Source organism: Coregonus lavaretus (assembly GCF_964263955.1).
Source record: "Coregonus lavaretus genome assembly, chromosome: 3".
NCBI lineage: Eukaryota > Metazoa > Chordata > Actinopteri > Salmoniformes > Salmonidae > Coregonus > Coregonus lavaretus.
This window is the reverse complement of record NC_139990.1, coordinates 72,321,702-72,443,597: the sequence shown is the minus strand read 5'-3', so window position 1 is coordinate 72,443,597 and position 121,896 is coordinate 72,321,702. Positions and strand designations below refer to the sequence as shown.

The 121,896-nt window shown below is 44.3% G+C and overlaps 3 protein-coding genes across 3 annotated transcripts; 1 reads left to right on the top strand and 2 right to left on the bottom strand.

The window, feature by feature from the left end:
• Positions 1–245: 245 nt before the first annotated feature.
• LOC311119178 (protein DOP1A-like) lies at positions 246–35,068 on the bottom strand. Its single transcript, XM_084157718.1, has 38 exons — positions 34,709–35,068; positions 33,336–33,531; positions 32,938–33,119; positions 32,371–32,541; positions 31,976–32,165; positions 31,273–31,371; positions 30,871–30,970; positions 29,248–29,357; positions 28,153–28,267; positions 27,703–27,823; positions 27,482–27,601; positions 27,186–27,291; positions 22,230–22,451; positions 20,153–20,651; positions 19,598–19,881; positions 19,141–19,293; positions 18,896–18,996; positions 16,471–16,745; positions 14,900–16,180; positions 13,739–14,642; positions 11,131–11,242; positions 9,405–9,587; positions 8,737–8,862; positions 8,482–8,616; positions 8,036–8,091; positions 7,499–7,603; positions 7,046–7,112; positions 6,758–6,902; positions 6,275–6,354; positions 5,684–5,793; positions 5,327–5,476; positions 5,151–5,212; positions 3,330–3,482; positions 3,046–3,182; positions 2,588–2,643; positions 2,034–2,198; positions 1,522–1,651; positions 246–869 (listed from the first exon to the last, which is right to left on the bottom strand). The coding sequence occupies exons 2-38, from the start codon at positions 33,471–33,473 to the stop codon at positions 561–563; spliced, it is 7,452 nt and encodes a 2,483-aa protein (XP_084013844.1). The 5' UTR covers positions 33,474–33,531; positions 34,709–35,068; the 3' UTR covers positions 246–560.
• A 53-nt stretch (positions 35,069–35,121) lies between these two features.
• On the top strand, positions 35,122–62,411 carry LOC311109075 (E3 ubiquitin-protein ligase E3D-like). Its single transcript, XM_084151876.1, has 10 exons — positions 35,122–35,471; positions 45,126–45,331; positions 46,547–46,637; positions 47,063–47,303; positions 48,120–48,192; positions 49,198–49,276; positions 49,525–49,633; positions 49,776–49,972; positions 51,912–52,050; positions 61,375–62,411. The coding sequence occupies exons 1-10, from the start codon at positions 35,395–35,397 to the stop codon at positions 61,393–61,395; spliced, it is 1,233 nt and encodes a 410-aa protein (XP_084008002.1). The 5' UTR covers positions 35,122–35,394; the 3' UTR covers positions 61,396–62,411.
• A 53,146-nt stretch (positions 62,412–115,557) lies between these two features.
• On the bottom strand, positions 115,558–118,421 carry LOC311114557 (trophoblast glycoprotein-like). The gene has a single exon (XM_084157207.1). The coding sequence runs from the start codon at positions 118,407–118,409 to the stop codon at positions 117,273–117,275; it is 1,137 nt and encodes a 378-aa protein (XP_084013333.1). The 5' UTR covers positions 118,410–118,421; the 3' UTR covers positions 115,558–117,272.
• Between the last annotated feature and the right edge of the window lie 3,475 nt (positions 118,422–121,896).

The following is a 121,896-nucleotide window of genomic DNA, read 5'->3' as shown; positions in this document are numbered from 1 at the left end:
GATGCTCAAACCATTTCAGCACCAAGGCGCTATCCATCATCCATGTAATCGCAGAACAGATAATGGGATTACATATTCTTGCCAAACATTTCAAAAGGCTGAGGCTGTGAGCATTTCACCACAGGTGTTGACCATTCATAGTTGTAAAAAACAAGGTTAATTTAATAAATCAACTGGTGCTGTGTATACTCTAATAATAACATGTCTGTCCATGGTGAGAGTAAGACCGAGACACACAGGGCATGTAGAGCTCATGATAAGTCTTTAATTTAGTAAGTCACAACGATATAGAATGGCACAGCATCTTCACATTGTCCCAGAGAGGGCTCACACAAACTGTCTTAGTCAGGCTTCACAGCTGCCCTGTATATACAAATAATTAAAAGCCTTTGAAAAGTAAAATAGTCATTATAAATACAAAACGAGAAAAAAATTTACAAACTTGATTTATTTTTAGTTTCCATGGTTTATGCCCCTTTATACAAGATGAGTTTTATTCACTAGTGTTTTCTATTAATTTATTTTGCTTTGGAAAATACATTTCCCTCTGTCCCTCGTGTTCACGTCTTGATAAGGCCCTCTAGAAAGTCTTTCTCTACCATCTCCTCGATGTTCTGCCGTGCTCGGCTCCAGAACACTTTTTGGCTCTCCAGCTTGCCCTCTTTGTTGGGGAAGGATTGGCCAGAGTGGCTGGGGGCGGCGTTGTGGGTGGGGCCATTGCGGCTGCTGGCCTTACTGTTGAACACCTGGCTGAGCAGGTTGAAGAAGGGGAGGAGCTGCTCCATGCTGCGGATCACGTAGAGCGTCAGGGTGAGGTGGCCCGGTTCCCAGGACAGAGTACGCAGGGAACAGTCCTCCTCTGGGTTCTTCTACAGGACGGAATGGATGGAAACAGACGACAGCAGAATGAGAAAAGAGTTGTGTAAAGTAGCTATGACTTTACACATATTATATGTATGTGTTTTGTTGGTGTGCCATTATGTTTTTTGGCGGGATTTCTTTGCCAAGACTCACCTCAAGTCTCTGATAGGATTGTCTGCCGGATTATTTTATTTTTTACAAATTCTGTACAAAACATGCTGGAACACACTGTCCAGGCTACAGTTGATATTTAGATTTTTCAAGTTTCACTTTTGTTGTCACGTGGGGAAAGCGCCCTAGCGCCCTGAATGGCTCAAGGGTGTGAAGCTCTCTCTGACGCCCGTCCAAGATTCTACATGTTGAATCGTGAAAGACTGCCGGCAGGTGGCCCCTGGATCACACCACGGGGACTGCAGCTGATGTTCGCCCACTGATGGCTTTCGGGAAAAGATGTTCAGCGTGTTGTGTCCAGGCTTTTACACTTCTACTGAACCTCACAAGTACCATTAGGCAACTACTGACCTTAGGGGTACAGTAAGTTGTCCCACATTTCGTTAATAGCTAAAGTTACCATGGTCATTGGGATTGGCCACTTTTGCTAATGTGGGTCTACGACCAGCCTTGTATTATGTTGCTCTGAAGGTAGACCAGAGCAGTTACCTTGGCTCGTTTCCTCAGCAGCTTGGCTAGTCGGACAACGTAGGGTTTGAACTCTCTCTGGTGGGTCCCCTGTCGTCTCACCTCCAGGCCCGAGTCATCAGATGCCTCGGGGATAAAGGCCCAGCGGTACCTGGGAAAGAACACAGCCAATACCCAAACATTACACACACACACACACACACACAGTAGGCCCACATTGGAAATAACATCAACCTTTTCACACTTCTGAGCAAAACAGAGCCAAATTGTGATGGAAAAGACAAAGTGACAGGAAAATATATGAGCCATCACTGCATGGTTTCATTTAGCACAATAGTGTGAAAAGGCTTGAGGACCTCATTGGGTAAAAGTGTTGCAACATACTTTCATGTGTTATGAAACACAATCTATGTGCTTAATGCTTTTATACCTTCCAAAAATATCTAAATGAAAAAGTGCAGTGTGCACTACAGTCTTCAGATTAATGTACTGTATGTGAGTGTTTGAATCCAGAGTAGTGGGTTAGTACACACATCTGGAACTGAGGCAGGCTCTCTGAGGGCAGGGCCAGGGCCAGGTCCAGCAGTTTGCAGGCAGACAGGTAGAGGTTGAGCCAGCGCTGGCTGTTGTAGGAGGTGGAGAAACCGTTCCCTCCAGAGTAGGTGGTCTCCAGGCCAGCCACCGATGGACCTGACGTCCTACAGGTCAAACCCAGATGGAAACATGACCAATGCATACACACAGCATAGACACACAGCAACGGACCAGTTTCCTGGACACAGATTAAACCTAGTCCTGGACTCAAATGCACTTTCAAAGGAGAATCTCCATTGAACATGCTTTCAAATTCAGGTCTACTCTTAATCTGTGTCCAGGAAACAAGCCCTACAAAGTCACCCAGGTTGAAGATACACATTGGTAGTGGATGTTTCCCCCCCCATACAATCTAAAGCGCTTTGAGCACCTGAAAACGCGATGAATCCAATCCATCATCAAGTCACATAATTTCTATGGTAGGAAGAACACACATTCTCTCATTGTCATGTAATAATCAATGTTTACTCCCATCTGGTGGATTGACAGTTACCTTGACATGTCCTCGTCTGCTGTAAGCTCCTGCTCCATGAGTAAAAAGACCTGAACCTGAGAAGGAGGAAATACATAGGTAACTAAATAGGAGAAACGCCACACACTGTTTGGATGATACATAATGATCTATTATCTTGGTCGACGATCTATAGTACAGTAGTTTGAGACAACAAAGGGGATGATAGCCACAACTCAGTAATCGAAAAGGATTGCAAGAATAACAGTGGGGCTTACTTATCCAATCAAGACACTCATTACTTTATTTAAAAAGCCTACGTTATCTTAGAAATTCTATCAAAAAATGTTATAAACAGCAGGACAAACAAACGCAGAGGTGTTTCGGCTTGGTGTAGGCCTTCATCAGGCTGTTCATCTGCAGTTGTCGCTTGTGTGCGTGTGACTACGTGTGTATGTTTTTTGGTGTTTGTGTTTGTAGCATGCTCTAGTGTCTCTCACCAGTTCAGTGATCATGGTGGGCCACAGAGAGGTGAGGTGTTGAGGAGACATGCGCAGCAGTAGAACCCTGAAGAACAGGAACACCTGGGCATGGAGGATGGGCACCTGGGGCAGACGCAGACTCTCCACCAGCCGCTCTGATGGGGGAAACACACAGGTATATAGGTCAATGCTCCATCGCTGTGTGTGTGTAAATATTTGAAAACAGAAGGACGTTGTGTGTTCGTTTCTTAGTGGTGTGTGTGTGTGTTTGTTTGTGTGCGGGCCTGCCTGTGTGTGTTTACCCTGTATGTCAGGTAGGTATTTCTGGTACTGGTCCACCTCGCTGCTGTAGATGGTGAAAGCCAGGCGTTTAAGCAGCATGGCTCTCTGCTCCAGCTCTGCGTCTCGGTTAGAGAACAGATTCAGAGAGCTGCTCTGAGCCACCGCCACACGAGCTGCAGACACACACACAGGTTAACTACTATACTATAACAGGTCTAATATAATATCTACCAACATATTTACAGTGCCTTCGGAAAGTATTCAGACCGCATGACTTTTTTCACATTTTGTTACCTTACAGCTTTATTCTAAAATTGATGAAATTGTTTTTTCCCCCTCATCAATCTACACACAATACCCCATAAAGACAAAGCAAAAACAGGTTTTTAGAAATGTTTGCTAATTTATTAAAAATACAAAACGGAAATATTACATTTACATAAGTATTCAGACCCTTTACGCAGTACTTTGTTGAAGCACCTTTGGCAGCAATTACAGCATCAAGTCTTCTTGGACGCTACAAGCTTGGCACATCTGTATTTGTGGAGTTTCTCCCATTCTTCTCTGCAGATCCTCTCAAGCTCTGTCAGGTTGGATGGGGAGCGTTGCTGCACAGCTATTTTCAGGTCTCTCCAGTTAGATCGGGTTCAAGTCCGGGCTCTGGCTGGGCCACTCAAGGACATTCAGAGACTTGTCCCGAAGCCACTCCTGCGTTGTCTTGGCTGTGTGCTTAGGGTCGTTGTCCTGTTGGAAGGTGAACCTTCGCCCCAGTCTGATGTCTCTGTACTTTGCTCCGTTTGTCTTTGCCTCGATCTTGACTAGTCTCCCAGTCCCTGCCGCTGAAAAATATCCCCACAGAATGATGCTGCCACCACCATGTTTCACCGTAGGGATGGTGCCAAGTTTCCTCCAGACGTGACGCTTGGCATTCAGGCCAAAGAATTCAATCTTGGTTTCATCAGACCAGAGAATCTTGTTTCTCATGGTCTGAGAGTCTTTAGGTGCCTTTTGGCAAACTCCAAGCGAGCTGTCATGTGCCTTTTACTGAGGTGTGGCTTCCGTCTGGCCACTCTACCATAAAGGCCTGATTGGTGGAGTGCTGAAGAGATGGTTATCCTCCTGGAAGCTTCTCCCATTTCCACAGAGGAACTCTGGAGCTCTGTCAGAGTGACCATCGAGTTCTTGGTCACCTCCCTGACCAAGGCCCTTCTCCCCCAATTTCTCAGTTTGGCCGGGCGGCCAGCTCTAGGAAGAGTCTTGGTGGTTCCAAACTTCTTCCATTTAAGAATGCTCTTGGGGACCTTCAATGCTGCAGAAATGTGTTGGTACCCTTCCCCAGATCTGTGAATCGACACAATCCTGTCTCGGAGCTCTATGGACAATTCCTTCGATCACATGGCGTGGCTTTTGCTCTGACATGCACTGTCAACTGTGGGACCTTATATAGACAGGTGTGTGCCTTTCCAAATCATGTCCAATCAATTGAATTTACCACAAGTGGACTCCAATCAAGTTGTAGAAACATCTCAAGGATGATCATTGGAAACAGGATGCACCTGAGCTCAATTTCGAGTCTCATAGCAAAGGGTCTGAATACTCATGTAAATAAAGTATTTCTGTTTTTTAGTTGTAATACATTTGCTTTGTCATTATGGGGTATTGTGTGTAGATTGCTGAGGATTTTTATTTAATCCATTTTAGAATAAGGCTGTAACGTAAGAAAATGTGGAATAAATCAAGGGGTCTGAATACTTTCCGAAGGCACTGTACCTGTAAAGCTCACATACAACTATACATAGAAATTCTAATTTAGAAGAATCAGGCTACTCAATTATACTTACTCATAAGATCTCTAAACGTGGTCTTGTCGTGGGTCATAAGATGATCAATGATGGCTCTCCAACTGGAAAATACAGGAGAGGATGTCAAGATAGAATCCCATTATATGAAGCACATATAAGAAGAATACACCGACCCCCCCCCCCCCCACACACACACACAACAATTCCCAACTCACTGGCTGACACAGGAGGAGTCCATCTGGAAAAAGGTGTGGTCCATGAAGAGGTCGAAGGCTTCTTTCTTCCAGGCCCGCCGGGTGTACTGGTACCCACTCAGACTGCTCAGCAGCTGGATACATGCCCGGTAGCTGGGGGCGTTGTGGGCACTGCCAGGGCAGAGGGCACACATACACACTGCACATTAGGGATAGGACCCAGATATGACCTGACCGGGAAATACTGGGCCCTAGTTCCACAGCTTGGGAGAGTTTCCTAGCCACATCCAACGGGCATGTTATTTAGTGTAGCTGAGGACCAGGGAGTGCTCTTGGCTCTAGTGAAGGAGTGCAGTGTATTGGCTGGTCCATCCATACCTGTGGTTGCGGAGGTAGGGCACCACATAGTGCATAATGTTCACCAGTAGGGGGATCACCCTCTCCTTCTCATCACTGTAGAACACCATGTCTAGGAGATGGGCCAGCACCTGACAACACAGCACACATTCACTACTGTCAACACTCTGCACTGTTCGGATAGGACACACAGAAACAGCATACTGCACTAAAAAAGTCCTAAAAAGTCATAAAACCTAGCACATTGCAATATTGCTTTAAAAGATACATACTGGCACTACAGCAGACATAAACCTACCAATAACCACTAACAGACTGCAATGAGTAAACGTGTCACATGACATAAGCCTAAACAATGGGAAGGGAGGGAGGTCCTGTTTATAACACCGAAGCAAGAGCTCGTCTCTATCTGGCTTCAACAGCGACAGTGTCCAGGGAAGGATTTATTCCTTTCCTAATAATGATTGAGGTTGGGCCTGGGGGGAGGGAGAGCTGATCGTAAATCAGCTGAGTGTGAGTCGACTGTGTGTGGGTCCTGGTAGCAGAGAGTGGAGAGGATGGACAGATGGACGGACACAGACAGACGGCCAGACGGTGCGCTTGGTGTTTTACCTCCGCTAGCAGTGTGAGGGCATGAACGCTGTACACAGATGGAGTGAAGCTGGATGCCTCCATCACTGTGAGCATTAGATCTGAAACACACACACACCGTTAGTGACACATCATACGCAGCACACACACACACACACACACACACACATGCAGACACACGCTGCACGTGAGCACAATCAAATATCCACTCTACCATAATAGCCTAAACCTTTGAATACATTCCCAATACATTGCGTCATTCTAAGTGGTATGATAGTGTGGATATTGACACAGAGCCATACATTCAGTCACACAAGAAACACCTGTAATCGGCACATTCCCAATTAAGGTTGTGTTCATTAGGGACCAAACGGAAGAAAACGGACTGAAACGGGGAGGGACACCCTGGACTTGTCCAATAAGAAGCTGGTGCCCCAATGAACACAACACTGACGTATTGTACACAACTAGCACAGACAGCCAGGGTCCTCTCATTGCTCCTACCCTCTACGTCTTGCTCCATGCTGGTCCCGTCCACCATGATCTGTGGCGAGGCCTTGACCTCCAGGTTCCTCCTCAGCCAGGTGGTCTGCTCCAGAGAGGAGCCTGCGATGGTCCCGATGGCCTCCACCACCTTGTGGGTCACATCCTGCACACACACACACACAGACATCAGGGACACAGACGGTGAATAATCATATTGGCTTTGTTACAATATCCATACTACCATACCACTTAAATCAAATGCATGCCCAATAAATTGCTTCAATCTAATTTGGGACTGAGGCTTACCTGCAGCTCCCGCTGGTCCTTCTTGCTCTCTAGGTTTGGGTTCTTGAGGATGAACTCATTCAGAACTCTGGGGAAGAGACAGATGGATAGGTTAGTCTGCTGGCTGCGTATGTAGAGGATAGATAAGGGGAAGGGAGTGATGGTGTGAGAGTCAGAGAGAGTTTTAAAGGTGTGTAGTTGTACCAAAAACGACACAGTGGAAAGGAATCGCAGAGCTCTCCCTTTGTGGGTGTAGCTTCCATACAACACACCCACAACGTCACTTTGGACATTAGCGTATCCAGCACAGTGTCAAAGCTAGCTTGCAAGATCCTCCCTCCTCCGACTTGATTATTAGCTAAATGTATCCTTGTGTCTTCTTCCCCTTAATGAAAATGACTGGTCTTCGATAGCTTTATCGCTAGCGGTAGTGCCTGGTATAACTGGCCTGTGTGTGTGTGTGTGTAGTCTAACCCCAGTATGAGGAACTGTCCAGGAGCAGGCAGCCCCAACTGTACAGAGTCCTTCAGCAGGGCCAGCAGAGACGGCCAACTGTCCACCAGACTGGACACAGGGATCCTACATAGACAGAGAGGCAGGATACAGTCACAAACAATGTTCTAATGATGGGTCAAGTACTCATTTAGGTCAGATACCTTTATAAACAGCTTAGTAACAATAATAGCATAGCTACAGAACTCAATGAATTGGACTATCGAAGTAAGGAAAATCAGGGGAGTATCTGAATTTAACTCAATTTTATTCTACCTGATCCCAATGCTCAACACACTTGACACACAAAAATGTCAAACTAAACATGACATCACATGAACTAAACTACAAAAGAGGGAAAACTCAGTCGGTCCACTTCTTCCAGGCATTGGATTAACTCAGCGTGATGAAGCTGGTGTAATTGACTTCACCTGGATTGTCATTGCCAACATCTCATACATTTGCTCCCAATGCTCAACCCACTTGACAGACAGGTGGAGGAGGGGCCGTTGGACTCACCTCTGAACGTAGGCATAGAAGAACTGCAGCATGCACACCTCCAGAGACAGATGCTTCTATGGAGAGACGGTGAGAAAGACGGGAGACGAGTGCGAGAGGGAAAGACAGAGGGTGGAGGAAGAGGTAACATTGGACTGAATTACTTTTAATTAGAACATAATGAGGCAGTGGCAGGGAAGATGCCAGTTTACTTTGATATACTGTAACAATAAGATGGTATCTGTCCAATAATAGTAACACAGGACCTGCATTAGGGTGAATTAGGACTAATGATAGCAGGAGGCTAGGAGTCGTACAGCTTTGTATATAGTCATAAACTGTAACAAGGTTAGAGTAGCACAGTGTGTTCTAAGGGTATGTATTGGGAAACTAATATGCTTTGTTTCAATGGTAAAACAGAGCGTATCCGTTTAGATTCCAGGCTATTGGGAGACCGCAGCACCAACCTTCTCTTTGGCGATGGCCGGCGGCTGCTTCAGGACATCTTTGACCGTCTGCATCACGGTCTCTGTCCGCATGGCGCTGACCGACCGCACCAGCTCCACCAGCAACAGCTGCTCCTCACTGGCAGTGGGGATCACCTACACACACACGTGGGCGAACACGGACACGGACACGGTAAGAGACATCTGCGCACCGCCATTAACCACACTAATAACACAAACAATATGTGTTTAGCCGTGTTGATTTGTGGAGCTTACCTTGTAAGCGGCAGTGGTCTTGACCTGCTTCCTTTCGTTCCACACGTAGGCGATAGCTGCCATGAAGTGGGCTCCGTGGTTCATGGAGATGGGGCCTAGCAGCTCCAGGATCTGCTGACGTAAGTTCTGAGGAGAAAGAGGAAAGATTGAGCGCTCTATCCAGTGTCAGAAATAAGACCAGGCCAACGGGCAGTGGACGGTCCATCCTCCATGAACAATGTTATGGTCCTGGGGAAACCAACATGTTCTGCAGGCTTTTGTTCCAGTCCAGCGCTAATGGATGCTTAGTCGATTCCTCGAATCAGAAGTACTGGGTTGAAACAAAAGCCTGCACACCCTTTAGGGTCCCCAGGAGCAGGACAGTTAGGAGCTAGTAACATAAACATTTTGCTGCACCCACTATAACACCTGCTAAACTGGGTACACGACCAAACTAACTTATATTGAAGAACACTGATCTAGGTATCAACTACAGGTACTCTTTTCACAGTATAGTGTCGAACCCAGACCAAACTTTGATGGCTATTATCACACTGTCCATTTCGGCTCAGTTCCAGCAACTACGGACGGACGCGTAACCAGATCAGCTCAGTACAGCTTGGTCTGGCTGCCTTGGTTCGACTCAGCACTGTGAAAAAGGCCTAGGGTCCAGGGTGTAGCCGCGGCACCTTGGTGGATCCCAGGTTGATGTTGGAAGTGGATGCAGCGGCGGCGGCGGCTGGCCGGTCAGAGCTGTCGGCCTGGTACAGGACGCTCCACAGCAGGGTGACAGAGGACATAATGGTGTGGAGGATGGACAGGATCCCAGAGCGAGCTTCCGCCAGCTGCTTCTGGTCCACACTCACCTGCAGCTGAGAGGAGAGATAGGGAGACGTAGAGATACGGTCACTAGTGAAAGTCTACACACCCCCTTTACGTGTTCACGTTTAGCTGCCTTAAAATTTTATCTAAAAAAAGGGATTACATTAGATTTTTTCCCCCTACCAATATACACAACCTACTACACATTTTCAAAGTTAAAGAAAAATTATAGAAAAATGGCCAAATTAATACAAAATTAAAAAGGAAGATCTATTGATTGCGTATGTCCTCATACCCCAGAGTAAACACTTGGTGGAAGCACCTTTGGCAGCCAATACAGCTTTGAATAATTTTGAATACGATTCTACCAACTTTGCACAACTTTTAGGGCAACATATATCCATTGTTTTTATCAAAATTGCTTAAGCTCAGTAAATTTGTTGGGAGGCATTGATGGACAGCAATATTCAAACATTGTCTCTAAATTTCCAAGCAGATTTTCAAGTCAGGACTGAGACTGGACCATTCAGGAACACTCACCACCTCTTGGAAAGCCATTCTGGTGTGTCTTTGGCATTAAAGTGCAATAGTCACATTGACAAATAAAACTCTATCCCAGGGTTCGGTTTTCTGAAGACTACGGTGGGTTTTCCTCTAACTTTTTACCTGGGCTTTGCTCCTTTCATATTTATTTTGATCATGACAAACTCCCAAGTTCCTGCTAGGGACAAGTATACCCATAACATGATGCTGCCACCACAATAGCCATGATAATAGCCATCACGGTTTGAATATTGCTGTCCATCAATGATTTCCAACCAAATGTAATGAGTTTGAGCAATTTTGACAAAAGCAATGGATATATGTTGCCCTAAGAGTTGTGCAAAGTTGGTAAAATCTTATTCAAAATTATTCACAGCTGTAATGGCTGCCAAAGGTGCTTCCACCAAGTATTAACTCTGGGGTGTGAAGACATACGCAATCAAGACATCTTATTATTGTATTTATTGATTTGGGAAAATGTTCTATAATTTTCTTTCATTTAGAAAATTCTGTAGTAGGTTGTGTAGATCTTTAGGGAAAATGTAATCCTTTTTAGATACAATTTTAAGGCAGCAAAATGTGAAGACTGTGCAGACTTTCACTAGGCACTGTAAGCATACGGAAATCCTGCAAGTAAAACATGCACATAGAAAAGACAGACAAGAGAGTTAAAAACATACTCATTTACAAATACACAAAGGATAGCAGGAAATGATGTAAAATAACGTTTGACATTACATTTTAGTCATTTAGCAGACGCTCTTATCCAGAGCGACGTACAGTTAGTGAGTGCATACATCTTTCATACTGGCCCCCCGTGGGAATCGAACCCACAACCCTGGCGTTGCAAGCTCCATGCTCTACCAACTTAGCTACACGATAGCTCTCTGAGAAGATGTAGGGAGGAATGCGTCGTCGGTGTGCATACAAGCTTTTGTGCATCAAAAGGAGGTCTACTGATTTGTAAATAAGTGACATCAGCATGAAATCAATGCAGATATGACATAACTGTCTACTTGGCAGTGCAGCGTGGCTGACTAGCGCCCTCACCTGGTGGTACTGGGAGGATGGGTCCAGTAGACAGTAGTGGATGATTGCCGTCACTCCTTCCAGTACTGTTAGAATCAAATCTGGGGGGATGCACAGGGCCATCCACTGAGGTCTGGAAGAGAGATAGTGGGGAAGGTATAAATTAATAGACATCATTTGGCATAAAAAACTATTTTGCCATAAACAATTCATGTTGTCATAGAATATACAGTACCAATATAAGCGCAACATGTGAAGTGTTGGTCCCATGTTTCATGAGCTGAAATAAAATATCCCAGACATTTTCCATATGCATAAAAAGCTTATTTCTCTCAAATTTTGTGCACAAATTTGTTTACATCCCTGTTAGTGAGCATTTCTCCTTTGCCAAGATAATCCATCCACCTGACAGGTGTGGCATATCAAGAAGCTGATTAAACAGCATGATCATTACACAGGTGCACCTTGTGCTGGGGACAATAAAAGGCCACTCTAAAATGTGCAGTTGTCACACAACACAATGCCACAGATGACTCAAGTTTCGAGGGAGCGTGCAATTAGCATGCTAACTGCAGGAATGTCCACCAGAGCTGTTGCCAGATAATTGAATGTACCTTCTCTACCATAAGCCACCTCCAACTTTGTTTTAGGGAATTTGGTAGTAAGTCCAACCGGCTTTAAAACTGCAGGCCACGTATAACCACGCCAGCCCCGGACCTCCACATCCGGCTTCTTCACCTGCGGGATCGTCTGAGACCAGCCACCCGGACAGCTGATGAAACTGAGGAGTATTTCTGTCTGTAATAAAGCCCTTTTGTGGGGAAATACTTCTTCTGATTGGCTGGGCCTTGCTCCCCAGTGGGTGGACCTATGCCTTCCCAGGCCCACGCATGGCTGCGCCCCTGCCCAGTCAAGTGAAATCAATAGATTAGGGCCAAATTAATTTATCTCAATTGACTGAACTGTAACTCAGTCAAATCTTTGAAATTGTTGCATGATGCGTTTATATTTTTGTTCAGTATACAAAAGGCAATAGTCAAAGGTGGGTAGTTGAGGCAACTGCTGGTCAAGAGTGCCATCTTGTGGCAGCATCACTCATCTAATTTCTTACAAAGGTTCCCTCTGCTACAAAACAGCTGTAAATCTATTGCCATGGATATGTGCTTAAATTAACCAATTCATACAAATATTTCACTTCACTAGCTAGGTTTACATCCAATTGGCGACAGATTATCAGGTGAATACTAAAAAAATCTGCATAAAATAATATATGCGTTTTCCCACCAGTGTGTTGTGACTTGTGGATAAAAAACTATGCGTGATGACCCAGAGTACATACAATATACTTTTTTTCTTCTTAAAGGGATAGTTTGAGATTTTGGCAATGAAGCCCTTTATCTACTTTCCCAGAGCCAGATGATCTCGTGGATACCATTTGTATGTCTCTGTTTGCAGTTTGAACGAAGTTGCTAACTAGCGTTAGCGCAATGACTGGAAGTCTATTGCAATGATTGGAAGTCTACGGGAACAGCTAGCATGCTAGGTGTTCCTGTAGACTTGCAGTCATTGCGCTAACGCTAGTTAGCATTGGCTCGCGAAACTACCTCTTAACTTCCTTCATACTGGATGCAGAGACCAAGAGTTCATCTGCTTTAGGGGAAGTAGATACAGAGCTTCATTGCCAAAATCTTGAACTATCCCTTCAAGTTTTCATGTACCAAATAAAAATCTATAGTTCAATGTGTTTCTATCGGATTTTCAACTGTACCGAAGGTTTTTTCACAAAAACTGCTGCGTTAAATAGCAAATTTGCCGACTATGGTCTTGGCACATGCGCTCTAGCCAACAGTAAGAACTTTTATTTTGTCAAATGGCAGGCAAGCATCGATCATGTCACCAGAATAAGACCGTCAATATTTATTGGAAAGGCGCACCAATCCCATCACCATTCACTTTCACCACCCTGTGAAGTTCATCATAACTTATTTCATCTGCAGCCTAATAAACTGCATGCTTTCCCGAGTCGTAGCGGGAGGACAACACAAAATATCATCATGTGACTCCAAGTTTACTTCGATATGATGGTTATTATATCAATATTTGCGCATAAAAGCGTTTCCACTGCCATTTCTCGCATAATTAGCCACATTTTACTGACACAAAAAGGTCCCACCATGTCAAATCAACAAATTGTCTGTTGTCGAATCAACAAATTGTCTGTCAACATTTATGAAATTGTCCCAACATTTCCTGTTTCCATTAGCCCGGTCATGACTTTTTTTTATACATCAGGTAATTCATGAAATGGTTGGATGGAAACCTGGTTACTGACAATCTGCTTCCAGTTGCTTCCCACCTGATCCTGGCACACATTTTTTTTCCACTTTTACATTGAAGTTATTTCAGTGCATTCAACTTAAGTGGGTAGGTGTAAAACACACACATCAAGAACATTGCATGTAAAAACCTTCCAATATAGCCACTGTCCACTGTCCTGTCGATAACAGAGGTATCAGTGGTGTGGTTTAATAATGGCTAACCAGTACTGATGGGAGGATATGGATGTCTCAGCACCATTTCAAATGCCTAGCCCATATGGGCTTATAAGAAACGATACTATAGCAGTTACCTGGTGTCTGTGATGGCGGTCTCAAAGCGGTACTGCTGAATGAGGTTGTCCAGGTTCCTACAGAGCTGCAGTGTGACCGAGGCCACCACTCTGCGCAGCACCTTGCCCATGTAGGGCAGCGTGGCCGTGATCAGGCCGATCCACTGTGGGTGCATCTTACACGCGTGGTGCTGGTGTAGTGCCCGGATCACCGCACACAGGAACATGCCTTGCGCTGTGATAGGCTGCCCGTGGAGGTACTGCAGCGACGTCATTGGCTGCTGTGGGTTCATGTGCTCCACCTCGCCTCCCAGCAGTTCGAAGCCCGACCCTGCCCCGCTACCCGTCCCTAACGTTACACCCCCTAACGTTACACCCCCCGGGACAGCCACGGGCCCCCCGTCTCCCCCCTCCTCGGCGGGCACTAGGACCCTGTGCTCAAGCACCACCAGGCTCTGGAGAAGCCTCAGCAGCTGGGATTGAACGGCGCTGCAGCCGTCCATCTGATCTTCTGAGAGGTTGATGACGCTGTCCTCTGAGAGACCCTCCTCCTGGGAGGCCACGTTGACGCCAGCTGCCCGCTGCTCATGCCACTTCTGGGCCGAGAAGATGGAGGAGAGCAGGCAGTGGAGCACCACCTTCTGGACCTTACACTTGGACAGCACGTCGCTGATGAAGCTGGCGAAGCCTTTGGCCGAGCCGCCGGTCACCTTGGACAGCTCGCTGAAGAGGAGGGTGAGGACCTCCAAGCTGGTCAGCTGCATGGCCCGGTTGCCCGCCAGGTCGGTGGCGGCCGTGCCCACGTGGGCAGAGTAGTAGGAGCGCAGGAAGTAGAGGCAGAGGGAGATGATGATCTCTAGGAACATGGCGCTGCGGAACGAGTGGGAGTGGCTGTCCTGGGAGATGGGGCAGTAGAAGTCCTTACCTGGGAGGAGAAGGAGATTGAACATCACATTATTTTACATTCTAATAATAAGAAAACTTCAGATTGTATGGTTTTTAATGTCTTTGTGTACATTTTACATTCTCATTTTAATCATTTAGCAGATGCTCTTATCCAGCGCGACTTAGAATCAGCGTAATGTGTTACACCTCTGGCATGCGTTTTACCCCTGTTTAGTTCATATGTGTTTAGCTGTCTTTATATGTGTTTTGTGCATTTCCAAAAATCCCAAGACTTGCCCATGACGGAAACACGGTGTCGTGCCAGTAGGTTTTGCAGCAGCGACAGCTGGGGTGTGTAGGTGTTGTTGATGCTGGTGGTGGAGATGGCATCCACGAAGTCCGATGGCGTCGCCCGCAGCATGGCGGCGATGGCCGAAAGGGCGTGCAGTGTGCGGGATGAGTCGTACAGCTGCAGGTAGAGCAGCACGTGCTGGTAGAGGGGGTGAATGTTGAACCGAGGCGGCGATGCGGAAGCTCTACGCCCCGCTCTCCCGTTGGGACCATTGCCCCCGCTCACCCCTCCGCCCCCACTGGGCGAGCCGGTGTCACTCTCGATCTCGGACACCTCGCCTTCTCCGCAGCTGTACCAGTTCTCCAGATCCAGGCTGTCTCCGAAGAAGATGCTGGGCAGCCGGAGCTTATCGGCCTGCAGGGCCTTCCTCTGCCTCTCCTCCTCCTTCCTCTTGCTCTTCTTCACCTTGGGCTTGGCACCGGGGGACTTGTCTTGCAGACGCTCCATGATCTTACCCTTGAGGCTGAGCTGGGTGCTGCTGTGGGAGCGCTTACGGGCCCCCAGGTCCACGACGTCCAAGCGCAGGCTCCGGTCTGGAGGGGTGGCCAGGCCCGAGCTGTCCGGTAGGGTCACGATGGAGGGGGACGAGCTGTGGCGAGTGATGCCCTCGTGGTGCCTCTCCCCCTCCTCCCCTGTCTGGTCCGGTGGGGTGACATGGAAGAACCCCAGGGTGCCTCCCGCTAACATCTCGAGGTGGTGGGAGGGGGCGTGGAGGCCCGAATCGAGCCGAAGACCGGTCGGCGTGTCTGATGAGGAGCTATCGGAGTCCGTCTGCGCCCACGCTTCAGGGGGGGACGGCGTTTCAGGTGGCCCCTCCTCCTCTCCCATACCCACCACCCTGTCTATCAACTCATTTAACACCGACAACACAGCCTCTTCTAGTGAATCTTCCTCATCAGGAACCATACTGTCTGACGCTATAAGGACAGGGACTTGGTCGGATCCACATCCGTTCACAGTGCTGCAGGCGTCGTCTGGCTCCTCAAAGCTGCCATTGTCTATGGTGGAGGAGTGGGAGCCGCTGGACTCAGAGCCGTGGTGGTGGGGTTCCCCCTGCTGGTCAGGAGGATGGTAGTCACCGCTCAGCGCCAGGTTCTCACTGCTCAGGCTGAGCAGGGACAGGCTGTCACTCAGAGGGTTGACTGTCAGGCAGAAGGGCTCCATGTCACCCAATGGCAGCCCTCGGAGGCCTGACATCAGAGAGTCCCCTGGCATCTGGCTGAAGTCTGAGAGGAGAAGAGAGGATGTGACATACTGTTTATGCAAATAAATTAGCGAGTCGAAATGAGCCTTGAACTAGATTCACTCCAAACCAATGTTCACCAAACACTGATCCTTTACAGCTATAGACATTTCTTCCAGACCAACATTAAACTTCTGATCCAACTAATCCTGAGATGAGTGTTGAATCTATTAGTGCTGGGCTGGAACAAAAGCCTGTACTGCCCTGTATCTCTTCACGACCATGGCTGTCCTGTCCACCACCATTCTAACCCGTTTCTCCCCTCTAACTCACTGTCAGAGATTCCCGAGTCTCCCATGTAGATGGGTTCGGAGGGGTCCTGTTCGGCCTGGGGGTTGTGGTTGGGGAACGCCTGGGCCCAGTGGCGCTGGGCCTGGACGCGCTGGATGGACACACGGTGGGTCTTGGGGTGCAGCAGCAGCAGCAGGAGGGGCTCTAGGACCCGAGCGATGTCATGCCTCTGGAGCACCTGGTTGAGCCAGGCCCGGCCCACTGCGCTGGCCGATGCATCCCAGTAACTTAGACTGTCCAGCATGATGAACAGAGACCTGGGAGAGAGAGATAAGAAAACGGAAGATATTAATTTGTAATGGCAAAGGGGTAGTGTGTGTGTGTGTGTGTGTGTGTGTGTTTATATGTGTGTGTGTGTGTGTGTGTGTGTGTGTGTGTGTGTGTGTGTGTGTGTGTAGGGTTATTCCCGTGACCGTATTACTGCCACACCGGCAGTCATGAGTCATGACCGCAGTCAAAATCCACGTGACCATTGAGTCACAGTAATCTCCTCCTATTCTGCGCTCTGTAGTTGATGCATTGGTAGTACCCAATTCGCTAACGGCCTGGTACTCAGCACTCGATTGTCACTCTAATCAGTCTGACGACAACGCAAAAGCATTCAAAAATCACATCAAACATTTCAAGACTGAATGATAAGAATCTGAATGATGAGGATAACTGGTGATGGTGGGAGTTCAACATCTTTATCAATGGCGGTCTAATTATTTTGGGTGGGGGTGTGGGAGTATCATGCTTGTAAAACTCACCATTAGGCTACATTGTTTGACCTCATTGTGATCGATCAATTTGAAGAAATAAATTCAAATAACAGGTTGAAACTTAATGGTAAACATGGTAGTCATGTTTTCCATTAAGTTTCAACCTGTTATTTTAATTCAAAGCATTTAAGACGTCACATGCAGAACCCGCATACGCATATTAGATCTTATGCATATGCATCAGCCTAGCCTATATGAACCCAAGCCCCAACAAAAGCCTGAATTAAAATAAGTATTGTGCCGTTATACAATACATATAGCTCTGCCTAAGCCTATATAAGCCTATCTTAAAGCTTATACATACACTGAGTGTACAAAACATTAAGGACACCTGCTCTTTCCATGACAGACTGACCAGATGAAAACTATGGTGCAACGCAATATTAGGAAGGTGTCCTTAATCTACAGAATATCTCACCACTGTGCGTTTCCATCTCCTCCTCCTCTCGCTCTCCTTCATTCCTTTATCGAGCGTGCAGAGAGAGAGGCCGTCAACAGTTTAATGAAATACGTTTCTTTGCGAAAACATGTTACTAGCGATGTTCCCGAACAGATTTCACTTGGTTTTCAATGTTGTGGCTTAAGTTGGCTACTGTCCGTTCCCAAATTAAGCACTGGGTAGCTTGCAGGGACAGGGTTAGAGTTTGGCATACATAGTTTGAGCTGGTTGATGCGTGGAGTGAAATAAATTCATATAAGCCCATACATTTCTATATGCAATCCCGATGTAGCCTAAAACCGGAGAAGCCTACCCGGCATGATTGAAAAGGAACCACTGGAAAGCAGGAAAGCGCATCCTCCATTCCCTATTAGAGTGCATAAGGATGACTTGTCTTTTTTTCCCCCTGCCTAGCTGATAATGGCCCATTCTATATCGAAAACAATCATTCACAGTTAAAGTTGCCAAATAACTCTAAATCAAGCGTATAGGACCGGTTTTAAATTATCACTTTTTAGGCTCAACACAGAATAGGCACTCCATGTACGCACTCGCTCAATAATCGTTTGGGGAAATTATCCTTTCTATTTTATTCAGCTAAGATCCATTATATTCGTATAACTCTAAAATAATATATTATAAAATAATGGTACGGGAATTATAAGTATATCTTGTCTGCTAAATGAACTAGTCTACAGCCTAGGCTGCCATTGGCATGGCGCATAGCCAGATCTACAGAAGGCGGACTCAGAATATGCTATTCAGTTCTTCTGAAATACATTTAATTCATATCATAATGTTTCTTAATGGATTTATTGTGATGGTGTATATTAATAATCCACCCGAGCATCAATCTAAGGAACAGAATTTTAAAAATCCCTATCAAAATCTGTCCGTTTAAGCTAGAGACATGTTTTTTTGCATGGGCTGCATCTCAATCCTCCAATGTCGACCTTCCGTATCTGCGGTGGAAGGTGGCCGAGCTACAGCGGTGTTTGTCGGACCATGAGACATCCCGAAAATCGGTCTTCTCACAAAAATGTGAGTAGCGTCCGAACGGTATGTGTGTGTGTGAGAGAGAGAGACAGAAAAAGAGTACGAGATGTGTATTACATTAATATAATAGCAGCTATTTTGTCCACCCTTGATAAAACAAGGGACAAAAACTAACTCTTGAGTGGGGTGTCAGTAGAGAGGGAAGGCCTACCTGTCAAAGGTGCGGTTGAAAGGGGAAGACTTGGTGATGTTCAAGTCTCTGGTCAGATGCCAAAGCACAGAGAACTTCACATGGGCCTCAAGACGGATTTTCTGAAAAACACACAGAAATCTTGACGTGTGTGGATGCTTGTGTGTTGGAGCATATTCCTTCAGGCATACAGAATTCTTACAAGCATACTGTAAATCTGTGTGTGTTCCTACGTGTCTGTCTGCATATGTACTGAGCTGACCAACCTTGTCTCTGTGCATGAGCTGCTGGCTGATGACGTCCTCACAGATGCTGGAGGAGGGCACCAGGTTGTGGAGCTGGTAGAAGAGCTCCACACTGCGCTGGTGGTGCTGAGGGGTCCCCTCCCCCAACTGACCCCACAGGATAAGGGCCACACTCTGGAGAGGTGAGGGGGAAGAGAGAGATCGTGTTAGAGAGAGATATCTAAAGCTTCTAAGATGTATCATGGCGAGCAATAGAGAGATGTATTAGCATAGGTTTATTAACATTTATCATGCTGAAAAATGGTTTATCAACATAAGTTTCTACCATTTATCATGGTGAGCAATGGCAAAGAGATATCAAAAGTTTCTTCCATTTATTATGCTGAGATACAGTCTGTGTTCTCTGTACTGAACCACTTCTAAACATCTCAACCATATCAGATCCAAATAAGCCACAAATCTCTTCCCTGTCACTTACCTTGAAGAAGTCTGTCTTCTCTGCGATGTACTTCAGGATTCCCTGCGTGAGTGGTGGCCTGATCACCACAGCAACGCGGCCCTGGCTGGGGCTCATGGGCTGGGTGGAGTCGGGGTTGCCGCCGGCGATGCTGCCCTCGGCGGTGACCATGGCGACGGACTGGGTGAGGCCCACCAGGTCCATCACCAGGGAAATGGCCACGCCCTGGACGCTGAAGTCACTGGCCAGGCAGCAGGCGTCCATCAGGGTCTGCAGCCACACGCCCGGACGCATCTGCTCGCTGTCTGCGGGAGAGAATAGAAACGATACTGTATTGAGAGAAGGAGAGAAGACATACAACAGTAAATAGCTGTAGTCCAGATGTGCTCATCTAAGACAAAGGGGAGAGACCATATGTTTGACATATGAAGAAGGCTATAGGATTATCATATCAAACTGAAATGTAGTTAAAACGCTTCTCCAGCCATAGTGAAGATCTGTTCATCTGCACAGCGCCTATACTGTATCTCAAACGTGGTCAGTCAGTCAGTCAGTCAGTCAGTCTGTCTGTCTTACCAGTCTGCTCCTTAGACAGGGGCGTGGACTTGAGGTTGCCCTCGGCGATGTAGACCGGGAAGCTGGAGCACTCCAGGAAGAGCTGGCAGGCGGCGGTAAAGGCCGCCAGACACTCCCTTTGCCCTGGCACCTCAACCACATCACGCCCATTCTGCTGGGCGCCGCCCTCTGGTTCCGCTCGCACCACATCGCTCCTCTCGCCCCCAGCTCCCTCTACCATCCCCGGGGTGATGTACAGGGTGACCAGGCGGGAGAGGAAGTGCTGGAAGTGCTCCAGACAGCACTGCATGACGGGCTTGTCCTGCTGCTTGTTCTGGGAGGCTGGGAGGGAGCCGCTGCAGCCCGTCTTGAGGGAAGGCTGAGTGGGTAGTGCTGGTTCCTCGGAGGCCTGGTACTGGACAAAGTCTGTGAAGCCACTCTCGGAGGAGCGACTGTTGTTGGGGTTCTCCCCGTTCTCAAACACCTCGCCGCTGGGCAGCTCCAGAGTAGAGGGCAGGGGCTGGGGAGAGAGAGCAGGGAGAAGAGTGGAGAAAGGAGAAGAGGTCAAATACAGACAGTAACAATACACATCAGCAGTGGAAACAAAAGGCGTCTGTGTTAAACAAGCTGGAAACAGAAAACAGGACCCTCCAGTGAACAAATTGACTGTGTAACAAGGGCAGGGTTCCTAATAATTCTAACCTGGCCTGTTTTAGGATTGTCAGTGGGGACCAAAGTGCATCAGGTCAAGAGAAGAGCGCAGACTAGGATGGAGAGGATTTCTAAGCATAGACACTCCCCACATTCTGGCGCCAGGACTCAGATGGCAAACTACGTCCTGTAAATGCACCCAGGAGGGTAGCTGGAGAACAGGAGGAAGGGAGAGGGGGGAGGGGGGAGGGAAAGGGAGGCTGGATAGAGCGGAAGGGTGTGAAGGAAGCCTTCCACTCCAATGGAGCAGACAGACCCAAGGGGAAACCATAGGGTAGTCCGATCCTCCTCTGAGAGAAAGAGAGGGGCTCAGCTGTTTGTTAGTTACCACTTGTGTGTGTCTCTATGTGCCCCCCCCCAGGCCTCTACCGCCAGCCTAGGAGTCTGTCAACTTTTAGTCAAGCCTTACTGAGCACTGAAACACTCTACCAGACTGCCAGGTAACAGACAGGGGGGCAGAGAAAGTAGACTGATCCCAGCTTCTAACACCTCTGTCTGGGGAGAGAGGGAGGGACAGTAGGGCCAGTCCTGGAGCAAGGACCACCCAGCCAAATTGAGGGGGTAGAGGGGTGGGGGCCAGCTCTGGGACCAGGGGACACCATGAGTTGTTTATGTTTTTGAGGGCGAGGGAAGCAGGCCAAACTGCTGTCGTCTCTGCTGGGTCAACAACAGAGGAGCCCTGCTCTAATGATTTCATTTGGCAGGAAGTGAAAGAAGTGACATTCGTGTTCTATCAAAGGTAGTCAGTCATCGCTAGGAACTGAAAGATGGACAAAGTTTTAATTTTCAAAGTGAGAATCAATGAACGTGGGTGTGTAGGGGGTTGTATGTTTGCTTGTGAACGTAATTAGGTTCCATTTCATCTCCACTGGACAAAGACAAAAGGCAAACTATTTAACCTTTGCATGGATTTCACTGTTCAGAGGTAAAAGGAACCATGTTCTTTTATGATCAACCAAACGCTCAGAGACCATATGCTAAAGCAAACTGTGTAAAGGCAGGGAAGAACTAAGATAACAACAGGATGTTTTCTGACTTGACAGAGGTCATGATTGAAGCTCATTCATCATCACCAACGCTTTACGGGATCAAATGGAACTGAACTGGGTCAAAAGCGTAAGTCAGGATAGACAAAGTCCAGTTGGTTTTGTCATGAAAAGGTAGCCTATATATGATCCTTATTACCTGGGAAATGTTATCACAAAATATTGATTAATCATACATCTAAGCATCTATTTTACATACATTTTACATATGCATACAATTATTTTTAAAAACATCACACACAAACACCAAAAGTTATAGAATATGCTCTGGCTGTAACAACCAAGGTTAATTTAACTCGTATAGGTGTCCCGGGCTGGGGCACCATCTCAGTACTCCTTACCCGTTTCTCCTCCTTAGCAGAGACTGTGGAGGTGAGGGGGCCCGTGGGCAAGGACAGAGGGGACACCAGGGGGGGCTGCACCTTGCTGAGGATCTTGGAGCAGAGGCGCAGGCAGTGGGTGAGCTCCCCCAGGCCCAGTGCCGGGAGGTGAGAGGTCAGGGCAGACACCATACGCAGCAGCAGCTGGGGGAGGTGCTCCGTCTGGATCTCTATGTAGGTCTCCTGAAGGGAGGAGGAAGAGGAAGGTGAGAGGGGTCGAAGAGGAGAATAGGGGAGTCGCCACTCGCCAGGTGACTGGACATGGAAATTAGATGCCTAGTTTCATCTGGTACAACGGATCACATTACCTGATTTATGTTTTAATTGTAAATAGTCCCTGTCAAATAAACGTAATAAAATAAAAAGGCAGCATCAAGCATGTCTGAAAATGCTCTTGTTGGAGCTTGATGTAATCAAAATCCAATTCCGAATCTATATAGTTATTTATTATTATTAGTTATCAGTACAACTCTGTGTTTAACCTCTCTCTTCTTCAAAATAAGTCTACACATTAGACAAACTGTATGCCATTACCATGGCTTTGTAGGCATTTCCAGAACTATCAGTTAACCTGATCAACTCTGAGTGGTTGTTTTGGACCCAGTACCGCATCAGACGATTTGAAGGGGTACCCCGCCCCAAGGGGGGAAAGGGGGATACCTAGTCAGTTGTATAACTGAATTCATTAAACTGAAATGTGTCTGAATACTTACAGTTGAAGTCAGAAGTTTACATACACCTTAGCCAAATACATTTAAACTCTGTTTTTCACAATTCCTGACATTTAATCCTAGTAAAAATTCCCTGTCTTAGGTCAGTTAGGATCACTACTTTATTTTAAGAATGTGAAATGTCAGAATAATAGTAGAGAGAATGATTTATTTCAGCTTTTATTTCTTTCATCACATTCCCAGTGGGTCAGAAGTTTACATACACTCAATTAGTATTCGGTAGCATTGCCTTTAAATTGTTTAACTTGGGTCAAACATTTTGGGTAGCCTTCCACAAGCTTCCCACAATAAAGTTGGGTGAATTTTGGTCCATTCCTCCTGACAGGGCTGGTGTAACTGAGTCAGGTTTGTACGCACACACCTTTTCAGTTCTGGCCACAAATGTTCTATAGGATTGAGGTCAGGGGTTTGTGATGGCCACTCCAATACCTTGACTTTGTTGTCCTTAAGCCATTTTGCCACAACTTTGGAAGTATGCTTGGGGTCATTGTCCATTTGGAAGACCAATTTGCGACCAAGCTTTAACTTCCTGACTGATGTCTTGAGATGTTGCTTCAATATATCCACATAATTTTCCTTCCTCATGATGCCATCTATTTTGTGAAGTGCACCAGTCCCTCCTGCAGCAAAGCACCCCCACAACATGATGCTGCCACCCCCATGCTTCACGGTTGGGATGGTGTTCTTCGGCTTGCAATTCTCCCCCCTTTTCCTCCAAACATAACGATGGTCATTATGGCCAAACAGTTCTATTTTTGTTTCATCAGACCAGAGGACATTTCTCCAAAAAGTACGATCTTTGTCCCCATGTGCAGTTGCAAACCGTAGTCTGGCTTTTTTATGGCGGTTTTGGAGCAGTGGCTTCGTCCTTGCTGAGCGGCCTTTCAGGTTATGTCGATATAGGACTTGTTTTACTGTGGATATAGATACTTTTGTACCTGCTTCCTCCAGCATCTTCAGAAGGTCCTTTGCTGTTGTTCTGGGATTGATTTGCACTTTTCGCACCAAAGTACGTTCATCTCTAGGAGACAGAACGCGTCTCCTTCCTGAGCGGTATGACGGCTGCGTGGTCCCATGGTGTTTATACTTGCGTGCTAATGTTTGTACAGATGAAGGTGGTACCTTCAGGCATTTGGAAATTGCTCCCAAGGATGAACCAGACTTGTGGAGATGTACAATCTTTTTTCTGAGGCGTTGGCTGATTTATTTAGATTTTCCCATGATGTCAAGCAAAGAGGCACTGAGTTTGAAGGTAGGCCTTGAAATACATCCACAGGTATACCTCCAATTGACTGAAATGATGTCAATTAGCCTATCAGAAGCTTCTAAAGCCATGGCATAATTTTCTGGAATTTTCCAAGCTGTTTAAAGGCACAGTCAACTTAGTGTATGTAAACTTCTGACCCACTGGAATTGTGATACAGTGAATTAATGAAATGAAATAATCTGTCTGTAAACAATTGTTGGAAAAATGACTTGTGTCATGCACAAAGATGATGTCCTAACCGGCTTGCCAAAACTATAGTTCGTTAACAAGAAATTTGTGGAGTGGTTGAAAAACTAGTTTTACACGTAGGTGTATGTAAACTTCCGACTTCAACTGTATGTCAATTAGATATATTTCTGTATTTAATTTTCAATACATTTGCAAAACATTCTATAAACATGTTTCCACTTTGTCATTATGGGGTATTGTGTGTAGATGGGTGAGAGAAAAAAAATCGATTTAAATCAATTTTGAATTCAGGCTATAACAACAAAATGTGGAATAAGTCAAGGGGTTAAAATACTTTCTGAAGAAAAAAACTAACAATTGTTGCCTGATGCATCTCGGGCTCTGTAGTAGTCACACTGTTTTTCTTTATCAGAATCCAACAGTTCTTATCTTTCTAACAGTACTTAGCATGTGCTTGTAGTACTTAAAGTTTTGAAACCTAAATGTACAATGCCTTCAGAAAGTATTCACACACCTTTTTCCACATTTTGTTGTGTTACAGCCTGAATTTAAAATGTATTACATTTAGATTGTGTAACTGGCTAGGACTAGGGAGTAATCCAGCAAAAACTGTGGCAAAGAAATCAACTTTCTGTCCTGCATACAAAGCGTTGTGTTTGGGGCAAATCCAACACATCACTGAATACCACTCTTCATATTTTCAAGCATGGTGGTGGCTGCATGTTATGGACTAGTGAGTTTTTTGTGGGATAAAAATAAATGGAATAGAGCAAAGCACAGGCCTTATCCTAGAGGAAACTCTGGTTCAGTCTGAGGCCTTATCCTAGAGGAAAACCTGGTTCAGTCTGCTTTCCAACAGACACTGGGAGACTCAATTCACCTTTCAGCAGGACAATCAATTAAAACAAGGCCAAATCTACACTGGAGTTGCTGACCAAGACGACATTGAATGTTCCTGAGTGGCCTAGTTACAGTAGTGACTTAAATTGGCTTGAAAATCTATCGCAATACTTGAAAATGGCTGTCTAGCAATGATCAACAACCAAGTTGACAGAGCTTGAATAATTTTTTTTTTTTACTAAGCCAAGATAATTATTTGTACAGTTTGTAGGTGCAATATTGTACAATCCAGGTGTGCAAAGCTTACCCAGAAAGACTCACAGCTATAATCGCTGCCAAAGGTGATTCCATCACTAGCCGGGTACCACCTGGCTAGTCAACTCTGCACCAATGAGGCTGCTGCCCAATATACATAGACATGGAATCACTGGCCACTTTAAATAATGGAACACTAGTCACTTTAAAAATGTTTACATACGGCTTTACTCATCTCATTTGTATATATCTTATTCTATTCTACTGTATTTAGTACATGCCACTCCGACATTGCTCGTCCTAATATTTATATTTATATATTTCTAATTCCATTCCATATCTATATATTTCTAATTCCATTCTTTTACTTTTAGATTTGTGTATTGTTGTGAATTGTAGATTGTTGACAAAAAATTACAAATAAATCAATTTTAATCCCACTTTGTAACACAACAAAATTTGGAAAGCATTGTACTTTATGAGGGTAGTACACAATATTATGCGTAGTTTAGAAAAAGCCATCAGCGGACGTCAGAGTTTAAGAGGTTAAACCCTTTGAAAAATACAACCCCCACTAAAATATTTAATCATGAGCAGGCTTCCTCAAATCATTGTCATCTTATATTGTACATTTTCCTAGAATCTTTTTTATTTTTACAAATGACATTAAAAAAGTAATGTAAACGATGGGCAAATGAAGAATAAACAAATGTGACATTTTCAAAAAGCCATAGGCTACTTCTTTAAATATGTGAGCAATGGGAGCATATTATTCTGTGCATGCAGGACAATGACACACCGGGCTGAGATTTCATTTTCACAACATCCCCCACCAAACTATGAATATATATACAGTATATTCGTACAAAGAAATCCCAATTCTATTGGACTACATAGAAATTCCACCATATTCCCAATAATATAGGCCTATTTCACTCACTCTGAAGTACAATAACCATATCCAAAGCCAGAAAAAGAGCAGAAATGAAAAATTGCCTTTAGGAATGTTGCTCAAATGTTATCTAAGCCACAGTAAAGCAGGTAGGCGGGGTGAAGGGTGAAGAAGCAGGAGACAGCAGTACTTTACCTGGCAGATTACCCTCATGCTTCTAGTAGGCTTCAAGGAGAGAGAGCAGATAGATTGAACAGACAGGAGCAAGCAGAGCATAGGCCAGAGGACACTTTGTATGCAGAACATACCCACGCAGAGAAACATCTGCACGCACGCACACACACACACACACACACAAACACATGCGCACGGCCGCAAGCAATCACTCACTTACATACATGCCGTGCACACACACACAGACAGTAATTAAGGTGTGAGACTCTCCAACCTATTCAGACTGGAAATGAAGACCAGCATTCTCTCTACTAGAAGATGCAATGAGACTAAAAAAGACAGGCAGTTCTAGAACCTGTTAATGCACTGCACACACACACACACACACACACACACACAGAGATAGAAAGACAGCACACACCATAAGGGAATGCCATGAGCAGTCACAGTCAGAAACTGCGACTTATAATTAGTAAATATTACTGATATTTCAATGGCTGTTGTTCTGTATAGAGATACTATAGTATGAGTGAGAAAGGAAGGCGGGGAGAGAAGTGTGTGTGTCTCACCAAGGACACAATATCCAATAGGAAGTCCACCAGCTGACAGAACTCCACCAATGAGAGCCCTGAGGACTCTGTGCTCCCAGCACTCCCTGGTCCATTCTTTGCCTTCCTGCAAGATGGACAGTGACCCGTTTACTTTAAACTCAGCTCTCCCAAACTTGTCCAATAAGAAATGCTTAACTTTACTCTCTGTTGCGAAACATTTTGCTACGGTGTGGCCCTAATGAACACGACCCAGGCTCTATCTCGCCATCTTACCATGTCAGCATACACACATGGAGCAGCACATACACACAGACCTGCAGCAGTCCTCGAACCAGCGAGCGATGTAGTCCCACATGTAGTACGGCTCAAAAGAGTTGAACAGGAGATTGGCCGTTTTGATAAGCTCTGCAGTTTTCTTGTTCTCTCGCAGTTTGCTGAGGGAAACAATCAATACCACCCTTAGCTTCCAATGTTCATTAAAGCTTTGGCTTTTTTTCATGTGTTTAGTGTTACACACACACACAAGCTGGCCAACCTGCTGAGATGAGCATGGTCCTTGCTGGATGGGTTGTGGTTCTGCAGGTCCAGCTCTGCTCGGCACTGTGTGTATAATGTCCTGAACACCTCGATCAGAACGTCCTCCAGGATGGCTGGTCCTGGAACACACAGGATTACAAATCAATCACTGATCATGTCCATTTACAAACGTATCTAGAACAGTCAAATGGAAATAGGGTCATTAGGCACCAAATGGAAGGAAATGGACTGAAACGGGGAGGGACTACCTGGAGTTGTCCAATAAGAAGCGCTAATTTTAGTTGTCAGCTGTGAAACGTTTTGCTATGGTGTTCCCTACTGAACACGGCCCAGTAGTGATATGTGGGTCACTATGACCAAAATGCTGTGTGTGTTCTATTCAGTGTGTAACAGTGACATGAATGATATGTGTTGCATTGGTCTGATGGGTGTAGTAATATACCCGTACCGAGTTCTGGTTTGTCCAGCAGACTGATGAGAATGCGGAAAGGCTTGAGGTCATGCATCAGGACGCTCTCCTCCTCACTGCCTCGGGCCTTCCCCTGCAGGATCCCCACCATTGCCTGCACACACACACACGGTCAAAACTTCTGGATCAAACCGCATTCAGAAAATACAGAACGACCAAAGCAACTCCCGAGACAGACGGCAGCACATGGACTCAGCTGGTTAGCTATATATATTACATTTTTGGGGTTAGGGCCGGGGGATATTTTCCACGGCAAGTCTTCTTTTTGTCCTTTAGTGTGTGTGTGTGTGTGTGTGTGTGTTTCATGCCTCGTCTAACAGAAGCGGATGGGGCCGGGGAACGGACGGTCCCTGCAGTAGCCCCATTTCCCAGCAGGGGGGAGACGCAACAAGTGTCCATGAACAGATGGCAGATGAACAAATTAAAGCCCCTGTCTGTCTGTCCCGACCCCTGGAGTACCAGGACACATCACATGTAGGCCCCACCATCATAAGGGCCAATGCTGTTGGAGCGTGACACTGCATTACAAGGGGGAATAGTGTGTGATCGTGGCCCAGGCATGGAGCAGATTTTGGGAGAGCTTCAAAGGGAAGGCCCCTGGGATTAGGTGGGGTGTGGAGGTAGGGGGCTACAGGCATTACAGGCAGACCCCTAAGGGCGTATGTGTGTGTGTGGGGGGGTAGAGATTAAAAGGGGGCACAGAGGGGGAATATTTACCATGCTCCCTTTCACAAGATCCACTCAAACTTTGAGGTCTTTGAAAATAGTAATTTATGCAAATAGCTTTGGAACAGTTTGTCTTGTAAGTGTGTGTGTTAGCAATCTGTATTTGAAGGCTGTGCAAATGCACTTGGAACAGCTTGTCTTGTTTTTGTACGCATGTTTGTTTATAGAAGGCCATAAAACACCTGTATATGGCCTGTGTGTGTGTGTGTGTGTGTGTGTGTGTGTGTGTGTGTGTGTGTGTGTGTGTGTGTGTGTGTGTGTGTGTGTAGGTGGGTGGGTGTGTGGGTGTGTGTGTGGGTGTGTGTGTGTGTGTGTAGGTGGGTGGGTGTGTGTGCGTACAGGGCGTACCTGGACCAGCATGTCCTTGGAGTAGGTATTGAAATAGTGGGTAGCGTGGTCCTCAGGGTTGCTCTGTCGAGAGCTGCGAGGACCTGTCCTCACACCATTGTTGTCAAAGCCTAGGAGCACAGCACACACACAATATGACGGAAGACAAGGGAGAAGAGGGTGGGGTGAGATTGAGTTACCAGTAATTTAGCAAACAAACAAGCTTATCTGAGTGTAAAAACATGAGCCCTGATCAGCAAACACTTACCAGCATTTTTATCCACAGTGAGTAAGACACAAATAAGAGAAAACAAAGTAGGGAAATGAGCACTGGGAAATGTAGCTACAAGACATGTTACTGCACAAGACATATATGGCCAGATGATCATTCCAACAGGCAAAGTCCAACAGCTCAACTATACTAAGTTGTACAGAACGTATGCAGTGGTATTTATGCGTGCATGTGCCTGTTTGTGCCTGTGTACCAGGGTTTTCATTATGAAAATGTGGCGCCGGACATTTGACCGGCAGCACTTTAATTCACCGGAAATGTTCCGGACCCATATGCATTGGGTGCGTGACCTGATTAGGGCTTCCACCCACGGTGATCAGAATGACAGAAATCACATGTATATTATGGTAATTCATATTAAAAGAACATGCAAGACGAGGACGCAACGATGTGCGGTCCTTCTTACCAAATTCTGATGTGCACTTCGAAGATGTTTCAATAACTGTCCATATTTACTTTTCCTCAGCCAACAAGATGAGCGAGTAACGAACAGTAAAATCACTAGCCTATGTCAATCTACTATCCCCCATAGTAGAAAAGTTTACCTATTCTATTGGTCATATTGTCATTCTGTGCGAGAAAGAAATAGCCTATTCCAAACTGACTCTGGGACAGTTGTGGGACGATAGATCCTTAATTCATACAACCAATAGGCCTAGGCTACATTTTAAAAAACGTTAAAAAGCAATGACTCTGATGCAACAGATCAGAACGTTTAGCTTAAAATGTTGATACACTATTTATTCACATTAAAAGCGCATGGATTCAGAGGGTGAATGGGCAAGAAAATATTTAAGTGTCTTTGAACAGGGTATGGTGGTAGGTCCCGGGAGCACCGCTGCTGGGTTTTTCACGCTCAACAGTTTCCCGTGTGTATCAAGAATGGTCCACCACCCAAAGGACATCCAGCCAACTTGACACAACTCATTGCAAATTGGTGTGTGACGCGCTGATGAAGCCTGACTTCCGTTGCCTTTGCTGTTTGAGATGCTGTAGCAGCAACTATCCCGCTGTCTGACATATTTACAGCTAAAAGGCTCTGTATCTGTATGCTGTACGCACGTGAGAAATAGGATACATAACAAATATACTGTACACACGCGCCAATTTAATTCAACTGAATTATGCTAATTAACTTATAGACCGATAAGCATGACCAGTCAAATGTATTTACATAGACTGGTATTTCCATCATTTAATAGGCTAAAAAGCATTATTTCGCAATGGGATTATTTCTTCTTCTCCCGGACAATTGGCCGGCGCCAATTTTATTTATCGGATTTTCAAAAATATGTATGGCCAAAAGCCGGCTATTACCGGCTAACGGAAACCATTGTGTGTGTGTCTTTTACCCAGCAGCCAGGCGTACAGTCTGCGGTTGAGTGACATGTCCCTCCTCAGAACCACGTGCAGCGCTGCAGAGAGGATCCGAATCATGTCTGGACGGGTAGCCTGGAACAGCAACACACACCACAAAAATAAGGAAATAATAGCAGAGGTCAGATGAGTTCTGAATTGGAAGAAAGGATGTCGTAATTTGGGCTGTTTGGGCTCTGAGGCACATTGTGCTTCGATGATTGAATGGAGAGGTGAACGGCCAAACAGGCATCCACTGTGAGTCACTGCATGCTCTCTCTCCCTCTCACTGGATGTCGGATAGCCTCATGATCAAGAATGGCCAGTTCCCAACAGTGCTGTGACTGCTGTCTTGTGTGCTGAGCAGTGCTGACAGAGCAGTCCAGATCTGTCCTTACCTGACTCATGTGAAATGGGAAGCAGAAGAGGATCAGGTCCAGGGTGCTCCTCTGGACCAGAACACTGGAGTCCTGCACCGACGTGCTGACTGCCTCCACCTGCAGGGTGCGACACAACACACAGGGTTAAATCAAGCCCCATTTACATCTATCTAATGTACTGCAAATAAATGAGTGAATATGTAGAACTTCAGAAGAACCAGACTAGGTTGACTCCTATTGCATTTTCTGCTTGTTCTTCCCGACCAGGAAAAAAGTAGGGCCCAGAGTTTTTTTCTGAGCAGGTCATTTGATTAGGAAAGACTCCTGGCCCTACTCAATACAAGTTCACATCAAATCAAATGTTATTTGTCACATGCACCGAATACAACGGCCGTTGACCTTACAGTGAAATGCTTAATTACAAACCCTTAACCAACAATGCAGTTAAGAAAAATAAGTGGTAAGTAAAAAATAAAAAATAACTGAAGAGCAGCAGTAAAATAACAGTAGCGAGGCTATATACAGGGGGTACTGAGAAATGACTTCATTTCTCAGTGAGCATCATGAATACACTACTAATGATTTCTAAATATTCCACAAACACAGGCACTACAAGCTCTACTTGGTGTGTGTGTGTGTGTGTGTGTGTGTGTGTATCTTGGGGGGTCGGGATAAAGGAAAAAGACAAGTGTCTCTGAAAATGATTCTTCATTTCGTGTACCATGAGCTCGATGTCGCTGCCCATGACGTAGAGCTGGTCCTCCATGGAGAGTTTGCGGTTGAGGTGCAGCAGGACAAAGGTGACCCCGGGCAGGCGCACGGCGGGGCTGGTCAGGATGCTGCCCCACAGGGCGCTGTAGAAGGCCGACTGCTCCACCGCCGCAGCCACCTTCTCCAGCAACGTGTTGGTCCTGGAGAGGATTGCATTGAATTGAAATAACGGAATTTGGGTTGCAAATCAAACATACATTAACAAGACAATTGAATCCCAGATAATTGAATTATTAGTAAGGTTGATTCTGAATGAATATTTAATTTTTTTACATTCGTTCCGTAATTAGCAATTCACTTCATTCAATGACATCCATCTCTCTTTTCCAGCCCTCCATCTCTTACCTGTCATAGTATTCAGAGCCCTCCTCCAGGCCTGGTAGGACCCCAGTCAGCAGCCCCTGCAGGCCAGGTTTGAGGGTCTTTCCCAGGGGCAGGTAGTACGTCTCATACAAGCCCAACAGCACCGGCTTCACAGACATAGCAGCATTGGAGAGTAGAGGGAACAGCCCAGAGCTGAAACAGAAGGCAGGGGACAGGTGTTAGGCGGTGGGGTAATAGAGTAAAGGGGAAATTATAGGGTAGATCGGTCAACTGAAGAAAAATAACTACTGAATGAAATCCACATGCATTATTTTCATTCTCTTACTAGTTCAAAGGAGATGGATTGAGGGTAAGGCCCTGCGATAGACTAGTGTTCTGTCCAGGGGGTGTACTTGTACATCAAGCTACCTCACACTACAGAAACAGGCTCCTGCCCTATGGACCATTCTGGCTTGGACAGGGCTTATTTACTTACTTTCCTAGTTCAAATTCAGTTTATGATATGTTCTCCAGTTACTATAAAGATACTGTACTTCTCTACTACTACTGTCCGTAACAAGTGCTGACATCCAGTAGCCTAGTTGGTACCTGTAGAGGAAGAGATCTTTGGCCAGCCTCTTGGGCCCTATGATCTTGAAGATGATCTCGTAGGTCTCCAGGGCCTTACGGTGCACCCCGCTGGGCAGAGCCGGGTGGAGGCATTGGGCCAGACGCTTGCCTATCGTCAGCTTCTTGGGCACCACCTGGTACTTGGCATTGCTTTGCAATACCTGAGAGATGAGAAACAGATTCAAACATCAGACGTGGGATACCAGTGGCCAATCTTCATCTTTCCACAACAGTTGGCGTAAAAAAAATATGAAGCATTTAGCGCATTCGACTATGCAGATCCGGTTTTAATTGCTGATGTGGTCATTGTGTATCCATTCCCAACCAAAATGTACATATGTGAAGAATCCAAACAGGTAAATGTTTGTGGTCGTTACCTTGTTGAGTTTGCCCAGTGCAGAGATGAGGTCTGCCCATTCGCTTGAGTACTCAAAGTTCTTGAGGGCCTTGTCCACCGCCGCCACATAATTCCTGTACTTGGAGTCACTGAGCAGCTCCACTTCCTCTGCATTCATCCTCCTGGGTGGTTATTCTGCTACTGGCCAACACCAGGCTCACATACACACATCACACCTGGAGTGAATGCGTCGGCAGAGAGAGAAGATCATTACTCTGAGTCATAGCGAGTGATTAATCAGAATGTTATGTATGGAAGCTTCATTAGTCTCACACTTCATGTGTCCTTAATGTGCAGGCCAGTGGCAGTCAATCTGTCAGAATAAGAGTTACAGAGGAGAAGCACATGGGTTGATGATAGTGCACAGATGGAGCTGTTTATTGACCAGTCATATACAAATGACAAATGTTTATTAGGAGCAAAGTCTGACAGGGTACAAGAAATGTATACGGTTAACGTTGGTTCATGAAGATCGTGCTGAATCATGAGTGTCTTCTTCTAGACATGTCTTAATGTAACAGATGCCTTAGGGATGGGAGAGGTAGATAGATGGGCTTCAACAGACAATAGAGAAGTCAAGTGAACAGAGAGAGAGCTGAACAGAGAGATGTATGTGAGAGAGTTGGGTTCCAAATACAACCAAATCACATTTTATTTGTCACATGCTTCGTAGACAGAGAAATGCTTACTCATGGGTCTATTTCCAACAACACAGAGTTAAAGATAATATATAAATATATTTTATGACATCCCTGCCCAGTGCCTCACAATGAAATGTGTTCTTCATGGGGTGGGTGACACAGGAAACTAAATGACAGCCCTGGTATTTGTAGTTGCAGCTATATGGATCTGTAGCTAGTTGGCAAGAGTTGAAATAGTTGTCAAGAGACAGCCTAATTTCATAATGACACCAACTAGATATATTGACAAGAATGCAACTTATAAAACACACGATTAAACTAGCTAGCAAGTCACCTATTTAAAAAGATGTAGACAAGAAAACAAGTGTTATTTCTAAGGCTAACGACGTTATACACTTATCAAGGCGGCTGACATAACTCGCAACCAAACTTGAATGACATCACCTATCGTAATAAGTCTTGCGTGGTCAACAAAACCTGCCCCTCCATGTAAATATGCTACCTAGGTAGCTAACTCAGTCAAGGCAAGGATACAACACCCAGATAGTTACAATAGTACCAGGTAACTTAGTTAGCTGTAACGGTACAGCCTGCAACGACTAGCTTTGGGACACATCATCACACAGACTGACTACCTCCCGATGTTTTGTCCCAAAGCTAGCAACGACTGTCTGTTATTCCTCGGCCACGACACTCGACGATAAATGCTTACCGTTAGCAGGATATTTGTAAAACACTGTCACTAAATTATTTATCCATCTTGACGAGTTAAGAAAAATAACAGTCTGCGCTAATTGGCACAGTGGGAAATGTATCCTTGCTAGTTATGTGATAGCAATGTCCGTATTGATGTTGCTGCTGCCGGGCCCCCGGCGTCGACTCGGTTAAACCGTGGCACTTGTCAAGTAAGCATACAACGCTCACGGGTTAGATAATAAAGTGTATCCTACATATTCTAAGATTGCGAGGTCTTTGCCTTTATGATTGAATAACAAACCACCATCAAAACCACACCTGCCCTACGTTCAGGTTCACAAAGCCCAAACAATCCCGTCTACAGCTGTCCCAGACTGCATTGCAGTTTGCTGCACGTCTACTTCATTTGTCCGACTGCAATCCATCCTAGCCGTAGAAAAGTTCCGGCTCGTGTTGATAGCTAGTGAAATATATGCCACAGAAGTCTTCACTGTTTAAATTGATTTATACGCTGATGATTTTTACTGCTACATTTACTTTAATTCACCATACTGACAATCAGATGTACGAAGCCATTTCGCGTTGAACTCAGTTATCGCTGTTAGAGCAAAAAGTAAACTGCACGTGTCTTTGTTGTTAAATAAGGTTAGCCAGCTAGCCATTGCTAGCACCAGAAGTAAATAGAAGAAAAATACAGACACCATGGGAGAGAATGCCAAAGGAGCGGAGGTGTTTCTCGAACTAAGGAAGCGGTTGCAAAGTGGTCTTCTTGTTCTCAGGTAATTATTTGCGAAATAGTTAGCAACCGCTAGCTCGGTATGTAGTCTTGGCTAATGTCAGCTAGTTGTGCTAGCAGGACAGGACAGAGGGTGCGTTCCTGCCCTGTACAAATTCTGCGCATAACAGACGTATAGAAAGGTATTTAACATCTCAAGGACCACCCACTTATGTGACATTTAGCCTACATTTAGAACATCAACTCCGGGCCATACATCAGGGACTTCACCAAGGCCTGGCTTTCGGGTTTGATTTTGGGTCAACTCCGAATCTTTTGCGCTGCTGCAATGGTGTAAAACAATTGTACTGTTAGTCAACTGAATGCGCCGCTTAGTTCATAGAGCTGTGGTTACGTGTAACTCCCGAAGTCATCCAACCGTTATAATCAGGGGTTTAGTGCTGCTGGTGCGCAGCGTAGCAACGCTCCGCCACTTCTCAGAATGGTGATATGTCTCGCAAGATCACTTAATTATTCATTTGTATTCTACATAACAAACCGAATATAATAGCGTAGATAATGTCAAGCTACTGTTATACCAAAAACACCACGTATTTTTTAATGTAATTTAGGATGATTGTGCTTAAGTTGTTGCATTTTTGTTCTAATGCTGTGTTTAACGACATCTGCTAGAAAATTCGATTAACATTACATTTTCGTCATTTAGCAGACGCTCTTATCCAGAGCGACTTACAGTTAGTGAGTGCATACATTTTCATTAATTTTTTTCATACTGTGTTTTTACACAGTACTTAGGCCGGTTAGCCACCCTTACATCATTCATTTACATTTTACATTTACGTCATTTAGCAGACGCTCTTATCCAGAGCGACTTACAAATTGGTGCATTCACCTTATAGCCAGTGGGATAACCACTTTACAATGTGGGGGTAGAAGGATACTTTATCCTATCCCAGGTATGCCTTAAAGAGGTGGGGTTTCAAATGTCTCCGGAAGGTGGTGAGTGACTCCGCTGTCCTGGCGTCGTGAGGGAGCTTGTTCCACCATTGGGGTGCCAGAGCAGCGAACAGTTTTGACTGGGCTGAGCGGGAACTATGCTTCCGCAGAGGAAGGGGAGCCAGCAGGCCAGAGGTGGATGAACGCAATGCCCTCGTTTGGGTGTAGGGACTGATCAGAGCCTGAAGGTACGGAGGTGCCGTTCCCCTCACAGCTCCATAGGCAAGCACCATGGTCTTGTAACAGATGCGAGCTTCAACTGGAAGCCAGTGGAGTGTGCGGAGGAGCGGGGTGACGTGAGAGAACTTGGGAAGGTTGAACACCAGACGGGCTGCGGCATTCTGGATGAGTTGTAGGGGTTTAATGGCACAGGCAGGGAGCCCAGCCAACAGCGAGTTGCAGTAATCCAGACGGGAGATGACAAGTGCCTGGATTAGGACCTGTGCCGCTTCCTGTGTAAGGCAGGGTCGTACTCTCCTAATGTTGTAGAGCATGAACCTACAGGATCGGTCACCGCCTTGATGTTAGCGGAGAACGACAGGGTGTTGTCCAGGGTCACGCCAAGGCTCTTCGCACTCTGGGAGGAGGACACAACGGAGTTGTCAACCGTGATGGCGAGATCATGGAACGGGCAGTCCTTCCCCGGGAGGAAGAGCAGCTCCGTCTTGCCAAGGTTCAGCTTGAGGTGGTGATCCGTCATCCATACTGATATGTCTGCCAGACATGCAGAGATGCGATTCGCCACCTGGTTATCAGAAGGGGGAAAGGAGAAGATTAGTTGTGTATCGTCAGCGTAGCAATGATAGGAGAGGCCATGTGAGGATTTGACAGAGCCAAGTGACTTGGTGTATAGCGAGAATAGGAGAGGGCCTAGAACTGAGCCCTGGGGGACACCAGTGGTGAGAGCACGTGGTGCGGAGACAGCTTCTCGCCACGCCACTTGGTAGGAGCGACCGGTCAGGTAGGACGCAATCCAAGAGTGAGCCGCGCCGGAGATGCCCAGCTCGGAGAGGGTGGAGAGGAGGATCTGATGGTTCACAGTATCAAAGGCAGCAGACAGGTCTAGAAGGACAAGAGCAGAGGAGAGAGAGTTAGCTTTAGCAGTGCGGAGAGCCTCCGTGACACAGAGAAGAGCAGTCTCAGTTGAATGACCAGTCTTGGATCAAGAAGGTCATTCTGAGAGAGATAGCAAGAGAGTTGGCTAAAGACGGCACGCTCAATAGTTTTGGAAAGAAAAGAAAGAAGGGATACTGGTCTGTAGTTGTTGACATCAGAGGGATCGAGTGTTGGTTTTTTGAGAAGGGGTGCAACTCTCGCTCTCTTGAAGACGGAAGGGACATAGCCAGCGGTCAAGGATGAGTTGATCAGCGAGGTGAGGTAGGGGAGAAGGTCACCGGAGATGGTCTGGAGAAGAGAGGAGGGGATAGGGTCAAGCGGGCAGGTTGTTGGGCGGCCTGCAGTCACAAGTCGCAAGATTTTATCTGGAGAGAGAGGGGAGAAAGAAGTCAAAGCATAGGGTAGGGCAGTGTGAGCAGGACCAGCAGTGTCATTTGACTTGACAAACGAGGATCGGATGTCGTCAACCTTCTTTTCAAAGTGGTTGACGAAGTCATCCACAGAGAGGGAGGAGGGAGGAGGAGGGGGGGGGGGAGGATTCAGCAGGGAGGAGAATGTGGCAAAGAGCTTCCTAGGGTTAGAGGCAGATGCTTGGAATTTAGAGTGGTAGAAAGTGGCCTTAGCAGCAGAAACAGATGAAGAAAATGTAGAGAGGAGGGAGTGAAAAGATGCCAGGTCCGCAGGGAGTCTAGTTTTCTTCCATTTCCGCTCAGCTGCCCGGAGCTCTGTTCTGTGAGCTCGCAATGAGTCATCAAGCCACGGAGCTGGAGGGGAGGACCGAGCCGGCCGGGAGGATAGGGGACATAGAGAGTCAAAGGATGCAGAAAGGGAGGAGGGGAGGGTTGAGGAGGCAGAATCAGGAGATTGGAGGGAGAAGGATTGAGCAGAGGGAAGAGATGATAGGATGGAAGAGGAGAGAGTAGCGGGAGAGAGAGAGCGAAGGTTGCGGCGGCGCATTACCATCTGTGTAGGGGCAGAGTGAGTAGTGTTGGAGGAGAGCGAGAGAGAAAAGGATACAAAGTAGTGGTCGGAGACATGGAGGGGAGTTGCAGTGAGATTAGTAGAAGAACAGCATCTAGTAAAGATGAGGTCAAGCGTATTGCCTGCCTTGTGAGTAGGGGGGGACGGTGAGAGGGTGAGGTCAAAAGAGGAGAGGAGTGGAAAGAAGGAGGCAGAGAGAAATGAGTCAAATGTAGACGTAGGGAGGTTGAAATCCCCCAGAACTGTGAGGGGTGAGCCATCCTCAGGAAAGGAACTTGTCAAGCTCATTGATGAACTCTCCAAGGGAACCTGGAGGGCGATAGATGACAAGGATATTAAGCTTAAATGGGCTAGTGACTGTGACAGCATGGAATTCAAATGAGGAGATAGACAGATGGGTTAGTGGAAAAATTGAGAATGTCCACTTGGGAGAGATGAGGATTCCTGTGCCACCACCCCTCTGACCAGATGCTCTCGGGGTATGCGAGAACACATGGTCAGACGAGGAGAGAGCAGTAGGAGTAGCAGTGTTTTCAGTGGTAATCCATGTTTCCGTCAGCGCCAAGAAGTCGAGGGACTGGAGGGTAGCATAGGCTGGGATGAACTCTGCCTTGTTGGCAGCAGAACGGCAGTTCCAGAGGCTGCCTGAGACCTGGAACTCCAGGTGGGTGGTGCGTGCAGGGACCACCAGGTTAGAGAGGCAGCAGCCACGCGGTGCCTCTCATGAATCGAAATGCATATTCCCATCAAATGGTTGGCATGCATGAACGCCTCACATGTTTTTATTTTTTTTAACCTTTATTTACCTAGGCAAGTCAGTTAAGAACAAATCCTTATTTTCAATGACGGCCTAACCCAGACGACGCTGGGCCAGTTGTGCGCGGCGCTATGGGACTCCCAATCATGGCCGGTTGTGAAACAGCCTGGAAACGAACCTGGGTCTGTAGTGACGCTTCTAGCACTGAGATGCAGTTCCGTAGACCGCTGCGCCACACGGGAGCCATGTAAAACGTGAAGAATTATAATTCACAATTGACAGTGATGATGGCCTAATTTATAATAAGGTAGGCCTAATTTGGTGTTTTAGGATTTTAAAAAAATATAACATTTTCCTTGAGCCACTTACAGTATGTGTAGGCTAGGCAATCGTGCAATTTGGATGATGCATTGTATGTATATTCTAAAATGATTTTATACAATAGGCTTCATGTCGGTACCAACTTTCATTCAGAAATGATGACGTAATAATCATAATAATAAATTGTGCTCTGGTAGGCAACCTAAAAAAAAATCGCACTACACCACTGGTTAAATGTAAAGCAATTGCCATGTGTGGTCAACTGATAATACCAGCACCGTTTTGATTGAGACAGCGTCATTGCGCTGTTTTGAGACACGCATGGGAACTCATCTTGATAAATCAATCGATGTCAGATGTTTGTTTTCAGTGAATCTCTGTTTGGATGTTTGGTTACAATTAGGTTGGGAAATATTAGCTAAATTGAGGTGAGTGCTCATGATCTTTAGTCTAGCAATTGAAAACAATTCAGATCTTCTCTACACACACACACATTAGGCCTATAGCCTATCTGATGAGGTTTCCTGATGTTTTCCTGAACTTTCCAGTACTTTTCTGATGCATTTCAGTCACATAGCCTACTGATGCAAATACAAATTTGTGCACTTTTCCTATAGGCTAGTCAAGTCATTTGACATATTTTCTTATTGGTTAAAAAGGTCATAAGGCCTACATCGTTTCAATAACAATATAACTGGAACCACTATTGGCTTCATTGACTTTTAATTATAGGCTAGGCTACTTGCTGATATATTATTGTAACAGTAGGCCTACCTACACAATAACCTCATACAGGGTTATTGACCACAATCTATTTGGTTAATAATAAGAAGTGTTGATTATTTGGCCTTGGGGAGAGCACAGTGCATGGAAGAAAACATAGCGGTGCTGCAGATAAATTGAAATGTGCAAATTATATAATTACTCCTGTCTCTCCAGAAATAAATGAGATCATTCAAAATACATTTTTACATTTTAGTCATTTAGCAGACGCTCTTATCCAGAGCGACTTACAGTTAGTGAGTGCATACATTTTCCTACTGGCCCCCGTGGGAAACGAACCCACAAGCCTGGCGTTGCAAGCGCCATGCTCTACCAACTGAGCTACAGGGGACTAAACCCTACTTAACCCATAAAACTGACAGTTTGTTTCTTATGCCTACACTGCCCCGTTGTGGTTTCTAACAGGGTAGCAGCTCATTACAGTATCATTCACACAAACAGGGAAGGGGTTTGGGGTGGGGTGTGTGGGTTTGTGTTGTATAAAAAAAAACAGGAAATTAGTAAAGACGGGAAAGCCCCTCTTAGTACTCGTCTGCCTGGGTCTCCATCTTGTAGCCGTTCTCGTTGGATACATAGTCTTTCTCCCTGTCCCCCCTGTGCCTCTCCCGGTCCCTATCGCGGTCCTTGTCCCTGTGGCTACGCCTCCGGTCGCGGTCCCTCTCCCTGTCAGACCAGACCAGACCAGAGGAGCATAATATATCCACACATGATCAATATCGTCTTTTTTTTTTTATGTTGTAGATTGTGTTTTGTCACATTATGAGCGCCTAGGCTCCAGTCGGGAATCCCACAATTGGGCAGCCCGCGCGGCAAATATCAAACCGCTGATTGTTGAGTTGTGGCTGTCAATGAACAGCAGTTTATAGGTATTTCGCAATATTTCAAAATACAATTGCGGGAAAAATCTGTTTGTATAGGTGAGTGCCACCGGAAAGTTGGTGGACTATAATTTCCTCATATTGTAGGCCTAAAATCTGTGTATCCTCTCTTTTCATTGGCCTATGCTATTGGTTGCATTTAAGACATGGGTGGGTCGTTTTATTGATCTCAGTAGGCCTATTTCAATGTCAGAGTAGTTGTCATTTTGATCATTTGTGTGGTATAAAAAATATTATTGTAATGTCTCCAGTCATATAAAATGACGTAGAATTGCAGGAAATTATATTAGAAAAGGCCCCTTTTTTCACTGACCTACAACCCCCGCTCTTCAGAACTGAGCCCCGAATGTTATGAAACTGGTGAAGGCCCTGCCCTACAGCAGATCTATTTGGCCAACATGTTCTCATGGATGTAATGCTATATTTTGACACCAGGTGGGATTGTGGAGTAGGAAATGAACAGTTTCTCATTGGGCTTTTTTCGATATTATCAAATGAAATGGGCCATTCCAGCTGTGGCAGCTAGTCAGACTTAATATGGACTTAAGTCAAAATGTTTTGTTTTAATAGGGCTCTAATGCTGCTTTTCGACTGTAACAAAAGCAGCATTAGAACCCTATTCAGACTTGAGATAAGTTTACTTAAGATGGACTTAAAACAAAACATGTTGACTTAAAACCATGTTTTATGGACCTAAGTCCATGTTAAGGCTACTTATGTCAAATCTGAATCGGCCCCTAATGAATCTTTCCATCTCTGAGAATAAGTGTATACTCTTCTCACTTAATGCTGCTTTTCGACTGTAACACCAGTGTTACACTAGTGTATACACCCTTATGCTATACTAGGGAAATTGTGTTTCCATTGTTGCGGCTGACAGTGATGACTTGTTAAGAGCAGAATCAACAACCTCTGCATAGGTAATCAAAACAGTTGCTTTGTGAGAAGGTGTTAAAGTTCACAATTTGCCATTGTTATGTAAATGACATCTGAAAAGTACCAGTGGCCTGGCTTTTGTCCAAATGAGAGCAGGTCTGCCGGAGCCACGGCCCAGTGAGACACGGGTGCTGGCCCGTGTAGATGGAAACAGAAAAGTCTGAGCCTTTTGGGTAAAACACTGGGGTAAATCCTGATTGAAAATGCACCATAAATGGAATTGTGTCCAGGTGTTGGATCCTTTGGGAGCCCCTACATTTGTTACCTGTAAACATTATTGGTGGGGGATTCTGTAGGTTAGGCATATAGCCTAGTCTGTGCTTTGCTGCATAGCCTAATTGTTCTATAGTTGGATAATATCTTGTAAAAAATAGCAGGTTTACTGGTTAGAGACCCTTGTTTTACCAATCGCTTGTGTATTGTCTGGTGTGGCAGTAGTAGCCTATATTTATTTTATTTTATTTATTTTTATATGAAGTAGGCTTGTGTCAAAATATCTCATTGTAGACAGAATAATTTAGAGAGAATCTGAAGATGGTTCCTGGCAATAGTTCCTTCCAGTTTGTTGTTGCTTCCTCCACTCGGTTGGAAGTGAGAAAATTCAATGCAGCCGACCAAGTCGTGATTTTAAAGCTGTCTTCGCTTGGAAATATGTTTTTCTTTCTGGGGGACAGCACTTGTGTCAAGCATGGACGGAGACGCATTGCATGGCTAGTGAAAATAATTGCAACGAACCCAGAGATTGAGCAGAGGGCAACATATCATCCGTGCATGAGTGCATCAGGGGTGTCGCTGCAATATATATTTTTTTCTGTATTAGCCAAACATTGTACATGCACTTTCCTGTACCCACCACTATTTTTTTCTTCCTTCCTTTCTCTTTCTCACACACACACACACACACACACACACACACACACACACACACACACACACACACACTATACAGGGGCGGTGTGTTCAATAGGGCGATATGGGCGACGCACTGCCAAACGGGAAAAGGAAGGGATTTTTTTTCTAATCAATTATATCACGGCAACAGTAGTTATCAGTGTTGTAATCTAGACGTCTGATCTGCCACAGTGCCACTAAATGTCCAATCAGGCTAAAGTCGTGCTTCAAATGCCCCCCCCCCCCCCCCCCCTTTTGGGGCGATTTCAGTCAGGTTGAAAATCGCCCAGAAGTCTGTCATAGACTCCCATGTAAAATCTATTTTTTTCAAATATCAGAGCTTTCAATACAATCTCTATGGGTTTCTGAGGGCTTGCACTTACGCGCTTTCGTCATACGTAACATATAACCATGAACGTAACTAAGAAAAGAGCGGGTAGCAGCGTCAATCAATTCACTACTTCTATCAAAATGGCTAGGCTTCAGTGCAACTCGATTGTGTCTTTGAAAGAAGTTCCTTTTTGTCGGCGAACAAATGAAGATAAATTGGCAACGAAACAATTAGGACCTCCCAGACCAAATTTAATAATTCAACAGGTTTCTACTAAAGGGGGGAAGTCCTACACCCGAGGATTTTCCAAAAATTGGTACGAACGAAAAACCTGGCTAGCAGGCTGCGATGTAGCTAATGCAGTCTTCTGCTACCCCCTGCTTACTCTTTCACCCTGAAGGCGGCACGGCAGACAGCACCGCTTGGACAGCGACTGGTGTGTAACGGACATGCACCATCTTTCAGGAAAGATTAAGAAACATGAGCTGTCAAAGACCCACATGGATACCTGTTTGAGATTGTCTGCTTTGGGGAGAGTGAACATTCCCACTCAACTGGATGAGGGATACAGGCTAGCTGTCCGCCGCCACAACGATGAGGTTAGTGTTGATAATCACAAGTTTACTGGAGAACTGAAACTGACAAGGCTGACAAGATAGGACCCTTTTGTCCATTGTTATTGGATAGGAACAGAACTTATAACCAGCTCCTGACCTAAATAGATCTTAGCACAACATTTTACTCAACATATCATATTCCATATTCACTATAACAAATATATTTACTACGACATTAGCAAGAACCGCCACATCCTCAGCCGGCTAATCCAGTGTGTGAAGTTTTGCAGAGTGTTTGAGTTAGCTTTGCGAGGCAAAGATGAAACTGAGGGCTCCACCAACCCTGGTAAGCCAACACTTTTGAGATCAGTCAATAAATGCTTCTGGTATTGACTTATATGATGGGGCGGCAGGTAGCTTAGTGGGTAAGAGCGTTGTGCCAGTAACCGAAAGGTCGCTGGTTCTAATCCCCGAGCCAACTAGGTGAAAAATCTGTCGATGTGCCCTTAAGCAAGGCACTTAACCCTAATTGCTCCTGTAAGTCGCTCTGGATAAGAGCGTCTGCTAAATGACTAAAATGTAAATGTAAATGTATATGCTGCCCCTGTCTTCATGTTGTTGCTGGACATATCTTTTTTAAAATGTGTGTAGGTCACCTAAATCATCAGAAAAATTGCCCCCCCTGAGAATTTTTTCAGGAGCCGCCACTGACACTATATATATCTTTATTTCTCTCTCCCTCTCTCTCTTCAGTTGGCCTACAGCTGTTTTCCTTTGCCCTTCTTCCTTCAGAGCAGTGAGTGCATCCTCTCTCTCTGCACATATTCCTCTAACTCATTAGACTTCTGCTTTAAGCTGAGACAGCAACAGGCAGGAGGTAGAGGGGGATAAGGACAGGTTGGAAGGTTATGATAAATGACTTTAATACTGTCACACACACACACACTGGTCTACCATTCACTTGTTTATCATCCACTTGTCAAGGAACGCAGTCTCATTTGTCTGTCAGCCATTGTGCAGAGACCTGCCATTATGCTGAATCATTAATCCAATTGTATATGTTTTGTTACCAGGTTTACCTGTGCTTAGCAAAATATGACACATTGCTTAACAGCATGTCTGCCTGTCTGTCTGTCCCTCCCTCCCTCAGGAGAGATGTGGCTAAGAGCTATGCAGAGGTGAGTGTTACAGGAGGAGATTCATCCCTCCACATCCGCACTCCTCGGGGCCTGCTAATCGTGGAGTTGCCAGCAGGGGTCAGCCTCGTGGAGGGCTCCTGCAGGGACGCACCTGGAGCAGGAGACGAGATGCACTTCAGAATGCGCCTCAAAGTGGACCAGCACACAGACGACACAGGTAATGGTGAGAATAGCTGTATTGACGCACTCAAAATGAAATGCGTGCACGTACACACACACACACCACACACACAGAGACAGAGAATTACTCCCATGTAAATGTATGTTTCTCACATATCATAGCCTAATCACCATCTCCACTTCAGGTAAGACAGAACAGTATCAGCAGATAATTTGTTATTTATGGCTGATTTATATAATATATTCTCATCTGGCTTGAGTCAGTCTGTGGCTGTGAAGCCTTCCCTGAATCTGAGACAGTGGAGGAGTCCTCCTGTGGGCTCTCTGTAGCCTGATCAGCCCACACAGTACTGATCTATGAAGGACTGAGCTCATGACTCAGTCCTTCATAGATTGGCCCGTCATGTCTAAAATACACACACCAATAGATATACAGACAATGTGAATCTTTGACCTGAATCAGCTGTAACCTGATTTTCGTGGAGTAATACTCAACCATCTTCTATGAGAAAGAACTGAGTGCATGTTTTGCTGCTACTGTTCAGGGATGCAATACATGGGTCGCATTTATTAAGGCACACTGTAGCAAACACGTTTTGCAACGGAAAACAAAAACGAGCATTTCTTATTGGTTCAGGTAGTCAGTCTGTTTTCTTCCGTTAGGTGTCAAATGAATACACCCCAGGTTTACTTTGTCTCACTCATCAGATCTTGCTTATATTAACTGTAGAGTCATTGCAGCACTAACCAGGGAACCAGAGGAGATTGCTCCCATGTCTCTCTCCCAGAGGCTGCGGAAGTTGCTAAATACTGGGGTGGTGGCGGACTGCCAGTGGTGAAAGCAGCTTGGAAGAAAGCGGGCAATTCATCTTTTTTTGAGCACTCCTTCTCTGAAATGCTTTGTGGATATGGGCCCAGACCCCTAAGTCCCCAAGCCTTCATCTCTCTGTCTGCGTTCACTCTGTGTGTTTTCTGGTGTGAGGGAGTCATTTAGCGCCCCACCCAACGGCCTCTCTCCAGCTGAGAGGAAGACGGCCCAGCCGACACAACACAAGGACAGCTGGTGGAGTTTTAATTGACAAATCCAATCAAAAACAGATTGATTGGCAGCTTTCTTCCAAGCTGCTTTCACCCCCCCCAGTCCGCCACCACCCCAGTGTTTATCGACTTTTGCGCCGTGTCTAGGTGAAGCTCTTTTCCGCCGATAAGTTTCGAGTTGTTTATGTGTTCTGTGGCTGCTCTCTCCTAACAGGAGCACTGGGGAGTGTGATGGAGAGGCTGCAGGTCCACGAGAGTTATTGCTTCCACTGCCAGTCCTGTGGGACCAGGGTGTTAGAGGAGAGGTGAGACGACCACAGGGAGGAAGTTGGTTTGTTGGTTCATTTACGCCCTCCGTTCAGACACAGGAAGTGGTGCCGCTCAAAGTAGTGGAGAAGATGGGTTCAGTGAGGGAGATGGATGGCTGTTTTGAGCTAGAGGACAATGCTGTGCTCTGTCTCATCTCGTCTCCCAATGTCACGGAGACATTGGATAGGGGGATACATGCACACCCACACACACCTGCCATAACTTAGTGAATACATATGTTTGTGACGTTATGTCGTGGAAAATGGGTAGAACTGGAATATTGCATAGCTTTCCCTGTTAATGCAAATATGTTTTTGATTGATTCATGCAAATAGGGTTTTGATTGAACTAATCGATTCATTTCATCACAGTACAAATAGTCTCCATTGTATAACAATGTTATGTCATTTATTTTTCTCAGGGTGTTCAAGCGAGTGCTCCCTCTCCCCAACGGCAACTGGAGCTCCCTGGTGGATGACTGGTGCTGCCATCCGGACCCCTTTGCCAACCTGAAGCTGCTGCCCAGAGCGGAGGACTGTTTACTGGGCGACACTCACCTCCTTGTGCCCCGGGACAGAGGCTGTGAGGAGACTCTCACCCAGGAGCTCAGCCCCAGCCCCATCACCAACAAAATGGCTGACGGTCAAAATCAGGACACAGGGGTGAGAGGAGGCAAGAAATGAAGGAACCTCTGAGACAGAAGTTCAATGCCGTTTTAGCCTTGCTTCGTTAGATACATAATATAGGATTTTGGCATTTCACGTCACTCTCACTCCCTCCCCAATGTACTGTATATCTACCGAAAAGTAAAGTTAAAGCATTGGTCATTTTCGAAAGTTTCCCTCATGTTTGGAAAGTGTACTGTAGTTACATCAGCAGTGAATGTGCTTCAGGCTAAGTGTTAGTGGGAGACTATCTGTACACCCCCATCCCACTGGGCCTGAGACTGGCAGGATGAGATGGACACACTCTACTTCACTACCAGCAGCAGCTCGCAGCACTCCCTTTTTAGAGAGGAAACTTGAGGAGGCGGGCAGACAGGCAGCACATCAACACATATCGTGAGCCACTTTAACCCGAGCCTACAGCCAGGCCTGGTGTTTGAAGCCAAGCTTTTTTTCTCTCTCTATCGGTCTCTCTCTCTCTCTCTCTCTCTCTCTCTCTCTCTCTCTCTCTCTCTCTCTCTCTCTCTCTCCCCATCACTATCTCTCTCTCCATCACTATCTGGAGTGGGATTGATTTTCCTCTCCATCTATTAGTCACTCTCTGTGGCTCAGCCTGGGCCTTTTAGTGTGGCTGTGGTTGAGTGGATGGGAAGTGGAAAGAGAGACGAGGAGAGGAATTCTGCCTGCCCATTGCTCTCTCCTCTTTTTAGGCTGTTTGATTGTGGTTATCGATTTCCGTTTTGGAGGAACTTAAATTAGAACTGTGGGTTCTTGTCTTTAGCTTTCTTTTTTCTTTTTCTGTTCTTTTTGTAGAAACCCAACCGCAGGCGTACACTTGTCTCCTGTAAGAGCTGTACAGCCGGCCTGGGAGAGGCTGTGGCACCAGGTACACAACAGTAATTATAGAATAGATACTGTATATTGTCAATTTCTTTCAACAGGATTTTATTGATTTGCTGTCATAATACCCAACGTCATACACACACACGCACACACACACTGGTTGGGAGCAGCACAGCGTCGGCCTCAGAGCTGCACTGCCGGAGCAATTTTAGGGCTTAAATTCCTTGCTCAAGGGCTCAAAGGCAGTGAATGGCACAAGACCAGCAGCCCTTTGTTTGCCTGTTCAATTCCTACTTTTATTATCTACCCTGGGGCTTGAACCAAAATAAAGTTGCATTGCACTAGAAAAGATGCCCAGGTTGTATCTGCATGAGGGTTTGCTCAATAGTATCTTAGGCCTCACTCCCTCCTATCTGAGATCCCTACTGCAGCCCTCATCCTCCACATACAACACCCATTCTGCCAGTCCCATTCTATTAAAGGTCCCCAAACCACACACATCCCTGGGTCGATCCTCTTTTCAGTTCACTGCAGCTAGCGACTGGAACGAGCTGCAAAAAACACTCAAACTGGACAGTTTTATCTCCATCTCTTCATTCAAAGACTCAATCATGGACACACTTACTGACACTTGTGGCTGCTTCGCTAGATGTATTGTTGTCTCTACCTTCTTGCCTTTGTGCTGTTGTCTGTGCCCAATAATGTTTGTACCATGTTTTGTGCTGCTACCATGTTGTGTTGCTGCCATGTTGTGTTGCTACCGTGTTGTTGTCATGTGGTGTTGCTACCATGCTGTGTTGTCATGTGTTGCTGCCATGCTATGTTGTTGTCTTAGGTCTCTCATGTAGTGTTGTGGTGTCTCTCTTGTCGTGATGTGTGTTTTGTCCTATATTTTTATGTTTAATCCCAGCCCCCGTCCCCGCAGGAGGCCTTTTGCCTTTTGGTAGGCCGTCATTGTAAATAAGAATTTGTTCTTAACTGACTTGCCTAGTTAAATAAAGGTTACATTTAAAATAATTTTGAAAAATAGTTTCTCTAAATGTTGCAGGGACCCTGAAACTCTACATCACAGAGGTAACAGTGAGACCCAGTGTTGGAGACAGCCAGTTTGATACCTCTCTAGACAGGTAACTATGCTGCTGCTTCTCGGACTGGTGCATATTGCTAGAACATCTTTTGATACTCATCATCATATCATTCAGATACTCAGCTTCTCAAAGTGCAAATCAATGTAAATGCATAGTTTTTCATTATGCAGATGCCAGATATTACCTTTTGGTCTGACTACAATGCCAATGAGAGATGTAGAATATTATTTTAGACATAGGAAGGTAGAATTCATAATGAGGGTTAACCATGCCCTACTCTTCCACAGGTCACTGTTCCTGGAACAGACCATAGCTGCCAGACTGGTGGAGCTGTCCTCGTCGCAGAGCATGTTTCGTTTCTCTATCCAGACCCCAGATGGAAAAGCCTTCATATTGGTAAGAGGTGTGTGCATGTGTGTGTGTGTGTGAGAGAGAGAGCTTGAAGTATGTGAGACAGAGATGGTGTGTGCATTGGTGAAATGTGTGTGACTTTAACAGAGAGGGTGTGAAGTGTTAAATGACTTCTTCTGATCCTCAGCTCTGGCTCCTGAACAGCGACTCCCTCATCGCCTCTCTCTCTGCCACTCCGTCATCGACTGTCAGCGGTGATGCTGTCACCTCTCCCAGCCACCGCCAGTGTTCTGAGCGTCAATCACCAACTAAGGCTGGCAGCGCCGTCAAAGTCCTCTATCTCTCCTGTTCTCCCTCTGCCAGCACTAGCAGCACATACCAGGAGTAAGCTATAGCCTACATACCCATCTCCTGCTGAATGTCAGCCTGACAGCCTCTGCATTTCTGCTAGAGTATGATTTTTTCTTTTTGGGGGGGGTGGGGGGGAGTCTTTCAGTGCAGTTTGTTCAGGATATTTGATTATAATGGGTATTTTTTGGTGTTTGTACTATTGGTATTTTTTTAATTATAAAATTGTGTTTTGCAACTGGGGGTGAGCCTAGAGAACAGAAATGAGTCACAGATAGATGTGGTGGGTGCTCCATGTTCCTCCATGCCGAGTTCCACGCAGGAGGATTCTTCACTTCTGTTATGATTTCCTTTTTCCTCTTCCTCTTCACTTTAGAGAAGTCTTGTTTTGCTTCGTAGAATGTGACTGCCCCTCCAGCAGACTGGCAGCAGAGCTGTAATGAATAAACCGTAGATGAAAGGAGAGGACTCCACTCGTCTCCGCACGGCACTACAGTTCAGCGTAGCTCAGTGCGTCACATCAATGCTGTTAACTGCATGTAGGATGGGAAATTGCCTGCTGTTTAAGTATGACACTAGCTCAGTTGTATTCAAATCTGGACCTCGAAGCTAGATTTCCATTCTTCCCGTCTAATCAGGGACTGATTTAGACCTGGGACACCAGGTGGGTGCAATTAAATATCAGGTAAGAACAGAAAGCCTGCAATACTCTGGACCTGCAGGCTCGGATTTGAATACACTAATACCCTACGCCAAGGCTCTCCAATCCTGTTCCCGGAGAGCTACCATCCTGTAGGTATTCGCTCCAACCCTAATCTAGCTCACAGGTTGATAATTAGCTGGTTGATAAGTTAAATCAGGTTAGTTACAACTGGGGTTGGAGCGAAAACCTACAGGAGGTTAGCTCTCCAGGAACAGGGTTGGAGAGCCTGCCCTACACTAGCTTAAACCAGATCACTCTTCTAACATTTCAGAAGAAAACAACGTGGCTATTGGCTGACAGTTTATATGAAGGAGGGGAAGTGTTAGAGAAACATCTGTTTCCTCTAGGCCTACATACTGTTACATACGTAACATGATTCATCCCTGACAATGTTTTAATTCATTCAGCCGTGTAAATCACGGCACACCGTCTGTTTTGGTTGAACGCACTGAAGGTGACGTGGTGTTTGTTGGAGATGCACACCAGTAATGTGTCTCTAATTGGTGGGAGAATCAGTGAGCCTCTGCTTAATTTAATTGTGGCTGTCACTAAGGGCGATGACTTGATTAGTGTAGAGTTGACGGCTGCAGAACTAATCTAATTCACTACCAGGGGTGTAATCATTAGTACAAACCAGAGCAAAACATTTTGCAACGAATACGAGGGTTTCTTATTGGACAAGTTCAGGTTAGTCCCTCCCTGTTTTGGCTCATTTGCTTTTGTTTGGACATGGTTCCTAAAGACTACACCCCAGATGGACTTGGGTGACCGTTTAATGTTGAAGTCTTATGACCAGCGCTGCATGTGTTAAGGTTTTCTGTACTGTAAAAGCAGTTGTATTCAATGTATACTAAGTGAGTGTTACTTTCTATACGAAGGCCTTGTCAGCATTGTAACTCTGAGTGTCTCTCGCAGAGCCGCTGCACAGATGGCCAAATGTAATGAAAAAACCTGGATCGCTTCCACAACCTGTGACAGGGAATCAATCTCTCCCTCACTTTCTCATTCCTCCATCCCTTTCAAACTCTCACTGTTCAACATTACCCAGTGATAGATTATAATTAATTATTTGATTAACATCGTAATGCTTCAAACTGGGATTTATATCCCCTTGCCTAGAAGATGTGAACGTCGGCGAGATATTTGACTCTGACTGATGCAGTGTTGTAAATTTTCTCTCTTTCTTCATGTCTTTCTCTCGGTCTCATAATTTTTATATTTCTCCCACTTTGTCTCTTTCTCTCACTCTCCCATATCTCTGTGTGTGTCCAGTGTTGTGAACACCTGGGAGAAGGACATCGGTGTCCACACCCTAGACCTGCCCCTGACCACATGCCAGGAGCTGTTGTCAGTGCTGACAGCTAGTACTTCCTGTCTCCCTCCGTCGCTGCATTCCATGAACTCCTACCAGGTAAGAGGGCTTCTGGGTAATGTAGGCAGAGCTTCTCCCCTTGGCAGGAGGAACATGACACTGTTTGATTCCATATTGTTGATATCCATTATTTACAGCCTCTACCTACAGTGGGGAGAACAAGTATTTGATACACTGCCGATTTTGCAGGTTTTCCTACTTACAAAGCATGTAGAGGTCTGTAATTCTTATCATAGGTACACTTCAACTGTGAGAGACGGAATCCAAAAAAAATCCAGAAAACCACATTGTATGATTTTTAAGTAATTAATTTGCATTTTATTGCATGACATAAGTATTTGATCAGAAAAGCAGAACTTAATATTTGGTACAGAAACCATTGTTTGCAATTACAGAGATCATACGTTTCCTGTAGGTCTTGACCAGGTTTGCACACACTGCAGTAGGGATTTTGGCCCACTCCTCCATACAGACCTTCTCCAGATCCTTCAGGTTTCGGGGCTGTCGCTGGGCAATACAGACTTTCAGCTCCCTCCAAAGATTTTCTATTGGGTTCAGGTCTGGAGACTGGCTAGGCCACTCCAGGACCTTGATATGCTTCTTACGGAGCCACTCCTTAGTTGCCCTGGCTGTGTGTTTCGGGTCGTTGTCATGCTGGAAGACCCAGCCACGACCCATCTTCAATGCTCTTACTGAGGGAAGGAGGTTGTTGGCCAAGATCTTGCGATACATGGCCCCATCCATCCTCCCCTCAATACGGTGCAGTCGTCCTGTCCCCTTTGCAGAAAAGTATCCCCAAAGAATGATGTTTCCACCTCCATGCTTCACGGTTGGGATGGTGTTCTTGGGGTTGTACTCAACCTTCTTCTTCCTCCAAACACGGCGAGTGGAGTTTAGACCAAAAAGCTCTATTTTTGTCTCATCAGACCACATGACCTTCTCCCATTCCTCCTCTGGATCATCCAGATGGTCATTGGCAAACTTCAGATGGGCCTGGACATGCGCTGGCTTGAGCAGGGGGACCTTGCGTGCGCTGCAGGATTTTAATCCATGACGGTGTAGTGTGTTACTAATGGTTTTCTTTGAGACTGTGGTCCCAGCTCTCTTCAGGTCATTGACCAGGTCCTGCCATGTAGTTCTGGGCTGATCCCTCACCTTCCTCATGATCATTGATGCCCCATGAGGTGAGATCTTGCATGGAGCCCCAGACCGAGGGTGATTGACCGTCATCTTGAACTTCTTCCATTTTCTAATAATTGCGCCAACAGTTGTTGCCTTCTCACCAAGCTGCTTGCCTATTGTCCTGTAGCCCATCCCAGCCTTGTGCAGGTCTACAATTTTATCCCTGATGTCCTTACACAGCTCTCTGGTCTTGGCCATTGTGGAGAGGTTGGAGTCTGTTTGATTGAGTGTGTGGACAGGTGTCTTTTATACAGGTAACGAGTTCAAACAGGTGCAGTTAATACAGGTAATGAGTAGAGAACAGGAGGGATTCTTAAAGAAAAACTAACAGGTCTGTGAAATACTTATGTCATGCAATAAAATGCAAATGAATTACTTAAAAATCATACAATGTGATTTTCTGGATATTTGTTTTAGATTCCGTCTCTCACAGTTGAAGTGTATCTATGATAAAAATTACAGACCTCTACATGCTTTGTAAGTAGGAAAACCTGCAAAATCGGCAGTGTATCAAATACTTGTTCTCCCCACTATAGTAGCTATCGTCGCGACCATTTAAAATAATTTCACGCACATTTTCGAAAAGAGGTCCAGAAGACGCTAGAGCACCGACAATACTGCTGGGTAGCCAAACTTTTTTAGTGCCCACAACAACAGTCTCCTCTACACTACAAAAGCGGATAATTTTGTTGCACCAAGGCAAGACTAGGAGGTGTTAACTTTGCTGACTTCACCAGGGACTCTCCAGAAACTTCCAGACAGTTGCACAGTAATTACCACCATTATCTCATCCCTGCCTCTTTACCCGTCACAGCAGCACTCACCTGAGAGCAAGACGTATGGTTGGAGAAGTTGAAGTAGCCTAACATCCACAAAACATTTGGAAAATAACGTAAACAAACATTTGAGCTCCTGCATATTCATTGTGGCTGTAAATAAGGACTCTGGCTCCTGTCTCATTATATAGTTATCATGGCTCTGGGTCCTTTGATTAAAACGCTTACTACTTACTGTGTTCACTTCCCACCACTACTACTGTACCAAACCTCTAGGAGACAGCTTCTTACAGAGCTCTCTCTCTCTCTCTCTCTCTCTCTCTCTGCAATATCATATTTTGTGTTCCTTCTCTCCTTCACAAAACTCTGTTACTTGCCTTCTGGGTCTGTACAGGGGAGGAGGAATTCATTTAGACTCTGGCAGAAGCTATCAATTCCACTTAGAGGGAGGGGAGAGAGAAAATGGAAAAAGTAAGGAAAGAAGTTGTCTTAAGTTTGTCGTATTTCAGTCTGATAGCTGTGTATGGTGTTGAGTTAGTAATTCCGTTCATTCCAGATGTTGCAGAAGTCTTTTTAGTTTAAACACATTTTTTTTTAACATAGAAACCATCAATTGTCTATAGTTGCGATGCCATACTCCCCCCACGTTACCATATTCCCAAAGGCTATCAAGGCTATCAATGTCTTGTCCTGACCATGAGTGATTATGCTACTGCTGAAAAGGGACTTGTTTTAGGACAGGGTACTTAGACTGCATGCCACTAAAATGGAGAAGAGACAAGACGGACTGAGGGGAGTGATGAAGAGTGTCTGATTTAGTCACTTAAATACCTCCACTAGAGAGGTGGAGTCAACTAGTAGTACCAGAGAGTAATGCAATCACATAGTCAGATAGAGTTACAGCAGATGAGGGCTGAAAACTCCCAAATTGATAATGTAGCCCTAATAGTGTGTGTGTGTGTGTGGGCATGTGAAATGGTGAGTGTGCCTTCCAGTGCCAGTCTATTGTGTTAGCCCTACTAACCAGATCTAGCCTCTCATTATTGGAGGAGGAATGGTGTGTTGTCTGGGCTGTTGTGCTCCACCTCCGAGCTGTGCTGCGGTGTAATGGGGTGTAAAGTAGTTCCAGTGCAGAGTGCCTCCTCTGCATCAGGGAACAGACAGCACAAGGGGGGCCAGTATGAAAAAAAATACAAATGTATGCACTCACTAACTGTATATATACAAATTATATATATATATATATATATATATATATATATATATATTTAAAAAATGGACAGAAATAGGTAAGGGGCAAAATGCAAGAAAAATGTGATCTATATATTTCAAGTCTCACCCTGCCGATGTCTTGCACACTACTGTGGCGCATTGTTGAAATCAATTACCTCCCTCGGATACACGTGCCTCGTCTCATTACCTCTGTGCCAAGGGATGCATGAAAAAGGGGATTTGTCGGAATAAGAATTCTCCTCTAACCCGCACTGTATTGTATTAGACTAAATGACTCCGTGTGGATGGTCCCCATAATTTAGATTACTCAGTCAGTTGCTGTGGCTCTCCTCAATCAGAAACCTCCCTCAGTCAGTAGCCTAGATCACACTTTCACCTTATTCCCTATAGAACACAGTTTCAGTGTAGGCAAACTGCTTTCACTTCACCATCCCATTCCCGTTCACACATATCATTTGTGTGTTTTTTTTCCCCCCCTTAGATATTTTTCTCGTCAAGTGGAGAAAATAATATTCCCTCTGTCACCTCGCCACTTGATGAGTGTTGAAATAACAGAACGCCTGTACGAGAGCATCAAAGCTTCTGAAGCTTCTCTTCTCTAGTCGTATCAGCCCTTTTAATGTTGACAGATAAACACCCCGCTGTGAATACTACTACCTCTGACAAAAGAGCCATGGTACAGTGATAGAAAGAAAATGAACTGTACTGGCAAATGCAATCTCCTGGTACTGGAAGAAGTGTTTCTCTCAAATATAAAAAAAAAGAATATCCCTAGGAAATACACGTTTTTAAAGGAGGCTGAAATTGTATTTCCATTATTATAATTTGTTACTGCTGTGAGCTCACGACGAAGTTGTGATGAGTAACTGTTTCACCCCTGGGTAGAACATTAGCATATCATAACTATTCTTGGAATGTAGCAGGACCTTATGTCACTAATAATTCATTTAATTTGTAAAGCGTTTTTTTTCTCACACTCAAGGCGCCATTAAAATAATTATAATAATAAAAACAATCCAAAAAACAGAACATAGATACAGACAAAAAAACAAAGCTATATACAGGTATCATCAGGTCGGGAGGACATGAGAACAGAATTAGCCAAGGTCCTGGAAAGCTTTTCTGAACAACATGGTCTTGAGCTGTGCCTTAAAGGAGGACAGAGACTCTGCCCTAATAGTGTCTGGAAGTGTGTTCTGTAGCTGCGCAACTGAAAGCCCTGTCACCCATAGTTTTTAGTCTGCTGCGGGGCTGCTGAAGGAAGATGGACCTGGAGGAGTGAGGCAGGAGGATAGAATGAGGTCAGACAGGTACTTGGGTCCAGAGCTGTGGAGACCTTGGTAGGTGTGAACCAAGATTTTGTAGTAGATGCAAAATCTTCCAGTGGAAGTTGAACAGCACTGGATTGATGTGCTCACGGGGGGAAGTTTGGGTGAGGACACGTGCAGCACAGTTGTGGACATATTGTAGCCTGTTTAGGCACTTTGCAGATACAGCAACAAAAGGGGCGTTAAAATGAAATAAAGGCGTGGATGAGTCGCTCAGCTGCAGGTTGTGATAGCATAGGTCATAACCTGGCGATGTTCCATAGATGGAAAAATTAGACTTTGGTCACAGTCTTGATGTGGACCTCAAACGAGAGCTGACTGTCAAATATCACACCCAGGTTGTGAACCTCACTGGAGGGGAGGACCTTGACACCATCAATATTGAGGCTGCTGATTTAGTCAATGATGGTGTGAGTGCCAATCAGGACAACCTCTGTCATTTTGCAGTTTAACTGCAGGAAATTCAACTGCATCCATGCTTTGATGTCCTGCAGGCAGCTGACCAGGAGTGCAGTGGCATTGGCAGTGTCAGTGTTTGTGGAGACATACAGCTGAGTGTCGTCAGCATAGACGTGAAAGCCCAGTCCGTGTTTCCTTAAGATGTTTCTCAGTGGCAGCATGTAGATACAAAACGGTAGTGGCCCCAGGACCGAGCCTTGAGGGGGACCCCCTGTCGGACCACAACTGTCTCACCTACTAGGACCAATGGCTACAAACTGGTAGCGGGCAGTGAGATAGGACCTGAACCAGAACAGTGTCTGACAGGCCCAGGAGCTTCTCCATGCGGTACAGCAGGATGGTGTGTTGCTGACCGTGTCGAAACGCTGCACTGAGGTGCAGCAGTATGAGGATGTCAGCCCCAGAGTTAGCATTCATGAGGAGGTCATTGGTGACCCTTACCAGGGCAGTCTTGGTGCTTTGTCTAGCTCTGAAACCCAACTCGAAGGGCTCAAGTAGGTTGTGAGTGGCCAGGTGGTTTTGGAGTTGGCTAGAAACAGCACGTTCGAGGGAGGAGCTTACTCAGGAAGGGCAGGTTGGAGATAGGCCTGTAGTTCTGGAGGTTGTCAGGGTCAGATCCAGGCTTTTTAAGTACTGGTGTGACTGTGGACAGTTTGAGCTGTGGAGGGACACATCCAGTGGTGAGGGACTTGTTGATGATTTCTGTGAAAAAAGGCTCCAGAGCAGGTAACCAGGTCTTGACAAGGGAGGTGGGGATAGGGTCAAGTGAGCAAGTGGTGGGCCTCATTGTCCTAACCAGCTTGGTTACATCAGCTGCAGTGACTGTGGAGAACCTTGACTCAGGGAGCATAGGACTGGGTAGATCAACTGGAGAGGATGGTGTTTTGAGGTTTTCAATTTTGCTTTGGAAGAAGCACAGGTATTTGTTGCACTGTTCTGGGGAGGCTGAGGTAGCAGAATTGTTGACAGGTTGGAAGAGAACAGCACCCGGGAGTTACCACTGCCGTTGCTGATCAGTTGGGAGAAGTAGAATGTCCGAGCTGCATTAATGGCCTGTTTGTATTCTTGCTGATGTGGTTCATACATCTGCGCATGTACAGTTAGCCCAGTTTTCTTAGACTGTCGTTCTAGACGACAGCCAGTTGCTTTGAGAGAGCGTAGCTCCTCAGTGTACCAGGGAGAAGATTTGGAGAAAGACACCAGGTGGGTTTTCAAAGGAGCAACTTCATCCAGGATGGAGGCCAAGGCAGTGTTGTATTGAGCCACAGATAGTTCCACAAGAAAGTCAGAGTTGAGCTTAGGAGGCCGATAAATCAGCACAGCAAGTACTGATACTGAGCCAGGGATTTTGAAAACCATGCATTCAAAAGGTGAGACCGCTAGTACTGGAGTAGACTTCACAGTGCGGTCAGTCCTGCAGATTACAGACGATCCGCCAACCTGTCTGGATGTGCGAGGACAGTCCAGGTAGGTGTAGCCAGATGGAGTGCATTGGTTGAGGGATAGGTACTCATTGGACTGAAGTCTCAGTGCGGCAGCCAAAGTCTAGACCTTATCAGTGACGATGTCATTCAGTAGTAAGCCTTTGTTGTTTATGGTTGTTGCATTTAAAAGCCTCAGTTGAATTACTTTGGAAGTTGCCTGAGGGGAAACCTGCAGAACTGGCCAGTGTCCCTTATCATCCACATCCGGTGATCTACTGCTCGCATTGCGAGTGCACACAATAGATTTAAGTTTGTTCATTAGTCTCCTACCACCCCATTGTCCTCGCCGTATGCATGTTTTCATAGGATCCCGTATTGCATAAGATTGTTCTTCAGCTCCCTGCACAGGGTTGTTTTAATATGTTCAAAACTTCTGAGGAATCCTTGGGTGTAGTGAGTGATAGTTGCTGCCATTTCTGTATCTTTTGGTCCAGTCTTTGGTGCAGTAGATATGAGATGAGATGATCTAGGAGGATCTGAGATGCTATTTGAATCTAAATAATTAGCTAGAAGTAGTCAAATATGTTAACTAATTTAACGTTGTTGATTAAAAAAGAAAAACTAGATATCTGTGTTCAATACTTGATTAGCTATCAAAAAACAAAACATTTATAAAAAACAATGCACATAAAATCACCTAAAACTAATAATTTAAGGATACGTTTGCAGGAGTAAACTACTAAGTCTGCCACTAGGCGCTATTGCAACCATCTATCAATGACAGCAGCTGGTTCAAAGCTACACACTTGAAAGCATTAACGTTAGAGGTTGAGGTTCACTCTCTTCAGTCAAAGGGATTTTTCTTTGGGGGCTTAGCTATTTTGTAGCACATTCACCTTTGGGCCCTCATTTGCTGTCACAGACTTATTTGTTATCATTTGTGTGAATGAGTGTTGATGCGGTGTGCAGGCTGAGATTAGTTTCTGGAGGGAGCCTTGTGTGAAGCCAATGCCCTCATCCATCATCCCAATATAGCGGTCTCACAGGAGATAGTCAGGCAGAGCTGTGACCCTCTTCCAGGCAAACAACCAGGACAAGGAGATGGCTTTGGTACTGAATGGGTTTGAGTTTTGTGTGCATGTATGTGCAAGACCTGTGTTTTTTTTATTGTTCTAAATGTACTGCTATGTCAACCATCTGACCATGAAAGAGTGGACCACGAGCCGACAAATATCTTAATTTTATCTGAGCACATTTACGTAAATGTCACTGTTTTTACCATTGTTTTAAAACAATCTATACAGTATACTCATCATAAGTCAGTTTCATTGTACGTTATGAATATTATATTTGGTCAAAAGTTTTGAGAATGACACAAGTATTGGTCTTCACAAAGTTTGCTGCTTCAGTGTTTTTAGATATTTTTGTCAGATGTTACTATGGAATACTGAAGTATAATTACAAGCATTCCATAAGTTTCAAAGGCTTTTATTGACAATTACATTAAGTTTATGCAAAGAGTCAATATTTGCAGTGTTGACCCTGCTTTTTCAAGACCTATGCAATCTGCCCTGGCATGCTGTCAATTAACTTCTGGGCCACATCCTGACTGATGGCAGCTCATTCTTGCATAATCAATGCTTGGAGTTTGTGGGGTTTTGTTTGTCCACCCGCCTCTTGAGGATTGACCACAAGTTCTCAATGGGATTAAGGTCTGGGGAGTTTCCTGGCCATGGACCCAAAATGTCGATGTTTTGTTCCCCGAGCCACTTAGTTATCACTTTTTCCTTATGGCAAGGTGCTCCATCATGCTGGAAAAGGCATTGTTCATCACCAAACTGTTCTTGGATGGTTGGGAGAAGTTGCTCTCGGAGGATGTGTTGATACCATTCTTTATTCATGGCTGTGTTCTTAGGCAAACTTGTGAGTGAGCCCACTCCCTTGGCTGAGAAGCAACCCCACACATGAATGGTCTCAGGATGCTTTACTGTTGGCATGACACAGGACTGATGGTAGCGCTCACCTTGTCTTCTCCAGACAAGCTTTTTTCCGGATGCCCCAAACAATCGGAAAGGGGATTCATCAGAGAAAATGACTTTACCCCCGTCCTCAGCAGTCCAATCCCTGTACCTTTTGCAGAATATCAGTCTGTCCCTGATGTTTTTCCTGGAAAGAAGTGGCTTCCTCGCTGCCCTTCTTGACACCAGGCCATCCATCTCACTGTGCGTGCAGATACACTCACACCTGCCTGCTGCCATTCCTGAGCAAGCTCTGCACTGGTGGTGCCCCGATCCCGCAGCTGAATCAACTTTAGGAGACGGTCCTGGCGCTTGCTGGACTTTCTTGGGCGCCCTGAAGCCTTCTTCACAACAATTGAACCTCTCTCCTTGAAGTTCTTGATGATCCGATAAATGGTTGATTTAGGTGCAATCTTACTAGCAGCAATATCCTTGCCTGCGAAGCCCTTTTTGTGCAAAGCAATGATGACTGCACATGTTTCCTTGCAGGTAACCATGGTTAACAGAGGAAGAACAATGATTTCAAGCACCACCCTCCTTCGAAAGCTTCCAGTCTGTTATTCTATCTCAATCAGCATGACAGAGTGATCTCCAGCCTTGTCCTCGTCAACACTCTCTCTTGTGTTAACGAGAGAATCACTGACATGATGTCAGCTGGTCCTTTTGTGGCAGGGCTGAAATGCAGTGGAAATGTTTTTTGGGGGATTAAGTTCATTTTCATGGCAAAGAGGGAACTTTGCAATTCATCTGATCACTTTTCATGACATTCTGGAGTATATTCAAATTGCCATCATAAAAACTGAGGCAGCAGACTTTGTGAAAATTAATATTTGTGTCATTCTCAAAACTGAATGTACATATACAGGTGAGAAAATGAATACTGTATCTCTTATTGTTACACTTTAGAGACCTAACTCTATCTATCTATCTGAATTCTCTACAGGTGGCGTACATGAGACTGTAATGTCAGAGGTCAAGAGCCATGGATCCACCCATCTTTCCTAGAGGGAGGACCGGAACAGTAGAGTACAGTGACTTATCTGTCTTAGGCTGTATTCAAGAGGCATGTAAGGGAAAACCAAGTTCCTTTGACGAAGTTCAGGTAGTACGTACCTCCGTGTCGAGCATTTCCAAAAAGAACACTCATTTCGTTATACGTTTAAAGTTTTTCTCAATTTGGACCTACTGAACATGACACTGATAGCTGCTATTAAAAGAATTATAACTAATCATTCCAATGGAATGTCTTGAGTTATTGACCTGCCCAGATTAAATAGTGAATCTGACTAACATGCCTGTTGAAGTGCATGTTTTTTAAACGGGGTGGGGGGGTAAATAATGTATTGTGTCATTTTGGAGTCACTTTTATTGTAAATAAGAATATAATATGTTTCTAAACACTTCTACGGTAATGTGGATGCTACCATGATTATGGATAATCCTGAATGAATTGTGAATAATGATGAGTGAAAAAGTTAGACACACAAATATCATACCCCCAAGACATGCTAACCTCTCAACATTACAATAAAGGGAGGTTAGCATTTTTTGGGGGGGTATGATATTTGTGTGTCTGTAACTTTCTCACTCATCATTATTTACGATTCATTCAGCAATCACGGTAGCATCCACATTCATGCAGAAGTGTTTAGAAACATTCTATTCTAAATGACACAATACATTATTTACCATTAATTTCTATTGGGCACAAAATCATCTGAAACACAACCAAAACAAACAGCAAATGCATCCAACAAATGTGTAGGCACAAGCTTGATGTAGTCATTGCATGCTATGAATATGGGACCAAATACTTAACTTTTTACTACTTTAATACACATACAAGTGAATTTGTCCCAATACTTTTGCTCCCCTAAAATGGGGGGGGGGGGCTATGTACAAAAAGTGCTGTACTTTTTAAACGGTTCACCCAATATGGATGAAAATACCCTCAAATTAAAGCTGACAGTCTGTACTTTAACTTCATGGTCATTGTTTGATTTCAAATTGCTTCACTGTCCCAATAATTACGGAGGGCACTGTATGTAACCTCTGTGACAGGCGGTAACATTGTTGTTGTCTTTTCAAAAAGTATCACGGAAATCAAGGCTTTTCATTTTACCTCTCTTTACCCACTTTTCCTCGCCACAATACCTGCTACTGTGTGAGAGGAAAATCAGCTGACAGCGCCGTTCTAATAACTCTGCTATAATGACTTTCTTTACCAGAGAACTAGTAATTATGTGGTTGCTTATGAGATCTAGCGCTCCAGAGTTTTCTGAATGTCAGCTAGCCGAGCTTTAATTACAAATACTTCCTTAGATTAACATACACTAGAAACTCACCCAGCTTTAAAAGTAGATGACAACATATCTTTGATGCAGAATATGATTATATACAGTATTATGCAGAATATTGTTCTATAACTCCGTTAGACTCAAGGAAAGCCAGTGTAATCCAGTTTCATTTGGAGTATTTGGATGTTCTGTTACAGTGGGTCTATAAACAGGGCCGATAATAGGACACAACTATTGTGCATCCCCATAGGCTATAAGGAGGTCATTGTTGGTAGCAACTGGACACAGAATAGCAATGAAGTGGAACAGGGTCTGCCCTATTAACAATAAGGGAAGAGTTATATTCAGCATCACTTAATGTCTATAGTGAGCAAGCTAAAGGGTCATGGTTTGAGTACCACGAGCTGAGCTTCATGAAAAACTAAGGTACCCAAATGTACTGATATATATTTTTTTTGCGCTCTATTTTGGGGCTTTTCAGACCGATCTCGTCTATCATGGTTTTGTGAACAAGGTGGGCTATCTGCTTAACCAATATTCGGACACAACTATAATGAATCCCAACACAGGTACAATATACAGGGGGTCATTGTTGGTAGCTGTACAACAGCAAGAAACTGTAACAGGGTCTGCCCTAGCTGACGTAGATGCAGAGTTCGACCAGCTTGTAACTCTCTGTAGTAAGCAAGATTAAAGGTAGACCTTAACAGTACTTATACTGGGGGGAACGGAGCTTCTCAACACGGATCCAACAGAAAGAACACATTTATCAAGCTGTATTCCTGGATATTTCTTTGCTGTCTCTGTTTTGGCGCTATTCAGGCCTAACCCTCTCCATCATTGTTTTGTGAACAAGACAAGCTATCTGCGTAGGTTATGTAGCAGACAACGAGAGACGATTCAGAATTGTGTCTTTGCCAACATAAGGTGCCTAACGTTATTTTTACAAGCTCCCCAGGAGATGTACAGTGGGTAGAACAAGTATTTGATACACTGCCGATTTTGCAGGATATCCTACTTACAAAGTATGTAGAGGTCTGTAATTTTTATCATAGGTACACTTCAACTGTGAGAGACGGAATCTAAAACAAAAATCCAGAAAATCACATTGTATGATTTTTAAGTAATTGATTTGCATTTTATTGCATGACATAAGTATTTGATACATCAGAAAAGCAGAATTTAATATTTGGTACAGAAACCTTTGTTTGCAATTACAGAGATCATACGTTTCCTGTAGGTCTTGACCAGGTTTGCACACACTGCAGCAGGGATTTTGACCCACTCCTCCATACATACCTTCTCCAGATCCTTCAGGTTTCGGAGCTGTCGCTGGGCAATATGGACTTTCAGCTCCCTCCAAAGATTTTCTATTGGGTTCAGGTCTGGAGACTGGCTAGGCCACTCCAGGACCTTGAGATGCTTCTTACGGAGCCACTCCTTAGTTGCCCTGGCTGTGTGTTTCGGGTCGTTGTCATGCTGGAAGACCCAGCCATGACCCATCTTCAATGCTCTTACTGAGGGAAGGAGGTTGTTGGCCAAGATCTCGCGATACATGGCCCCATCCATCCTCCCCTCAATACGGTGCAGTCGTCCTGTCCCCTTTGCAGAAAAGCCTCCCCAAAGAATTATGTTTCCACCTCCATGCTTCACGGTTGGGATGGTGTTCTTGGGGTTGTACTCATCCTTCTTCTTCCTCCAAACACCGCGAGTGGAGTTTAGACCAAAAAGCTCTATTTTTGTCTCATTAGACCACATTACCTTCTCCCATTCCTCCTCTGGATCATCCAGATGGTCATTGACAAACTTCAGACGGGCCTGGACATGCGCTGGCTTGAGCAGGGGGACCTTGCGTGCACTGCAGGATTTTAATCCATGATGGCGTAGTGTGTTACTAATGGTTTTCTTTGAGACTGTGGTCCCAGCTCTCTTCAGGTCATTGACCAGGTCCTGCCGTGTAGTTCTGGGCTGATCCCTCACCTTCCTCATGATTATTGATGCCCAACGGGGTGAGATCTTGCATGGAGCCCCAGACCGAGGGTGATTGACCGTCATCTTGAACTTCTTCCATTTTCTAATAATTGCGCCAACAGTTGTTGCCTTCTCACCAAGCTGCTTGCCTATTGTCCTGTAGCCCATCCCAGCCTTGTGCAGGTCTACAATTTTATCCCTGATGTCCTTACACAGCTCTCTGGTCTTGGCCCCATTGTGGAGAGGTTGGAGTCTGTTTGATTGAGTGTGTAGACAGGTGTCTTTTATACAGGTAACAAGTTCAAACAGGTGCAGTTAATACAGGTAATGAGTGGAGAACAGGAGTGCTTCTTAAAGAAAAACTAACAGGTCTGTGAGCCGGAATTCTTACTGGTTGGTAGGTGATCAAATCCTTATGTCATGCAATAAAATGCAAATTAATTACTTAAAAATCATACAATGTGATTTTCTGGATTTTTGTTTTAGATTCCGTCTCTCACAGTTGAAGTGTACCTATGATAAAAATGACAGACCTCTACATGCTTTGTAAGTAGGAAAACCTGCAAAATCGGCAGTGTATCAAATACTTGTTCTCCCCACTGTAGATTCCTCTGGTTTGCCTGCCTGGATATGCCATGTGCTGATGCGGCAACTGACAATTACTTTTAAAAAATACAAAGGCTCATTGTGCTCACTGAGGCGGCAAAGCAGAGAGTGAATTGGCTAATTAAATATATCCAGTGTTGAACAGTCAAGAGGGTCTCGGCTCCCTTTCCAGCCCTTGTCATATGAGAGTAAATTATGTGAGCTCTAAATAACCCATCAGCATGAACCGAAGCAGACTGAGTGGGAAGAGGTACTGGAAGAGTTGCCCTTGTTCTGAAGACACACACACACGACAAATACATCAACAGTGTTTATTGTTCGGAATCACTGCGTTTCATATCCTTGGGGAGATGCTGTCTTTCATTCCCCTCGTCTTTTCTCAAAGAAAACAATGTGTCAAATAAAAAATAATATCCTCCAAGGTGACGTTGGGCATTGTGCTGCTCATTAGTCGACTCATCTAGTTGTCTTTAGAGAAATGCACAACTGCGAAAAACATTATTTTAATTTTCGGTAATAATATTCTTCCTATTTCGACCTATGATTTGGACATTGAAAATGTGTTGCATGGGAGATTAGGCACACACCACTTCTGGAGAACACACACACACACCAATTTAAGAAAGTGGACCCATTCAAACTCATTCAGGTATGGAATGCATTAACACATTTTATAGACATTTCTCCCCATCCACACTTACTCTCTGAAGTTCTCATTGCCTACAAAACAGACACAGTAGGCCAGTTTCCCGGACACAGATTAAGCCCAATCCTGGACTAAGACACATTTTCAATGGAGACAGATTTTTAAATGTTTTTCATCTGTGTCTGGGAAACCGGCCCAGTGAGTATAAGACACTTATACCCCATTTTACTCTCTAACCCCTGCACATTTTTCAGTTTTCTCCCAACTCCCATTGTAGATAGTCAATTATTAGATAACATCACATACGTATGGATGGACCCATTCAGAGCTCTCAGATATCAATTTCAGATTGGATGTTCCAGGCATGTGCCCAAATGAATTCGTTCTGTATTATTTTTAGATTAACTGGGACGGGTGGTGTGTGAGATTACATGTGACCTGTGTAAATGGGTAGATCCATTGGTATAAGGTCAGAGGAACCAAGCTCCTACCTCATTTCTTTTAGTCAATGAGGCATCGGATAGAGTTCCTGCTGCAGTCAACCAGGCCTAATGTTTTGTCTGCCCAAGTGCATCTTCAAGCTCATTCCCCCTACAAATGATTCCTGAACCTTTGATATTCTCTCTTTGTGAATCAGTGTCGTTACTGTGGTTACGAGATATGGGTAAAAAAGGGAAGATATCGAAAGCAGGTGGAATTAATATAATAGCCTCCTTTGCTGTAGGGCACCCCAAGATAATATTGCCACCTTTTATTTCTCTCTTTCCTCCCTCCGAGCATGTGCTGACCAACTGGCAAGTGTCTTCACCGACATTTTCAACATGTCCCTGACTGAGTCTGTAATACCAACATGTTTCAAGCAGACCACCATAGTCCCTGTGCCCAAGGACACTAAGATAACCTGCCTAAATGACTACCGACCCGTAGCACTGACGTCTGTAGCCATGAAGTGCTTTGAAAGGCTGGTCATAGCTCACATCAACACCATTATCCCAGAAACCCTAGACCCACTCCAATTTGCATACTGCCCCAACAGATCCACAGATGATGCAATCTCTATTGCACTCCACATTGCCCTTTCCCACCTGGACAAGAGGAACAACTACGTGAGAATGCTATTCATTGACTACAGCTCAGCGTTCAACACCATAGTGCCCTCAAAGCTCATCACTAAGCTAAGGACCCTGGGACTAAACACCTCCCTCTGCAACTGGATCCTGGACTTCCTGACAGGCCGCCCCCAGGTGGTAAGGGTAGGTAACAACACATCTGCCACGCTGATCCTCAACACGGGGGCCCCTCAGGGGTGCGTGCTCAGTCCCCTCCTGTACTCCCTGTTCACCCATGACTGCATGGCCAGGCACGACTCCAACACCATCATTAAGTTTGCCGACGACACAACAGTGGTAGGCCTGATCACCGACAACGATGAGACAGCCTATAGGGAGGAGGTCAGAGACCTGGCTGTGTGGTGCCAGGATAACAACCTCTCCCTCAACGTGACCAAGACAAAGTAGATGATTGTGGACTACAGGAAAAAAATGAGGACTGAGCACGTCCCCATTCTCATCGACGGGGCTGTAGTGGAACAGGTTGAGAGCTTCAAGTTCCTTGGTGTCCACATCACCAACGAACTATCATGGTCCAAACACACCAAGACAGTGGTGAAGAGGGCACGACAAAGCCTATTCCCCCTCAGGAGACTGAAAAGATTTGGCATGGGTCCTCAGATCCTCAAAAAGTTATACAGCTGCACCATCAAGAGCATCTTGACTGGTTGCATCACCGCCTGGTATGGCAACTGCTCGGCCTCCGACCGCAAAGCACTACAGAGGGTAGTGCGTACGGCCCAGTACATCACTGGGGCCAAGCTTCCTGCCATCCAGGACCTCTATACCAGGCTGTCCTCAAAATTGTCAAAGACTCCAGCCACCCTAGTCATAGACTGTTCTCTCTGCTACCTCACGGCAAGCGGTACCGGAGCGCCAAGTCTAGGTCCAAAAGGCTTCTCAATAGCTTCTACACCATCTACAAGCCATAAGACTCCTGAACAGCTAATCATGGCTACCCAAACTAGTTGCACCCCCACCCCCACCCCATCTTTTTACGCTGCTGCTACTCTTAATTATTTATGCATAGTCACTTTAACTCTACCCACATGTACATATTACCTCAACTACCTCAACTAGCCGGTGCCCCCGCACATTGACTCTGCACCGTTACCCCCCTGTATATATAGCCTCCCTACTGGTATTTTATTTTACTTCTGCTCTTTTTTTCTCAACACTTTTTTGTTGTTGTTTTTATTTTACTTTTTTATTAAGAAATAAATGCATTGTTGGTTAAGGGCTGTAAGTAAGCATTTCACGGTAATGTCTACACCTGTTGTATTCGGCGCATGTGGCCAATAAAATTTGATTTGATTTAAGCTTATTACTCTTCACATCTTTGTATAATTCTTCTCCTTCTCTCATTTTCTCGTCTGATACATTTCTCTTCTTGCTCTTACGACTACATTATCAGCTTCCTCCCTTCCTATCCTAACCCCTTCCTCATCCCCCTCTCTGTCCCTCTCCAAACCTTCAGCTACTTCCACTATTACCCTCCTATGCGCCTTCTCCCCCCCCCCCCCCTCTCTCTCTCTCTCTCTGCTGCTCCCTTACTCCCTCTTTCTCCCTACCGCTCACTAATAAGGCATCATCGTGTATCTGAGGGTCCCCTGTGACTCATTAGTTTGCCCATTTGCCTGGGTGCCACCCCCGGATGAGAACCCATGAAAATGCCATGCCCGCGAGGCATACAGTAGTGTCAGCCCTCCCCTGGATGGTAACACCACATCAGTAGGCATGAGATGCTCAAGATTAAATCTTGATCCGGATTCTGTGCTACTGTTCTAAAAAAATTAAAAAGCCATAATATATGGGTAAATTGCATAGCAGACACACTCATTACGATATTAAAGACTAATACTGTATGTTACATGTTAATTAACTGCTAATTGGTGAGTTGTACTCCCACAGCTGTCCAGTAAGACTTATGAGAGTACGAGAGGGCGTGATGGCATGCAGTCAGTCAATTGAAACAATCTGAATCAGCATCTGTGTGCTCGATATCGATCTTTTATGATATATACTGAGTGTACAAAACATCATGCTCTTTCCATGACATAGACTGACCAGGTGAATCCAGGTGAAAGCTATGATCCCTTATTGATATCACTTGTTAAATCCACTTCAATCAGTGTAGATGAAGAGGAAAAGACAGGTTAAAGAAGGATTTTTAAGCCTTGGGACAATTGAGACATGGATTGTGTATGTGTGCCATTCAGAGGGTGAATTGGCAAGACAAAATATTGAAGTGCCTTTGAACAGGGTATGGTAGTAGGTGTCAGGCGCACCGGTTTGAGTGTGTCAAGAACTGCAACGCTACTGGGTTTTTCACTCTCAACCGTTTCCTGCTCGTAAAGTCTATGTAGAGTTTATGCCCTGGCGAATGGAGGCTGTTCTGAGGGCAAAAGGGGGGTGCAACTCAATATTAGGTAGGTGTTCCTAATGTTTTGTACACTGTATATCCATCTATACACTGCCAAAATAAAGGAAACACTTGAGTAAATGAGGGATACAAAGTATATTGAAAGCAAGTGCTTCCACACAGGTATGGTCCTTGAGTTAATTAAGCAATTAAAACATCCCATCATGCTTAGGGTCATGTATAAAAATGCCCAGTTGCCCATTATTGTGGCTACCATTGCTCGAAGAAGAGATCTCAGTGAATTTGAAAGAGGAGTCTCAAAGGAGTATAGGGGGTTTAAAGGGTGTGTTTGTGTGTGTCTGTCTCAATCAACAGATCTCAACCCAATTGAACATTTATGGGAGATTCTGGAGTTTTCCACCATCAACAAAACACCAAAATTATGGAATTTATCTTGGAAGAATGGTGTCGCATCCCTGCAATAGAGTTCCAGACCTTTGTAGAATCTTATTCAAATGCATTGAAGCTGTTCTGGCTTGTGGTGGCCCAATGCCCTATTAAGACACTATGTTGGTGTTTCCTTTATATTGGCAGTTACCTGTATATCTTCACTATATAAGATAAACATTTGAACACAAATGTGTTGTTGCTGTTTTTTGTATATTTTTTAACTTTTCCTAAAAGACAGCGTGGCGTTGTCAGTAGATTGATGGAGTGTTAGAGGGGGCAGGCCTGACAGTCAGCAGAATAGACCTTCCAGTGACAGTTGACAGGAGAGATTGGAGCATTGGTAATGATGAGACTGTATGGTGTAGCAGTAGGTATTTTATTATCTTTCAAGGAGAACAGAACAGCTGCTCAGTCTTTTAGAGTGAGATATAAACGTCACTGTCCGAGATCAACTGCATAGGGGCAGTTAGATACACTGAGTATACCAAACATCTTGTGTCTTGCCCGTTCACCCTCTGAATGGCACATATACACAATTAATGTCTCAATTGTGTCAAGGCTTAGACATCCTTATTTAAACTGTCTCCTCCCCTTCATCTACACTGATTTGAAGTGGATTTAGTAAGTGACATCTATAAGGGATCATATCTTTCACCTGGTCAGTCTGTTCTTAATGTTTTGTATACTTGCTGTCATTATGTACACATAGTATGAATATGGAAATGTTCCATGATGTGGTAACCATAGAATATGGTGGTGATCAACCTTAGTCATAAAGACCTACAGGATATGCAGGCTTTGGTTGCAGCCCAGCACTAAAACACCTGAGATGACTAGGTGATTAGTAGAATAATGTGTTTTAGTGTAGGGCTGGAACAAAAGCATGCACCCTGGGTAGTAGCTTAGTAGAGTTGGTGACCAGACCACTGAAGTAAAGGAATGGAAAAGGAATGGTTTCTATAATGAAGATAGCAATCTACACTAAATAAAAATATAAATGTTTCATGAGCTGAAATGAAAGATCCCAGACATGTTCCATAGGCACAAAAAGCTTATTTCTCTCAAGTTTTGTGCACAAATTTGTTTACATCCCTGTTGGTGAGCATTACTCCTTTGCCAAGATAATCCATCCACCTGACAGGTGTGGCATATCAAGAAACAGCATGATCACCTTGTGCTGGGGACAATAAAAGGCCACGTTAAAATGTGCAGTTTTGTCACACAACACAATGCCACAGATGTCTCATGTTTTGAGGGAGTGTGCAATTGGCATGCTGACTGCAAGAATGTCCATCAGAGCTGTTGCCAGAGAATTGAATGTTCATTTCTCTACCATAAGCTGCCTCCAACGTCGTTTTAGAGAATTTGGCAGTACGTCCAACCGGCCTCACAACCGCAGACCACATGTAACCACGGCAGTCCAGGACCTCTGAGGAGTATTTCTGTCTGTAATAAAGCTATTTTGTTTTGTGGGGAAAAACTAATTCTGATTGGATGGGCATGGCTCCCTAGTGGGTGGGCCTGGCTGCCAAATGGGTGGGCATATGCCCACCCGGGCCCACGCATGGCAGCACCCCTGCCCAGTCATGTGAAATCCATAGATTAGGGTCTAATTTATTTATTTCAGTTGACTGATTTCCTTTATGAACTGTAACAGTAAAATCCTGATGCATGTTGAGTTTATATTTTTTGTTCAGTATATGTTAACATGGTCTTTGTGGCTGTGTGAGGAGGTTAAGGACAATCTGTTAGCATCCAGAGCCAAGATGAATGGCTCTATTTGAGCAGGCCAGTGTCTCTTCTGTTTGCCTCGTGGCATCCGTCCCTGCAGCAGCTGTGTCCTGAGCAGCCTATATTACCCATGTAGGAGCATCAGCACAGAGGGAAAGATGTTCTGTCACCTCAAACTGCCGGGTCATAGCAGGATCAGAAAATTGGGGCTGGAGAGAGAAAGCAAAACACCAAACTGTCAGGATCCATTTCTTTCCCTCGCTCTCTCTCTCTGGCTCTCTCTCTCCCACTCACTCTCACTCTCCCACTCACTCTCCCACTCCTACTCCGTCTCTCTGTTTTCAGTTGGTACTGGTGAGAGGGGATGCTGTTTGTGTGGGAGACGAAGCCTCAGGACACGGGAGCAATATCCGACTTGTGATTAGCTCAAGAGAGCTGGAAACCAAATGAAATAATGTCCAGCAGATAATCCTGCTGGCCAGTATCCAGAATGTGTGTCTGTGTATGGCTAAAGGTTGTTCTACTACTGTTACGTTCTGCCGTAGAACAGTCTCATGCACATTTCCCTGGATTCATCTGAGTTTGGGTGGCATACTTGAAAGTCATCGTGACCAAAATCATTATTTTGTTTGCTGAATGAGGCACTCACTTTCACATTATTCTGATGTGCAGAGGTGCTTTGTGATCTGTGACTTCTGTCTCACAGAGCAGTCTCGGATGATTATAGTTCACCCCAAACAAAGGTCTCGGAGGCAGCTCGCTCTATCAGATCCCAGCCTTTATTCTGGGATGGAGAGATTACCATGTCTTCTGACAGACTAAAGACCTACACTAAACCAAAGGGGGTGAGGAGGAAGTGAGCGGGGGCAGTGGGGGGATCACCCTAACAAATAGAGAGGACATCATACATTTTCTCTTGGTCTCGCTCTTCAAAGAGCCCCCCGCCACTTTATTTCATCATAATGCCTCGTCGCCCATAGAAAAAAGGAAAGGAAAGGAAAAAAAGTTTTTCTTTTAAGGGGATTTCTTTTGATGCAATGTCTGTGCTGCTGTGTTGCTGCTTTATTTCATCAGTCAGTTAGCTGCCATTTTGACTATGTGCAACTGATCTGACATTCATGTTGCAGCTTCTCATCAAAAGTTAAAGAGATATTTCAAGTTATTGTGGAGTGTATTGTAACTGGAGAAAATGTGGCTTTTTAACAAATGTGTATCTTTGTATCACATGGCATATCCTTGCTAATTCACGCGCACACAAAAAAGTAAAATTCCAGTTGGCTATCAGTAGTTTCAATCATATTTTTAGTAGTGACTTCCATATGCCCTCGCACTTACAGTAGCTTTTGGCTGTCATAGTGTACTGTCGGCTATCATTTCTCACTACCCTCCATCTGACGTCTCACAAGCCTGTCTCTATCTCTGAATTAGGATGTTATTAATGCAGCCTGGCTCCTCTGATCCTTCTATCGGTCTCTCTCGCTCTCTTTTTCTCTTTTTCTCTCTCTCTCTCTCTCTCTCTCTCTCTCTCTCTCTCTCTCTCTCTCTCTCTCTCTCTCTCTCTCTCTCTCTCTCTCTCTCTTTGTATATGTCTATATCTGTCTCGGTCTCTCTCTTTTTTCCCCCTCTCTTTCTATTCCTCTGCTCAGATGCCTGTCTCTGCCAAGGCACTCTGTTCAGATGAGCGGGCCGGAGGATTGGTTTGTGGGGTTGACTGGATTCCATATTATTGGAATGGAGTTTACTGCTGTAAATCGCAGTGAGGAATGGAGTCTAAACTCACCGTCTCACATCAGAACACTATAGGCCATTAGTTTGTGCATGTGTGCACGCCACCTACCTACAGTGCCTTCTGAAAGTATTCAGACCACTTGACTATTTCCACATTTAGTTAGGTTACAGCCTTATTCTAAAATTGATAAAATAGTTTTTTTCTCTCATCAATCTACACACAGTACCCCATAATGACAAAGCAAAAACAGGTTTTTACACATTTTTGCTAATTTATAAAGTAAAATAACAACTGAAATATGATATTTACATAAGTATTCAGACCCTTTACTCTGTACTTTGTTGAAGCACCTTTAGCAGCAATTACAGCCTCAAGTCTTCTTGGGTATGACGCTACAAGCTTGGCACACCTGTATTTGGGGAGTTTCTCCCATTCTTCTCTGCAGATCCTCTCAAGTTCTGTCAGGTTGGATGGGGAGCGTTGCTGCACAACTATTTTCAGGTCTCTCCAAAGATGTTCGATCAGGTTCAAGTCCTGGCTCTGGCTGGGCCACTCAAGGACATTCAGAGACTCCTGCGTTGTTTTGGCTGTGTGCTTAGGGTCGTTGTCCTGTTGGAGGGTGAACCTTCGCCCCTGTCTGAGGTCCTGAGCGCTCTGGAGCAGGTTTTCATAGAGGATCTCTCTGTACTTTGCTTCGTTCATCTTTGCCTCGATCCTGACTAGTCTCCCAGTCCCTGCCGCTGAAAAACATCCCCACAGCATGATGCTGCCACCCCCATGCTTCACCGTAGGGATGGTGCCAAGTTTCCTCCAGACGTGACGCTTGGCATTCAGCCCAAAGAGTTCAATCTTGGTTTAATCAGACCAGAGAATCTTGTTTCTCATGGTCTGAGAGTCTTTAGGTGCCTTTTGGCAAACTCCAAGTGGGCTGTCATGTGCCTTTTACTGAGGTTGTTCCAAACTTCTTCCATTTAAGAATGATGGAGGCCACTGTGTTCTTGGGGACCTTCTATGCTGCAGACATGTTTTGGTACCCTTCCCCAGATCTGTGCCTCGACACAATCCTGTCTCGGAGCTCTACGGACAATTCCTTCGACCTCATGGCTTGGTTTTTGCTCTGACATGTACTGTCAACTGTGGGACCTTATATAGACAGGTGTGTGCCTTTCCAAATCATGTCCAATCAATTGAATTTACCACAGGTGGACTCCAATGAAGTTGTAGAAACATCTCAAGGATGATCATTGGAAACAGGATGCACCTGAGCTCAATTTCAAGTCTCATAGCAAAGGGTCTGAATACTTATGTAAATAAAGTATTTTCGCTTTGTCGTTATGGGGTATTGTGTTAGATTGCTGAGGATTTTTAAAAATGTCATCCATTTTAGAATAAGGCTGTAACATAACAAAATGTGGAAAAAGTCAAGAGGTCTGAATACTTTCTGAAGGCACTGTATGTTCATACGCATATAAGTAAAACAGATAAAATAAAGATGTGTGTATGCATGCATGCACATTCTATATAAGCATATTTGATTATGTTGTATTATGTTTGAGTGCCATTATGATGTAGGTAGAGAGAGTTCCATGCTTATCCCAGGGCCAGAACTACTCCTTCTTTGTGACATAATTTATCCAGTATGTCGGTGCCCATGGTCCCGTGTCCCTGCCACATCCCCCTCTCAGCTCTCACTCTGAGTTCATGTTGAGGCTCAGCATTGATGAAATGTGTGCTTAATGAGAACCACATGGAGGAAACAGTCGTTTAACACAGCAGATGTCAGCTTGACTCTGTCCTTACAACCCGCCAATCCCCCTTTTTATTCCATCCTTCTGACTCTCTCTCTCTTTCTCTCTCTCTCTCTCCCTCTCACAGCAAACATTTTCTCTCTTCTATCCGTCTTTCTTAATCTATCCCCCTAATTACTGCCAGAGCCTCACCTGCTGTCTTGCCGGGCTGAATGAGCTTGTAGTGTAGCCCGTTGTGTTCAGTCTTCAATGCACTTGAATATTCTCACTGCATGTTAAAACTGAGCTAAACAAAGGGGACTCGAGCTGAATACAAATGCAGAATGAAAGAGATTTGAATTGAATGATCTGCCTGTTGTTGCTCTAATCATCATATATCCTCTCTAATCACAGAGTTATTTACAGAATAGCTCCCAGCATGCAGTGGGGTGTATCGTGCTCCTTCTTCATGCACTTGGAAGGAACAGTGGCCTGCAGCGATTGTTTTGGAAGCCATTTCCTCCCCAGATGTTGGGATATTTGTTTTTTGTGATGTGATTAAAATGATTCATCTGAATTCAGCATTATTCAAGTTGCTCTGGGGAAAGAGAGATACAGAAAGTATAAGAGGGAAGAAAGTAAGTAGAGTATCAGAGATAGACCAGTCTAAATTCAGTGTCAGTGGCAGAGAGCAGCAGAATATTGGTGTAACATGTCATTCTGATTCTTATACCTGTACAGTATCCACAATATACATACAGTACCAGTCAAAAGTTTGGACACACCTACCCAAGAGTGTGCAAAGCTGTCATCAAGGCAAAGGGTGGCTATTTGAAGAATCTCAAATATAAAATATATTTAGATTTGTCTAACACTTTTTTGGTTACTACATGATTCCATGTGTGTTATTTAATAGTGTTGATGTCTTCGCTATTATTCTACAATGTAAAATATAGTAAAAATTAAGAAAAACCCTTGAATGAGTAGGTGTGTGTGGCGAATGATTTAGAAGGAGTCAGGCACAGGAGGGTAAATCACAGAATAAATGGTTTATTCCGTAACACAGCGGTACGCAGCAAAGCGTAAAACACTCCTGTGCGGAAATACGGCGCACTGGAAAACAACAAGGCACACGGGTGAATATCCAGGCGATACAAAGTACAATATAGCTCAACCGAGCTAATGTAACCTCCACAATAAACAATCACACACAAAGACAAGGGGGCAGAGGGAACACTTATACAGGTACTGATGAGGGGATATGAACCAGGTTTGTGTAGTAAACAAGACAGAACAAATGGAATGATGAGATGAGGAGCGACAGAGGCTAGAAGGCCGGTGACGACGAACGCCGAAGCCCGTCCGAACAAGGAGAGGAGGCAGCTTCGGAGGAAGTCGTGACAGTGTGTCCAAACTTTTGACTGGTAGTGTACGTATTATTGTTTAAGCTACAGATGCCAGTTAAGTTGGTGAACGCCAGCAGTACAATAATTAAGATACCTAAATACCCGCTCAAGGACCATTAAAACCTCTTAGATGTCAAGTCCCCTATTTGGTGACCGGTTCTGGACATTTTGGTGTACAAAGTGCTCTGTGAAAATCATAGGGTCCCGTGTCTTATAGTGCAAGAAAGCCCCATCTCTCTGCTCTCCCAGCAGGTTTCAGACCCCATATTTACATAGGCAGTGACATGTAACATTTTCTGGCCTATCCAGACAAATCAAATCAAATTGTATTGGTCACATACACAAAGGAACGGTTTCCTGTGTCTGTGAAACTCACAATTGCAATAGCGCATATGAAACAGGAGATTCCCCCCCCAAAAAAATGAAGACATTCTTTGGGGGGGGGAAGTATCTGGCAGATGCAACAATACTACACTGCTCAAAAAAAGGGAACACTTAAACAACACAATGTAGCTCCAAGTCAATCACACTTCTGTGAAATCAAACTGTCCACTTAGGAAGCAACACTGATTGACAATAAATTTCACATGCTGTTGTGCAAATGGAATAGACAACAGGGGGAAATTATAGGCAATTAGCAAGACACCCCCAATAAAGGACTGGTTTTGCAGGTGGTGACCACAGACCACTTCTCAGTTCCTATGCTTCCTGGCTGATGTTTTGGTCACTTTTGAATGCTGCCGGTGCTTTCACTCTAGTGGTAGCATGAGACGGAGTCTACAACCCACACAAGTGGCTCAGGTAGTGCAGCTCATCCAGGATGGCACATCAATGCGAGCTGTGGCAAGAAGGTTTGCTGTGTCTGTCAGTGTAGTGTCCAGAGCATGGAGGCGCTACCAGGAGACAGGCCAGTACATCAGGAGACATGGAGGAGGCCGTAGGAGGGCAACAACCCAGCAGCAGGACTGCTACCTCCGCCTTTGTGCAAGGAGGAGCAGGAGGAGCACTGCCAGAGCCCTGCAAAATGACCTCCAGCAGGCCACAAATGTGCATGTGTCTGCTCAAACGGTCAGAAACAGACTCCATGAGGGTGGTATGAGGGCCCGACGTCCACAGGTGGGGGTTGTGCTTACAGCCCAACACCGTGCAGGACGTTTGGCATTTGCCAGAGAACACCAAGATTGGCAAATTCGCCACTGGCGCCCTGTGCTCTTCACAGATGAAAGCAGGTTCACACTTAGCACATGTGACAGACGTGACAGAGTCTGGAGACACCGTGGAGAACGTTTTGGTGGCTGCAACATCCTCCAGCATGACCGGTTTGGCGGTGGGTCAGTCATGGTGTGGGGTGGCATTTCTTTGGGGGGCCGCACAGCCCTCCATGTGCTCGCCAGAGGTAGCCTGACTGCCATTAGGTACAGAGATGAGATCCTCAGACCCCTTGTGAGACCATATGCTGGTGCGGTTGGCCCTGGGTTCCTCCTAATGCAAGACAATGCTAGACCTCATGTGGCTGGAGTGTGTCAGCAGTTCCTGCAAGAGGAAGGCATTGATGCTATGGACTGGGTCGCCCGTTCCCCAGACCTGAATCCAATTGAGCACATCTGGGACATCATGTCTCGCTCCATCCACCAACGCCACGTTGCACCACAGACTATCCAGGAGTTGGCGGATGCTTTAGTCCAGGTCTGGGAGGAGATCCCTCAGGAGACCATCCGCCACCTCATCAGGAGCATGCCCAGGCATTGTAGGGAGGTCATACAGGCACGTGGAGGCCACACACACTACTGAGCCTCATTTTGACTTGTTTTAAGGACATTACATCAAAGTTGGATCAGCCTGTAGTGTGGTTTTCCACTTTAATTTTGAGGGTGATTCCAAATCCAGACCTCCATGGGTTGATACATTTGATTTCCATTGATCATTTTTGTGTGATTTTGTTGTCAGCACATTCAACTATGTAAAGAAAAAAAGTATTTAATAAGATTATTTCATTCATTCAGATCTAGGATGTGTTATTTTAGTGTTCTCTTTATTTTTTTTGAGCAGTGTAGTTTCATCTCTTTGTGGTATTCTCATACGGATTTAGAGCTCTCAACATAAAAAAGTATCAATTATTTCAAAGAATTGAATTAAGACCACTTTCTCTTGGTCACAGATGGATGCAAATCCATTCATGCTTAAAGCTGAAGTTGTAATGAGTCTGCACAGTGGAACGTTCAGGAGAAACTTCTCTGTCGGCAGTTATATGAAATACTGCCAGTATTGTACTGTCACTAATTTAACAGTTATGAAATCTTATAGTATAATTGTATTGTTACTATATTTAGAAAGCATTTAAGTCATTTCAAGCTCTATTGCCCCACTTTAGTTGAATAGGAAATTTCATATTTTCATAATATTTGTACTATGTACTTGAGCTTGGGTCCTCAAATGTGAGTACACCTCAGCAATTTATAACTATTTTACCAGAAAGGTGAGTTCCAGACCTTTCTAAAACTATGCAATATTAGCAGTGATTGTTTACAAGTACAGTGCACAATAATCAACGTTTCAGTAAAAGTGCCGGTTTTAGCCAGCCGGCTAATTTTCAACTGTAGTCCCTGGGCAGGTTATTAACTCAAGGCTAAGTTGTCGTATCGGGTTTAAAAAGGCACCGTCTATTGGTCTATTCACCACTTATTTTCACATAGTTAAGGGGATTTGTTGGAGAGCACAAGAGATTAATCCTCTCTACTGCTCTACTCCAGCGCATTTTAGGAATTTGCTTTTATCAGGACAAATTGGATTTCCATTTTGAAATCACGAGTCGTGAGTACAACTGTCAAACCAGGCAACTGGAGAGCAAAAAAAATGTCAGTGTTTGAAACAACAAAGCACATGGGTGTGGTCAGTGGTTAGACATTGGTTGTCATGAGGGAAATAGGCAAGTCCCAACAGACCTAAATGAGCTTTTATCCTTGTCATCTCCTCTGAGCTCATAGACTTTTATTTGTTGTATTTTTATTTTACCCTTATTTTACCAGGTAAGTTGACTGACAACACATTCTCATTTACAGCAACGACCTGGGGAATAGTTACAGCAGAGAGGAGGGGGGATGAATGAGCCAGTTGGAAGGGGGTAGTAAGTGGAGAGGGGCATAATTGCACAAAACGTTGGATTGTAGACGATAGTGGGAGGTCTAGTCAAGTGCCACATCATTTATCTGGTATCTACATATAATACTCAGATTACACAGCACTTTAAGAATATTGCATTACATCTGTCGGGACTCGAGAGGCGGTCTGTAGCTGTGTCTCACTGTCTCAGGCCGATTTCATTATTCCCTGTGTCGACTGCCAGTAAGCTTCCCTGGAAAGGCGACTCGTCTCATTTCATAAAGGGAATGGAAAATGACAAGATTGAGATCAGGCGGGCGGAACGACGATGCACTTGACAACAGGGAGCTGAGATTGTAACCAGAGAAATGAAGTATGGGAGTGTTTCGACTAGCACTCCGGTTCCATGGATGGACTCTGGGGTTGTCATGAATGTGTGCAAGTGCATAATATACACATGTATACATCACACATACAAACGCACTTAAGTGGTGAATGGCATGGAATGTTCATGTTGTTTCAGACATAGAACACTCCACACCTCTCAGACCCAGGTGGGAACTTGTTGGCACCTATATAGGGAATAAGATCAGTGTTAATATATTCAACCAGGCTTATAATTATGAGCCATAACACCTTTGAGATAAGTGCATTTGAGTTGAATCAATTAGCACACTATCTGTGTAGGACCAGTGTGTAACCCTGTAAAACATCATAGTAAAACAAATAGAATATTACAGAGCCAGATTTCAGTAAGTAGTCTTAACCGGTCTCCAACATCTAGACCGACAGATCAATGGCAGGGACACAGCTTTTGTATTCAGGAGTGACTGCCTCATTGCCTCTTCAAGGTCTGTTGAGCATTTTAATTTGGAAGAAATACATATTTTTAAATATGATTGCCTCCATCTGACCTTGGTAGCGGCTCTGCTGTGCCGTGCGGCGTGGTAGACCTTCCTCCCGCTGACGCTCTAGCCTCCGTCGCCATGCCTCTGTGGTGGTGAGGTCATTATTCACTGTGACATGCACTGATTTACAGTGGGGAAAAAAAGTATTTAGTCAGCCACCAATTGTGCAAGTTCTCCCACTTAAAAAGATGAGAGAGGCCTGTAATTTTCATCATAGGTACACGTCAACTATGACAGACAAAATTAGAAAAAAACATCCAGAAAATCACATTGTAGGATTTTTAATGAATTTATTTGCAAATTATGGTGGAAAATAACTATTTGGTCAATAACAAAAGTTTCTCAATACTTTGTTATATACCCTTTGTTGGCAATGACACAGGTCAAACGTTTTCTGTAAGTCTTCACAAGGTTTTCACACACTGTTGCTGGTATTTTGGCCCATTCCTCCATGCAGATCTCATCTAGAGCAGTGATGTTTTGGGGCTGTCGCTGGGCAAAACTGACTTTCAACTCCCTCCAAAGATTTTCTATGGGGTTGAGATCTGGAGACTGGCTAGGCCACTCCAGAACCTTGAAATGCTTCTTACGAAGCCACTCCTTTGTTGCCCGGGCGGTGTGTTTGGGATCATTGTCATGCTGAAAGACCCAGCCACGTTTCATCTTCAATGCCCTTGCTGATGGAAGGAGGTTTTCACTCAAAATCTCACGATACATGGCCCCATTCATTCTTTCCTTTACACGGATCAGTCGTCCTGGTCCCTTTGCAGAAAAACAGCCCCAAAGCATGATGTTTCCACCCCCATGCTTCACAGTAGGTATGGTGTTCTTTGGATGCAACTCAGCATTCTTTGTCCTCCAAACACGACGAGTTGAGTTTTTACCAAAAAGTTATATTTTGGTTTCATCTGACCATATGACATTCTCCCAATCCTCTTCTGGATCATCCAAATGCACTCTAGCAAACTTCAGACGGGCCTGGACATGTACTGGCTTAAGCAGGGGGACACGTCTGGCACTGCAGGATTTGAGTCCCTGGCGGCGTAGTGTGTTACTGATGGTAGGCTTTGTTACTTTGGTCCCAGCTCTCTGCAGGTCATTCACTAGGTCCCCCCGTGTGGTTCTGGGATTTTTGCTCACCGTTCTTGTGATCATTTTGACCCCACGGGGTGAGATCTTGCGTGGAGCCCCAGATCGAGGGAGATTATCAGTGGTCTTGTATGTCTTCCATTTCCTAATAATTGCTCCCACAGTTGATTTCTTCAAACCAAGCTGCTTACCTATTGCAGATTCAGTCTTCCCAGCCTGGTGCAGGTCTACAATTTTGTTTCTGGTATCCTTTGATAGCTCTTTGGTCTTGGCCATAGTGGAGTTTGGAGTGTGACTGTTTGAGGTTGTGGACAGGTGTCTTTTATACTGATAACAAGTTCAAACAGGTGCCATTAATACAGGTAACGAGTGCAGGACAGAGGAGCTTCTTAAGGAACAAGTTACAGGTCTGTGAGAGCCAGAAATCTTGCTTGTTTGTAGGTGACCAAATACTTATTTTCCACCATAATTTGCAAATAAATTCATTAAAAATTCTACAATGTGATTTACTGGATTTTTTTTTCTCATTTTGTCTGTCATAGTTGATGTGTACCTATGATGAATATTACAGGCCTCTCTCATCTTTTTAAGTGGGAGAACTTGCACAATTGGTGGCTGACTAAATACTTTTTTCCCCCACTGTATATCATATTACCAGAAGTTTAATAACATTCACTGGTTGAATCAACGTTGTGTCAACATAATTTGTCAACGTATTGTGACGTGGAATCAACGTGGAAAATACATTGGATTTGAAAAAAGTGATCAACAAGTACTGTTTTCATCTCATTTCAACCAGCGTTGTAAACATTGAAATTAGGGTAAAACTTAAAACTTAAATACATTCACTTAACCTGAATAACAAGTTGTTAGATCAATCTAATTACAACATAATCATTAAAACTATGTACAGTACAAGTCAAAAGTTTGGACACAGCTACTCATTCAAGGGTTTTTCTTTATTTTTACTATTTTCTACTTTGTAGAATAATATTGAAGACATCAAAACTATGAACTAACACATATGGAATCATGTAGTAACCAAAATAGTGCTAAACAAATCAAAATATATTTTATATTTGAGATTCTTCAAATAGCCACCCTTTGCCTTAATGACAGCTTTGCACACTCTTGGCATTTTCTCAAACAGTCTTGAAGGAGTTCTCACATATGCTGAGCACTTGTTGGCCGCCCGACTCATCCCAAACCATCTCAATTTGGTTGAGGTCGGGGGATTGTGGAGGCCAGGTCATCTGATGCATCACTCCATCACTCTCCTTCTTGGTAAAATAGCCCTTACACAGCCTGGAGGTGTGTTGGGTCATTGTCCTGTTGAAAAACAAATGATAGTAGGCCCACTAAGCCCAAACCAGACGCTGCAGAATGCTGTGGTAGCCATGCTGTTTAAGTGTGCCTTGAATTCTAAATAAATCACAGACAGTGTCACCAGCAAAGCACCCCCACCCCATAACACCTCCTCCTCCATGCTTTACGGTGGGAACTGCACATGCGGTGATCATCCGTTCACCCACACCGCATCTTACAAAGACACGGCGGTTGGAACCAAAAATCTCAAATTTGGACTCCAGACCAAAGGACATATTTCCACCTGTCTAATGTCCATTGCTCGTGTTTCTTGGCCCAAGCAGGTCTCTTCTTATTATTGGTGTCCTTTAGTAGTGGTTTCTTTGCAGGAATTCGACCATGAAGACCTGATTCACACAGTCCACTCTGAACAGTTGATGTTGAGATGTGTCTGTGACTTGAACTCTGTGAAGCATTTATTTGGGCTGCAATTTCTGAGGCTCGGTGGAGCTCCGTGTATTTTGTATCGCCGGGAATATTCCCTGTGTGCTTTGTATTTTCCAGTGCGTCTGTTTTTCACACTGGAGTGTTTTTACGCATTTCTGCGTAACTCTGTGGTTCAGAATAAATCCTGTTATTCTGTGATTTACCCTCCTGCGCCTGACTCTTTCAAAATCACCTCATTACAACATTGAACACTCAAAGTCAATCTTAAATTAATCATTGTTTATTAACAGTTAACTGGAGAGGTTTCAAGGAACTGGATGCACTATAGTACACATCTGTCAGGAGTTTTATCGGGGCAGTCCCATTAGATCTCTTATATACTGGTTACAGACATGTTACATAGGCATAGTTCATAGGGTTGGTTCCGGCATGTGTCTGGCACCGTCTCCTATCTTAATTTATAGAACATATTCTGGGTGTTCTGCCAGATGGTCCTAAGGAGGGCATCATGTCATGTCTTTACCAAGCACAGGCAGGAACCAAGTATTATTTATGACACTAAAACAAGATTCAATTTTTCAAAGCTGTCTCTTCACAAGATAAAATGTTACATCACATTCCATCAACTTATCACTTGTGTGAAAATAATAATTACATTTTAAGGTAAGTATTAGATTTTAGCTTCTTTATCAAAATTCATAATTATAATAAATCATAATAAAGGTTATACTTAAATTAACGGGAGTGAATCTAATTTCATTCATAATCATCATACTAAAGCTAAAATCTACAATCAAAGTAGTAAGTAAACAAAATCAACGCATAAAACCACAGACACTTTCAAGCCCTTCATTCTGGGTTGTACAATCCACCTTGCAAAACCATGGCTTAAGACCTTCGCTTCATACAGTTGTTTCATTTATGGATTCTGAGAATGACATTTCACCTGGAGCTTTTGTCACGAATGGCATGTTAATGATAGATCGGTATCTCAATGCATTTCTAGTCTAAAGTACTATACATTTCACAGTGTGCAGACCTCCACAATCAACCTGATACCCCAAATAAACAATTTTGGATAAGCCTAAATTAATTACGGGCACGGTTGACCACCCTCCTTCCTCCCGGCATTCATTCTTCTGACGTTTCAGTTCGTCCTCCAAATGGCACATGTTCAAAGTGGATGGCCCTTGATAATGTCCCGATTTCTCTCACCTGAGCCGCCACTGTCCTTTACAGTCCATTATGTCTTGTCCATTTTCCTACCAGTACACCAGCAGCATGAGAGAAGTTTGGACAGGATCTCTCTCCATGCTCCACATGGACTCATGTCGCACTCCTGAGAGAAAAGGCATGAGAGAAAAGGCAGTTGATAGTTTCAACTGGATGCTGTGAACAGGTTGCTGGCTCGGACTCAGGTCTCACGGTAGAAGTGGTGAAGGACCATAGTGAACGCCATTGTCGCCATTACTTCAGCCAGTTAGAGGGGGTGAGGTTCACACTATCCTCGATCAAATTATCCCTTCCATGCATCTAGATACCATCTGTGGTCACCTTCGTCATAACCTCGAGGGAGGACAGACCAGAACAACAATGTAGTTTAGGGCATTTCTGATTCAGGATATCCAGACAAATTATTCACTGTATAACAAATTATTACTTCTACCAATATTCTTAATACAGATTTCTAAGACAAATGTCAAAGAGAATAACTACACACAGTTGAAACAATTTTTTTTTTTTTTGAATTGGTTTATACTACCCTATCATCTTGGCGACCTCACTGCTGAGTTACAGGGTCAGGGAGTCAGAGGGCAAATCCTTAGGGAGAAATCCAGACCATCCAGCAGACCCAATCTGGTGAGATTTGTATTGAAGCAAGACAAAAATAAACGAACAACACAACAACAACTAGAGGTGGGGAAAACTTCAATCCATTTGGAGTAACTGTCAAGCATTACCAACATGTATTTTTTCCTTTTACAGGCAGGCATGTGAAGAAAATCAATTTGCATATTTACCAAAGGGCCCCAGGGACTGGTAATTCCCCTTTTGACACATGACTCACATCGTGATTAATGCGTCCAAAAAAACAACAACACTGCCTGTTAAATCAAAATAACAAATAAAACAACCCTTGATGACTCCATCTTAACTTAATTGTATCCCATAAGGTAATGGTAAAATAGACTAGAGACAGGTGTTTCTCATTCAGGGGCAGCGCTCTCTCTCTCTCTCTCTCTCTCCTTCTCGTGGTCTGAATCACACATAGGACTATTACTAAATTATAAACTTCTTCCTAATTATTAGTGTTTACATAGCCCATTTAAATCTCACCCAATGTCTCTAGTCTTTCTAGTGAGGGTGATCAGACCTCACCAGAAAGTCAGAACAGAGGTCAGAGGTAATTCAACCCTATTAAATGAGTGTTTATTTCCCTGTACCTCAGACATTATTTAAATATATTTCAAACATTTTGTGTATCAGGTTTACAATGGGTTTTTCAGTACATTTCTTAATTTACAATTTACAATTGTGCGCACCATAGGGCGGCGCACAATTGGCCCAGTGTGGTCAGGATTTGGCTGGTGTAAGCCGTTATTGTAAATAAGAATTTGTTCTTAACTTACTTGCCTAGTTAAATAAAGGTACAATAAAAAATAAAAATAAAATAAACATGTGCGCAACCAAAACTCGGACATTAGATACTTCAGAGATTTTCATTTGTGTGCCATTTAAGGTGCATCCTTTCCTCAGGAAGCCATTCAAAGGGAGAGATGCAGAATCATTGTTAAACATATCAACAAAAAAATTGGTATCGGACATTCCATCAGTTCTGGAAGAAAGAAAATAAACAAGTACTAGGTTTGCACATTTTAATCAATCCTAAAAATTCTTAATCTTAATCGAGTTTACTGCATCTTGGGCAGGAAGTCTTGATAAAACCATGCGTATACAGAATTATATTTTAGACACATCAGATAATACGGTTTCTCGTAAAGCTGAATAGGCACTTTCTAAAGTAAACAATCCCAGAGCCCCTCTCTTGTAATCTTAATATTTTTGACCTGTTGCTTTGACATACACTTGAAGTCGGAAGTTTACATACACCTTAGCCAAATACATTTAAACTCAGTTTTTCACAATTCCTGACATTTAATCCTAGTAAAAATTCCCTGTCTTTGGTCAGTTAGGATCACCACTTTATTTTAAGAATGTGAAATGTCAGAATAATAGTAGAGAGAATGATTTATTTAAGCTTTTATTTATTTCATCACATTCCCAGTGGGTCAGAAGTTTACATACACTCAATTAGTATTTGGTAGCATTGCCTTTAAATTGTTTAACTTGGGTCAAACGTTTCGGGTAGCCTTCCACAAGCTTCCCACAATAAGTTGGGTGAATGTTGCCCCATTCCTCCTGACAGGGCTGGTGTAACTGAGTCAGGTTTGTAGGCCTCCTTGCTCGCACACGCTTTTTCAGTTCTGCCCACAACTTTTCTATAGGATTGAGGTCAGGGCTTTGTGATGGCCACTCCAATACCTTGACTTTGTTGTCCTTAAGCCATTTTGCCAAAACTTTGGAAGTATGCTTGGGTTCATTGTCCATTTGGAAGACCCATTTGTGACCAAGCTTAAACTTCCTGACTGATGTCTTGAGATGTTGTTTCAACATATCCACATAATTTTCCTCCCTCATGATGCCATCTATTTTGTGAAGTGCACCAGTCCCTCCTGCAGCAAAGCACCCCCACAGCATGATGCTGCCACCCCCGTGCTACACAGTTGGGATGGTGTTCTTTGGCTTGCAAGCCTTCCCCTTTTTCCTCCAAACATAACGATGGTCATTATGGCCAAACAGTTCTATTTTTGTTTCATCAGACCAGGGGACATTTCTCCAAAAAGTACAATCTTTGTCCCCATGTGCAGTTGCAAACCGTAGTCTGGCTTTTTTTATGGCGGTTTTGGAGCAGTAGCTTCTTCCTTGCTGAGCGGCCTTTCAGGTTATGTCGATATAGGACTTGTTTTACTGTGGATATAGATACTTTTGTACCTGTTTCCTCCAGTATCTTCACAAGGATATTTGCTGTTGTTCTGGGATTGATTTGCACTTTTCACACCAAAGTACGTTCATCTCTAGGAGACAGAACGCATCTCCTTCCTGAGTGGTATGACGGCTGCGTGGTCCCATGGTGTTTATACTTGCATACTATTGTTTGTACAGATGAATGTGGTACCTTCAGGCGTTTGGAAATTGCTCCCAAGGATGAACCAGACTTGTGGAGGTCTACAATCTTTTTTCTGAGATTGGCTGATTTCTTTTGATTTTCCCATGATGTCAAGCAAAGAGGCACTGGGTTTGAAGGTAGGCCTTGAAATACATCCACAGGTTCACCTCCAATTGACTCAAATTATGTCAATTAGCCTATCAGAAGCTTCTAGAGCCATGACATAATTTCTGGAATTTTCCAAGCTGTTTAAAGGCACAGTCAACTTAGTGTATGTAAACTTCTGACCCACTGGAATTGTGATACAGTAAATTATAAGTGAAATAATCTGTCTGTAAACAATTGTTGGAAAAATTACATGTGTCATGCATAAAGTAGATGTCCTAACCGACTTGCCAAAATTATAGTTTGTTAACAAGAAATTTGTGGAGTGGTTGAAAAAATGAGTTTTAATGACTCCAACCTAAGTGTATGTAAACTTCCGACTTCAACTGTGTGTTCCTGTGACATCAACTAGCCAAAATATGAAACCTGTTGTTTAACAAATCTTCTAGGACCTTCAAAAAGTTGGTTCTGGCTTATCAGCTCAATATTCTGTATTAAAAACATTTACTTGGATCTACTTCAATTTTGGACACAGTTCCATGTAATGGAAACAGATTATTGTTGTAGACGACATTACCTTCTTACTTAAATCACTGGTGCTACCCAAATTATAGAATTGAGTAATAATAATTGGAAATTGACAAAAACGTCTCTTATCAGCCAGTTTGTTATTCAGTGAGTACTGGCGGCTATCTATTGTTCTACAGGAAATGTATCTCTAACCCAAACACTAGATTTAATATCAGTCCCAATGCTCAATCCCTCTGTTCATCATGTGACCTTTTATTGAAACATTTACTTCTTCAAATTATTAAGATATTGCATTATTAGAGTGCTATCTGAAAGCCACTAATATTACCATTCACGTTGTTACTTTCACTAGTCTCCATATCTGTTTCCCTCAACTAGGACCATTCATCCCAATAGGAAGACGTTCTCAATCTCTACTGCTAATACACTCAGATCACTCTCAAACAATGTTCTGCTTTTCCCGCTATTGCAAGGTTTAAAAACAAAACAAATATGATAAGGCATTGTTTTAATTTTAGTCTACCCTAACGTTACCTCTTAATATTTATTACCAATTTCTGTTGGATATTCACTTTCTGCTTCACGCTTATTAAATGTATATTATTTTAAGATTAAAATGTAACACGCTGAATTTATAAAATACATCAGCCAATTCAGAATGGAAGAGATCAACTTTGGAGGGAGCTTCCTTTTTTAAGATAGCTCTCGAGACTAGAGTCTCTTTCTGGGATCAACTTTCACAATAACTGGGCTGGCACTGTCTATCAGTCCCCTGTAAATGGCGCACTGTGTCCATAATAAGTCTGGCACCTGAGACAGCATAGACAGGGAAACAGATGCAGTTTCCATTTTGCCTACTCACTAATTGGTTTAGAACGTCATCATTTGGGATATCAACGAAAACTCAATCGGGAGTACAATAAATTGTAGCCTTAAGTTTAGTTAACAGAAAATCATGTTCAACATTCTTTGGTTCTATTTATAGTTTTATTGGCTAGGGGTAAGTCAAGTCCCGTACCTTTACCAAAAGGTGATATACGCCAATCTTTGTCTGAGACTCTATTTCCCAGATCCTTTAGACAGTCATACAATGCTTTAACCTTATCTTTATCAAATGATCAATAAAGGGACCACTCTGAACATTTCTCAGAATACTTTTTACACAGTTTACGTACGTCTACGTGTGGGTGTGCAAGTTGTATATTGTTATTGTTATTATTATTTTTTTCTCCAATGTTACTTTATGAAATCTCTTGTAACCCATTATACTTTATTATTATGTTACTTTATCTCTAGTAACCCATTATACATTTGTGTTACATCACAAATTCCTCCTCTACACCAGTGTTCTATTCATACAGGGGTTTAAATATTCACTCTAGTGTTCTATTTAACAGCATATTTGGAAATAGTACTCCTTTCATATCTTCACATTAACTTTTCCCTATATAACGTTATAAATCTTAAGTATTCACATCCACACCATTAGCAACGATCACAGCGCAGCAGCCCGAGAGGCACACATATCATGTTCTCGAGGAAATCTCAGTGTTCGTGGGCATCAATTAACATTGATACAGCCCTTACCCATCTCAGCTGTTACCCTCTCTCGAGGAAATCTTAGTGTCCGGGGGCATCAATGAACTTCATTGTTCAGCCCTTACCCATCTCAGCTGTTACCATCTCAAACTTTTCAATGGCTTCTCCTGTCAGTGCTCACTACCTGTAGATTGACGGGCGGTGTTGGACAGAACCCCTAGATAACGTTATAGATCTAAAACCTCAGCTCACACAGAACTGGTTGGGGTATTCATTCAGTCATGCACTCAGTAGTCCTCTTTCACACCAGAGCTAGTCCTCTGACAGCTCTCATTCACTCAGTACTTAATAGTAATAATTTCAATCCATTTATTATCCACATTTCACTAGCATCTTATCCAATTTTCAATCAATCATCTTATTATCCAAATTTCAATCCTCTTGTTATCCACATTTCAATCAGTTTAATATCCACATTTCAATCAATCAGCTTATTATACAAATTTCAAGCAGCTTAATATCCACATTTCAATCAACCATCTTATTATCCAAATTTCTTCAATGGTCTCTATAGTCACCACTTGTTATCCAAACTTCAATCAGCTTAATATATCATATCTCACATACACAACTTTCACATCCGCATTCACTTAGTACTATTCCCAAACACAATCGGTAATCTCCCTTATTACCCATGTGCATCTATGCACCATATTTATCTTTCACATACATATATAATAACACCACGTGCTATTAGTAGTGGCTGCAGACCACATAGACACTTCTCTTATAAATGCCCACAGACAACTGTCAGTGGGGCTTTCCATGGTAACGTTATGCCCTCGCTCTAGTCTTCTCATAAGACTAGTGAACAGCCTTCTCTTTATAAGGCTATGGGTACATTTGTATGCGTTACTCGCCTTCATCTTATTGGTTTTATCATTAAAACATTTAAAAAAATAAAAATTCATTTAAATTGACTTACTGACTTTCAGTCGCCGTCCCTCAATTGTTTGCGGGTGATGTGTCTCCTCCTGGGCAGCTCACAGTAAGGGTCTGGTCTGGGTGGGTCCACGTCGCCTTTTTGTCAGATGGGAATTTCCCTCATGCTTCATAAAAACCGCCACCGGTTTTCCTCGCTGACCCCCACTGGAAAGCTCCGCAGCCAGAATAAATAATAAAGTTTGTGACGCCAAATTGTTGTGGAAATTCTACACATAATAACTTAAATGAATCCTTGTTTATTAACAGTTAACTGGAGAGGTTCCAACAAACTGGATGCACCATAGTACACATCTGTCAGGAGCTATATTGGGGCAGTCCCGTTAGATCTCTTATATACTTGTTACAGACACGTTACATAGGCATAGTTCATAGGGTTGGTTCCGGCATCTGTCTGGTACTGTCTCATATCTTAACTTATAGAACATATTCTGGGCGTTCTGCCAGATGGTCCTAAGGAGGGGGTCATGTTCAAGGCTGTCTCTTGTGGTGGATATTATAAAATAAGGATTTGCTGGAGTCCAAGTCAAACTAAGATTCTTTATTTATGAGCTCAGAGGGAACAACAGAGTTACACAGCGCAGTGTAGACAGTCTGAATTCCAACGCATTTGGGTGATAAGCACATACAGTGGGGAGAACAAGTATTTGATACACTGCCGATTTTGCAGGTTTTCCTACTTACAAAGCATGTAGAGGTCTGTAATTTTTATCATAGGTACACTTCAACTGTGAGAGACAGAATCTAAAACAAAAATCCAGAAAATCACATTGTATGATTTTTAAGTAATTCATTTGCATTTTATTGCATGACATAAGTATTTGATCACCTACCAACCAGTAAGAATTCCGGCTCTCACAGACCTGTTAGTTTTTCTTTAAGAAGCCCTCCTGTTCTCCACTCATTATCTGTATTAACTGCACCTGTTTGAACTCGTTACCTGTATAAAAGACACCTGTCCACACACTCAATCAAACAGACTCCAACCTCTCCACAATGGCCAAGACCAGAGAGCTGTGTAAGGACATCAGGGATAAAACTGTAGACCTGCACAAGGCTGGGATGGGCTACAGGACAATAGGCAAGCAGCTTGGTGAGAAGGCAACAACTGTTGGCGCAATTATTAGAAAATGGAAGAAGTTTAAGATGACGGTCAATCACCCTCGGTCTGGGGCTCCATGCAAGATCTCACCTCGTGGGGCATCAATGATCATGAGGAAGGTGAGGGATCAGCCCAGAACTACACGGCAGGACCTGGTCAATGACCTGAAGAGAGCTGGGACCACAGTCTCAAAGAAAACCATTAGTAACACACTACGCCGTCATGGATTAAAATCCTGCAGCGCACGCAAGGTACCCCTGCTCAAGCCAGCGCATGTCCAGGCCCGTCTGAAGTTTGCCAATGACCATCTGGATGATCCAGAGGAGGAATGGGAGAAGGTAATGTGGTCTGATGAGACAAAAATAGAGCTTTTTGGTCTAAACTCCACTCGCCGTGTTTAGAGGAAGAAGAAGGATGAGTACAACCCCAAGAACACCATCCCAACCGTGAAGCATGGAGGTGGAAACATCATTCTTTGGGGATGCTTTTCTGCAAAGGGGACAGGACGATTGCACCGTATTGAGGGGAGGATGGATGGGGCCATGTATCGCAAGATCTTGGCCAACAACCTCCTTCCCTCAGTAAGAGCAATGAAGATGGGTCTTCCAGCATGACAACGACCCGAAACACACAGCCAGGGCAACTAAGGAGTGGCTCCGTAAGAAGCATCTCAAGGTCCTGGAGTGGCCTAGCCAGTCTCCAGACCTGAACCCAATAGAAAATCTTTGGAGGGAGCTGAAAGTCCGTATTGCCCAGCAACAGCCCCGAAACCTGAAGGATCTGGAGAAGGTCTGTATGGATGAGTGGGCCAAAATCCCTGCTGCAGTGTGTGCATACCTGGTCAAGACCTACAGGAAACGTATGATCTCTGTTATACTCAGTTATGTGGACACATACAATTAATATTTCCCATGTTTCATAAGATAAAATGTTCCATCACAGAGTCAGAAACATGTATTCTAGTGTCAGAATTTACTACAAAGTGTAAATAGGATCATTTTGATCATGAAGTCAGTCTCGTCTAATACGGATTTTGGAACCTTAGTGCGTCACAACAAGTAAATTAAGGTTGGGTTTGGATTATAATCATGTCAACAAATAACGCCTCCTTTTGCCAAGATCCACGTGCAAATCGCCCCTACGTCCACTTCGCTTCCCTTTGTTGAATGGGGGTCCGTTGTTTCATCGTCCCCAAGCAACGCATTCAAAGGATCACGGTAGTTTGAGACTGAAAAGCCCTACACGGATTGACCATGCAATGCATTGTCATGGAAATTCACCACTAAGGACTCAAACTCAATGTAAATTAATCAATCTTTATTATCATGGCTGGAGAGGTTCACAAACTCAATCCAAGCTTGATGAAAACTCTGAAGAGGGCGTTCCCTTTCAGTCCTCTTATACTGCTACACAAACAAGTCATATAAGCATTATTTACATCATTCATTATTCATCATTAACGTTGGTTCCTGCATGTGACTGACCAATACATCACGAGGCTTCTTCTCTCCAAGCTGAGACCTTGAAACTGAGATACCCCTTTCGGTTCCCAGAGCAATGTTCTGGGCTTACTGCCAAATTGCCTGTATGGTGATAGTGAGGATTCCTCCCATGTACAATCAATCAGTATGTACAATCAATCAGTCACTCGCATGAACCCAATCGAATTGGTTATGTGAAAAGCAGCATTTATGCTAAACATACAATCTCTGTATAATCTGATACACACAAACATACAATTTTCCCTCACAGCATGCTTCCAGCAGGATGCACAGCCAACAACTATGGTTTGCATGCCTTGCCGAAGGACCCTATCACGCAGAATAGGTGGTTGAAGTTTGTTGGTACCCAGTGGTGGGACCGGTACAGTGGGAGGTTCACTCTGCCATTCAATATGCACTCACTAACTGTACGGCGCTCTGGATAAGAGCGTCTGCTAAATGACTAAAATGTAAATGTAAGAAGCCCTAACTTCAGACCCGGCTCCTCCTGAGACACCAGCTGGGAAGAGTTACGTACCAAAACAGCTGTTAGACCCCAACTGATGCAATGGTGTCACACGTCCTTAGGGTCAGGACATCCGGGCATGACACGAACCACCGAACTTCTAGCCCGTAAGTTCTGGTGGTCCTCACTGGCATCCGACGTCAGGGATTACGTACTCTCCTGTCCAGTCTGCGCCCAAACCAAAAGCCCTCGTCATCTCCCTTCTGGTAAGCTTCAACCTTTGTCAATCTCTCACAGACCCTGGTCCCACATAGCTGTTGACTTCATCACAGACCTTCCTGAAACCATCTGGTAACACCACCATCCTTGTCATAGTAGACCGTTTTTCAAAAATGTGTCGTCTGGTTCCTCTTCCTCATTTACCTAATGCCATGGAATTGGCTGAGTGTATGTTCCAACAGGTGTTCCGTCTGTATGGGATTCCGGAGGATATCGTCTCTGACCGCGGGCCCCAGTTTGTCTCCTGGGTGTGGCGAGCCTTCTGTGACCGACTGGGGGTCGCCATCAGCCTCTCCTCCGGGTACCATCCCCAGACCAACGGGAAGACGGAACACCTGAACCAAGAAATAGGGAAGTACCTCCGCCAACAATGTTCTGCCTCTCCACACGACTGGAGTCGGTATATGGCCTGGGCCGAATACGCTCAGAACTCACTGTAAGGTTCTGTATCTATTTTCTTAGTTCACCTTGAGTTCTTGAACGTAGCTCTGTTTCTTTGTGTTCTTGAACGTAGCCCTGTCTTTCATTTTTTGTTCATTGATTTCACCTGTGTTAGTTACTCACCTGGTCTCATCAGCTCCTTATTTAGTTCAGTTCATTCTGTTTGTGCCTTGTGAGGTATTGTTCGTTTTGACTCTACTAAGCCTTTTCCTAGCTCGTTTGTGAGAACCAGTTTTAGCCTTCAGTCCTAGTTTTGTTTCACCTGCCTGTTTGCCTACCTGTGTATAACCATTGCCTGCTTGTGACCACGATTCCTGCCTTCTGCGAAGGCTTAATAAACACCTGCCGCGCTCTGCGTGTGAAGCTACACCCTTTTCTTCCTGAGTATTCATTACAAAGATACATCCTTCAAATGTTGATATTTGGTTGTGTTGACTACTAAACACAATTCAACATCACTTTTGCAATCTAGTAAATAGCCAGTTAACTTGTCGACAAGTTAACAAATTATATATTGAATTCACGTCTCCAATTAAAGCAAAAATAAAAGTTAAAGAATAGGATTAAGCCAACGGCTCAGATGAAACTATCCAAGCATTAGATATACTTTAAATGTTGATATTTGGTTGTGTTGTCAACCAAACATATTTCAATATTAGTTTTGTAATACAGTAAATAGCCTAAAGTTAAGGCTATTTTACAAACTAATGTAACAGTATTTATTCAACCTTAAAATGAGTAACACAGCCATGGCCACATTTTGAGGTTAGCCTACCTTAACTATAAATGTCTTCTTATGTAATCATAGAAAGCGTGCTTGTTCAAGATAGCATGCAAACGTCATAGGTCTGTGGAGATCTTCACAATTGCTATAATAATCTGTGCAGAATCTTGAACAGCATTGATCACTTGCACTATGCAATTTTAATGTAATCTCAACTGCAATCCAGGTCACTTGGTTGTGCTATTAGATGAAGCACAGTGATAACACATGAAGTTGTTGTATAAATACAACATATCTGACGTATTCCCATTTTAACCTTGTGCTTTTAAATGGTTCAAAGTGCAGCAATAACACTGATGACAACTAAACCAAAAATCGGACAATGTTTTTCCATTGGAATTTGGTTATGCTTTTAGATGGTTGAAAGCATAGTGATAATACATTGGGAATTCACCAAACTTCTGGCTGTCTTTTTGAGTCGGTGAATTAAGGTTGACATCGCATTGATCAATGTCTCAACCAAATATTACCAACATTTCCACGCCCAGTGGGTCACCTTGAGAGGATAAAAGCATTGAGCCTTTTTCTAAAATGTTTTATGAGTTGGAGAACATTATTAGACCTTCTCCGAACAGAATCCTTCCAGATCCTTGTTATCCTTCATCTGCACTTATCGACTGCCCTCTTCAATTCAATCCACAGGTTTTCAATCGCTTTCAAGTCCAGAGACTGACATGGCCATTGCAAAATGTAAATTTTGTGGCCAATTAACCATTTCTTTGTGGATATTGATGTGTGCTTGGGGTTATTGTCTTGCTGGAAGATCCACTTGTGGCCAAGTTTCAGCCTCCTGGCAGAGGCAACCAGGTTTTTGGCTAAAATATCCTGGTACTGGGTAAAGTTCATGATGCCGTTGACCTTAACAATGGGCCCCAGGACTATTTGAAGCAAAATAGCCCCGTAACATCAAAGATCCACCACCATATTTTACAGTAGGTATGCGGTTCTTTTACGCTTGTGCATTCTCATTTAGATGCCAAACCCACGACTGGTGTGCGTGGCCAAAGAGCTCTATTTTCATGTCATCTGACCAAAGCACCGGTTCAACTCCAGGTGCCAATGCTGTTCAGCAAACTCCAGGTGTTTACATTTGTTGGATGACATGAAAATAGAGCTCTTTGGCCACGCAGACGAAGGATATCAAGGATTTGGAAGGATTCTGTATGGAGGAATTGGCTAAGATCCCTCCCAATATGTTCAACTCATAAAACATTTTAGTGCAGTTATCCTCACAAGGTGAGGTATTGAAAGTTATTGAAAACAGGGGTGTCAATAGTTTTGACCCCTACTTTGAGATAATATAATTACCCAAAAACATTTAGCATACAATACCCACTGTCACGCTCGTTCATAGACGGGACGGACCAAGGCACAGCGTGATATGCATACATGTTTATTATAACGAATAAACACAACGACAAAACAATAAACCAACAACACGTGAAGTCCTAAGGTAACACACAACAAACCTTAAACGGAACAAGATCCCACAACCCACTAGTGCCAAAAGGCTGCCTAAGTATGGTCCCCAATCAGAGACAACGAGCTACAGCTGCCTCTGATTGGGAACCACACCGGCCAACATAGATCTACACATAATAGACCTACAACATAGAATATATATAACAAAGAATATACACACCCTGACTCAACATATAAGAGTCCCCTGAGTCAGGGCGTGACACCCACTGGGCAAAAACTGGTTGAGTCAATGTTTTTCCCACGTCATTTCAACAACAAAGAAAATGTGATAACATTGAATCAACGTGGAAAACTGATTGGATTTGCGTAAGTCATTGACGTAAGGGAAATTTTGTATTTTCATCCAACATTTAACCTAAATCCAATGACAGGGTAAATATTTTTGTTGATTTGACATTGATTTCACGTTAGTTGATAACTCAACCAAATTTAAATCAAAACAAGACATTGAACTGACGTGCCCAGTGGGTGTAGCTCATTATTTTAATTATTTATTTTTTACAGTAATTTTTTCCTCATCTTTATCAAGTGTGACAATAATTTTGGACCCCGCTCTATGTGCTCTGACATTATAACTGACATACCATCATGGAGATCATGACTGTTAAAGTCTTTACCTAGTGATATCTGAGAGCTCAGACGATTGGTCAGGGGCAGACACAAAGGAACAGGTGATCTTTCAATGAGCTCACGGTTTAACGATGATGATTGGTGGGCCGCTATGTCATCAGCAGCACACCTCCCCGGGCTGTAAGAACGCAGTTAAGGATCAGTCATATAAGGAAATCAGTCAATTTAAATAAATTCATTGGGCCCTAATCTATGGATTTCACATGACTGGGAATACAGAAATGCATCTGTTGGTCACAGATATCAACAACAAACAAAAAAGTAGGGGCGTGGATCAGAAAACCAGTCAGAATCTGGTGTGACCATCATTTGCCTCATGCAGTGCGACACATCTCCTTTACATTAAGTTGATCAGGCCGTTGATTGTGGCCTTCACTGGCTGTGCGAAGTTGCTGGATATTGCCGGGAACTGGAACACGCTGTTGTACACGTCGATCCAGAGCATCCCAAACATGCTCAATGGGTAACATGTCTGGTAAGTATGCAGGCCATGGAAGAACTGGGACATTTTCAGCTTCCAGGATTGTGTACAGATTCTTGTGACAAGGGGCCGTTCATTATCATGTTGACACATGAGGTGATGGTGGTGGATGAATGGCACGACAATGGGCCTCAGGATCTCGTCACGGTATCTCTGTGCATTGAAATTGCCATCAAAGAAATGCAATTGTGTTCGTTGTCTGTAGCTTATGCCTGCCCATACATGGTGGTCCTCTGTAGCTCAATTGGTAGAGCATGGCGCTTGTAACGCCAGGGTAGTGGGTTCGATCCCCGGGACCACCCATACGTAAAAATTTATGCACACATGACTGTAAGTCGCTTTGGATAAAAGCGTCTGCTAAATGGCATATTATTATTATTATTACCATAATCCCACCGCTACCATGGGGCACTCTGTTCACAACGTTGACATCAGCAAACCGCTCCCCCACATCTGCCCGCTCCCCCACATTGAAACCGGGATTTATCCATGAAGAGCACACTTCTCCAGTGTGCCAGTGGCCATCGAAGGTGAGCATTTGCCCAATGAAGTCGGTTACGACGCCAAATGGCAGTCATGTTAAGGACGACGAGCACGCAGATGAGCTTCCCTGAGATGGTTTTTGATAGTTTGTTCAGAAATGTTTCAGTTGTGCAAACCCACAGTTTCATCAGCTGTCCGTGTGGCTGGTCTCAGACGATCCCGCAGGTGAAGAAGCCGGATGTGGAGGTCCTGGGCTGGAATGGTTACACGTGGTCTGCTGTTGTGAGGCCAGTTGGACGTACTGCCAAATTCTCTAACATGACATTGGATGCAGTTTATGGTAGAGAAATTAACATAAAATTATCTGGCAACAGCTCTGGTGGACATTCCTGCAGTCAGCATGACAATTGCACACTCTCTCAAAACTTGACACATCTGTGGCATTGTGTTGTGTGACAAAACTGCACATTTTAGAGTGGCCTTTTATTGTCCCCAGCACAAGGTGCACCTGTGTAATGATCATGCTTCTTGATATGCCGCACCTGTCAGGTGGATGGATTATCTTGGCAAAGGAGAAATGCTCACTAACGGATGTAAACAAATTTGTGTACACAATTTGAGAGAAATAAGCTTTTTGTGCATATGGACATTTTCAGGGATCTTTTATTTCAGCTCATGAAACATGTGACCAACACTTAACATGTTGCGTTAATATTTCTGTTCAGTATATTTAGGGACTCTGACCATCTGATAACCTGCCAGTCATGACTTCAATTTCTCAACACTGGGAGAGAACACTGGCATATGAAATGTGGCTTGACAAACGAGCGTGAGCATGGCTGTGCGTGTGCGTGCATATCTTACTGGAAGTACAGTATATGTTCTGTTCTGTTGAGGAGGGAGTAGGCAAGGGGGATTGTATTAGTAGAAAGTGGAGACAAAGAGAGATGGAAATCAGTAGGGTACATATTGGGCAGGAGGATGACAACAGGAGAGGCAAAAGAAGAAGGAGAACATTTCACTGTCACTTTCCCATCACCTAGTGTATCTGTAACAAGGCTTCTAGGTCTGTGACAAGAAACAACCTGTCCTGCTGTTTCTGAATGTGAATTGGATTCTGTCATCAGTCTGGTGTGTGGTAGTAAATAACCAGAGACAGCTTTCTCTCTATGTGATAGACCCCTGCCTTTCTGGCCTGGCCTCAACAACATAAATCATGCAGGTGTGATGAGTGACTTGTTGGAGCTGTTTGGAGACCTGTTTTAACAAGCACAAAAGGGGCACTGTCTGTGCGAGTGAGTCAAGGTGCAGTGGTCAGAACACTCGCTCTCTCCATCAGTCTCACTCCTCTCCACCCCCTCCCCCGCACAACTCCTCACATTGCTTCCCACTTAATTACACCTGCTCCTCCAAGTATGGCCAGGGGCGCCTAGCACACCCTTGTTAATAAAAATATGCTGAGTGCTGTTCGTCACAGAACGTCGTTTAGTGGCGTGAGTGAGGGATGAGATGGTCGCCGTGGAAATGTGAGATAGTGTAGCGTGGAATGTGTATTGAGCAGCATGCACCTATATCGCCTCCCGGGACAGAAGGACAGAACACTCCCCTGTTAAGAGGAGAAGGTGTGGCACTGTACGTCCGCTGGGATTCAACCATTCCTGCCTGCGCTATTCGCAAGTCTACACATGTAGACCCTAAACCAACAATGGAACCAGTGAAATCCTCATCAAATGAGATGTCAAACTACAGTATTTTGGGAAACGTATAACTGAAATATGTTAACATAATATTATACCAATTCTGATTGTTAACACAGACCTGTCCAGCTACATTAATAAAATACAGTGCCTTCAGAAAGTATTCAAACCCCTTGACTTTTTCCATATTTTGTTGTGTTACAAGGTGGGATGAAAATAGATTTAATTGTAATGTTTTTGTCAACGATCTTCACTAAAAAGACACTGTAACGTCAAATTGGAAGAAAAATTCTAACATTTGTAAAATATATATATACAGTGGGGAAAAAAAGTATTTAGTCAGCCACCAATTGTGCAAGTTCTCCCACTTAAAAAGATGAGAGAGGCCTGTAATTTTCATCATAGGTACACGTCAACTATGACAGACAAATTGAGATGTATTTTCTCCAGAAAATCACATTGTAGGATTTTTAATGAAATTATTTGCAAATTATGGTGGAAAATAAGTATTTGGTCACCTACAAACAAGCAACATTTCTGGCTCTCACAGACCTGTAACTTCTTCTTTAAGAGGCTCCTCTGTCCTCCACTCGTTACCTGTATTAATGGCACCTGTTTGAACTTGTTATCAGTATAAAAGACACCTGTCCACAACCTCAAACAGTCACACTCCAAACTCCACTATGGCCAAGACCAAAGAGCTGTCAAAGGACACCAGAAACAAAATTGTAGACCTGCACCAGGCTGGGAAGACTGAATCTGCAATAGGTAAGCAGCTTGGTTTGAAGAAATCAACTGTGGGAGAAATTATTAGGAAATGGAAGACATACAAGACCTGTCACGGTTTCGGCCGAGGCAGCTCCTCCTCCTTGTTCGGGCAGGTTTCGCCGGTCGTCGTCTCCGGAGTACTAGCTGCCACCGCTCTATGTTTTCTGTTTGATTAGTTTTGTCTGTTAGCCACACCTGTCTTGTGTTTTGTCTAATTAAGCACCCTATTTAGTTTCCTTGTTGTCAGTGTAGTGTTGTGTGTAATTGTTTCGTGTTAGGTGTCGTTTTCGTACCTGTGTTTGGTACGCCTCATATATATTGTTTACTTCTCGGTTGAGAAGAGTTTTGCGCGCCTGTTTATGCGCGCTTGTATTTTACGCCTGCGTGCGTTTTGCCTCTGGCTGTTTTTGGATTATTGCCTCGCATCTTCCAGTAAAGATTATTGGACTATCTATCTGCTTCTGCACTTGATTCCACACCACACCATTTCTACACGGCCCTGACAGAATTACACACCACCTCGATGGAATCAGCAGGAGCACAAGTCGACAGCGTGGAGGAACGTCTCCAGGGACAGGAACATCGCATCAATCGGATCGGGCACGCGTTGGAGGGCGTCATGGACACTCTTCGGCGCTGGGAGATCAGCGGTGTTCCCACAGCCCCACCGGTCGCTCCATCACCACCAGAGAACCTGCCAACTCATCTACCGGAACCCAGTGGGATTCGGCTCTCGCTCCCGAGGGCGTACGACGGCTCCGCTGCCGGGTGTCAGGGTTTCCTTTTGCAAGTGGAGCTCTACCTGGCCACCATACACCCGGCGCCCTCGGGATACGAGAGCGTTTCCGCCCTCATCTCCTGTCTCACCGGCAAGGCGTTGGAGTGGGCCAACGCCGAATGGAGGGGAATAGACTCCGCCACAGTCACCTATGCGGAGTTTTCCCGCCGCTTTCGTGCGGTCTTTGACCATCCACCAGAGGGAAGAGCGGCGGGGGAACGTCTATTCCACCTCCGACAGGGGATGAGGAGCGCTCAAGAATTCGCACTGGAGTTCCGGACTCTAGCGGCTGACGCGGGGTGGAATGAGAGGGCCCTCATAGACCATTTTAGGTGTAGCCTTAGGGAGGACGTCCGCAGGGAGTTAGCGTGTAGGGACGCTACTCTAACTTTTGACCAGCTTGTGGACATGGCTATTCGTCTGGACAACCTACTCACGACCCGCGGGCGTCTCAGATGGGGGCCTCCCATTCCACCCTCCAGCACCTCCGAGCCGAGTCCGATGGAGCTCGGAGGGGCTGGCGCTAGAACGAAAAGAGGAAGGAACCCGAGGGGAGCAGTCTCCTGCACCAGGTGTGGCCGCGGAGGACACACCGCGGCTAGGTGCTGGGGAGGGTTCCCTGAGGAGGGAGATGGCAGGCCATACAGTGGGGAGTCCTCCCAGGTGAGTAGGCGCCCTACTTACCCAGAGCTTTCTGTCGTCCACTTTACATTGCCTGTTTGTTTTCCACAGGTTGCACCTCGTTCCCAGCATAAGGCGCTAGTCGATTCAGGCGCAGCTGGGAATTTTATAGATCGTAAATTTTGTGTTAAGTTAGGGATTCCCCTCCTTCCAGTTGATAAGCCTTTCCCCGTACATGCTTTAGATAGTCGTCCGTTAGGATCTGGGTGGATTGGGGAACTCACAGCGCCACTTAGGATGATGACGCAGGGGGGTCATGAGGAGACGATTCAACTCTATCTGATTGACTCTCCTGCGTATCCGGTGGTACTGGGGCTTCCCTGGTTGACCACCCATGATCCTACTATTTCGTGGCGAGAGAAGGCTCTTCAAGGGTGGTCTGCTCAGTGTGAGGGGTTTTGTCTGGGTGTTTCCGTAGGGGCGACCTCGGTGGAGAGTCCGAACCAGATGCCAGCACTGCACATTCCTCCTGAGTATGAGGATTTGGCACTCGTGTTTAGTAAGACCCGAGCGGCAAGGTTGCCACCTCATAGACAGGGGGATTGTGCGATAGACCTCCAGGCAGGAGCAGCGCTCCCGCGGAGCCATGTGTATCCTTTGTCACAGGAGGAGAAAAAAGCAATGGAGACGTACATTGCCGAGTCTCTGAGACAGGGATACATACGGACCTCTACTTCTCCCGCGTCCTCGAGCTTCTTTTTTGTGAAGAAGAAGGATGGAGGTCTGCGTCCGTGTATTGACTACCGCGGTCTCAATCAGGTGACTGTTAAATATAGTTATCCACTCCCGCTGATTGGGACTATGACGGAGTCATTGCACGGGGCACGGTTCTTCACAAAATTGGACCTCAGGAGCGCATATAATTTGGTGCGCATTAGGGAGGGCGATGAGTGGAAGACAGCATTTAGTACTACTTCCGGCCATTACGAGTATCTGGTCATGCCATATGGGTTAATGAATGCTCCATCAGTCTTCCAATCATTTGTAGATGAAATTTTCCGGGACATGCAGGCGCAGGGAGTGGTGGTGTACATTGATGATATTCTTGTGTACAGCCCTACTCGGGCCGAGCATGTAGCCCTGGTGCGCAGGGTATTGAGGAGACTGTTGGAGCATGACCTATATGTCAAGGCTGAGAAATGTCTGTTCTTTCAGGAGTCAGTTTCCTTTTTGGGTTACCAGTTGTCTGCGTCAGGGGTGAGAATGGAGGTGGACCGAGTGTCCGCCGTGCGTAATTGGCAAACCCCAACGACAGTTAAAGAGGTGCAGCGGTTTTTGGGGTTTGCAAATTACTACCGGAGGTTTATCCGGGGTTTTGGTCAGGTGGCAGCTCCCATCACGTCTCTTCTGAAGGGGGGTCCGGTGCGCTTGCAGTGGTCGGCTGAGGCGGACAGGGCTTTTGGGAGACTGAAGGACCTGTTTACCTCGGCTCCGGTGTTGGCGCACCCGGATCCCACTTTGCCGTTTCAAGTTGAGGTAGACGCGTCCGAGGCCGGTATTGGGGCCGTTCTATCTCAACGCTCGGGTACACCACCTAAGCTCCGCCCCTGTGCTTTTTATTCTAAGAAGCTCAGTCCGGCGGAGCGAAATTATGACGTAGGGGACAGGGAGCTGTTAGCCGTAGTCCAGGCCCTAAAGGTGTGGAGGCATTGGCTTGAGGGGGCTCAGCACCCTTTCCTTATTCTGACCGATCACCGTAACCTGGAATATATTCGGGCAGCTAGGAGACTAAATCCTCGCCAGGCTCGATGGACTATGTTTCTCGCCCGGTTTGTGTTTAAGATCACTTACATCCCTGGGTCCCAGAACGGGAAGGCAGATGCTCTGTCCCGCCGGTACGACGCGGAGGAGAAGTGCGTGGAGTCCATTCCCATACTACCGGAGTCGTGTCTGGTGGCACCGGTGGTGTGGGAGGTCGATGCGGAGATCGAGCGGGCGTTACGTACCGACCCTAGTCCTCCACAGTGTCCGGAGGGTCGGACGTACGTCCCGCTCGAGGTCCGGGATCGGTTGATTTATTGGGCTCACACGTCTCCCTCCTCTGGACATCCGGGTATTGGCCGGACGGTGCACTGCCTTAGTATGAAGTACTGGTGGCCAACATTAGCCAGGGATGTGAGGGTTTATGTCTCCTCCTGCTCAATATGTGCCCAGTGTAAGGCACCCAGACATTTGCCCAGGGGTAAATTACAGCCCCTGCCCGTTCCACAGCGACCCTGGTCTCATCTATCGGTGGATTTTGTTACCGATCTTCCCTCCTCTCAGGGGAATACCACCATCCTGGTCGTTGTGGATCGGTTCTCTAAGGCCTGTCGTCTCCTTCCCATGCCGGGTCTTCCTACTGCCCTACAGACCGCTGAGGCTCTATTTACTCACGTCTTCCGGCATTACGGGGTACCCGAGGATATAGTGTCTGATCGAGGCCCCCAGTTTACCTCCAGAGTCTGGAGAGCATTTATGGAACGTTTGGGGGTCTCGGTGAGCCTTACCTCGGGTTACCACCCGGAGAGCAATGGGCAGGTAGAAAGAGTCAACCAGGATGTGGGTAGGTTTTTGAGGTCATATTGTCAGGACCGGCCGGAGGAGTGGGCGAGATATGTGCCCTGGGCCGAGATGGCACAGAACTCTCTCCGCCACTCCTCCACTAGACTAACCCCTTTTCAGTGTGTCTTAGGGTATCAGCCGGTTCTGGCACCGTGGCATGAGAGCCAGATCGAGGCCCCCGCTGTGGATGAGTGGGTAAGGCGCTCGGAGGAGACGTGGAACGCTGCTCACGTCCATCTGCAGCGTGCCATACGTCGACAAAAGACGAGCGCCGACCTACGCCGCAGCGAGGGGCCAGTGTACGCACCTGGAGATCGAGTCTGGCTCTCAACCAGAAACCTACCCCTCCGCCTGCCCTGCCGGAAGCTGGGTCGGCGGTTTGTGGGGCCTTTTAAAGTCCTGAGGAGATTGAATGAGGTGTGTTACAGGTTAGAACTACCTATTGATTACAAGAATATTAACCCCTCATTCCATGTGTCTCTCCTCAGGCCGGTGGTAGCTGGTCCACTCCAGGACTTCGAGATTGAGGAGACTCCTCCGCCCCCGTTGGAGATCGAGGGGGCTCCGGCGTACACTGTTCGGACCATCCTGGATTCCAGACGCCGGATGGGGGGTCTCCAATATCTCGTGGAGTGGGAGGGGTACGGTCCGGAGGAGCGGTGCTGGGTGCCGAGGAGGGATATTCTGGATCCGTCCCTGATGACCGAATTCCATCGTGGTCATCCTACGCGCCCGGCGCCGCGCCCTCCTGGGCGTCCCCGAGGCCGGAGTCGGCGCACGGCTGGAGCCGCGCGTCAAGGGGGGGGTACTGTCACGGTTTCGGCCGAGGCAGCTCCTCCTCCTTGTTCGGGCAGCTAGTACTCCGGAGTACTAGCTGCCACCGCTCTATGTTTTCTGTTTGATTAGTTTTGTCTGTTAGCCACACCTGTCTTGTGTTTTGTCTAATTAAGCACCCTATTTAGTTTCCTTGTTGTCAGTGTAGTGTTGTGTGTAATTGTTTCGTGTTAGGTGTCGTTTTCGTACCTGTGTTTGGTACGCCTCATATATATTGTTTACTTCTCGGTTGAGAAGAGTTTTGCGCGCCTGTTTATGCGCGCTTGTATTTTACGCCTGCGTGCGTTTTGCCTCTGGCTGTTTTTGGATTATTGCCTCGCATCTTCCAGTAAAGATTATTGGACTATCTATCTGCTTCTGCACTTGATTCCACACCACACCATTTCTACACGGCCCTGACAAGACCACTGATAATCTCCCTCGATCTGGGGCTCCACACAAGATCTCACCCTGTGGGGTCAAAATTATCACAAGAACGGTGAGCAAAAATCCCAGAACCACACGGGGGGACCTAGTGAATGACCTGCAGAGAGCTGGGACCAAAGTAACAAAGCCTACCATCAGTAACACACTACGCCGCCAGGGACTCAAATCCTGCAGTGCCAGACGTGTCCCCCTGCTTAAGCCAGTACATGTCCAGGCCCGTCTGAAGTTTGCTAGAGTGCATTTGGATGATCCAGAAGAGGATTGGGAGAATGTCATATGGTCAGATGAAACCAAAATAGAACTTTTTGGTAAAAACTCAACTCGTCGTGTTTGGAGGACAAAGAATGCTGAGTTGCATCCAAAGAACACCATACCTACTGTGAAGCATGGGGGTGGAAACATCATGCTTTGGGGCTGTTTTTCTGCAAAGGGACCAGGACGACTAATCCGTGTAAAGGAAAGAATGAATGGGCCATGTATCGTGAGATTTTGAGTGAAAACCTCCTTCCATCAGCAAGGGCATTAAAGATGAAACGTGGCTGGGTCTTTCAGCATGACAATGATCCCAAACACACCGCCCGGGAAACGAAGGAGTGGCTTCGTAAGAAGCATTTCAAGGTCCTGGAGTGGCCTAGCCAGTCTCCAGATCTCAACCCCATAGAAAATCTTTGGAGGGAGTTGAAAGTCTGTGTTGCCCAGCGACAGCCCCAAAACATCACTGCTCTAGAGGAGATCTGCATGGAGGAATGGGCCAAAATACCAGCAACAGTGTGTGAAAACCTTGTGAAGACTTACAGAAAACGTTTGACCTGTGTCATTGCCAACAAAGGGTATATAACAAAGTATTGAGAAACTTTTGTTATTGACCAAATACTTATTTTCCACCATAATTTGCAAATAAATTCATTAAAAATCCTACAATGTGATTTTCTGGATTTTCTTTTCTCATTTTGTCTGTCATAGTTGACGTGTACCTATGATGAACATTACAGGCCCTTCTCATCTTTTTAAGTGGGAGAACTTGCACAATTGGTGGCTGACTAAATACTTTTTTCCCCCAATGTACATCTTCATTACATAAGTATTCAACACCCTGAATCAATACATGTTTTAATCACCTTTAGCAGCAAATACAGCTGTGAGTATTTCTGGGTATGTCTCTAAGAGCTTTGCACACCTGGATTGTAAAATATTTGCACAATATCCTTTTAAAAAATTCTTAAAGCTCTGTCAAGTTGGTTGTTGATCATTGCTAGACAGCCATTTTCAAGTCTTGCCATAGATTTTCAAGCTGATTTAAGTCAAAACTGTAACTAGGCCACTCAGGAACATTCAATGTCGTCTTGGTAAGCAACTCCGCTGTATATTTGGCCTTGTGTTTTAGGTTATTGTCCTGCTGAAAGGTGAATTTGTCTCAGAGTGGCTGTTAGAAAACAGAATGAACCAGGTTTTCCTCTAGAATTTGGTATGTGTTTAGCTCTATTCCGTTTATTTTTATCCTAAAAAAATCCCTAGTCCTTGCCGATGACAAGAATACCCATAACATGATGCATCCACCACCATGCTTGAAAATATGATGATTGCTACTCAGTGATGTGTTGTGTTGGATTTGCCCCAAACATAACACTTTCTTTGACACATTTTTTTCAGTTTTAATTTAGTGCCTTATTGCAAACAGGATGCATGTTTTGGAATATTTTTATTCTGTACAGGTTCCTTATTTTCTCTCTGTCATTTAGGTTAATATTGTGGAGTAACTACAATGTTGTTGATCTATCCTCAGTTTTCTCCTATCACAGCCATTAAACTCTGTAACTGTTTTAAAGTCACCATTGGCCTCATGGTGAAATCCCTGAGCGGTTTCCTTCCTCTCCGACAACTGAGTTACGAAGGACTCTTTGTAGTGACTGTATTGATACACCATCCAAAGTGTAATTAATAACTTCACCATGCTCAAAGGGTTATTCAATGTTTTTAAAACCTACCAATAGGTGCCCTTCTTTGTGAGGCATTGGAAAACCTACCTTGGTCTTTGTGGTTGAATCTGTGTTTGAAATTCACTACTCGATTGAGGGACCTTACAGATAATTGTATGTGTGGTCTACAGAGATAAGATAGTCATTCAATAATCATGTTAAACATTATTATTGCACACAGAGTGAGTCCATGCAACTTATTCTATTTTTACTCCTGAACTTATTTAGGCTTTCCATAACAAAGGGGTTGAATACTTATTGACTCAAGACATTTCAGCTATTCATTTTTAATTAATTTGTAAACATTTCGAAAAATATAATTCCACTTTGACATTATGGGGTATTGTGTGTAGGTCGCTGACACTAAATCTAAATGGAATAAAAAAGAAAATGTGTGTTTGTGGAGAGAAGGTTGGTTTTACAGGTTTACTCGATCTAGATTGTTGTTGTATGTGCTTCGTTGCTATCTTGCCATGGCTTTGTCAGGGTAGATTGTAAGTTACATTTTTGTAAATCAGTTTTGGTCAAAAGAGATTAGACTAATAAAGGAAATAGAGGAAATAACAGTGCAGGTAGATGTCAATAAAAACGTTATTATAGAGGCACAAAATAAGCTGGAGGAACTTATTCAAGAACAATCAAGTGTAATTTATTTTAAAAAGAAAGCGAATTGGATTGTCCATTCCATATTGTCCATTGTACTTTGTCGTGTCCTGTTTTTAGGATATGTTGTTTGTTAACATGACAGCACGTTTTTTATTTGATTGAGCGCCATTTAGGTTAGGCTATTTGATCGGAGAAACCTGCATGATGTAAAAAGTGTCCATCTCATTACATTGTCCACATACTCTTTCTACCATATCCTATATCTGCTAAATTATTTATTGTATGTTAGATTATTTTTGGGACGGAACGTTGGTGGAGCGCCGCAGCAATGCGTCTCTCCAGCAGCACCCTGGAGAGGCGCGCTGGGAATGGACAAGCAAACTATTTTGCGCCCCTGCCTGACAAAGTGGGCATTGCTTATTACAGGGCAGCATCAGCGCTCACCTAAAAAGCCCATATGCCACTGGTTGAGAGAAATCGTAATTGTTTTTGGGCAGAATTATGTGAGGTTTTATGTGTTGTTGTTGGAGGTGCGTCTTGGTCAGTTTAGCACAGAAAATGCCGCCCTTGTCAATCTGCCGCCATAGACGGCCGCCTAATCCTGCCTAATGAGCGGGCCGGCAGTGGTGGGATGGGCTGAGAGTTGCTGAGGTGTGGGATTAAGGAGCTCATGATCGGTAATGGTATTATTGAAAACACTACATATAATGTATACCAGAGTAAAATCAAATGTATGTACAGTTGAAGTTGGAAATTTATATACACTTAGGTTGGAGTCATTAAAACTAGTTTTTCAACCACTCCACAAATTTCTTATTAACAAACTACAGTTTTGGCAAGTCGGTTAGGACATCTACTAATCTTTCAAACAATTGTTTACAGACAGATTATTTCACTTATAATTTACTGTATCACAATTCCAGTGGGTCAGAAGGTTACATACACTAAGTTGACTGTGCCTTAAAACAGCTTGGAAAATTACAGAAAATTATGTCATGGCTTTAGAAGCTTCTGATAGGCTAATTGACATCATTTGAGTCAATTGGAGGTGTACCTGTGGATGTATTTCAAGGCCTACCTTCAAACTCAGTGCCTCTTTGCTTGACATCATGGGAAAATCAAAAGAAATCAGCCAAGACCTCAGAAAACATTGTAGACCTCCACAAGTCTGGTTCATCTTTGGGAGCAATTTCAAAACGCCTGAAGGTACCACATTCATCTGTACAAACAATAGTACGCAAGTATAAACACCATGGGACCACACAGCCGTCATACCGCTCAGGAAGGAGACACGTTCTGTCTCCTAGAGATGAACGTACTTGGTGCGAAAAGTGCAAATCAATCCCAGAACAACAGCAAAGGACCTTGCTGGAGGAAGCAGGTACAAAAGTATCTATATCCACAGTAAAACGAGTCCTATAAATCAAATCAAATCAAATCAAATGTTATTGGCCACATGCGCCGAATACAACAGGTGCAGACATTACAGTGAAATGCTTACTTACAGCCCTTAACCAACAGTGCATTTATTTTTTAATAAAAAAGTAAAATAAAACAAGTGTTGAGAAAAAAAGAGCAGAAGTAAAATAAAATAACAGTAGGGAAGCTATATATACAGGGGGGTACCGGTGAAGAGTCAATGTGCGGGGGCACCGGCTAGTTGAGGAAGTTCAAGTAATATGTACATGTGGGTAGAGTTAAAGTGACTATGCATAAATAATTAACAGAGTAGCAGCAGCGTAAAAAGATGGGGTGGGGGGTGGGGGTGTGGGGGCAGTGCAAATAGTCCGGGTAGCCATGATTAGCTGTTCAGGAGTCTTATGGCCTGGGGGTAGAAGCTGTTGAGAAGTCTTTTGGACCTAGACTTGGCACTCCGGTACCGCTTGCCGTGCGGTAGCAGAGAGAACAGTCTATGACTAGGGTGGCTGGAGTCTTTGACAATTTTGAGGGCCTTCCTCTGACACCGCCTGGTATAGAGTTCCTGGATGGCAGGAAGCTTAGCCCCAGTGATGTACTGGGCCGTACGCACTACCCTCTGTAGTGCCTTGCGGTGGGAGGCCGAGCAGTTGCCATACCAGGCGGTGATGCAACCAGTCAGGATGCTCTCGATGGTGCAGCTGTATCATATTTTGAGGATCTGAGGACCCATGCCAAATCTTTTCAGTCTCCCGAGGGGGAATAAGCTTTGTCGTGCCCTCTTCACGACTGTCTTGGTGTGTTTGGACCATGATAGTTCATTGGTGATGTGGACACCAAGGAACTTGAAGCTCTCAATCTGTTCCACTACAGCCCCGTATATCGACATAACCTGAAAGGCCGCTCAGCAAGGAAGAAGCCACTGCTCCAAAACCGCCATAAAAAAGCCAGACTATGGTTTGCAACTGCACATGGGGACAAAGATTGTACTTTTTGGAATAATGTCCTCTGGTCTGATGAAACAAAAATAGAACTGTTTGGCCATTATGACGATCGTTATGTTTGGAGGAAAAATGGGTACGCTTGCAAGCCAAAGAACACCATCCCAACCGTGAAGCACGGGGGTGGCAGCATCATGCTGTGGGGGTGCTTTGCTGCAGGAGGGACTGGTGCACTTCACAAAATAGATGGCATCATGAGGAAGGAAAATGATGTGGATATATTGAAGCAACATCTCAAGACATCAGTCAGGAAGTTAAAGCTTGGTCGCAAATGGGTCTTCCAAATGGACAATGACCCCAAGCATACTTCCAAAGTTGTGCCAAAATGGCATAAGGACAACAAAAGTCAAGGTATTGGAGTGGCCATCACAAAGCCCTGACCTCAATCCTATAGAAAAGTTGTGGGCAGAACTGAAAAAACGTGTGCGAGCAATGAGGCCTACAAACCTGACTCAGTTACACCAGCTCTGTCAGGAGGAATGGGCCAAAATTCACCCAACTTATTGTGGGAAGCATGTGAAAGGCTACCCAAAACGTTTGACCCAAGTTAAACAATTTATAGGCAATGCTACCAAATACTAATTGAGTGTATGTAAACTTCTGACCCACTGGGAATGTGATGAAAGAAATAAAAGCTGAAATAATCATTCTCTCTACTATTATTATGACATTTCACATTCTTAAAATAAAGTGGTGATCCTAACTGACCTAAGACAGGGAATTTTTACTAGGATTAAATGTCAGGAATTGTGAAAAACTGAGTTTAAATGTATTTGGCTAAGGTGTATGTGCTAATTTATTAAAAATAACACATTTACATAAGCATTCAGACCCTTTACTCAGTACTTTGTTGAAGCACCTTTGGCATCGATTACAGCGTAGAGTCTTCTTAGGTATGACACTACAAGCTTGGCACACCTGTATTTGGGGAGTTTCTCCCATTCTTCTCTGCAGATCCTCTCAAGCTCTGTCAGGTTAGATGGGGAGCATTTCTGCACAGCTATTTTCAGGTCTCTCCAGAGATGTTTGATCAGGTTCAAGTCCGGGCTCTGGCTGGGCCACTCAAGGACATTCAGAGACTGAAGCCCCTCCTGCGATGTCTTGGCTGTGTGCTTAGGGTCGTTGTCCTGTTGGAGGGTGAACCTTTGCCCCCAGTCTGAGGTCCTGAGCGCTCTGGAGCAGGTTTTCATCAAGGATCTCTCTGTACTTTGCTCCGTTCATATTTCCCTCGATCCTGACTTTTCTCCCAGATAATCTTGTTTCTCATGGTCTGAGAGTCTTTAGGTATCTTTTGGGAAACTCCAAGCGGGCTGTCATGTGCCTTTTACTGAGGTGTCTTCCGTCTGGCCACTCTACCATAAAGGCCTGATTGGTGGAGTGCTGCAGAGATGGTTGTCCTTCTGGAAGGTTCTCCCATCTCCACAGAGGAACTCTAGAGCTCTGTCAGGGTGACCATCAGGTTCTTGGTCACCTCCCTGACCAAGGCCCTTCTCCCCCGATTGCTCAGTTTGGCCGGACGGCCAGCTCTAGGAAGAGTCTTGGTGGTTCCAAACTTCTTCCATTTAAGAATGATGGAGGCCACTGTGTTCTTGGGGACCTTCAATGCTGCAGAAATGTTTTGGTACCCTTCCCCAGATCTGTGCCTCGACACAATACTGTCTCGGAGCTCTACAGACAATTCCTTTGACCTCATGGCTTGGTTTTTGCTCTGACATGCAGTTAACTGTGGGACCTTATATAGACAGGTGTGTGCCTTTCCAAATCATGTCCAATCAATTGAATTTACCACAGGTGGACTCCAATCAAGTTGTAGAAACATCTCAAGGATGATCAATGGAAACATGATGTGACTGAGCTCAATTTCGAGTCTCATAGCAAAGGGTCTGAATACTTATGTAAATAAGGTATTTCTGTTTTGTTTTTTAAATACATTTGCAAAACTTTCTAAAAACTTGTTTTCACTTTGTCATTATGGGGTATTGTGTGTAGATTGATGAAAAAGTCAAGGGGTTTGAATACTTTCTGAATGCACTGTATATACATACACACAGTATTTATATACAGTGCCAGTCAAAAGTTTGGACACACCTACTCATTCAAGGGTTTTTCTTTATTTTTACTATTTTCTACATTGTAGAATAATAGTGAAGACATCAAATCTATGAAATAACACATTTGGAATCATGTAGTAACCAAAAAAGTGTTAAACAAATCAAAATATATTTTATATTTGAGATTCTTCAAAGTAGCCACCCTTTGCCTTGATGACAGCTTTGCACACTCTTTGCATTCTCTCAACCAGCTTCATGAGGTAGTCACCTGGAATACATTTAAATGAACAAGTGTGCCTTGTAAATAATTCATTTGTGGAATTTCTTTCCTTCTTAATGCTTTTGTGCCAATCAGTTGTGTTGTGAGAAGTTAGGGGTGGTATACAGAAGATAGCCCTATTCGGTAAAAGACCAAGTCCATATTATGGCAATTACAGCTCAAATAAGAAAAGAGAAATGACGGTCCATCATTACTTTAAGACATGAAGGTCAGTAAATCCAGAAAATGTCAAGAACTTTGAAAGTTTCTTCAAATGCAGTCGCAAAAACCATCAAGCGCTATGATGAAACTGGCTCTCATGAGGACCGCCACAGGAAAGGAAGACCCGGAGTTACCTCTGCTGCAGAGGATAAGTTCATTAGAGTAAACTGCACCTCAGATTGCAGCCCAAATAAATGCTTCACCGAGTTCAAGTAACAGACACATCTCAACGTCAAATGTTCAGAGGAGACTGCGTGAATCAGACCTTCATGGTCGAATTGCTGCAAAGAAACCACTACTAAATGACACCAATAATAATAAGAGACTTGCTTGGGCCAAGAAACATGAGCAATGGACATTAGACCTTTGGAAATCTGTCCTTTGGTCTGATGAGACCAAATTTGAGATTTTTGGTTCCAACCGCCGTGTCTTTGTGAGATGCAGTGTAGGTGAACGGATGATATTCGCATGTGTGGTTCCCACCGTGACGCATGGAGGAGGAGGTGTGATGGTGCTTTGCTGGTGACACTGTCGGTGATTTATTTAGAATTCAAGGCACACTTAACCAGCATGGCTACCACAGCATTCTGCAGCAATATGCCATCCCATCTGGTTTGCGCTTAGTAGGACTATCATTTGTTTTTCAACAAGACAATGACCCAAAACACACCTCCAGGCTGTGTAAGGGCTATTTTACCAAGAAGGAGAGTGATGGAGTGCTGCATCAGATGACCTGGCCTCCACAATCACCCGACGTCAACCCAATTGAGCTGGTTTGGGATGAGTTGGACCGCAGAGTGAAGGAAAAGCAGCCAACAAGTGCTCAGCATATGTGGGAACTCCTTCAAGACTGTTGGAAAAGCATTCCTCATGAAGCTGGTTGAGAGAATACCAAGAGTGTGCAAAGCTGTCATCAAGGCAAAGGGTGGCTACTATGAAAATTCTCAAATCTCAAATCTATTATGATTTGTTTAACACTTTTTTGGTTACTACATGAGTCCATGTGTTATTTCATAGTTTTTATGTCTTCACTATTATTCTACAATGTAGAAAATAGTAAAAATAAAGAAAAACCCTTGAATGAGTAGGTGTGTCCAAACTTTTGACTGGTACTGTATATAATATCTTTGTCATGTGAATGCTGTATATAAAAGTATAATGTACTGTATATAGTATGTAAAATGTATATGTGAAATCTTATTTATAAAATGTATGTAACAAAAAAGTTGTGAAAACAAAAAAGCTATTTCTTTCTTCCGAAGAGGGTGGATGGCTTAATATAAAAATATTAATAATCTAAATGTAATCCTAATGTGGCACAAGTCAAGGGGTGTGAATACTTTCTGAAGACACTGTATGTATGTAGTTGAGCTTCTCACAATCAACAGGGTTGGGAGTTGTATCCAGGCACAACTCGAGGGACAGACAGGCTCTCCAAGAAGCACTTGAGTTACCGCAGGTGTGGCGGCACAACCTCAGTCCTCCATGCCACATCACCAGGTTACCAGACAGGGAGATAGTGTTACAAATCACTTCCCATCCCATTTCAAAGGGGCACTGAGAAATACTTCCTGTCCCCACCATAGATATATAAATAGCAATGGTGGTTGGCTGGAAACTAACTAAGATGATGACAAAAACAATGAATTCCTGAAATGGATAGCCTGGCATCTACTCCTGATACCTTATTGGCTTATTTAAAAACAAACAATGTCTTGGGAAGATGGATTGCAGACATAAGAAATATGTAACAGGCCTACATATTTTAAGCTCACCTCCATAGTCAATCCGGGGTTAAAATGAATCTACTGTGTAATGGTTATAATGCATTATCCTTGTTGTATTGTGAGTGAGGGACAAAGAAACATGGTTAACACCCACACTGCTATAATTTGGACACAAAATCACTGTATGATCACAAACCTGGGAAATACAAAAACATTTTACACAAGAGCCACTTTAATATTCAAACACGTTGCCTGAAAAGCACATAGGTGAGTATGTATCACCAGACATGACTGAATGAGGGAGGTCTGGACATTGTTATGGTAAGAGGATTTGTACAGTAGCTTGGGGCTATGCAATGGCAGTAGTTAAATGTGCACAGAGACTGTGTTTCTGTTTGTGCTTGTTAGCTCACTATCTCCTGGGTGGTCTTCTAAGTGCACGGTGAGGTAATGGCCAGGTGTTCTACTCACACATTCACCAACTGTGCAGTTACTATATCATCCAGATTATATTTGTCTACTATACCCGAACACTTTTCCTGTAAAATAATGTTCCACGTTTTATATTTACTCATACATACTTGACACCAGAAAGAAACAAGAGCACAGCATTTACCAGGAAAGGAAACAATGCTTGAAAATAAGATACTTTCTTAATGCCACACACCTAAAATACTGCAGATTAAAGCAGAGTTTAAGCTAATTCCAATACCATACTGCCTGTAGAGTGCCGTCCCGGTAAGAACCTTGGGTACTGTGTACCTTCATTAGAATTTGTCAAGAAACACAGCACTTATCTTTCCCCTTTTGCAGCTGTTTGCACTCACAACGTTGGAATGCTTTGAATGAGTGCCATTTCTGTGACTGGTGTAGTTGAACCTAAGAACTTGTTCATTGACCATTGGCTATACCTCAAAATATTATTTTTGATGGTTCTGAGCTATGCAATCATTTTACTATCGAGACAGGGATTTCCAATTGAATCCCTGCTAGGATTCGGATAGACAGGACATTCGTGTCATGTCTAGATTCCCAAATAGAGTGGCAGTTGACTTTAAAACTTTAATTGGAAAGTATTTAAATCAATTAATCTTCAAGGTAATTCCGCCACCTTCGAAAGTCCCAGTTAGCCTTTTCTCACCTCTTAAGAGTAAAAGTTGGACACTCAACAATGGCTGCTGCTTGTAATGTCTCATCTGCACTAGCTGACTAAGAACAGAGAGCTTGTTAATGTCTTGCCTGTGTGGTATGGTTGGTGCTGGCTGTGGCACGATGACCTCTGTCTGCATGTGTTTGAATTTGCAATGAGTGTGCACTTCTCCATTTCGTGACCCTGCATCTCTGCTGCCCAAATACCTCCACATTCCTCAGTCTCTGGAGTTTAAAGGGACCTCAGTCGAGAAAGGAAATCAGCAATGCAAGACATTTTATTTCGCTGTCATCATGAAAAATGTTGATAATGTCCACCTAACAAATGCAATACTAGTGAGAGAAATTAGCAAGTGCTTTAAATATCACATATTAAAAAGGAATTAAAACAATTAAACAAGCATAGCAACACTGTGCAGTGGGAGGAAAGTGGAAACAAACATGTATTTAAAATATAACCAGCAGAAAGGATAAAGATATGTAGCCTAGTTACTACCAGTCAAAAGAAGTCTGTTTAGTTTGAGTTCTACGTACCATCCCCTTTTTCTCAAGGAATGGAAAATTAAATATTACAGAGAGCCCTCTAACAAACCCCGTCTGAGTCATGATTCTCAGTCCATGGAATGTTGAACTACATCAAAAGGTGTAGTAAGAGTCATGACTGGGGGGGGTGGGGGGGGGGTTGCAGGCTGGAGCCCCCCGGTACTAAAGACATGCTCATGCATATGTCGCTCTTGACCAGTCATAATGCCTCAGTCACTGTGGGGCCCTGGCTTACATAGCAGTCCTCTCAAACGTCTGAGTTGAGGCCGAGGTTGGCCAACCTGGGGTCCGAGTTGATCTCATACCTGTAATGGTAACCCTCCATGTGGTCCCTGCACGCGTCCCGAATATTGTATATCCACCGCTTGATCCCCTTCCTGTTGAGGTAGAGGACCAGCAGAAAGATCACTCCGATCAAGGCCAGCACCATGCCTAGGAAGACATACGAGGTCTCCAGCACACCTTTCATTTCACCTGAAAAGGTACACTCCAACTCCAAGTGTTCTATCTGGAGCAACGGTAACTGCCTCAGAACCTCAGGGTCAGAACAGGTCATATTCTGCTTGTCTGTGACCTGCTCAGAGCTCTTCAGCCAGGCCACAAGGTCCTCGATATTGCAGTCACAGCGCCAAGGGTTCCCTGCCAGATGCACCTGAAGCCCAGGCTTCAGGCTGAAGTCCATCAGTGTAGTGTTGGGTAGTTCCCTCAGGGCATTGTCCCTCAGGTCTAGCTCACGGAGCGGAGGAACACTCAGCGTCCCGTTCCGGATGAAGATGAGAGAGTTGTTTTGTAGATTGAGGATGGTGAGGTTGGAGAGGTGGGAGAACATGCCCTCAGGGAGGACCACCAGGTCATTGTTAGACAGATCCAAGCTGGTAAGTTGAAGGGCTCCGCCACTCCGTAGCAGGCTGAAGAGCTCGTCCATGGAAGTATGGTTGTAAAAAGCCCTGCTGAGGTTGAGGTCCAGCAGTTTGTTGTAATCAGGGAAGGCTTGAGCACTAAAATTCAGAATCCTGTTGTTACTCAAGTCTAGCAGCCTGAGATTTGGCAAGTTGTTGAATACATTGTGGTCCACCAGCTCCACCTGGTTTCCTGTGAGATACAAGTCTGTTAACTGCTCAAGAGTCACAGGGAAAGACCCAGCTGTGAGATGGGAAATGTTGTTCCCAGTAATGAACAGGGTTTTAGTGTTTGCTGGTAATGTTTGTGGAACCGCGAATAAACCCTGGTTCACACATTTGACCGTGGATGTGAAACAGACGCATTTGTCAGGACAGGCTGAATTTGAAACAAGGACAGCAAAGAAAAACCACAAACGAAGCAGAGTTGTATTCTCTCGGGTTTCTTCAAGTTTACAACATAACAATGAGCTCACAAAACGCATTTTTCCACCCGTGGTTCCAATGAATCTGATAGATGAAACGAAGCACAGCGCGTAGAACGTGCACAAATGTTTTTCCCCCGAGTCAATCCACGTTCAAGTTCCTGTCCTCCACATGGAAAATGGTACTTTTCAACCTTATTCCTGAAGGAAATAGCTCCACTTCCGATTTAAACTGGGCGGCAACGATTACATTCATTAGCTAAACAGCCTCCTCACATACGTTTACGCAGAGAAAAGTTTTTGTTGCCAATCAGTCTTTCATGATGCTCCTCGTGTTATTGTGGCTTTCAAATCCGGTCGCTGATCGTTTTATCGCACAGCTCTCAATAAAACGCATTCGCATACGCCGGAGTCAGCCTTTGAAGTGAAGTGCGTAAACAGCCATCAGATTTCGAGGAGTTCAATAATGGGCAGAAAAAACTAGAAAATGTTCGAACAAAAGTATCTGAGGACACTCGGTCCAACAATGCTTCCCTCGAATTAACAGAATAGACTGTTCTCCAAGTCCGGTATGCGAAAAATGAGTCCGCCACCACACAAACCACTGCAAGGCGTAGGCTATACCATGTTCCATTACAACGGGTGAGCAATGAAACTTTTGTAAATACAAGTTGTCATTCAACAAATTAAATATTTGCTATATATCCTTGTTATTGTTCACGTTTCTTGTTTCCTTTATTTATTTAAATGTTTATAAAATCACAATATGTGCAGTCTCAATTGGGTATTTCACTGTGGTCAACAAAATTCTATGGTGTGCGCCAAATTAAACACTGCTTCAGAGCTGAAGTAGCCTAGTCTAATCTAATGAAAGGTTTTCGATCCAAAATCAAATACATCGTCAACTATACTCAATTATTATGAAACTGTAAACAAGTATTGCATATTATTTAATATCATAGGCTACATCTCAGATACATTGTAGAGGGCCACTCAGCCAATGTGCTGGAGAGCTAAGGGAATGCAATTTTTTACCTCAGAACACAAGAACCCATTAGTCTCAGACTTTATGATTCAATTGAAAGATTATTGTCAAGTGAAAATCCATCACTTTGGTTGTGTAATGCACTTCCTCACATAATGTAGGCTATTATGTGCTTTTAGAGGGCAATGACAATCGAAAGATAGAGCATAATGTGGGTGGTTTAATTTACTAAAGCCTACTGGGCTGCAATTTTTTTGAATAGTCAGCAGTAACGTGAGCATAGCCGTGGGAAGAAGGGGTGCTGCAGATAAATACATAAATAAAATATGTATAATAATAAAAATATGACAATGTTTTTTGTCCCACAAAATGTGTGAACTAGATCCCTCTCACCTGACAACACCCCCAACCCAAAACATCTTCCCGTGGCCATACATGTGTTATTTTAGACAGTTATCATTCATTTAGATTAGTTAACAGCCAATATATAATCCTAATTGATTGATGAGGAGCACATAGTCCCCAGGGTCCAGGGCATAACAACCAAGCACTGCTGTTAGTGTGAAGAAGGCTGTGTGTGTGTGTGTGTGTGTGTGTGTGTGTGTGTGTGTGTGTGTGTGTTTGAGAGAGAGAGAGAGAGAGAGAGTACATAGGGCTACACAGTAAAATTAATGCTCTTATACATGTAGTTACATTTACCAGACACTCTTATCCAGAGCGACTTACTGGAGCAATTAGGGTTAAGTGCCTTGCTCAAGGGCACATCGACAGATTTTTCACCTAGTCGGCTCAGGGATTCAAACCAGTAACCTTTTGGTTACTGGCCCAACGTTAGGCTACCTGCACTGTAATTACTCTAGTAATAACATTCTATTAAAATGTTAATTGATAACAACCTATTAACACATTTTAGTGATCCATTGTAATGTTTTTGTAATTACATAAGAGAAACTTATCCCCTTGTAAAATAGCTAAACTGCTGCTCACCAGATCTTCCGGTACCAAGAGTCAGAACTTAATCTGGTCCAAATAAAGGAGAGCAGCATAAAAATTGTTTATTTCCAAAACGGTATATCCAACCATTTTTCACATTTGTGTTTTTTCATCAAAAATAAATGCTTATGAGTACCTTTATGTGTGTGTAAAATATTACTGTTCTCAGATTTTTTATTCATAGATTTTAGATGTGTATTAAAATCTTTTTTTTTTTCAAAACGCTATATACAGTTGAAGTCGGAAGTTTACATACACCTTAGCCAAATACATTTAAACTCAGTTTTTCACAATTCCTGACATTTAATCCTAGTAAAAATTCCCTGTCTTAGGTCAGTTAGGATCACCACTTTATTTTAAGAATGTGAAATGTCATAATAATAGTAGAGAGAATGATTATTTCAGCTTTTATTTATTTCATCACATTCCCAGTGGGTTTCTTTCACTCAATTAGTATTTGGTAGCATTGCTTTTAAATTGTTTAACTTGGGTCAAATGTTTCGGGTAGCCTGCCACAAGCTTCACACAATAAGTTGGGTGAATTTTACCCCATTCCTCCTGACAGAGCTGGTGTAACTGAGTCAGGTTTGTAGGCCTCATTGCTCGCACACGCCTTTTCAGTTCTGCTCACAACTTTTCTATAGGATTGAGGTCAGGGCTTTGTGATGGCCACTCCAATACCTTGACTTTGTTGTCCTTTTGCCACAACTTTGGAAGTATGCTTGGGGTCATTGTCCATTTGGAAGACCCATTTGCGACCAAGCTTTAACTTCCTGACTGATGTCTTGAGATGTTGCTTCATATATCCACATAATTTTCCTCCCTCATGATGCCATCTATTTTGTGAAGTGCACCAGTCCCTCCTGCAGCAAAGCACCCCCACAGCATGATGCTGCCACAGTTGGGATGGTGTTCTTTGGCTTGCAAGCGTTCTCCTTTTTTCTCCAAACATAACGATGGTCATTATGGCCAAACAGTTCTATTTTTGTTTCATCAGACCAGAGGACATTTCTCCAAAAAGTACGATCTTTGTCCCCATGTGCAGTTGCAAACCGTAGTCTGGCTTTTTCATGGCGGTTTTGGAGCAGTGGCTTCTTCCTTGCTGAGCGGCCTTTCAGGTTATGTCGATATAGGACTTGTTTTACTGTGGATATAGATACTTTTGTACCTGTTTCCTAAAGTATCTTCACAAGGTCCTTTGCTGTTGTTCTGGGATTTGATTTGCACTTTTCACACCAAAGTACGTTAATCTCTAGGAGACAGAACACGTCTCCTTCCTGAGCGGTATGACGGCTGCGTGGTCCCATGGTGTTTATACTTGCGTACTATTGTTTGTACAGATGAATGTGGTACCTTCAGGCGTTTGGAAATTGTTCCCAAGGATGAACCAGACTTGTGGAGGCTACAATCTTTTTTCTGAGGTCTTGGCTGATTTCTTTAGATTTTCCCATGATGTCAAGCAAAGAGGCACTGAGTTTGAAGGTAGGCCTTGAAATACTTCCACAGGTACACCTCCAATTGACTAAAATGATGTCAATTAGCCTATCAGAAGCTTCTAAAGCCATGACA

Coding starts and splice junctions, on each gene's coding strand:
- LOC311119178 (XM_084157718.1), bottom strand. CDS start 33,473: ATGAATGCAGAGGAAGTGGAGCTGCTCAGTGACTCCAAGTACAGGAAT. Junction 27,602..27,702: donor GACCATGCTCATCTCAGCAG/GTTGGCCAGCTT, acceptor TGTTTCCCTCAG/CAAACTGCGAGAGAACAAGA. Junction 870..1,521: donor TGCTGAGGAAACGAGCCAAG/GTAACTGCTCTG, acceptor TCCGTCCTGTAG/AAGAACCCAGAGGAGGACTG.
- LOC311109075 (XM_084151876.1), top strand. CDS start 35,395: ATGGGAGAGAATGCCAAAGGAGCGGAGGTGTTTCTCGAACTAAGGAAG. Junction 46,638..47,062: donor ACCAGGGTGTTAGAGGAGAG/GTGAGACGACCA, acceptor TATTTTTCTCAG/GGTGTTCAAGCGAGTGCTCC. Junction 49,634..49,775: donor ATGGAAAAGCCTTCATATTG/GTAAGAGGTGTG, acceptor TCTGATCCTCAG/CTCTGGCTCCTGAACAGCGA.
- LOC311114557 (XM_084157207.1), bottom strand. CDS start 118,409: ATGCGTTTTGTGAGCTCATTGTTATGTTGTAAACTTGAAGAAACCCGA.